Raw genomic sequence first — 144,179 nt, forward strand, 5'->3', positions numbered from 1 at the left:
CACGGTATTGTGAAGGTTATAATTAAAATATTTAAGCGCTCATTAGGACCGGAAAATCAGCATTTCCTGAATCGTTGAAAAGCTTAATTAAAATCCCGCAATGATCTTCTTTGTTTATTTATTTATTTTAGTTGTAGCTTTTCTTCTTTGAAATTGCAATGTCACAACGTGTAAACACAGTGTCGAGGCTCGGGAATGAGGAAGACTTTGGAATAAAACACAGAAGAAAAATCCCTAACTATTAATTATTAATTTTTTTTTAGTTGAAAGAATCAACCTCTCACCCTCTCCTTTTTTCATCAATTTTATAACTCTATATTCAAGTGAGTACTAGAAACTTAAACTCTTTAAACATTTGTCAGGGTTGGATTCGTTAAGTGTTTAAAAAGGTGGTAGAAAATAATTGTTGAGAGTGTTGGTGAGGTACAGGCAGTATTTGCAATTCCCCGTTTGATCGGAGACATTGTTATTCGTAAATCGTGATCGATGATCCGTTTGCATCGGCGGTTACTTTGGGTCAACACAAGCATCATCTGCAGTTTCTTTCCTACGTGTGTCGAATCTTACTGTTTATCATTGCTGTCAAAGCTTCTAGAACGAAAGAATTTTACAGGCCTTCATATTTTATCAGCTAAATATTGATTTTACTAACGGGGGAGAGGTTTGAGGCGGTGATAAAATAATTTTTAAAAAATATGATTTAAATTTAATTTTTGAATAAATAAAAAATATGATAAATTAATTATTTCATTAAACTTGACTATTTTATTATTAAGTATTATATTTAAGAACTAATTTAATAATATATTATATTTTTATAATTATTTTGATATTAGGTTATAAAGTTTAGAGATTCTTTTATCATTAAATTATTTGTATTGTCACATTATTTTCATATTAAAGAATTAAGTTTAAATTTTTATCTTTTAAGAATTAATTCATTATCTGTTATAATTTCATGAATTAATTTATTATCTTATTTCACAAATCCTTTAGGTCCCATTCGAGATTACGGTACAAAAAGTTCAAATAAAATAAATTTGACTCCACTTTTTTTTTTTATAAGTACTTAACTCCACTTTTTATTCTCAAATACTATAAATGTATGATTTTTAATTTCAAAAATTCCAATTATATTAATTGAGTATTTGGATATCATAAATATATAATTTTAATTCTCATATTTCAATTGAGTTTTTAAGTATAGCAATTATATAATTGGAATTTTGTTTTTTTAAAGGTGAAAGAATATTATTGCTAATGTTTTGGCCCACAAGATGAGTTCCAAAACCCAACATACAGAAGAAAAATAAAACACAAGGGTATCTGTTTTTCCTCCCCAAAACAATAAAGCTAAATGCTGCAAATGACTGGAAAACAAGACATGCAATTTATACATATAGCTCTAATTTAAAAGCTGCCACTATCCCCGGAAAGCTAGAAACAAAAGCTAACATATACGGAATTTGTTGATGTGGTCTTGATTGATGATGTATCACTTACATGATAAGGTCAACATGACAACATGCTAACATGATGTGTAATTTGATATGGTTGTGTGATTCCTAATTTGGCATGTACAACTTTAATCTTTTAAATATTATAATTATGTGATTTTAGTTTTTTAATTTTTATTATATTATAATTTTAGCCCTCCAAATTCACCTTTGTCTACAATGCTAGCATACCAAATTGGTATTTGAGATACTAAAATGCACAATTGTAAAATTTGGTGAACTAAAATTCCACAATAATGAAACCTAGAGACTACATACCAAATTAAGGATCATATAAGCATACCAAATCAGTCATCATGTTAGCTTGATATCTTCGTGTGAGTGTCACATCAGGTAACACATCAATAAAAATTATGACCTCAATAAATCGATTTTAATTGATAAATATACTAAAATCATACAATTACCATGTTTAAAAGACTCAATTGATGTAAATGTGGCTAGCAATAAACCGCACATTTTTATACTTAGAAGACTTAATTGATACACTTAAAATTTAGGAGACTATAATCACATAATTATAATATCTGAAAACCAAAAGTCCAATTAAACCAATAAGTCATTTTTTTAACTGCAACAAAAAAGTTATGAAACCAATAAGTTATAATGTCATATTTTCATATATTATTTGGTGACTTAATAGAATAAGGAAAATTTATTATATTTTTTATTATATTATGTTACATTTCACAAGTTATTCCAAGGGAGAGTTGTGGGTTTTTAAATAATAGGTTAAATAACTTAATAGGTTCATGAATTATTATTTGAGAATGTTTAAATACATCTCTAAATAAAAAAATGTAATTAGTTTTTTAATCTTGTAAACTTTTGTAATTGGATAATTGGAGTTAGATTATGGAGGCTTAAAATCATAAGAAAATTAGAAGATTTATTTGTTTTAGTTTGGAAACCCAATTAAAAATTCGTAAATATTTTAAAAATCGACCTATTGATTAATTTAACCTAATTAATAACATAGGATAAAGATTTTTTTTTTCTTTTTCTTTTACCTCATACTACTTTCTTCCTTAAATATAACATTTTTTAATAAATTTATCATATGAGATAGACAAAGAATAAGTAAGTAACGTTAAATTTGTTAATAATTTATTTATTTTTTCTAAAGTTATCCCATAAAATTATTGGAAATCTTCATCTCACACTTTCAAATTAATTTCTATTTAAATAATTAATATGTGTTAGTCCTCTTCAATCCTTACGGAAGAGATAATGAATTTATCTTATTAATTTTATAACATCTATTGTAAATAAATTAAGAATATTTTAATTAAAAAAATTAGAGTTATTAAAGAAAATTTTGAAGATTAAAGCCATACAAGATCACGCTATCTCCTATTTTAAAGTCAAAAGAAATTTTATATTTAGAGTGACAAACAGGAAATAAGGCAACATTAAATTCTGTTGTTTGGCCTTAGATGAAAAAAAAATACCTGTGGTCTTGTGTATAAGAAATTCCTAATAAGTAGTCAAATAAATTAATTTTAAATAATAATATTATAAAGTTAAATTTTATTTAAAAAAATCCTCATATAATTAAATGGTTTAAGTGATGAAAATTTAATGACTTTATTCATAATTTAAGAAATATTTTTTTCAACCAATAAATATAACATATTATTAATAGACCTATTAATGCATTCACTTTTATGTAAAATGTGTGAATGTCTCATTAATAAATTACACACTAAATTAGGAGTATATAAAAGAAAATTAGTAATTAATATATTAAAAAAATTGGTATATGTTTCTTATATGAAGAAAGTTCTTTCTTTCTTATATAATTCATTCGTTTCGAATTATATGATATTTAAGGTTTTGATATAGGTACTAAAAAATGCAATTAATTTTTTGAATTTTAAGAAAATATTAGATAACTTTTTAATATATCTTTTATCTTTCTAATTACTAATTTGTTTACTTTTCTTATATACTACTTCCACTAAATATTGATTAACGATAATCTTTTAAAAAATATTTATGCAACATTGCTTTTATAAAATGACATATATTTTGAAATATTTTTTTTTCTTTAAAACATAGTATAATCTGAAATGGAAGGAGTAAAGAATAAGGGATATTACTTAAAATTAAATTCACATTATAAAATATATTTTAATAAATTTTGCATTAATCTTTGTAATACTATCAGTAACCAAAATTTTTTTTAAAAAAAAATAATTCTGTTATAACTTAACAATTGTTATTTGAGTTTATGGTGATGATAAATGAACAATAATTTTATACTATTAATTAATTATAATTTATTAATGATATGATTTTAAAGTAATTATTATAAAATTAATAAATTTATAATAATAATTTTTATCGGATGATATTATAAAATTGTCGGTACATAATTTTTCTCTTGTTCTTTATATCTGTCATTTATTGTGTATGAAGCCGACCCGACCTAATACAGTTAATGCACTTACATCCCTGTCAATTAGCCAACAGGCACTTAAAACATGTGCCCACAATAAATTTATCTAAACAAAATTATACGGGATGAAACACCGAAGTAAAAGAATTAGTCGGTGATTGATTTTCAAGTAAAATTTTCTTCCATCAACAATAATCATATAATACAAGCAATATTAGTCTTTAGTTGAGAAGATTGGAAAACATTCGTATCTCAGACTTATGAGAGAAAACAATAAAAAAGGAACTACTAACCTGTAAGATTTTGCCAGGATATTCGCCAGTCAACTGGAAAATCACACACCAGAAGTCAAATGCACGTTATTCACGTGTAGTTATATTACGAAACAACGACAAATTTTTTTTATTTATTAAGAATTTAAGATACATCTATGCACGTACTTCTATATTTTTTTTAAAAAAAATTGTCATCTATTTCTAATTTCTAATTAGTTATAGATTTCATATATTTATATTCAATGAATCTATTACATATTGTAAGGATCTTAAAATTTATGACTCCCTCTTATAGTTTGAAGGTAAGTAGAACTTATCTTGATCCATAAAAAATATAAGTTCTTCCATCTTCTTTGTCGTAATTTATCTTTTTCCTTTTTTTTTCCCTCTCAAATACGTTCTTGATGGTAATTAAAGGGAAAACGCTTATGGCTGAGATAGAACCCTTTGTCTTTTATTAACCAACTTCCATCAAGTTAGTTATTGGAAGTTTATTAACTTTTCATTAGTTTAACAAACTTCCATCAAGTTAATTATCGGAAGTTTATTAACTTCCTATATTTGTCAATATGTCTCTTTATTTTATTAAATCAAGTTTAGGCTCTTAATTCACATGAGTCACATTATTCTAACATTCTCTCACTTGACTCTTTGACTCTTGTGATGCCATAACACTTCATGATTTAATAATTACATAAATCATAATGCGCATTAAAAGACTTTAGATAAATTGGTTCCATCATTAATCATAATTAAAGATAAAAAAATAATAAGAGTCATAGCGGTTACATGTCATTTAATCAACATATTCCCTTTCATGTACTACTATATTATCCTTCTCTTTAATATGACTGTAAAATGAGAAGTTCATAATGGGTTCAAACAAAAGTCATTCTTTAAAAAACATAATATGTTTTCCACAACATAATTTGCATGCATATACACATAAAGTAGAAAACACAAATTTCAGAAACTTACATAATAATGAACTCCAAGTGTCTAATAGACATTATTAATAATAATAACATTCAACATTCACTAGCAGACATAATGCTCATATTCACTACATGGCCAGTAAATACTTTGGGCGATAACCCTTTTGTTAAAGGGTCAACAATCATTAGATTAGTGCTAATATGTTCTATTGACACTCTATGTTTCTGAACTTCTTCTTTAACGATAAAGTATTTCAATTCCATATGCTTAGCACCTTTAGAATACTTGTCATTTTTATAAAAGAAGACAGTTGCGGTATTATCACAATAAATTTTTAGCTGCTTGACAATACTGTTAACTACTCCAAGTCCTGAAATAAAATTTCGCAACCAATTAGCCTAAACTGTGGCCTCAAAGCATGCCACAAATTCAGCCTCCATGTCTGAATCTGTATATCCAATCACCTCAAGATGACCAGATCTCTCCTATAATTAAGCATGTGATCCTTTTTCCCTTGCAAGTATCTTAAGACTTTCTTTTCAGCTTTTCAATGATCCAATCCTGGATTACTTTGGTATCTACCAAGCATACCAACTGCAAAGCTAATATCTGGCCTTATGCATGTTTGAGCATACATCAGACTCCCAACAACAGATGCATAAAGAATATTTTCCATTTGTTACCGTTCCAGATCATTCTTTGGACATTGCATGAGACTAAATTTGTCTCATTTCTGCATTGGAATGGAAGATGCTGAACATTTATCCATTCTGAATCTCTCTAAAACTTTATTAATATATGATTTCTGAGACAAGCCTAACAGTCCTTGTGATCTATCATATAATATTTCTATTCCTATCACATAGCCTGCCTCACCCATATCTTTCATTTTAAAGTTGTTAGAGAGAAACTTCTTAGTCTCACTTAATAGACCAAGATCATTAGTTGCAAGCAAGATGTCATCAACATAAAGAATAAGAAATATAAATTTTCTCTCACTAACCTTTAGATATATACACTTATCAACAGTGTTTTCCTTAAATCCAAAGGACGTAATAGTGTAATTGAACTTAAGATACCATTGCCGGAAAGCCTGTTTAAGTCCATATATTGATTTCTTAAGTTTACACACCATGTGTTTCTTTCCTTCTTCAATGAACCACATTGGTTGGTCTATATAAATATCTTCATCTAAATTCTCATTCAAAAAGGCAGTTTTAACATCCATTTGATGCAACTCAAGATTATAATGAGCTACCAGTGTCATGATAATCCTGAAAGAATCTTTCTTAGAAATTGGAGAAAATGTTTCCGTATAATCAATGCCATTTTTTTGAGTAAAACCTTTAACAACAAGTCGAGTCTTGTGTCGTTCAATATTGCCATAAGAGTCACGCTTAGTCTTAAAGACCCATTTACACCCAACTCTCTTGCATCCTTCAGCAAATTCCACAAGGTCCCATACATCATTTTGTGCCATTAATTTAAGCTCATATTTCATAGCATCTAAACATTTTCCAAAATCATCACCATTAATGGCTTCTGAAAATGAAATTAGATCATTATTAATGCTTAAGTCATTTTCTAACTCTTGTAGATAAATCACATAGTCATTCGAAATAATAGATCTCCTTTCTCTTTGAGATCTTCTTAATACTATTTCTTGTGATTGTTCTACTATAGGTTCATTGTTAACCTCAGGATCATTAATTTATTGTTCTTCTTGATTGTTGTGTGGTTCAACAGAATAAGGAACAACAATTCTTGAAGTAAAAGCACTAGTTAAAGGAATTTGTACTCTAACTTCCTTAATCTCCATATTTTGTGAAGTTTCACCATTCTCAATGAACCTGACATTTCCAATTTCAACAATTCTTGTACTATGGGTAGAACAATAAAATATATCCCCTTTTGATTTTACTGGATAACCAATGAAATATCCACTGATTGTTCTTACATCCAATTTCTATTCTTGTGGATTATATTCTAATTTCTGTCTCACAACCCCAAACATGTAAGTGTCTCAAACTGGGTTTCCTACCTGTCCATAGTTGAAAATGTGTCTTTTGAACTGCCTTACTAGGAACCTTGTTTAACAAATACATGTCAGTTTTTAAAGCATACATCCACAGTGATATAGGTAAAGATGAATTACTTAACATGCTTCTAACCATATTCATTAAGGTTCGATTTCGCCTTTCTAACACACCATTTTGTTGTGGTGTACCTGACATTGTGTATTGAGCATAAATACCACTCTTTTCAAGGAACTTAGCAAATGGACTAGGATGTTGTCCACTTTCACTATATCTTCCATAATACTCACCACCTCTATCTGATCTGACAATTTTCACCTTTTTGTCTAATTGCCTTTCCACTTCATTTATAAAATTTTTTAAGGCATCCATTGCTTGAAATTTCTCATGCAGTAAATAGACATACCCATAACGTGAAAAATCATCAATAAAAGTGATAAAATACTTTTCTTTATTGAAAGAATTTACATCAAAAGGTCCACATATATTAGTGTGATAATTTCAAGAAGTTGAGTGCTTCTTGTGGCTCCTTTCTTTGTGTGTTTTATTTGTTTTTCTTTAATACAATCCTCACATACATTCAGATCAGTAAAATCCAAATTTGGAAGAATTTCATTCTTTACTAATCTTTGCATCCTTTCTTTGGAAATGTGTCCCAAACGTTTATGTCACAAGTAAGCAGAACATTCATTCACTAAACTACGTTTAGTGTCAACATTATGATGCAAGGTCATAAGAGTTTCAACATATAAACCATGTTTCTTATTGACTTTCTTTCCAACTCCCTGATTATTCACATTATGAATGGAGTGACTTTCTTGATTTTTAAGTCTGGTTTCCTCCTAAGCTAATATACTATGCAATTCATGCATATTCCATTTGTCTTTCATGGTATTATAGTTCATTTGGAAGGGACCATACTCAAACAATAATGAGTTCAAAATGAACTGCACAAGGAAATTTTCATCCACCACCATTCCAAGAGACTTAAGTTTTGTTGCAATATTTGTTATCTCAATGGCATGTTCATGCATAGTATGAGAACCATCAAACTGCATGGTAGTTAAAGTACTCATTAATGTCCCAGCAAGAGACTTATCAGTAATTTGGGAACGTTCTTCCACATATTTCATAAATTCTTTTGCACTTTCAGTTTTGGGAAGAGCAGACTTTATGTTTTTTTATATGCTCATGTGCATAAGCATCAAACAAATTTTGTTTGACTTTTCCCAGGCCTTATAATGGGTTTTCTCTTCATTGCTACTAGCATCAATAATAGCACCAGTTTTTTTCAACTTGAAGAGTCAAATCAAGATCCAACACACCAAAGTGAAATTGGACTTGTTTGCTCCAATCAGTGAAATTTAACCCAATAAAAACCGAAACAGACATACCAAGAGAATGCAAAGATACAGGAAGGGATACTGCAATTAACACATGCTTAACATTGATATCTTGAGTCATAAATTAAACATACAATACAAATTCAAACAACAAACAAACATTCTATGTATACTAATGTTCTCCTTTAGGTGATACATTAATACACACAAAAAAAACATACCGATGCTAATAATTTTAACATTATTTGGTAAGGCATATGCATTAATTATAAATACTTATTATCTTTGGATATATAAATAAAACTAATAATACATACATAAATACTACCAACAATCATATCCAAAATTATAAGAACAACTAATAAACCTTTGGGTGGTCCATAAATATCTTATAATAATGAACTTCAATTAACCCATAAACCAATAATCTATAATTTAGCATTCATTCTATGGGTAATTGAAATAAAATTTTCACTAATTTGGAATTAAACAAAACATAAAGATTTGACCACTTTGGTGATTATAAATCCATCATACATTTAATCCAAATTACTTGATCCAATTTTGAATTGAAATTGACGTAAGAGAGAGATATTGAATTTCAATTCAAGACATTCAAAAATTGGTTTCAGGGCATTCCAAACTCAAAAAACAATTATAATATGCACAGCGGAAAACAAAATGGTTTGAATAATTTTCCAATTGGAATCATATTCATACAATGTGTGGAAGAAACATCATTCATGGAGAATCATAAATTCAATAACCTAATGCTCCGATACCACATGTTAGTTATAGATTTCATACATTTATGTTTAATGAATCTATTACATATTGTAAGGATCTTAGAATCTATGATTCCCTCATACAGTTTGAAGGTAAGTAGAACTTACCTTGATCCATAAAAGACATAAGTTCTTCAATCTTCTTTGTCCCAATCTATCTCTTTCCTTTCTTTACTTTTTCCTCTCACGTTCTTGATGGTAATTAGAGGGAAAACGCTTATAGCAAAGATAAAATCCTTTGCCTTCTATTAACCAACTTCCATCAAGTTAGTTATTGAAAGTTTATTAACTTCTCATAAGTTTAACAAATTTCCATCAAATTAGTTATAGAAAGTTTATTAACTTTCCATATTTGTCAATAGGTCCCTTTATTTTATTAAATCAAGTTTAGACCCTTAATTCACATGAGTCATATTATTCTAACATTTCCTACAATTTTAGGTCACCTAAGATGTTGGCTCACTTACTTTGTGTAATATTTATTTTAAAATAATAATGTGATAAATTTAAGTTTTAAATTATATGATATCATTTTATATTATATTTTCTTTATAAGATTGAAGTTTAAAATGTTATTTTTTTATAAGATTCAATTTATAATATTTTTTACATCAATCATTTTTAGACAAGAAATACTAGTTTAAAGAAGAATGAAAATATATTATCAAACTATTAGAAGAGAGATGTATTGATGACAATGATAATTTAAAAAAAAATTATAAATTTAAGATAATTTTATTGTTATTAACTAAATTAATTATTCCTCTTTGGGGATGAATTAGGTAATTGGATCTTATATATAAGAATTGATGATATATATATATATATATATATATAATCACATTTTAAAAATAAATAATTATAAATATATACGTTTGTAACTATTTTTTTCATAATTTTATATATTATATATATCAAATTATAAAAACAGATATTCATAAATATATAAGCTTGTAGCTAAAAATTATTTATATTTTAAAAGTGTATCATATAAAATAAAGTTAACGGATAAAATGTTGAATAATTTTAAATAATAAAAAGTTCATTATTGTTTTAAATTATTAAAAAATATTAATTACTAAAATTTATTATTTGTAAAAAAATAAGCATAATAATATAAACCTTTTTCATTATTATTATTATCATTCAAGAAACGTAATATCTACCATACTTCTAGCTTTCATTGCTCTTGTGTAACTAAATTTAATTTGTTAGGACATTGGTATATAATCCATTATGGATATAGTTAGGCTATGTTTTATAAAATTAGTTGAAATATTAATTGAAAACTAAATATATAGTTCATTAGGTTTATTGAATTATAAGTATTTGATAATATTATCTATTTGAACTAGCTATAAAATATAAAATAATAAAAATGGACATATCTATGTGATATTTTTATATTGTATTTTATTGATAAATTAATTAAAAACTAAAATTATAAATGCCCTAAAATATATTTTTATCAGCAAAATAAAATAATAAATAAATAAAGTAACCTATCAGATAACAATATCAATATCTTAAAGTATACGCTAGAATAATAAAATAGATATTGTAAATAGTATAATGGTTAAAATAAATAATGGAGAATGAAAATATCCAAAAATTAATAATAAATATCAATATAATAAAATAATAACGACATTGATATCTTGAAGTATAAACTGAAATAATAAAATAAATATGGTAAATAGTATAATGATTAAAATAAATAATGTAACATAAAAATATCCAAAAAAAAAATATATAAATAAAAACCTATTATTTATTAATATCATTATTTTATAAATAACAAAGATAAAAATGTGAAAATTCTATCTTATGAAAAGCTACAAATGAAGATGATTATTGATGACAATTACAGAAAACACACAAGATCTCCTGAGTGTCTAGGATCGCATCCTTCACCAATTAACAGATTCAATTTTGTTGGTATCATATCCAATAATTAAGGCCTGCCAAGAAAATACTAACACCTTCGAAGGAGTCAATTTAATTAGTGTGTTTTCTGTCATTTTTCTTGCTTCCAATTTTTTGAAGTAAATGTTTGCAATACCCTATAAATTTTCCGTGAAGATTTGCCTCGAAGAAATCTTCATTTGCCTTCTTAAGCTTCAAGTACAAGCATCAACAGATCAATATTTTGAGTTCCACCTTCTAATGAATTAATGCTTTTGTACTTGGGTTGGAAATTCCACATCTTAAGCTAAGTACGTATGTTATTCCAAACAGCATCTTTCTTTAAAAAGTTCGACCTTCATTTTCCCAATAGGCTTAAGTTGAACCAACACGAGTTTTTTATCCAATGACCACCATCACTCCAAGGTTTTTTTTTATTTAGGGTGGTGCCGAAGAAAAAAAGAAAAGAAATAGATTTTATACTAACCATTTTTTGCGATTATTAACGACCAAAGCCGTCAATATTAAAATTTCTTCCAGTGATAAATAAGTTGAACATGTGATACTGACCCAAAAAAAAAGTTGAGCATGCGAGAAGAATCGTAAAATTTTCTTGTGATATTATAAATTTAATTATAGTGATATATAAGTTAAGCATGCGACAATAATCATAAAATTTCTTGTGATGATATATTGTGAGCCATGTTTTCTTAAGATCTAACAATTACGTTAAAAAACAGTTACGATTAAAATAGTAAATAATAAATAAAAAGATGTAAACATTTAATTCTTTAATATTTACCGATTGTCTAATATTTTTCCAATTGAAAATATTATAAAAAGATATAGAATCATATTTGAAATGATTTATTCTCCCTGATATTGGCATATTGTCGAATCTAATCCTTTCTATAGATTGGACGGGGTTCTTTTTTTTTTTTTTTGGTAAAGCTATGGACAGGGTTCTGATTCCTTGTGATGGCACTAAATTTTTCGTTTAGCTACTCTCTTTGGTTCTCCTAAGACTAATTGAATAACGGTAATTGTGTGGTTGTATTTTCGGTTTGTAATCATTTTTGGTATAATCTTGGAAAGTATAATATTAACTTCATAGTAAAATGAAAAAAAAATGAAGTGAGAAATCATGGATTCGAATATTATTATTGATAAACTAACAATTAATATTTTTTTATAAGAAAATTATTGGCATTTCCAATATATCATTGAAATCCTTTCTCATATTTTAAGCATAGTTTTAAAACTCAGATAAACTTGATTGATTTGATCGTGAATAAATGATCTCATTGGATCGAATTGATTATCAAACTAATCATGCAATGAATTCGATGTAACCTAGTATGACCTAATCAAATTTGTGCTTAAATTAATAATTATCTCATTGATCTGAGTTAGATAATCCATTGATCCTATATGGCTCATAGCTTTTTTAAATTTTTTTTTACTCAAAAGGACATAGTTTTATTATTAATTGTTTGATTTATTTTTTTATATTACTTGTTCAATATGTTATGTTTAACGAGTATTTATGCTTAATTATTTTAAGTACTTGACACTATAATTCTATTTATGAGTAGTGATTTTTTTTACTTTTGTTTTGATGGAAAAAAAATCATATTTTCTAATACATGTGGGTCAATTTTGATCCACTGATTTGACCGGATTGATTATCACATTGGTTTTTTTTTGGAGTATGATAGATAAATTGTTTATTTGGAATGACACGTTTGATAACATGGCAATGATATTAAAAGAAAATATATCACACGTCATTGGGGGTTCAATTAAGCGTTATTTATTGCGTTGGCAATGGACGCATTATTGACGTCGCAAACCTGACCCAACAAACAAAGCCACGAATAAAGATTAAAGAACCCACAATTTGACCAAAGGCTAGCTAGCTGTTAGTGAAGACATGGGAGTGCCCACTTTTCAAACAGTATGAACTAACCCAAGAAAATGGGATTAACATATTCACACTATGGCTATGGTCAATAGAGAGAAAGCGGGTACGTAGCGTGTACATGCCCCCTTTATAATACACTCTCATAGTTTCACCAATTTGTTCCATCGTTGCTCCCATCCTCCAACTTTGATAACAACAACAACAACAGCAAACACTTCTTCTTCTGAGCCTTCTACCTTTCTTTCTTTCTTCAATCAAGGTAAATTAACTTCTCAGTCTCCTTTCCCAAACATGCACATCACTATCTGCTTGTATTTCTCCATCATCAACGAATTCTTCAGATTTTTCATACCCTTTAACTAATTCTGATGTTTTTTGATATAATTCGAAACAAGATTCAAATAATATCTGCTTGATCAAAACAATATCTTATCATTTTGATTTAGTTTAAGGTTCTATTTCAATTTTAGGAAATCAAAGAGTTTTTTTATCTTTCAATTCTTCCGAGGTTTTGATTGTCTCCTTTGTTCGACTTTTAATTTTTCAGTGTGTCTCATAATACCAATATCCAATTAATTTCTAAGCAAGCGAGGTGAAGGATGATGCAAATTTCGTCAAACATGTACATGCCTGAATTTGTAAGCATACACAACCTTAATTTCAAGCAAACTAATAATCACAAAATAGATATAATTACTTACCAATTTTTCTTCACATTAACACAGGGAATGGAGGACCCCACTTTGTTTCATCAATACCCTATGGATTCTTCATCAGCATTATTCCAGCTCGAAGATCTTGACTTTGAGTCCTTCTCCGCATCCCCAAAGAACTCTTCCTCTCACAATAAGCGATTATTCAACTCAGAAAGCACACAAAACTCTTTCCACAAAAGTCCTCATGAACAATATTCTGTTGCCCCACCAAGACCAACCAAGCAAAATAAGACTGTGATGAGCACTACTTGGAGTGCTTACAACGCTCATCACCATCATCATGACATGGTGGCTCCGAAAGCTTCTTCTTCTTCGTCCTCCAAAATCATCTCTTTTGATCAGCACTCCAATGCATCTTCTGTTATTTCCCAACAACTCTACAACAACGTGGATGCTGCTGCCAAAGTGAAGAAGCCTAAGATTGAAACTGGGTATGGTGAAAACTTGGATTTTTCAGCAGCTGCTGCGGCTGCTTCTCAAAGTATCTGTGACAACAACAGTTTTCTAGATCACTATGATAATCAAGATAAAAAGGCTGCGGCTTCAACGACTAGAAACCCTACCCAAGCTCAAGATCATGTGATAGCCGAAAGAAAACGAAGGGAAAAGCTAAGTCAGAGGTTCATTGCTCTTTCTGCCATAGTTCCTGGACTCAAGAAGGTACCATTTGTAATAAATTTCATGCTTGATATTTACTTTATAGTGCCAATAACCTACAACTTTGTACAAATTATCTAAACGTTTTAGCACTAGGCTCACTCTAATAAATGAGTCAAATTTCATGCACGATGCATTGATGTCAAATCATGGACACAGTAAATGCTTTTGCAATATAATTACTGGAATCATAGAAAATTATGAATAAACATGGCTGATACAGATATAAATTGACAATTAGAGTTACTGAAGCCTCCGAAACTGTAATATTGTGGCTGTGATTTGAAACCTTAAACTTATATAATACATTTTATTTAATTTAACTGGGTGCAGTTAACCACTAAAACTCACTGAACTGATGACAAATTTAGTGGTGGAAAGTTACTTCTTTTTTTTTTTTTTTTTATAATTCTGGGATAGCTAAATTATAGTGATAGATTTTTATAAAATTATACATAGATTGTAGACCAATTTGGGTTTAACCAGCTATATAATTTGTATCATATGTTTGTGCATGAACATTGTTTCTTATTGAATTATGAATGTTTGCATGCAGATGGACAAGGCTACCGTATTGGAAGATGCTATAAAGTACGTGAAACAACTGCAAGAAAGGGTAAAGACTCTGGAGGAACAAGCTGTGGATAAAACAGTTGAATCAGCAGTTTTTGTGAAGAGATCTGTTGTGTTTGCCGGCGTTGATAGCTCCTCCTCCGACGAAAACTCCGACCAATCGCTCCCCGAAATGGAAGCAAGAATTTCTGGTAAAGAGGTACTAATCAGAATTCACTGCGACAAAAACAGTGGAGGAGCTGCTGCTATACTAAGGGAATTAGAGAAGCATTATCTCACAGTTCAGAGTAGCAGCTTCTTGCCCTTTGGGAATAACACTCTTGACATAACTATTGTTGCTAAGGTAAATACATTAACTTCAATTTTTAAAGAAATAATCATCTTCTGTATTTCCATTAAGTTATAAACGAGGAGAAATTATTACATAGTCTTGAATCATTATTCTTTCAGTCAATATCTACATGATACATAATCAATTCTTTTTAATTAACTCTCGCTCGTTAATTGAAAAATTGGATTATGTATCATGTGGAAATTGATCGGTATCATGTAATAATTTATCGTCCTAGAAAAAGTACTATGAATAAGTGTCTTTATGCATTTTCACATACTGATCATAAATATATATATGATTTGTGTTTTTTTGCAGATGAACAACGACTATTGCTTGACAGCAAAGGATCTCATAAGAAGCTTAAGTCAGTGTTTGAGGCAGCTTTGATAGTGAATAATAGTTAACCAGTTCAAGAAATTCACTGATTTAGCTACATTTGATTTGTTGTTGTGCATGCATGACTATAGGAAAAATACTTACAATAAGATTTTTTTTATCTCAGAGCTTTCTTTTTCCCTAGTCCATCATCTGGATTTTGGAGTATAATATCAATGTTCTGCGACTGCAACTGCCTTGAGTCTGTTAGTTATGCTGTAGACTTCAAGATAATGCCAAGTGTTTTCCCTTTTTCCTCATAGTTTTTGCGTAGTTGATTCACTAGCTGCGTTAATATACCCCATAATGGCATTTTCTAATTTCCACAGCTTTTGTTGTTGTTATTTTATTTTATTTTTTATTTTTTTAAAGAGGGTTTTTATGAGAGGATTTGACTATTCAAATAGACCTCTTTCCATTCTCTTTCGCTTTGTGAACAGGATCCAGTTTAATTGAAAAAAATGCTGGCAGCATTTATTTTATATTGTTCTCCTTGTCGGATTGTAATGATCACTTATGTATAAAATTATTATTGTTACTAATGACTATTTGTTCTTTGTTTAAACTCTTTTGGATACTCATGGGTGCATATCTTCAACTACTAATAGTTTTTTTCGGTTTAAACGAGATTCTCGCTATTTGGACTTATTTTGTACCAGTTGAGCGATATGATCCACTTAAAGTAATTTAATTTTCTTAAATTAATTTTGTTTTAATATTTTTTAAGATAGACAATGGATAAGTTAAAAAAAAATATGCTGTGCGAAATCTTAAACGAATATCAACTATTTGTAGAAGAAGTTTATTATTTTAATGATTGTCATTGGATCCACATGACATTATCATAATTATTGAAATTTAATATGGGAAACCACTTAATCCTACCCCAAAATTTGAGATCTGCGTGCTAATCTTCTGAGTTGTGATCATTTAAATACACACGTAGTCGCTTGCTTTCTTCCATGCAGAGCAGAGTTTATATTATATATGCTCTGTTGCGCCCAATATTTTTAAATTCAAATAAAATCTAAAAGTATAAATAAAATATTTAAAATTAAAAAGACATGTGTATGTTTAATTTAGGTGAATTTTAAAGGGAAATAGATTAAAAATTATGAAAAATACATCATATCTCTCTCTTTATATATATATATATATATATATATATATATATATATATATATATATAATTCATGAGAAACTAAATTTATAAACTTATAAAAATATGTATTAGTCTTTAAGAGAGAGTTAACATGAAAGAATCACACTTTTTTAAAAAAAAGAATATGAAAAAAATATACATTATACCCTTAATATAATATAAATTAGTGTATTCTTGAGAAAATGGTCCTAGTATTTATTAATGTATACATAAATATGAATTAATTAAACGATGTCATGTCCTATACATTAGTATCATTAATCTATATGCACATTATATTTATTAATATAACTGTCTAATGTCACCTGAACATAAACTTACCTATCTAGCTTTATCATTATCATTAATATAAACTAATTATATATCAACTTGTATGTTGCCACGTGGATGTCAGAGCGGGATTAATCCCATCTTCAAGTGGGCGTAAGAGTGTTTCATGATTTTCTTTTTTAAAAAATAAATATAGATAGAGATTTGAAGTCTAATGACTCATTCAAGATGTGTAAGAAAAATTGGCAGGAGACTTCAACTGCCAAAAATGCAAAATTGTTTCTTGTTGATGAATATTGATCGTTATATAATTCTAATATCTGATGATGATGTATTTATTAACAGTATAAAATAGGTTTATATTATATTTTATTTGTAAATTATTATTAATATTATAATTTTAAATAATTATCATAAAAATTAATAAATTTATTATAAATTATAAATTATAATTCGATAATAGTATACAATTATTTTATATTATTATATATATCTTATTTTTTTTATTTTTATATTATTATAATTCTATACATAAACTTTTAAATTCTTATATAAGACATTTACAAATGCAAATATATTGATATTTCTGCTAAAAAATTTGATATAATGGTAGGTTATACGCAAGAATCATTTATAGTTTTTTAAGATTTTGCAGCACGTTAGAGAGGGCACAGGGGGGACATCAAAAGAGAAAAGGCTATAAATTGAATTAAGGTGAGAAAAACACTCGAAGGATTTGTAAAGGGCAGCAGAGAGATCTCGGAGGAAGCTTTGACCAGATGAAGATAGTTGCATTATTTTAAACTCCAAACTAATTAACTAAGACTGCATCATTAATTTTTCATTTTTAAAAATCTAATGTGCTTATATTGTCGATAGTGATAGTACATAGTAGTTTATTTTTTTCAACACCTTTAATTAAATGATCGTGATATCGTGATACACGTGGTTATAATGACAAGTACACAACAAAAACAGTTGCCACAAGTTTACAAGTATTAACGGTTTCAATTCAGCTTAATTTGTCCTTTTAAACTTAATCTGTGTAATTAGTGTACAATCTTAACTTAATTTTGATAACAGTTATGCACACTTTTTTATACTTTCAATTAATTAAAAATTACACTGAATATAACTTTCAATTTATTTATTGCAATTAAAAGTGAATCATTTTCAAAAAGATATTCAATCTATCATTAAGAAAGTACGTCAAAATAAAAAAAGACCATTAAGAAAGAAAAGGTGCGTTATAATATACAAACTTTTTGACCACTAAACTACATACAAAAGAATAGTCAGGGTAAGTTTGTTTGTCTTTAATTTCAGTTTTTTATTTTAAAATTTATGTTGCAAAAACAATTCTATATTGCTCACAACTACCTAATTTCTAATTTGAAATTTCTTAGTTTAATTTAAAATTATTTCTAAAATAACTGTTTTAAAAACTATAAAACAGAAACAGACAAAAAATATTTAAATTCATATATACACTTTTATATTTACATATGATTATTTAAAAAATGATATGGGTTTGTACAAGTAAAATTGAAGATACAGATGAGAGCGATGTTAAACATGATCACTCCAAATAAGTAATTAAATTAGCCTCAAACTTGAACTATGAAGGGTGTGTTTGGTTTGCATTTTTATTTTCTGTTTTTATTTTCTGAAAATTATTTTCATTTTTAAAATATTAGAATTCTGAAATTATGTTTGGTTTGATTTATTGTTTTTTGTTTTTATGAAATAAAAATACTGAAAATTTATGATATATTGATTTCTTGTCTTTTGTATTTTTATATTTGCTTAAAATTACATCCATTGTCACCCCAATTTCATCTTACCCGAAATGAGGGTTCTGTTCTCAACTGAAAACACTGAAAATGAGAATTTATTGTTTTCATTTTCTGATTATTTCTTATTTTTATTTTCATTGAAAATGTTTTCAAAAATCCAACCAAACATATTTTCATCAGTGTTTTTTGTTTTCACTGAAAATGAAAAAAGAAAACAACCAAAGCATCCCCTAAATTTCCCAATCTTGATTTGAAACATGAACATTAAGAGGATCCGAATCCTCTTCTATATATTCTCCGAACAATTGGGGCAAATAATTTTGCTAAACATACGTGTCCTTTTCTTTGTAGGCAAGTGAACTCATATAATAAATGCAAAGTCTCCTTTATAATTTTAAGAACATTATCCTGATTAATAACTTGTTCCTTTCACACATTATTTTTTCCAAATTTCCCCACTTGAATTTTTTTCTTTAGCTCCTCCAATTATAAGATCGAATTCACATTACCTACTAACCATAGACAAAGAAAATGAATGGGAACACACCAAACCGACCACCCCAAAACTGACCAAAACATATGGGCGGCTTCAGAATTTAACAGCATCTGTTGTCTTATTGATTTCTTCTCTATGGACATTATGAGAACCTTGACACATCAACTGGCTCATACACTATGGTCGGTGATCTTATTGTTACTCCAGACTTCCAGGAATAGAATAAACAACATCATTCTGATATTGATTTCGATTTAACTGATTAGTCATCACTTCTCTTTTTCACACTATATTTATGCCAAAGACTTTAGTACACACCAACTTTGAAGATGAAACGGAAAGACTTCAGTGTGAAAAATCAACCGGTACTATGCGCTCATTGTTTTGATGCAATGAAATTTCCCAAGTATTATTTTCTAAATATATATCTTTGTAGTTTGCTTAATAGTTTTTAATCATAATAATAATTAGGACTTTTGGTTCTTGGGTGGGACTCTACGGTATCCCACAAGTTTCCACTCTTTGGATTAATTATGAAATCAATAATTAGTATGAGGTTTAATCATGTTTTAAAAAGTTTATCACCCATTTCTAAAAATGTATTATGCGATCAATCTAATCAAAATATTTCCCCACAAATTTAACAGGTGTTGTCAAATGAATTATAACCATGTATTGAGACATAATATATATTTAAACAAATTTGATATGATAAAGGAATGACAGGAATATTGAACCACAATTAGTCAATTAATATTGTTTATTGTAAATTGTGATTTGTCTTATTACAGTTGGTATAGATAGGAACAAAATCTTCCTAAAAAAAAGATACCAACAAACTCAATTGCAGCGTACTCCAATGTGCCTCCCACTATTTGGCCTTTGCTGTTCTTCAGCCAACGTATAAGCGTGTATTTGAAAATCTAGTGGGTGGGATGGTGAACTTACTATCTTGGTGAAAGGAATTTCTCTGCATTTTTGGGTTGGACGAATATTTTTGGAGGGTTTGAAAACTATTTTTAAATATAGATTATGTCCCCAACAACCAATCTCTAACTTTTCTCAAATATTATATTCTTTTTTCACTTTTTTTTTTCTTTTTGAACCCATCTCATTTCTTTTGAAAAATGATACAGAAGCACTCAAGCACATCTTGAAAAACGTATCATTAGGTGTGTCTTTAAATTGGGTTTATAAATGAAATAAATTTTATATTTGATTATTTGGAGAAAAGCATTTACAATATGTAATATTTGAATTTTCTAAAAAAACAATTTTACGATAAAATTACAGACAATAAAGAATATGAAGTTATTATAATAACTGGTTTTATATTTATTTATTCTATATAGACTACACTTCATGGAATGAAATTTTATTGAGTTGGGTGATACTATAATAAGTGAGGGTTTTTTTTAACACGATTGCATATTCAAAATACAAACTCAAACATCTTATTAAGGTAAAACAATCATGCGTGAGTTTATTCATGCGCTTAATGGTGATTTTATATTTAAATCAATCAGTTATTGTAATAATTTAACTAGAAATTAATTTATTGATTTTTTAATGGAAAATATTACTTATTTGAAAAAAAATATTATGATAAAAAGTTAATAATATAATATGATCTTTACTAATAATATTAAGATAATTTTTCTTTGGTAAAAAAGAATATCATTTATTACTTAGAAATCATAAGTATTTTTTTTACAAAAGACAATTTTTTTCTCAAACTAAATAGAACGATTATCAATGACAAAATCCACCCATTGAATATTTAACACAGAAAACTATTTAATGTTGAAACTCAAAATTACTTATAAACTAAAATATTGATTATGAAGGGGATTTTTTGGACAAATTGTATGTGAATTATTATAAATTTATGGTATTTGTCATAAAAAAAACTGAAATATTAACTTACACATTTATTTGCTTCCTGATAAGTATTTATGATAAAATATTTGTTCACTTATAAGTATTCAATTTATTTATTTTTTTTAAAAGTAAAAAGTAAATATAAAATGAGGTGCAAAGTGGGTATATATTCTCTGTCTTATTCCATGCTCTTTTGTTTTTGTCCTTTTGTGCTGACGTTTTCTTCTTTGTCAATAACTCCAACTTTACGACAACAACGCTCAACCAACTTTGGGGTGTATATATCTCAAAATCCAATATGTCTATATTTTTATAAGAGAACGTCTGTTCAAGGAATGCGACATCTTTTGTTGATGGCAAATTACAATAATCGACAAAACTTTAGAGCGATTTTTTTATAATAATAAAATAGGAAAAAAAATCAGTGTATACTCCATTTTGGGATATGTGAAGAAAGAAAAAAGAGAGAAAAAAAAATATAGACGTTGTATTGCTTATTTGATTTCACGTTGAATTTTTTATAATTACGTCGAAACACTAATTAAAACGATGTTAGGTAAATTTTTACATTTTTAGGTTGTATCCGGTTCAGCAAAGAGAAATACAATATGGAAGACAGACTGAGATATCCAAGTTTGATAGGATAATTTGGAAGAGAGTTAACTTTAAAAGTTGAGATTCGTAAAATAATTTTCTCTCTTCATTAAAATTATCTTAAACAGTAAAAATTAATTATTTGTAGTTAAGAAACAATTTTTTTTATCAATTGTTTTTTGTGATTATTTGCAAAATAATCGTTTTTTGTGATTATTTGCAAAATAATCGTTTTTTGTGATTTATAATCGATTTTTTTTTTTTTGCGTATCAGAACTATTCACATAAGGGCATAATGATATTTTTGTGTTTCAATTTAATTCTCGCATTCCTATCTCATTGATACCAAATAATTTTACAATATTATTTCTACTATATTTCTTCCTATTTAAAACAAACAACATAATATATCATTTTATTTCTACTCTATTTTTTATTTTTTTATTTCCATCTATTTTATTTATCTCCTCTAAACAAAATACATTGTTAGCTTTACTAAGGAATTGATTATGACTCTAGAATTGATTCTAAATTGAAATTAGCCTTTAGATAACTTTTATATTAGATAAAAAATACTAAATTTTACTAATGATTTATTTTAATAGTAAAAATATCCAAACATAAATTACATTATTAAAAAATTGTTTCAATCAAAACTAATTTTATTTAAAAATAATTTTGTCAATACTCATTTAAATATATTGATGTAATAGATTGTGTTAAAAAAAATGAATGAGATAAAAAAAATGGGTATGCGTATATAATAATAAATCTCTTTTTTTAGGTGCGGTTACCTTATTCTATAAAAAAAAGAAAAGAAGAATAAAAAAAAAAAGTGCGGTTACCTTTATAAATAACATATATTATGTCCCCACGCCCAACTTAAACGTGGTTGTTCGTTATAAGAATGTAATGTATTGATATTGATAAAATATTTTTATACTTTATTTCAATGGAAATAAGTATTTTATTATCAGTTTTTTCTTCAGAGAAAAGTATTTTATTAGCATTTAAAAATAGTATAAAATAACGTAATAAAATGATATTGATAATAATTTTTATTTTCTGAAGTCATCAAATAATGGAACGATGTGCGCGTCAATCTCTAAATTCTAAATCACTTAGCTAGCTACTTTGTCCAAAAACTGGAAGTAATATAAAAGGAGGAACTTCCAAACATTCTAAATAAATATAATGGTTCAGTGATCTAATCAAAATTTTCTTTCAGCTAGTATAATGCAACTACATATTTATAATTTAATTTCTTGTATACAAGTTTTGTTTTCGCTTTATGCAATACAGGAAACATATCTTCATGCAGCTAGTGCTAGAACTGTAGCTGTAGGGCAAGGCAAGGACATATATATTGACTTGAGACTTGAGAGGGTTTTAAGCGCACAAGGGTATAAACGAGCAAAAAGTAGCTTTATTAATATTGGGTCCATCTAAAGAAAATAATTTTCTCCTGAGTTAATTCATGTGCATCTAAAGTTAGCAACTTTTTTTCCATGAATTGTTCAAAAAGGTTCAGCACCAAAGATTTGACACGTTGGTCCATGTCCAACACCTGTCAACTTTCTGTAAGCCACATTTCAAACTTTAGATATCCATAATCTGTATGTTGAAGGTATTTTCCAAATCTTTATGTGAAAGGGATTTTGCTACGTGACTCAAAAAGTAGCTTTTGTAGTGCTACAAGCAAAGAAGATTAGGAATAGACAGATTAACATAATTGACGACAACAAGACTTTTAGGCACCCATAATTATTACTTGAGACGTAGGCAACAGACATACATTCACTAATCAGTTATGAAGTTTCGTGAAATTATATAAATATTTTTTTTTTATAAAAGATACTAGTGTAATATATAAAAGAACGTTATATATTTTAAAATATTAAAAAAAAGTGTTAGTATAATATTTTTAAATATAAATAAAGATTTGTATGGGAATAGATAAAAAAGTGATATTATAATTAATTAAAGTGTAATTTTATCATTTATTTAAACAAATTTTTTACGTGTCAATACCAAAATTGTAGGTCTTTTTATAAAATTATCTTTTAGATCAAAATAAATATTTGAAAATAAACATTAGTCACACTAAGAAATCAGCTGCACCATGAAAGTGCTATGGACCATTGTTATTGTTCCATAAGCCCAAGCCTGAGTTACTGAAGTAATGGGCCAGGCATACTCCTAAGGTGGTTAGCCCATTTATGTGAATGAAATCTCAATCCCTTGATACTCGTTCCTTCCTGTATATACTACATAAACGGATTTCAGTTATTTTGATTTTTTCATACCCCGAGAACTTTTGTTTTTCTTTTTTTCAGGCAAATTGATCCACAATAATATAACAAAAGCATTTATTAATTAACTTTCTCCGATCTTAGATTTGATTATCATTGTTGAAGGATGAGGAAAAATGTGGTGGTGGCAGTGAGCACAACAACTCTTGCGCTGGTAGTAGTAGGGGTATTGATCAGAAGGTGGAAGCGATGGAAAGAGCAACAGTTGTGGAAAACAAAGCAAATTATTCGAAAATTCGCTAGGGAATGTGCCACCCCAGTAACTAAACTTTGGCAGGTTGCTGATGATTTTGTCTCTAACATGAAAGTCTCTCTTGGTTCTTCCGATGAAAACTCCACTCTCAACATGGTGATCTCCAATGTTACATCACTCCCACTTGGGTAATTCACATATTTTTTTGTCATAATGATATTGGTGCAGTTCGGAAACCTCATTGAATATCTTTAGTGATCTCTCTTTTTAGTAATATTTTTTCTCTTGAATTTGAGATCGGAAATCGAGTCTAATTTCACTTAAACTAACCACTTGTTGATTTACTAACTAAGAACAAAATATTAACTCTAATCAGTTAGTATTTATCGTAGTGAATATGCAATTTAATGCTTATTTTAAAAATAATGATAAAATGCATTGGCATGTGGCAGAGATGAGGAAGGATTTTTTTATGGGGTTAATTTGCAAGGAAAGCATTTGTTGATGTTGTGTGCACGGCTAGGAGGAAAGAGTATGCCTATCTCTGCGTTACAAAGAGAAGAGATTTCCATCCCTGATGCTGTCTTGGCTGGTGCTTCTGAGGTACTTTTACCTTAAAAAATAAAAATTCAGTTTCTCTAATGAAATAATTACTTTCCCAGCGGTATGGATAGAAAATTATTGACATGGCATAACTTATCATTTTGCTTTTGCATACATGTTATTTTCTTAATTTGATTGATGTGAATCTATGAATTATAATGCCCAAAGCACACGTGACAGTTTTTTCTTAACAGGAAATAACTGATTACGTAGCTACAGAGATAGCTAAGTTTGTTTCGTTGCATCCTGAGATTCAAGATGGTGCACCCGCCAAAAAGAAGAAATTGGGCTTCACCTTGTCATATCCAGTGGACGAAGTTTTGCCTTTTGCGGCCACAACATTTCAACGGAAAAGCGCAAACAACCCAGTTGAGTGCACTGACTCCACCTGTTTTGTTTTGTAATGTACATACATACATCTTATATATATATATATATATATATATATATATATATATATATATATATATATATATATATATTATGTATCATGTAGATAGGCAAGGTATTTACTTATTGCAACAAGTCTTGTATGGATACATCACTAATTATTTTTTTTTTAAGAATCTTATTGCAAAAAATATTTATCTAATCTTATTGTCAGAATTTATTTATATATATTTTCTTAAAAAAATACTCATTAAAATAAGGTAGTTATTTGGGGATATAAAATTTTTATACATGTGATTTATTTGCTAAAATCTCAGTTTAACAGATAGATTAGTAAAATTCAAAAGTTCTTAAAAATGTGTCAAGACTATAGACTTAATAGTCATGGAATGAGTCGAGGTGGCTTGTGATTTTGGTAACATCTCAGTTTAATGATGAATTAAAAATTTGACTTATTTGTAGGGATTAAAATAAGTTTAGTCGAGTCAGGCTTTGTCGGATCTAAATTTATCCTAGGTTAAATATATATGATTTGAGTTTGACTTAATTTATTTTTAGAAAAGATCTAATCTAACTTAAGTTTGATGTAGACTAGGTTATAGGTCTTTGTTAAACAGTATAATCTTTTTTCACTTTTACTTACTTATCTTGTTAGTTATGCACTAGCTAACCTTAGCATGATGTATAATTATATCAATACTTTTAATCAGGATAATAATCTAATTAAGAAAATATATATTAACACTTAATTGTATTTTTAGTTTAACTAAACTATTTAAATTAAATATATGTAAAAATTGAATTTTACTAAATGACAAATTTGAGCTTAACGCATTAAACTTGACATATTTAATTAAACTAAAGTGGATGCAAGTTCATTAAGTTCAATCAATAAGATGAACAAGTTTGAGCCCAAAACTAATTTAAGTCATTTTCTTTTTTATTGAATTGGGTTGCCTAATTAAATTGATTGTTCAATTGAATTCTAATCCTAGCCAAGACTTATCATAGAATAATTGAACCCTTTGAATGTTGCAAGACTAAGACATTCATATTGTGGTATACCAGGTTCGCAAAGGAATGGTGAAAGACCTTAATAAAGCATTGACTAATCATGGAATGAAAATGCATGTTTCTTCACTGGTTAGTGGCTCTATCAATTAATTGTATAAATGTTACATTTTCATGGGTCTTTTTTTGTCTTTCCATGACTGAAACTACAGCAGATTCAAAACATTCACACTGAATAGGTTGATGAAACTATCGGAGGTTTGGCCGGTGGAAGATACTATAACAGAGAGAGCGTGGCTGCAATTACCCTTGGCATGAACACAAACGCCGCTTATGTAGAATCGGCAGAAGAAGTTGCTAATGACCTTACACAATCTCCCAATTCAAGCGAGCTGGTTAGTTAATAATGTCTTCATTTCTTTTTAATTGTCCAATTTTTTAGAGAAAAAAATCATATTTATGCCATATATAAAATTTAATACCACATTAACTATTCTTTTATTTCATCTGATCTCAATTATTAGCACACAAAAAAAGTATATTTTTACACTCAGAAAATTAGTTAATTTCATTAAATTATGTTCTTTTCCATTGAAAAATAAATATTTTTCATAAATTATCATTTATTGAAACTTAATATTAAGCATTAAAAAAAGTTTTTGATGTTAATTGACTAATGAACAATAATTTGGAGATACTCTAGTTAAATAAGGTAAAGATGATTGAAATTTATTTATATTTGAGACAAAAAATAAGAAATTTTTGTTGTTTATATTTGAGAAGAGAGGAAGTATAAATTATATTATTATTATTTGTCTCCTAGCTTTTAATTTAATATACACATGTATTAATTGTTGAGTCAAGAAAAAAAGATAAAATGTTCAGTAAAAAAAAAACTCAACTATTTTATTAAAATAAAAAATTATTGCATTTATTGATTCCTACGTAATAATCTTAAAAACAAACGAAAAGGAATGGATGAAGTAACTATTATAACACCTACCCAGGTCAGTCATGCACGAAAAATTTTTAGATAGTCTTAGATCGCTGCATATTTCAGGTTTTGAATAATTCTTAGAAAACATACAGCCGAGTTTTCAAAAAAATTAATAACATTGAACTGCATGTCATGGAGAGATTAGTTATGATTATAAGAGTTCTGAACCATATAATAATTTATCGGCATGAACGCATACGATTTGTCAACTGTGAATTAAGCAACTTAAATGATTAATTCGGGTGTAGTATTGCAGGTAATTAGCATGGAGTGGGGAAAGTTCAATTCTCCTCATCTTCCTTTAACATCATTTGATGCGAGTGTAGATGCTGAAAGCTCAAATCCTGGTCGCGAGGTATATAGCTCCTAAAATCACTGTTGTGTATTAACCCTTGTAATTCGTAATTCGAAATTAATCATCTAGAATTGGCCACTGACTCTTCTGGTTTTTTTTTCTTACCTCATCTCAGATTTTCGAAAAGCTTATTTCAGGAATGTATTTGGGAGAAGTTGTGAGACAGGTCTTGTTAAAGTTGGCCCGAGAAACAGCCTTATTTGGAAGCAACGTGCCTCCAAAGTTAATGACTCCATACTTACTAAGGTATTTAAGTCCACAATTAGTACCTCGTATTGCAAGCCTAGATCACTTTATTGCAAGGTTTTTCAATATGTGCTTAGGTCAAAATTGTTTTTTTTTTAATGAAATTGATTTTAGATAAAAATTGATTTAGAATATGTCCTTATAAGATTTTGTTACAACGTTGTCTTTAATTACAACCTTTAGGACATTATGATATGTGGAATTTTTTCAATAAGGTGTCGTCTTCAATTGTTGTCTTTGCGTGAATGAAGAGTACTTGTAATTCAAATAATGAAGACTGAATATTTGTGACTTTGTGTAGGTCTCCAGATATGGCAGCTATGCATCAAGACATGTCCGAGGATCGTGAAATAGTGAGTGAGAAACTCAGCGAGATTTTTGATGTAAGATTTTCATTTTTTTTTTTTATAGAATCATGCTAAATAATATTCTTAGGACATTGGTTAAAAAATTAAAAAAAATATATTTAATATGAAAGTCATAAAAAAATGCAAAAATAATCCTAGACAACACATTTTTACTTTAAGTTTCTTAACTAACATTTTTAAGATATTGGTTAACATTTATCTTTTTTATAACATTAATACATGCATGGTAAAAAAAAGAAGAAGCAAGAAATGAATTAATATGAATTGAAATTGAACGAAACACATGCAGATCGATAGTTGTAGCCTAATGGCAAGAGAAATGGTGGCAGAGGTGTGTGACATAGTGACGGAGCGTGGTGCACGCCTAGCCGGAGCCGGAATCGTGGGGATAATCAAGAAGCTTGGGAGAGTTGAGAACAGAAAGAGTGTGGTGACTGTGGAAGGAGGGCTTTATGAGCACTATCGCATCTTTAGAAACTACCTTCATAGCAGCATCTGGGAAATGCTCGGCAAGGATCTCTCAGACAATGTCATCGTTGAACATTCGCATGGTGGCTCTGGAACTGGTGCTTTGTTCCTTGCTGCTGCTCAAACTTATGCACACCGTGCGGATTCTTGAACCTTCTGTTGTTTCATGTTAAAGAGTTGTTTTGTTTTTTATGGCTTCTTGATGATGCTTGAACTTCAAGGAATTTGTTTTGCCTTCGAATGCATTCTTTTATTTCATTGATTTAGTTTATAGTGAGTGATTTGGATTTTTGACTCGTTAAAATGGACCTACCAGGGTGGATACACCAGCTATTTAAATTGGGGGCATTTGAATTCTACACCTCCTAACTTAACTTGTATCATGCACTTTTCATTTTATGGGTGTGGACAAATATAATCCTTTCACCAGGAACTCCCATTCCAAAATGATCATTCTAAAAGGTAATTTTTACCTTCTGAATGACCATTTCGATATAGAGATAAGGTTTCCAAAATCATTCATTATAAGAGAGGTGTCATGGCAGGTCTTAGGACTACAATTAATCAAAGGAAGGTATTAGAATATTATAGTCTTTTCAAACATTTATGGGAGGTGCATGATTCAAATTCATTGGGTTGCTACTAATTGTAAACAAAAGTGGTTTATTTAGTATGGATTTGGGCAAGGTTGATATTGGGCATTTCATTTCTACGTTTAGGGTTTAAAGGCAGTTTTGAAATTGGACAAAGACTAAGGTGGGAAAGGAAAACTCGTTGCCTATCGTGAGTGAGTATTTTATAACCATTGAATATATAATATTTTTAATCAAAGGCCAAGATTATTCTTTATTTTTCTCTTTTTCTTTTTTCTTATTTTATCTCCCTTTCCTCATTTTTCAACTTTGTCCTCTGTCCCCATCTCTCCCATGCACTAGCACAAAGAGCCAACATCGATGACACCACCGCAATCATCACAGTGACAACATCAACAGAAACCAACTACAGTGACAACAACCATGACAACACCGCAACAAATCTTCCTTTCAAGCCAATGACCACAACACATGCAACCACCACGCCGACAATGACAATGACAACGACAAAATTGTCACCACAACGACTCCCTTCCAAGCCTACAGTGGTGACACCACCACAAGCACCCTCCATTTCTCAGATCTGAAAATCGCAAACCATCCCTTTTTCTCAAATCTAAAAAAAAATTTGCAATCCCAAAACCTACAACCACGACATAGTAGCGCATCCAATCACCACAACCGTCATTGACCAAGCTTGCATTGTACGACCGTCGTGCTCCCATGCTTGGAGCCACCAACGTTGATTTGCAAAAGTTGTTGATTTCAAAGGGATGCTAAGGGGGAGTGATTGTGGCTCTTAAACTCAGATAACACAAATCAATCACAAATCTAACAAAATAAAGTTTGGATTTATCATTGTCTTTTGTTCACAATTCTCAGCACAAATTTCCACACCTAGTAGATTGCAAAAAGGGTGGGTGGAGATGCGAAGGCCTTGGTTGGTAGCGGTGGCATAGCAAAGGTGGCGGTGACAACACGAAGAGGTGACTTGCGATCAGGAGCGAAACTAGAAAAATAATTAGGGGAGCAAAAAAAATATTTCACAAGATAAAGATGGTGGGTGAGTGGAGAGGCGGAGAATGAGGAGGGTAGAAGGGTGGGCAGAGGTAAAATGGGAAAACAAGAAAAAAAATCAAACTCACACTCAGTAGGCGACGAGTTTTCCTTTCTCACCCTAGTCTTCGTCTTGAAATTGGATTTCAACAATGGGATTGATAGTGTTTATTTTTTTTCTCTTATAAATTCCTCGCAACACCTCTTTTACATACTAGAAAGGCTAATTGAAATATAAAATTATATTTTGAATTAGTCTTTCTAAAATGTAAAAATGTCATGAATGAAATTTTAAATTAAAAACAATACACTCTGAATGTTGAGATCAATTTGTAAGTTTATCTCATGGGTTTAATTCATATTTGAGGTTTTTGGATGTTAAACTTAAAACAAATACACTCCTTAATTTTCATTGCAAATGAAAAAAAAATATTTAATATGATTTTTTAGAAATACTAATGACACTTTATCTCACTTTCTTTATAATACTCTCCTAGTAATTGACTAAAATTTGTTAGAAATCACAAATTTTAATGTGTTTCAAATTTAGATTAAGAGAGAGAATTATTAAATAAGAAGTGACACTCACTAAATTAATGATTTTCAAGTTCTAATAAATTTAAATCAATCACAAAAAATATTAAAAAAAGTGTCAAATGTTACAAATATTTCTGATTAGAAAAGCTCCTTATTCCTTTATTTCTTATGCAACCCATACTTTTTAATAAATGATATATGAAATATATTTTAAATGAAAAACTACATAAAATATATTAAAAAACAAAAATAAGTAGTTGAAGAATCATGTCATATTATTCATTAATAATACATCGTATAAGTTTTACTCCATATTTAACTACTAGTGCAAAGTACCGGAAGCTGAGTATGGGATGATTTCCGCATGGTGGAGATTAGAAAGTTGGATGAAACTTTTTCTTGATTATAAAGTGAGACTGGATAAGATTCCATGCATTAAATCAGATGATTTAATCAAGTAAACGGGTAACTAATTAAAATTGGATAAGACTACATTAATTTGATTCAATCAAGACTGATTTAGAAAACAATTAGTAAAGCAAACTACACCTTGGATAAGACTTAGTCTTGACCTGAAATTTGACATAATGGAGTTTTCTTGATCAAAATTAAGGGTAGGTGAGATTGTTAATTATTGGTACATATAAATTTTACTTTTAGCATTTCATTAATCATAGGCGACTAAATTAGTGAAGAATTTATCTTTTAGCAACTAAGGCTGTGAATGCCATGGTTGTGATCAGTTTTAAATTATGAAAATTTTAGAAATTTTAAATGTTAATACTAAATTATAATTTCAAATAACATACAATTTTGTTATTATAAATTGTAATTATGTGAAATAAATATTTATTTTATGAAATATATAAACTAAAATAGTTTTACAAAATCCCACTCATAGAAACAGACGAACATAACTTGCCTTCTAAACTGCCAAAAGCCATTACCCTTTGCAGATATTTGCTGACACTTAAACGTGAAATAAGTCATGGATTTGCCACGGGAAAACACAAACATCTAACAAAGGATAAATAACTAAATAAGCTTAGTTCCTCTTAATTAATGCACTTCCCATTAATCCCATCCCGTTAATATTTTGAAGGAGCACCTTTTCGAAACTTTAGCATGTCAATGGCATAATTACTTGCGTGCTTAAACACAATGGTGGTGTTATTGTATACTATATGCGGGCCACATGGAGAAGACTTATATATAGCTAAGCTGAGCTAAGAGAAGACTTATATATAGCTAAGCTGAGCTAAAAGGGAAGGAAAGAATGGACTCGACATAGATTGGGCAACCACCACAGCTTTGGGGTAAATTGGTGTTTCTATTACACATGGATCGAATATTGTTGGTTCTGCCGAAGGGTCTTCAACCATATCGAATAGTCTATCTTTCACTTGTAATTCATCTTCGTCTTATGATAGTTGGTTGTATTTACCCATTTTTGTAATAATAGCTTGTTGGTGTGTGCCTTGACGCTGAATGGGTGATATTTACAAAAGGTACTTTGACGCTCAAGTGAAAGTTTAGCTCAAAGCTATAAATTCAATAGCAAGAGTATATTCAAATGAATGGTGATTTTTACCTCGTGGTTCTTCCATTTATACTTGTTGGGTCTTAAATTCTTGGACCTGAGTGCATGGATTATCATCTAGGTAATACACTCTATAATCATACTTAGGACCCTTAAGTCAATGATTATCAATAACTGGGGTTAAAGGTCTTAAACTAGGTCAAGGGGGTACTCGGCTTTGTAATCGAGTAGTGAACGACATGTGTTATATTGTCATTGTGAGTTCGGACAGATATTCAGCGTCCTTGTTGAATACTTATCTAGTATACTTCGCTAATGTGGAATTGAAACAAAACAAAAGAATGTAAGATGAATGAGAAAAAAAAGGTTATTACATGTTGATGATGATTCTGGTAGAAGTTGACAAGCTGATAGTAGACATAAATAGGCTACTTCATATGCTTGTTCACCTTTTCAAAAGAGAAAAGTTTAAGACAAGAAAAAATTACCTTGATATGACCTCCATTTATTTTCAATCATAGGAACTGAGTTAATAGAAAGATGTGAGTAAATTGAAATAGATAAACAAGTGTTAAGGAAACTTACAGGTTGTGATATTTTGGAGGTTTTATCTGCAGGACTTTGAATGTATACTACCTTGTCAGTAATGTTCTATGATATTCATGTTGATTAATACTTAAAAACAATTTCAACAACCTGATAGATACAAGAAAGTGAAAGTTGTACTCAACATCATAGACAATTGTGACCATAAATACAACACATTATAGCACTCAACATTACCTTCGTATTTTTTTTATGAGGAAAGGGGGAATCAACCACTACAAATGAACTCTACGGGGAAAAATAGTCCCAACAAAATCAATCCATAAAAGAAACTTTAAACCAAATGGGGGAACCTCAAGCTGCTGAATTCCCAACGGAATATTGTGCTCCTGACCAGCTAACAAATCTATTGCATAGTTGCCTTCTCTAAATGAGTGATGGAAGTAAATCAACCAATCTTTTTTGCACCAAGTCTGAATTCTACAAATTAGATTAGCATAAATGTGTTTAGGTGAATTCATTTCATTGATAAGGTAAACACTAAATCGTTGAATCACTCTCAATACATAATCTTCTAATTCCTTTATGTCACGCCAACTCTAAAGCTTGAACAATAGTTGTTAACTCAACTTATAGAACACTGCAAACCCCTAGATTATTAGAAAAACCCTAATCCAGTTCCCTTGGTCATCTCTAAGAACACCACCACCAGTTGCTAAATGGCCATCATTCTTCACTGAACCATCTACACTAAATTTGCAAAAACCTTCATGTGGTCTTTAAAAAACCTAATATTCTACTCTTTAAGATTAAAAAAGATCAGTTCTTGAAATCTACATCAATATGATCCATATTGCAAACCTTGATTGTATTCCAAACCTCTGTAGCAAAAAAAAAATCTCTAAAAAGATGCACATTTGTTTCCTGTTGATTACCATAAATAGCACAAACATCATTATTTGAAAAGCCATAATCATATCTTTTGATGTTAGTCTTTAAACCTCCATTAATAAGAGACCAAAAGAACATACGCAGCTTCTAAGGACCTTCCCAATGCCACACAATATTCCAGTTGAAAAGCTTATTCCCATTAAAACTATTTGCAACCAAAGAAAAAGCAGATTTAGTAGAAAAGGCCCTAGTTGAGGTCAAACCCCAGGCAGTTAAATCTTGTGAATTTGATTCACATGGAGGACAGGTTGCAACTATTTTTACCCTCGGGATAAGCCATTTTTTGCATGGATGTTAGGGGAATCATGATTGACATGGATATTTTGAAGCCTAGTACAATAGTTGTCATGTTTATCTTGCTCGCATCAATAAGAATATGTGGTTGAAACCTATGTAAATCATATTTTCAGCACATCATCATTAGTTTGTATTCTAGAAATAAAATCACATAAAATATCAAAGGACCATAATTAATCATTATAGTTTTGTAACTAACTACTAGAAAAAGGCATTTTTTGTTTTCCTACAAAATTCATTGGTCCTATGCATCAGCTGCATAATAGTAAAACACCACCTTTGGCCACTTTTGCTTTGCAATAGACTCATACTAACATTAGTGATCTTTATTTTCATAACTGCTTGTTGATGCTACCCTTCATGAATTCTACATAAAAAAGACATATACCTTAAGATATCAATTCTTTCATCACAACCTATAGGTTGAAACAATGATTGCCAATGATCTACTTGCAACTGAGGCATAAACCTTTGTTGCAAACAACACCAACTTACATATATTTGATACATGAACAATCATCCTTTCACTCTTGGCTAGTGGCTTCATTCCATCTTGTGAAGCATTTAACATGTATACTTAGTTGAATTCTCTTCATAGATTTAAATGAATCATTCTTCTGCAGGTGTTTGAGATGGTGAAGTTTAATGGAAAATCAAATTTTCATTGGCATCATATTCAAGACCTGTTAGTGTTGCTCCATGTATGACAAATTACAAGTAAATCATGGTAATAGAACAATCAACCTTAGTGAGAGGGACCAACAACATCGATGGATGAGTCACTGATGCATTTGTTTCCAAGACTATGGCTTTTCCTTTAACATCCTGGTACAATTCATTTACATATGTTAATGGTGTATCATTGGCATCAACTTTATATATTCTATCAACATATGTTTCTAAAGGGATGTACTCCTTAACAAGACGTGATAATGCATTCAACAACTGACCCATATTAGAACACTGATCGGGGTGCTTTAAATAGCAACACCTTGCTAGCTTTGCAACAATGTCAATATTGGTCATGGTTTCTTCATCAAGTACAATGGTTTGGTCAATGATGTCTCAAAATGAATTGCTCGTCATCCCTTTTGGTAGCTTCATTTAGAACCATGTAACAAGGTAGTGTTCCTCATCTGATTTATTGTTATCAAATAATTTCCTTCCAATTATCATTTCCATAAGAATACATCCAAAGCTATATACATCTAATTTTGTTGTAAATTGTTTCTGGAATACATACTCTAGGTTGTATAGCCAGAGGTTCCAGTAATTACTTAAGTTTCACATAAGTTCTTTCCTTCAAGAACAACCCAAACTAATCCAAAGTCTGATACTTTATCACACATTTTATTTCCCAATTAAATGTTCAATGTTTTTATATCCATGTGGACAAAAAATTTTCCCATCAAACCATAGTAGTATTCACTCCTCCTAGCAACATCCAAGGCAATATCAAGCCTTGTCTTCTACTCTAATGGTCCAACTTCATTTTTCCAATTTACCAGATATTTTTTAAAAGAACCCCAAGGAATATACTCATACATCAAAAGTCTTTCACTTTCATTCAAGCAACACCCCAAGAGTTCAACTACATTCCGGTGTCAAACCTTATTAAGCATGTCAATTTCAACTTTGAACTCATTCATTTTCCTTTAATCTAACATCTTTTTTACTACAATATTTGTTCCATTAGGCAACTGTCCTTTGTAAACAATGCCAAAATTGCCCTTCCTAAGAGGTTTTCTTCACTAAAATTGTCGATAGCTGTCTTAAAAACTTGAAGTGGGATTGACATGTTGCCATTAGGACTTAATAAAGAAATTCCTACCTCACTTGCAGTTGGATTTTGAGTATGGTTCCACTTTCTTTTGAACATAACCAGTATTATAAAACTAACAAAAAATAAAATAGTAGCTAAAACCACAATTGCAAACAATTAATGCAATATAATGTTTGTTACCATTACCCCAGAACCCAAGCCAACCAGTTTATCCTTTCAATATCAGGACAAAAAACAATGTTGTAGTCCGTTGAAGAACACTCAAATGTAGTTGTGTTATCACCAATGCAAGGGAGGTTGAAGGCCCTTAAGGAATGTCTTCCTAAATATCTAAGTGTACTCACTTGGCTCACACAAATTCAATTCTCCAATGCAACAAAACATCTTTTATCGTGTAATTGAACACAACACAAGCATATGACATGCCACTGCTTGCCTATTTTCTTTCACCTCAACTTTGGTGGACAAATCCTATTTGGATCCTTTGGGCACTCCGTGCTGATGCACTTTTTGCCAGGAACGTCAAATGGAACCACCATCACCAACACATTGAATCCATGCTCCAAGCTGATATGGTATAGAACATGTTCGCCCATGTTGTCTGGATAGATCTTCACCAATGTGGCCAATGAAAACACTCCATTTCTGCTACATTCCACCTTGCAAGAGTCGCAGTCGCTGGTGACGCAAGACCTCTTTGGCATGGTGGCGACACATCTTGAAAACTTGTGCATGCAATTGCCTCATGATCAAAGACAAGTCAATCTAGTCTTCCATGTGTACCTTATTGTTTTGTTGATTCATTGGTTATTCCATTCCTATTGTGTTCATTCCTATTCTGGTTACTGCCATAGCTTATCAGTGTTGGGATCTATGTCATTTGATTCCATGGTGGCCACCAAAATGTTCCTGTCAGAGATTGACTGGATAGTATCCTTTCCACCTTTGTCTTGGCGTGTGCCTTGACGTCGAATGGGGTAGCTGCAAAAGGTATTTCAATGCTTAAGTGAGGGTTCGATTCAGAGCTACAAACTCAATAGTAAGAGTATATTCAAATGAACAATGATTTTTACCCGATAGTTCTTCCCTTTATATACTAATCTTGTTGGACCTTGAATTCTTAAGCCTAAGTGCACTAACTATCATCTAGGTAATCCACTTTGTAATCGTGCTTAGGACCTTTAAGCCAATGATTATTAATAATTGGGGTTAAGGATCCTAAATCGAGTTGGAGGAGTACTCAGTTTTGTAATCGAGTAGTGAATGACATGTATTATATTGTCGTCATGAGTCACCATGTAGATTTTCACGTTTTCTAGAGAAAATAGGATATCTTCTAACTCTTTCAATTTCAGTAATTGGGCATGGCTTTTCTTGTTGTTATCATGTTTCCACACGGTTATTTTTTGTCAATAAAGTGTGTTCTTGTAAGTATCTAAAAACAATATAAAAAAATTGTGTTATGAACTAAAAATAATAATGATATTTCAATATCTAGCTTGCAGTTAAAAGAAAAAACACGTATCACAAAGATGGGAATGGAGATTGGGCTGGGGCAGAATAGGGCAAGCAATGGAAAATAAATTAATCTGGCATTGGTAAAAATTGAAAGCATATCTTGCAAGTGCCTATTTGATTTGCAATAATCAAATGTCTCTTTCCTTACCGGAAAAAATTAAAAGAAGAAAGATACATTGAAAAGGTATCTTTTGAAAAAAAAAAAAAAAAACTACTGAATTACCATATCCATGTCACAATAAGGGTCAACGTCCCAATAGGCTTTTCAACAGAAAAACACAAATAAAAGCTTCCAAAGTTACGTTATGACGTAACATATCTATATAACAATATACACATGCTAATTTGAAGAACTCTGTTTAATCATAAATAATTTATTTAAAAATATAATATATATATATATATATATATATATATATATATATATATATTTAAGGATATTTTTCTGTCTCAAGCTATTTTTTAAGCAGGTAAAAAATATATTGACAACTTATAATTTACAAATTATAAGCCAAACGTGCCTCGACACACAAACACCAGTTCCTGGCCTAGGAAACATCACTTTCTTAATTCCCAACCTTGCGTCAAAAACAAATATAAAAAGGTTCAATAAAAGGCATACATCGTCTCACCAATCACTTTTATACCACATCATTATGTCGATGTTATCTCACAAATTTAATTTCATACTTTATACGAGAAAGATATACAAGAAGAATGACATGCAATGGTTCCTTTCCAATTCCAAGCCTAGACAAAGTTAGTGGGAGTTTATACTTGACAGAGAAGGGGTATGCGCATGAGTGCATCCATGGATACATGCCAAAATCAACATTAATGAGTTAGCAATGGCAAATGCATGCATTGAGTGTTAACCCCATTTTCTTTCTTTTTTCTTTTATTTTCTTTTCTTGGGTTCGTTTTTGCCCCTTTTTTTGTTTTTGGTTCTGAAACTGATCCTCAGCACATCAACTATGTTTAGCCCACAACCGGACAAAGTGGAGGGTAATACTCTTGGGCTTGTAAATCGTATTCAAACCCCAAGAAATTATCCTTTTTCAACATAATCTTTGTCCTTTCTAGACCTCGTGTACCCAAATGTTGTCCTTTCAAATTACACTCAACATTCTTTTTTTTTCATCAGGTAAAAAAATCTCTTAATTATTTAATTAACATTATATTTAGATTATCTCTTAAATATCGTTAAATAATTTAACTTGACAGAAAATAAGCACGTGCTGGTTATATAACTTTAAAAGAAAATTTGTATAAAATACTCATCTTTTTTCTCACACTCGCACCCCCTGTGTTTTTTTTAAATTGTACTTGACACCCTTCCTTTTTTACATCTTACAAAAAATCTCTTAATTGTTTAGCTCACATTATACTCAAATTTTCTCCCTTCTAACCACCGTTTAATAATTTAACAAAAAATAATCAAATATTGGTTACATGACTTTTAATGAAAATTTATGTCTAAAATAACTTCATCTTCTTCCTCTTAATTTCATAAAAGACATGACATCATTTTCAACCTCAAAATATTTTAACACTCTTCATTCTTTTTTTCTAATTGGATGTAATTTCAACTTTTTGTTGGACTTAAACCTACCTTGTTAGTATGCATGTCTTAACACCCTCCCTTATTCTTCTTTTTTTTAGTTCAATTTTGTTGGTACGTGTTGGGTCGTTTGACTGCTGTATTTTTATTGGATGTGTTCTCAACAATGCCTATTAACTGAATATGGTTTTTTACTTCAAATTTTAGTGTTTTGCTTCTGCATTTGTGTTTTTAAGTCCTTTCTTTGAAATATTTATTTTTGATGACTAGGCGTTTAATATAATGTCTCAATCAAGAGTTACATTTTCTTCAAATGTTAGCAACAATGAAATAAGAGTCAAATATTAAGGAGAAAATTGTTATTGCCTTAAGAAAGGTCCATTCATAGGGTCAATTATTAATTAGTTATTGAGTATTTAATAAACATATTAGGATAATTTCGTTTGTTCACATATTTCAATTGACATTAATTAACAACGATAACAGAAGGAGGGTAAAAGTAATGTAAAAAATAGAGGGGAATCAAGTACAATTTAAAAAAAATACAGGGGATATGAGTGTAACAAACATGTTAGGACAATTTCGTCTGCTCATATATTTCAATTCACGTTAATTAACGAAGTTAACAAAAGGAGATTAAAAGTAATATAAAAAAAGATAGAAATATTAAATGCAATTTAAAAAAAAACACAAATATAATTTACTCATAAATTATTTATAAACTTCAATTAAACCGTTTAGAATTTCTTTATGATATCAAATGAAAAGCAGAAAAAAGTAAAAATATGAAAAGGTTAATTGAGGTGTAGTACATAAGTTGGTTCGTGAAATTTTTGAATTTTTTTATTAAACTAGTTAATAATGTAAAAGTTTTTCGATTAAGTATATAGTCATTAATTTTTAAAAATTTAAAAAATAGACATTATACCATGTATAACAATTTTACACTATTATCCAATTATATATTATTATTCTTTAAAAAAATCACAAAACTATAATTATATTGTAATAGGTTTATTGTTTTTTATAAAAATCATACCAATAATCATTTCTGATTAAGGTAGTATAAAAAAATTATACTAATGACCTGTGTATAATCATTAAACTGAAATTAAACTAACGCATCACTCATTTATTTTTTGTTAATTTGGAGTTTAAAACACGCGACACAAAATGTAAGTAGTGGTTGCATGTAGTAACAAAAAAAAATTTATTAAGTGGTTGCATGATAGTAGAATTTGGTAAACATTATCAGGTAGCAGTCGGTTAAGTAAACTTGATGAGATCGAAAAGAACAAAAACACGCATTTATCAGTTCAATGTGTCCTCTTTGTCTTCAATCTTCAGCGGTAGTTGTTAATATCTCATTGAAACTTTTGTCGTTAATCTCTATATCACTATATAAAATTGCAAGTAAAGACTATGCTTAGTTTGTTGGGTAGGGACTTGGGAGGGTGGATTATGACGATATACTACATCAGCGTGCGGAACCCTTACTCTTTTTGTGAAATTGAAAAGAATGGCTATGCCATTTCCTTCACATACAAAACAAAAGTTGAATAATGTGCATCAACCACTTGCTCTGCTTCAATCTTTCGACTTTCATGATTCATCACACACAACTCCAAGAAGTTACTTGTACGTTAGAAAAAAGGGAAGGAAGGAAGGCAAGTGAGGGAGCAGGGACCAGTTATGATTTTCGAGAGAATTAGAGGGACAGACCCATGAATAGTTTGGGGTTCCAATGGTGTTATTAAAGTAGACAAAAGGAACAGCATCCGAGACACAGTTTAAATAACTCTAAGAATAGGATACAACGTGTTTTATGGGATACTACAACTTACAAGAGCTTCGGGCTCCCAAATTTTGTTCAACTCAACACAAAGTCTTTCTTGTTCCAAGTGAAATCTAATGCAATTACAGCTAGCGAATCTTGTTTGTCCCGCACTAGAATTACACAATAAACTATAATTAGGTATTCAACATACTATTCTCTCTCCGTTTCAAAGTAAAGAATGATTTTTTTAAGAGTGTGGCACATTGATTAAAAAATATTCAATTGATATACATTTAAATTAAAATATCCTCAATTTTTCATCTACTTTTGTCATAAATTATTCTATTAACTATCAATAACAATATATTCTATTACCCACTAACTTATTTTTATGACCAATATCTCATTTCAATGTAAGTATTAATTGATGTTCTTAATCATGTCTAGGAGTATTGTTGGAAAAATAGTTTTAAAAAGCTAAAAAGATTGTTATTTTAGAACAAAAATAAAAAGCTAACAAGATCATTGTTTTGAAACAGAGTGAGTACCTAATTAGTACTTTGTGAAAACAAATTTATCCACCAAAAATGTCATAAATAAAGATAAACAATCTTTGACGTTAAGGCTTATGAGATTCAGACTTAAACAAATGTATTACTATATCCCAGTTTTAGCCATAAACTTTTCTTAAAAAAGAATATATATATATAGTTAAGAATCAGCTTAAAATAAGGAAGCTTAATCTATGTAGATAAGGAAGCTTAAAATAGTTTTAAAAATTATTCCCAAAATTACTTCTCTAGCTAGCTAACCCCAGAAATATTGTGAGATTGATCCGATCACGTGCTTTGTGATTAGAAGTTAACATCAGCAAGATTAATCTGACTTTGCATGATGATTAATTCGATCTGGTCAAGTAAGGCACGTAGAAACGAGTCTCCAATTCTTTAATGATTAATCAAAAGGTTATATAAGGACAAACTTGACCTCTCTTGCAATAAAGTGGAACACTGAGATACACCGATGCATATATTTTCTTGGATGCTAGAAATGAATCATGGCCTACATTATTCTAATGACAATATATCTAATTTAAGCGGCCAAAATCAAAAAGCACCCCCTTGATAGAAACTACAGCACCGGAGTGAATGCGATTGATTAGGAGGGCATCTCTTAATTAATCCTGTTCTTAATCAAAGTGGGCATCAATCTGCCTTACTAAGTACAGTGTATACCAATTAAGATCCCTGCTTGATTCTTGAATTGGACAAGTTCACAGTGCACAAATTTGGTAACTACTGGTTGAAATTGAAGCCAATTGAAATGGTTGTGCATGATGATCTGCTTCTTAATTCGCGGATATTCAGCTGTTTAACGTCATCAAGAGAACGCGGTTCCGACATTATTGGCTTTTTACCTAGGCTTTAGGAATCAGTATCAAAAGGGTGCGTGTGTAACATTATAAAAGATCATGGAGTAAAAGTATGAACATCAATTTTTATTTTTTTATAGGTGCAGAAAAAAGTTATGGTAAAGGAGAAGATCACAAAAGTTATATCATCTTGATGCAATTCTATTAAAAAAAAAACTCTTAATACAATTCTAACTTTAATGGTTAGTGTAACATTCTAAATTTTCAATTTTTCTATGACTTTCACACACTTGACGCTGTGACATTAAACTCAACGAACAGAATCCTCCACGCATCAGAACCTTTATTTAGATAGTTCTTTTTTATACCTTAAAAATCAATTTTACCTAATTTCAAGTTCAATGACTGATTCTACAAACTAATAATTTTCAAGAATATTTTATCTTCATTCATACATTTTTTGAAAAACTTCCAAAAAATCACACATTTCATAATTACTCAAAGCCAAACATGTTTAATTAAGAAACTCTTAAGTGATGAATTATCAAAAAAATAGATATATTTTATTAGTATAGATAATACCAATTATTTTCTTTAAATTATTCTCAGTTATACATTTTTATACTTGCATAACCTTTAGCTCTCTCTTATTTTGATGTGATTCATGAGGTTAGACTTAGTGGTAACTTATAATGGTTTTTTTTTTAAATTATTCAAAGTGAGTGGTGACTTATAGTAGTAGTTTTTTGAAAGAAAAAAAATACTCAAAAAGGGCCCAAAGGCTAGTGACTTATAGTAGTAATTTTATAAATTGTTTCCAGAAACTATCAGTTGTAAATCAAAGGTCCAAGTAAAAGTGTATTCAATTTTCTTTAAAAGGTAGTTTAAAAAAAATAAAAAATTGCTATACTTAGTCTGGTTTTTAACAAACAAAAAAATTTAATCATTGGTAATAACACACTAATAATAAAAAATAAAGATTATTATTTAGATCTTCTAATAAAAAATATTGGTAATTGATCATTCATCAATCGATAAATAATTTATACCAATAACTAAATAACAAAAAGTAATCAAAGAAAATCTCATTGCGAATAAATTTTGGAATGAGATAAAATCCATTAAAGATGAACATCAAAATGATTATGGAAATTCTTACAAATTTACCAAAAGGACATTGATTACTTATAATATAATCTGAAATCACCGTCTATTCATAAATTTGCTTTAATCTCTATCTAAAATATAATTTAATTTTATTAACTTTTTCTATAACTTAAAGAAACTCGACTACATACATCACATGAAGATTTACCAAAACAATAAATAGTGCTGTAGTATATGATGCTCCATACAATAATTTCTCCGGAAGAAATAAGGGCAATTAATACCCACCTAGTTAAAGTGATAAATGACATTATTGGTTTTATTACCGTAAATACACATAGCTACCATTTGCAGTATGTAGTTACTTACGTATCTGTTGTTAATTGTCACTTTATTCAAACCTGATTGAAATTTGAGGGCTAAGGCAAAGGATTGCTTGGTTATTTATGCTCCAATAATTATTAATTGATGTATGCGTTTGGTCACTGCTTGGTCATTCTCTTCCAGAAAAGGTATGTTGTTTCCTTGACATTGAGGGGACCATTGTTTTGTATTAGATGGGATAATAATGGTAATCTCAGTACTTCTCTTGCTACCCACGTTTTGATGGCTTCACTCTTCGCTTTCACTGCCCATACAATACATAGATAAAGATAGTGGATGAAACTCCAACGCTTATTTTCATCGATCAACACCTGCTACATATATTTACATAAAATCTTCTAAAAGTATCTTCTAAAATATTGACAAAGTAATGACAATAGCAGCTAAAAAATTAAAAGTAAAAGTTATTATCAATACTTTATAGTACTAGTAATTCTTTAATTATCAAAAAGTGTAAAAGTTTTTGATAAAAAAAATTATAATATATATATATATATTATAATTTTTTAATTAGTATTTTTTGGTAGAAAAATATTTTTTCTTCCCAAACTTTTTACTTTCACTCTACATTAATAGGAAGTCCTATGGCCCACATTTGTGGCTTGGTAATTTGAGTGAAATAAAAGGGTAGAAAAGAGATAAAATTTGCAAGTCCCATTTCCCCAATAGAGTGAGTGGAAGGAGGACCTCTCTATCTGTTGTTGTTGTAATAATGCGAGTAGCGCAGAAGACAACGAACATAGGGTTTTGTTACTCATCGTCTTCTTCTCTCTTCCTGTGTCAGTCAGCAACGTTTGACCAGCTTTATCCAATCCAACAAAATTATTACTGTTTAATAATTACCTATTATATTGTTTTTAATTTTTTTTCTTTTTTTCAATTTCTTCGTTCTTGCATGTCCATTTCTAAGCTGTGTGCGTGGTAAACTCATTTTTATTTTTTTTTGTAATGATTATAGTTTTCTTATCTTGATGGTCACACACACTGGCTGTGGGTCCTCTAGTCCATTTGATGCATCACATCAATGGGTCCAATTCATTCCAAAATATTATACATCGCATGATTGTCACAAAAAATGTAAAAGCACGTCTATGTTATGTAGTAATGTAAATACTAAATATATTTCCCTGGCTTTGGGGTAAGATTCTTCAATACATATTTATTTTCGTTTATTTTTTTAGAAAAATATCATTTTTTTATGAAATGATGAATATCAATTAGTACCTTAAAATATTGGTTAAAAATAAAAAATAAAATTTTTTCGTTAAAATTATTATTAATATATTTTATTGTAATTTTTAATGTTTCTCTAAATTGATTTTTGAAAAATATTATTAAATAACTTTTTTTATCATATATAAACAAGAACTTACTTATTTATCCAAATACCCGGATAAAAATAGGAATTCGAATTCAATGTGGATAAATGAGAATTGTAATTGTTTTTTTTTTTTTTACTGGAATGAGAATTGTTAGATGAAAATCAAAATAGTTCAACATTATTAACTTTACCAAATGCATCAAATTTTGAGTACATAAAATCCGATCCTAAAAAGCCTGACACATGCATATTAACCAAATATTTAAAAACGAAACAATATTTCATATATCTTGTACAACAGGAGTATATATATTTTTTGGAAAGAGATATATCTTATAGAATATGATGAAGATTTTTGTACACAATAAGTATAAATACTTGTATATTCTTACTAATAGTATAAGTTGGAGTATATAATGTAAAATGGAAATTATGAATTTCTTTAGATAAGTAGGGATTTTCATATAAATAAAAAATTTAATTGAATTTTAAAAAGAAAAACTACCATTTAAAGTTAAGTAAATATATAAGCAAGTACTTATAATTCTATATATATATTTTATTCTTTTAACGAAATTTTTTATCTCTTCACATTGATATTTTATTATAGTTTATGATATGCTTACATATTTTTTACCATTTATTTCAATTAATAATTAAGTTTTCTAAGATTTAGGAAAATAGTTTTTCGTTTATATAATAAAATTTAACCTCATTTTTCTTTAATTATTGTCATATACTCATATTTGAGTAAACATCCTCAACAAGTACTTGTAAAAAAAATTTAAAGTTCTCCTACAAATTAAAATTAACTTATTTAACTTAAATAAAAATTATCTCATTTTACTTCGTCAAAAGTTTATCGTAACTTAGGTATAATTTTAATTTTTTTTATTCGTAGAAATTCTATAAAATATTAAAGAATTTATAATACTCACACACGTTAGTTAATTAATTAAACTAAACCTTCTTAATTTGATATGTATAATTTAACTTTAACTTAAGTGAGAAATTTAATTTATTTTACCTTTATATTTTTTTTCTTGTATAAATATTTATTGAGAAATTTATACAAACATAATCTATAAAAATAACTTATATATAAGTGTTAACAATTATTGAATAATCGCTTAGTTAAATTGTTACCTAAACGCCCCACTAATATAAAATCAATGACTTGTTGCTTTAAATAGGTTTTGCCAAAATTTAAACTGAATAAAATAATATATTCTAAATTAAATAGGGACTTGTAAATTTATAAAAATATTATATATGTGTGTTTTGTGTTTGGATATTTTACTCAATGCCTTGTGAGAAGATAATGAAGTATTAAATAATAATAAAATAAAATAATTATCGTACATAATATTTATTATATTATTATTATTTCTTTGTTGTTATTTTTTCTGTTTATCATTATTTTAAGAATTTAATGATTGTAACTTGTCTATGTAAGAAATTAAATTATCAATCAATAGAAATCATTAATAATTTAACTTTTAAAGTAGTTATTGTAAATCAAAAAATTATATATATATATATATATATATTTAGATGAAAATATAAAAAATACTTCATACTATAAGTGCATAGTTTATTTTTTCTTATTTTAATACAGTATGTATAATATAATATTTACATGTTAATTTAAAACTTAACTTTACTTGTTTATGTGCTTATATTAATTAATTATTTAAAATAATATTTAATATTAAAATATATATATATATATATATATATATATATATATATATCCAATTATTATTAGTTCAAAACTAGTTAAACCAATTAATTATAAATGTATATCTTTAATCGATTCAACAACTGTTTTACTTTTAAAAATATTATTAAATTTTAAAATAGTATATTTAACTATACAATTTAGATAAATTATAATTTAATCAAGTTTTTTTTTGTAGAAGCAACGTATATTAAGTTATATGTGTTTTCTTATTTGCTTTAGGATGAAAACATGATGATTTTTTAAATCAAAAGTGTAAAAAAAAAAAAAAACACTACAAGGTTTGAAACTAATAAAGGTAAAGACATCCTACGTCTAAATGCCATTTTAACATAATTTAACATGACTGGCAAGTGCATCCACCACGTTGTTATGCCACCCAAGTGTATAATCATTAATCATAACTAAAATAAAGGAAATGAGAAGCACATCAATTAATATCTTAGAGAATGCATTTATCATACGAACAATCTACAATTCCCTCGAAGACCATAGAATAAAAAATGACCCTCTAATAAAAATTATGAAATCCTAGTTCATATATATTTGAAAACCAACTACTTTATACTGCTAAGAGATTCACCATTGTACTATTGTAGCTTCATCAATACCTTTGCACCTCTTGTAACAAATATCCTGACATTAACTAGTCGTTATTGTCTCCGATGACTAACATCTTGGTGATCACCAAAAAAAAGCAAAAAATCTTGGCATGAGAAATTATTACATGTTACAACATTATCATAATTTCTACGTGACACATAACAGAATTTTATTAATTTTTTTAAAATTAAAAAATCTAGTTACATATCGCGTAAAGGTTAATAGAAATAATGAACATGTGGTAGTCCTAATAAAAATAAAGACAAAACCAATAATCAATATTAGAATTAACCAATACAATGTCAATGATATTTTAATTATTATATAAAGACATTTGTTAATTTACACCCACTTATTTTTTTCAAAAGAGTAAGTTAACAAGTTACACCTATAGTTTATTTTAAGAAACATGTAAATATAACTTACTAACATATTTCTTCTAAAAATTAAGTGAGTGTAAGTTAACAAACCCTGATTACCACACGACATACATTTTACATTGTCAAATCTAATTTTTGAAAAACAATGTTGAAAAAGACATGCTCATTTTTTAAAAAATTTAATATAACTTTACAATATTGTTCTTAACAATTGATGATGTAAACTTATTTCGACATCAATTCTAAATAAAATTAATGTCGAAAATATATTTCAACATCAATTTTAACTATAATTTTTAACTATAATGATCTTGAAGAAAAATTTTAACGATTCAAATTAAAATTAATATTGAATCATTTTTTATCTTTACTAATTTGAGAATTTCCTTTTCAATGTCCTCTCATTCCTTACTTGTGAAATCCTTGAAAACAACTTTATTCTTTGTGAGTGTGATGCCAAATGAAGAACTTGTTGCCACACCATCAACCCAAACCCCAACCACCTTAGATCTCTCAGTCGTGATCTTGCTGCAACCCCTTTGAACCTTCATTGTGATTGCATTGCAACCTCGCCGCCAACACCTTCGAACTGTCGTTGTCTCATAACTGATGATCTTGTTGCCACTACGACTTGACACAGTAAATGTCTTCTCATCCTTCTACCTCTTTTGTCCTCCTCTTCTCTTTATGATTCTATTTTTGTTTCTAGTAGTGGATTTTGTATGTTTCAATTCATTTTTTTAATGTTGTATGATGTTGAAACATGTTAACTCATTAACAAATGCACTAAAGTGTCACAAGTAGTAAAGTAAAACAAAAGTTTGAGTATCGAGTCTACAACAATTTTGTTTGTACTTAGATTGATGTAAACCCAATTTTTAAGCAATTATAAGAAGTAGAAAAGATAAAGAAGTGTAAGTGTGAAATTGAAGGGTAAAAGTAAAAGAAAAGAAACAAGAAAAATAACAATAATTTGAATGCAAATGTGTTGGGGCCTAGCATGCCAAAACTACTTGTGATGCAATGTTAATAATTTTTCTCTATCTAATGTTATCCCTGTTTCCTCCCACATCTAATATTCTATCTTTGATTTCTCGCATGAAGAGTCTAATTTATCTATTTTTCTTTTCCAAATTTATTTACAAAGAAAAAAATAGTGAATTTCATTAAGATTAAATATGTATAAAATAGGATAAACAAATCTCACTCTATTTCTAGCAATGATTTCATTTAAATGTCCATTCCCAGTTCTTAGAAAATAATTATTTTTCAATGCATTATCTCCTAAATAATACATGAGCATGGATAATCAGACCATAATAAATAAATAATAAAGCACAAAAAGAGCAATAAAAACTGAATTGGATTAAATAGATAATGGAAAAGAATTACATTACAAAAGTTGGCATGTCAGGCTCCCAACAATGAGGTTTAGCATCTCATTGCTATGAGAGACTTTACACTTTAGGGATTGATGTGGATAGAAGAAGAGAATGGATGAATAAAAGAAAAGAAGGGAAGAATGGCTAGAGGAGGATGGTTTCTCTTATTAGAGATGACCAGACTTTGGATGTATTCAATAGAGAGCTCTGAGACTTGGTGTATTTTTCCCTTTTGCTTCCTACTCATTTTATAGGCCTAAGGTAGCTTAAAATCCATGTGACCTCGCACTGAGCGCACACTTTTGGGCTTAGCGGGAATGAAAGTGTGATAATACGCTGAGCACGACAACGTCTGGACTTAGCGAGTATGGCGGCGATCACGCACTTAGAGCAGGATTCGTGCTAAGCGCGTCTTTAGGCTTCCTCGTGGGCCTTCTTTGCGCTACGCGTGAGCTATCCGTTGGGCGAGGAGATGCGTTGGGCATGTCTTGTGCACTAAGCGAGTTGTCTTAATCTTCAAATTTTCTTCAAGGCTTTTTCTTCAAGTTTTTGCATCAATTTTCCTCTAAAGCACTTGAATTTTTCTTCTTTTGAATCCTGCTGGTAAAAAATCAACATGATATTAAATTTCTCATTATTTCATTAAAAAACAACAATAAAGTAAGGAAATTCTAATCATTCTTAGTCAAAATTGACTATCAATTAAATCCAAATTTCACAGTTATCAAAACACTAAGTTATTGTATTCTCGAGAGAGCTGATAGATGCATTAAGACTCTCAAAGATCTTTAACATTTAGTTGTTGACAAAAAAATGTTTAGCATTGAGTTCCTCCCTACCATCAATAGGAGCAGTGAAGTTGGATGGACATTAGACGAAGAGGCATACCAACTTCATTTTGATGGTAGTTTGGTGACCATATAGTTATTGTGGGGCATTACCCTATCCTCAAAGTCAATTCAAGTACATGTTTCGTACAATGAGTTTGTGGGACCTGTTGGACAAGCGACCTCAATAACTTAAGATGAGGGGTGAATTAAGTTTCAAAATTTTTCTACTAACAAATTTTAATCCCCCTTTTAAATGACATATGATAGGCTTAGAATGCAGAAGAAGAAGCAACAATTAAATTAACCAATATTTTTTAAACGTGCAAGACAAAATTAGTTGCAATAAAATAAATGAGATAAGGAAAAAAAGAATTGCAAACTCGATTTATACTGGTTTGGCCACTTCCCGTGCCTACGTTCAGTCCTCAAGCAATTCACTTGAGATTTTTTACTATCTTTGTAAATCCTTTATAGACTTTTAACAGACCTTGTGATCCCTCACCCTTGTATTCAAGATTCTCACAAGCTAAGAGACAAACAGTCTTTTGATTACAACTGAGTTTTTAAGATGTACAAAATGATTTCTCTCTTATAGAGTAGATGATACAAATTAAAGATCTTAGAAGAATTCTCAATAGATTTACAGGTGTTTGGTCAATAGTTGTTTAGAAAGTATTTGACAATTAAGTTCTCTTAGAACATCTTTTTTTTTCAAAGTCAGACACACATATATATAGGCCCATTGTGCCTTTTCAAAATGGTTTATAGAGATGTATCTTTTCAAAAAGCTTTTCTGAAATTTTCTCACTAGTAATCGATTATAGGATTCTAGTAATCGATTACACAGTTATATTTCTAAATGGTCATGACATTTCAAAGTATTTTCTGAAGTGTCGTTATTGGTAATCGATTACAAGATTTAAAATTCAAATTCAAAAATCCCTTTGAAAAGCCCATTTGCAATATTGTCTTTGGTAATCGATTACCAATGGTAATCGATTACCAGTCCGAGTTTGTTGAAATTAATTGTTTGAGGCAAAAAACTGATCGACCAATGAGATTCTTTTAACAAATAAACTAAGACCTTATTTTTTTTTCTTGATCTTGTTTGCTTGACCTTGAATTAATCTTGAAGCAACCTCTGTTTGCTTAATCTTAAATGTTTGTTAAAGCAATTTTGTTTGATTATACTTTTGACATCATCAAAATCCTGTATTTATATATTTATATTTTCTCCCTTTTTTATGATGACAATTATTATCAAATGAATTTTTTTTACATCATTAAAATCTGCATGATTCACGGGACCCCTATGTGTTTATCCCCCTCATTCACCCTTTGTCTACTCAACATATCGGGAGTCCAAGGGCTTATCATATGATGTTTGTGTTGAGACTCATGATCTAAGTAATTCCCTCAATCTACTCGATATGTGGAGAATGTGATGCTTATCTACGATGTTCTATGCTCAAACTCCTGCGTGCTGACATGGACACGATGATGAGGATGCAACCACTTCTTAGGGTGCTTTTTTTGTATGCTCCTCTCCATTTTTGTTTATAAAATAAAAAGTGTCTATTTTTATCATTCGAATTGATGAAATTTTATGATTAAAATGCATGGAGTTAGTGCCTATTTTTATTGCTTGAATTGATATTGTAATGTGATTGTATTTTGATGTGAATTCTTAATTAGTGTTTGTCGTTTTATAAACTTCGTGTAATTAACTCCAATTTGATCACTGCTTGCATTGCTTGTGCCCGTGCAGACTCTCTTGTATTCCTTAATGATAATAGTGCAATTTTTTTTGTTCTAGAAGATTTGTGGTTTTAACTATTGTTTTATAATTTTATTGATTTAACTTTTAATTTATAATTTATATATATATATATATATATATATATATATATATATATATATATATGGATGGATGGATGGATCATTGCAGGTGTATAAAAAAGTATACATAATTAAAGGTTTAAAATATGGGTAGGATGCAAAGCATAATGTCAAGTTAAAAAAACACTCAAATTCTGCATGGCTTTAGACTCTTATCAATATAAAACATCATATTTTACATCAATTAATAAGAAAATTGATGTTGAAATCTATACTTTTAACATGCGGTGAGGACAACTGATATAAAATGTGACTTCAGTCATATAAGATAACACATATCCTAGATGGGTTAATAAGATAACTAATGTTAAAATGTGTGGATTTCTTTATTTATTTCTAATTGATATTGAATATGTCTAAATTTAACATCTAACATCATGCGGTATATAAATAAATATATGATAATAATGCAAATATTATGCATTTCAAGTTTCGATTTCACTTCAACCATTAAAGATCAACAAAATAACGAAAAACAAACCAAAAAATGACCAAATCGGAGGAAAAAATGAATAACATAGATTGTATAAATAAGAATTAATTCATAACAACTCACCCACTGCGTGTGTATCGTTTACTCCTTTTTTTTTTCCTGGCACTTACTCTTTTTTTAAAAAAAAAAATATAAAACTACGTATCATCTTGTGCATTCATCATCACCAAACTACATTGGTGGTGTCATGCAAAAATAAAAATAAAAATGAAGGAATAGCTTAAACGGTGTGACACTTCATAAAATGCTAATTATACACTACTTTTTTCTTGACATATTTCAATTCCACGTCTACACAGGCGAACAGAATAATAAGATTGCAGAAATTTTAGAAAATCGTTATTAGAGAAAATCGTAATAAATGTATAAATGCGCAAGTAAAATCATTTACTTTTTTGAAATGAGCATAACCGTGAAATTAAAGGTCAAATTATTAAAAAGACACTGATATAATTAGAAAAGACAAACTAAAATATCTTTAATACAAAAAAAAGAACACAATTCTTAAATGAGTTATGCCACAGAAACCTCAAAACATGCACTAGGCATACCATAGGAGGGCATAGGAGTATAGGCATAGGTATCTTACGCAGAGTTTTGTTTTTTTTTTTTCTGGAATTATTATTTGTTATTATAATATATGTATATATTTCATTTGATTATTTATTTGAGTTATTTTTCTGTTGTCTTTATCAAGTAAATAAAGGGAGGCATATAAAAGTGCAAAACTCCCTATTTGTTTAAACTTGAAACGATAAAGATCAGAAGGCCTGAGTCCTGAGTCCTGAGTCACTCTGCTCAGTAGCAGTTGTCATCTTGATTTCTACTTCCATTCCCACAAAATGCGAGTCCTTGTCTTGCTCATGCTCTTCCTCCACTCCCTCCACGCAGCGCGAATCTCAGAATACCGCGCGCTTCTCTCTTTCAAAGCATCTTCCATAACCAACGACCCCACCCATGCTCTCTCCTCCTGGAACTCCTCCACCCCCTTCTGCTCCTGGTTCGGCGTCACGTGCGACTCTCGCCGCCACGTGACCGGCCTCAACCTAACTTCCTTATCTCTCTCCGCCACTCTCTATGACCACCTCTCCCACCTCCCCTTCCTCTCCCACCTCTCCCTCGCCGATAACCAGTTCTCCGGCCCCATCCCGGTTTCCTTCTCCGCCCTCTCCGCCCTCCGCTTCCTCAACCTCTCCAACAATGTTTTTAACCAAACTTTTCCTTCTCAGCTTGCGCGCCTCTCCAACTTGGAGGTTCTCGACCTCTACAACAACAATATGACTGGCCCTTTACCTCTCGCCGTCGCCTCCATGCCGCTCCTCCGCCACCTCCACCTCGGCGGCAACTTCTTCTCCGGCCAGATCCCTCCCGAGTACGGCACCTGGCAACACCTCCGCTACCTCGCCCTCTCCGGCAACGAGCTCGCCGGCTACATCGCCCCGGAGCTCGGTAACCTCTCCGCCCTCCGCGAGCTCTACATTGGCTACTACAACACCTACTCCGGCGGCATCCCTCCCGAGATTGGAAACCTCTCCAACCTCGTACGCCTCGACGCCGCCTACTGTGGCCTCTCCGGCGAGATTCCGGCTGAGCTAGGAAAGCTTCAGAATTTAGACACGCTGTTTCTTCAGGTGAATTCGCTCTCCGGTTCTCTCACTTCCGAGCTGGGGAACTTGAAAAGCCTCAAGTCAATGGACCTTTCCAACAACATGCTCTCCGGAGAGGTTCCGGCGAGTTTTGCGGAGCTGAAGAATCTCACTCTGTTGAACCTGTTCCGGAACAAGCTCCACGGCGCGATTCCCGAGTTTGTTGGAGAGTTACCGGCTTTGGAGGTGTTGCAGCTTTGGGAGAACAACTTCACCGGAAGCATTCCTCAGAGTTTGGGGAAAAATGGAAGACTCACTCTCGTTGATCTTTCTTCGAACAAAATAACGGGGACGCTACCTCCATATATGTGTTATGGGAATCGTCTTCAGACTCTGATAACTCTCGGGAACTATTTGTTCGGTCCCATTCCTGATTCGCTTGGGAAGTGCGAGTCTCTGAATAGGATTCGGATGGGAGAGAACTTTCTGAACGGTTCTATTCCGAAGGGTCTATTTGGGCTTCCGAAGCTTACGCAGGTCGAGCTTCAGGATAATCTTCTCACGGGACAGTTTCCCGAGTATGGTTCCATTGCCACTGATCTTGGCCAGATTAGCCTCTCTAATAACAAGCTCTCTGGGCCGTTGCCATCCACCATTGGGAACTTCACTAGCATGCAGAAGCTTCTTCTTGATGGTAACGAGTTTTCAGGTCGAATTCCTCCTCAGATTGGTAGGCTGCAACAGCTTTCGAAGATTGATTTTAGTCATAACAAGTTCTCGGGTCCCATTGCTCCTGAGATAAGTAGGTGCAAGCTTTTGACCTTCATTGATCTCAGTGGTAATGAGCTCTCTGGTGAGATTCCAAACCAGATTACTTCCATGCGGATATTGAATTATCTCAACCTTTCAAGAAACCATCTAGATGGGTCTATTCCAGGTTCCATTGCCTCTATGCAGAGTTTGACTTCTGTTGATTTTTCATACAACAATTTCTCTGGGTTGGTTCCTGGCACTGGCCAATTCGGCTACTTTAACTACACCTCTTTCTTAGGGAACCCTGAACTCTGTGGCCCATATTTGGGTCCTTGTAAAGATGGGGTTGCCAATGGCCCTCGCCAACCCCATGTTAAAGGTCCACTATCTTCTTCATTGAAGCTTTTGCTAGTTATTGGGTTGCTTGTGTGTTCCATTTTATTTGCTGTTGCGGCAATAATCAAAGCCCGGGCTTTGAAGAAGGCCAGTGAAGCTCGGGCATGGAAATTAACCGCGTTCCAGCGCTTGGACTTCACTGTTGATGATGTTTTGGATTGCTTGAAGGAGGACAACATAATAGGGAAAGGGGGTGCTGGCATTGTATACAAAGGGGCAATGCCTAACGGGGATAATGTTGCTGTGAAAAGGTTACCAGCTATGAGCAGAGGATCTTCCCATGATCATGGTTTCAATGCTGAGATTCAGACATTGGGGAGGATTCGACACAGACACATTGTTAGACTGTTGGGTTTCTGTTCAAATCATGAGACAAATCTCTTGGTGTATGAGTACATGCCAAATGGAAGTTTAGGTGAGGTTCTTCATGGCAAGAAAGGGGGCCACTTGCATTGGTACACAAGGTATAAGATTGCTGTGGAGGCTTCAAAGGGCCTTTGCTATCTACACCATGACTGTTCACCACTCATTGTCCATAGAGATGTTAAATCCAACAACATCCTTCTTGATTCCAATTTTGAAGCACATGTTGCTGATTTTGGGCTCGCTAAATTCCTGCAAGATTCTGGAGCATCTGAATGCATGTCTGCTATTGCTGGTTCTTACGGATACATAGCTCCAGGTAATATATTGAAATTCAACACAATTGATGATTACATGTTGAACTAGTGTGAATAATAGTAGTCTTTATTTCTTCTATATTTCTATCTAGAATCCTTAACTGTCGGTGTTTGTCTCGTTTCACTCAACATCATTGATTTAGGCGTAGAAGTGAACTGTAGGTGTTGCTGTTTGGTGTGCCTTAATTCATTAATAAATGCTAACATGCTATGTTGCCTACCTTCCCTTGTCAAACACTAATAACCTCTTGACTTGCCCTCTAAATTAGTATGCTTCCAATTACTATTACTATTTAAAGCTAATGGTAGCTAACTGTGACCTTTGAGTCTTGATCGTAGCCCCCAACCTATAATTAGTTAAGTCCTGTAGTTATAGGTTAGAGATGTTCACAGTTGGAAACTGATTAATTGGCAACATGTACGTCAAAGTAAATGGATGCCATTTTCCATTCCTTTTATCACATATTGACTTTATCTTAATTGTCTTCAATTAATGTGGCTGTATTATTTTTGTTCGTAGTTGTTGATTTAAAATGAAATTTTGACTGCAGAGTATGCCTACACTTTGAAAGTTGATGAGAAAAGCGACGTGTACAGCTTTGGAGTGGTTCTTTTGGAGCTTGTAACAGGCAGGAAACCGGTTGGCGAGTTTGGCGATGGTGTGGACATTGTACAATGGGTGAGAAAAATGACAGACTCAAACAAGGAAGGAGTTCTAAAAGTTCTTGATCCTAGACTTCCCTCGGTTCCACTTCATGAGGTGATGCATGTTTTCTATGTAGCCATGCTGTGTGTTGAGGAACAGGCGGTGGAGAGGCCAACTATGCGCGAAGTTGTTCAAATTCTGACCGAGCTTCCAAAACCACCAAGCTCCAAACAAGGAGACTTAACAATCACAGAATCCTCTTTGTCTTCATCAAACAGTTTAGAGTCTCCAACCACGGCATCAAAGGAACCCAAAGATCAACATCCTCCTCAGTCGCCACCAACCGATCTACTTAGCATTTGAATTTTGAAGTGCTCAGTTGGGGACAGGGTTGTGTTTCATATTTATTTCGTTTGGGTTGTGATAGCTTATCTTATCTACTTGCTTTCTTCAGTTTTCTTTTCTTCATTTGGGGTAGGGTTTTCTTTTAAGGTGTTAAATGTTTGAATGTTTATTCTCTCTTTAATGTTTTTGTAATTTGTACAGTAGGATTGGTGGTGGGAGTATTTTTCTTATATAAAGTCTTTGTCTTCATCATGTAGCACTTGTTTTATGGTACGTACAGCGCTGTTGCTGTTCTGATCCTGCACCGGGGAACAGTGTAAACATCGTGAGAAAGTTTTTTTTATTTTATTTTATGGGGTACCATTGACAAGGAGAGTGACAGGGGTATGCAATGACACCATCGGGTTTGGTATTAAAAGAGAGAAATGTGTACGTCGCTTATAATACTATTTATGAAACCAGAGAGGACAGAAGCAACGAAAAGAACTTTGTAAATTTTGAGCCACAACAATAAACTTTATGGATGAAATCTCGTTACATGGCATATAGGGTAGAGAATTACTTCCTACCAACCCTTCTTTTATATTTAATTTAAAAATAAAAGAATTCACAACTAGATTTGCATATGGAGAGGGATTACCTTTATTTTTTATATGCATATCAACATTATGATCATATGGTGGTAATTATGATACAAAAATGAGAATGAGAGTCTCCTCTCCTGCGATATTGTGATAGCAATATAGTATAATATACCCACGGTAAGAAAATATAATATACTTCAAACTGCGGAAACACGGGTTTAAGGGATTATTTTTTTGGATACAAGATTTTAAGCGATTATTATTCTTCAAAGACAAGTAAATTCATATGAATTCACTCTTTGGTGGGCATTTCATATGAACTAGCAATAGACATTTCACATACCCATAAAGTATGATAGAAGTGGTTAATAGCATGGGTCGTGTAACTATATGACAGAAGTTCAATTCTTGATTATACGAATAGAGCGACATTTGTGTGGAAAAAAAAATCTATTAACTGGTTCTCATGGCTTTTATTAGTGGAGGTGCCTTGCTTTCAAGATAAAAAAAAATAACATTTCATATTCGATATTCAATTAATTCGGTATTAGTGTATTACTAATTTTTAAGTTTTAGCAAGTAATTGAGCGAGCTACCTTGAGTAAAATTATAAGAAAATGCAACCATTGCTTCTTTTTGGAAAGTGAAAACAACTTTAAAATGGATTACAACTTAGAGTCAACCCCCCATAACAGGTTGTGGAGTGTGTGGACCATGCTTTGAAGTATGGTTGCATTGCTGCCATGCATAGGGTCAGGGATGGATAGTCCTAAACAGGAATTCTGGCACGGACATTTTACCTTAGCATTTTAGAAAGGGTCCCAAGTAAGGTATGCACGTGACACACACGTTAGAAAAGAATGGTTTGTTACGAGTTAAGTGAAACTGTATTTTTGGTTGTTGAAACTGTTGTGGCAGATTCATCTTCATCTTGAGTAAGTGTACAAACCCTTTTCCTTGGATGGCCAAGCTAGCTACCACACTTAAGTTAGGAGAGGTTTGATATGGTTAGAATTAGAGAGTTACGCCTGCAGTGTGATATCTCTGGTTGGTGTGTCATAACTAAAGAGAGATAGACGCATGTGAAATTTATAAAAATTGGGTCCAACTTGCCCCCTGCCATTTCCTAAAGGGAAAAACCAGGACAAAATTCCACTGCCTCTTTGGTTTGGTTGATTGTGGAATGAGGATCTATAATAATATTAGAATAAATAAATACCATTAACATGGTTGACATATAATCTTGTTTTTAAGTATGTGATAAAAAATTTAATTATAATGTGTGCATATATAAAAAATATATCTCGCAAGAATTAGTCTTTAATTGCCGTGCCGACCAATAGAAACTACATTTCATCTAAAGAAAGAATAGATAAAGACAAGGGTGCATGCTTAAACATCCCTTTTGATCCCGAAATGAAACCAAATTAAAACGACATTGCATGCAGACAGGTTGATTTTGCTTGCTACGACCATCATGATGGGATGTGATGGCATTCAATGGAGTGGAACAGCTGGGCCAAGTGATGGAAAAAGGAATGGGGTGTACGAATGATCGGATTCGTAAATTATATCTAGCTTTGATCATTAATATTATTGGAGTCAAGAGAAATTCCCCCTTTTGTAAAACAAGGTTATGTGGTAATTATTGTGCTTTAAATCCAATCAAACCACTTTAAAAACGAAAAACATAGATTAGATACTGTAAAATTACGGAAAGCGTGAAAGAGAAAGTTATGTTTAAATTAAAGGGGATTATAGGTACTACTAGTAGTATATTACATTAAAGTGTTTATTTTTTTTATCCGCAAATATTATTGGTTAATTTTTTTAAACGATGATTGAAACCCACGACATTAAAGTGTTTGTTGGTTATCATAAATAAATGTAAGATTATTATTTTTTTTAAAATGTTTTTGTATCATCAATTTTTTAGTTGGTCCAACGAGGAAATGCTTGTGTGGAACTCTAGAATCAAAATCAATGGGGTATGGAACCTCTACAGAATCAGAATCCATATATCCATGAGGGGTGGCTGCTAGCGGACACCAAAATTAGTTCATAGAGAATGTAATGGTTTTCGAAGGGTCCTAAGGAGAAAAAACCAAACACTTGGATGCATTATTATTACTCTATGATTGAGGAAGTGAAATTTGGAACATGAAATTCAACCCAAGATCTTGACACTGAATAATAATACACCATGTAGTATATGACAAATCATTCGAAGTTTCAGTACTAGGGGCAAGAAAAATCCAACATGGTTCACACACTAAAAATTAAATAAAGCTCCTCGACACGGCAATGGAATTCAAATTGTTTGTGTTGAAAAACGAATTCCAAGGTAAAAAAACAATTGAAAGTTGAGACTTGAAAGACAGCAAAGCTAATTCGGTACCAACATGACAAACAACTTTACCCCAAAATCTATCAAAAGAAGGGGAAGCAGTGGAGGGACTTGCACTTTTGGTACAAAGGTTTTCTGTTTACTTGGACCTATTGTGTTGTCTATATAAAGTATCATATCACCCACTATATTCTCCCCTATTTTAATTTTGATGTTATCTGCTACTCCTACTGTTTTTCTTTTGTACTTATGTTACTTTTGAGATTCAATAGATTGAAAAACCTCACTTGCTATGTTTATGTGTATAAAGATCCGAACAGTGAATTGGCATTTGGGTGTCCTCTTTGATCCGTGTAGCTGACTAAGATATTCCTTCCATGGATTTTTCACTTAGATGTTTATAACATTTTTCTTATCACAAAGTTACATGTTAATATGCTCATGTGGCCTTTATTAGTAAATATTAAATTAATGAGCTATACTAAGCATAATTTTAATTTTAGTTTTATCATGTAAAGTTTATATTGTTCAATGATAAATGAGAAAAAAATATTATTTTATGTCCTTAAAGATGTGTTATTCATTGCTACTTTATTGATAAGCTATTTCGTACAAGCAATTCATATGAAAATAACATGAATGAATTTGAAATCAATCACCGAATAAGAGAAGGATACACCATACTGTCTATACACCGATACACATTACAACACATAACATCTAGGAGTACAAGAGAAAATAAATCAACGTTAACACCATCTCGTTTTGTACTGTTCATGTTGATAGAATCCGTACTAAAAAATTCCCCTTGATTATTATTTTTTATGCATTGTTTAATACAAACACTATGGTATGAAAACAGCACAATGAATTTGCAACCAAAACCGGACAAGAAAATACACAAGATTTGCTTTTGGATGAGGAAAGGATACACAAGATAGTTAAGAATATACAAGAAAGTAAATAAATAGCTAACACCACTTCATTTCATTATATTCATGCAAATAAATAAAATTCATACTAAAAATCATTTCCCTTACTCTGACAAATTTAGTTTTTTTTTTTTTTTTTTTACGGTTATGACAACTTTAGTTACTATATACTTTCATCCTTAAAAGATGTAGAAGTCGTCCCGTAGTCTTGCACTACCCGTAAGACACTAAGACATTGGGCTTAAATTAAAAATATGATAACTAATATTGATGATTGATATTATTTTGGCACTATCTTCTTTTAACTTTAATTCCTTTAATTATAACTTTTTATCCTTGGATCCCTTCCTTTTTGTGAATTTCATGTAAGGGTTTCTCCCTCTTTAAATTTGTACACTATTATAACTCAGGAGTATGCATTTGTAAAAATCGTTAATGAGAATTTATCAAAATAGAAACTCCGTCAAAAACTCACTTTTCAATACAACAAGATATATTTTTTTTTTCTTTCTACCTCATAAATGTTATTTACCATAAACAATTTTGTTTGAATTTGACGAATCAATATAGAAGGCAATTTTTCCTTTAAATATTTGACATAATTACACTCATAAAACTCAAATCGAAATCTTCAATTAAGCTGAAATTATTGTAAGTCAATGCATCCACACATTTAATAGTAACAAGAGGAGATTTGAAAAAAGAAAAAGAAGATAAGTAACAAATTAATTTAATGTTTAAATTGATATAAAAAAATATTAGTAGAGCATAATTTGAATCACCTACCATTTAACTATTATCTGAGTAGTAATTAAAACAATAAACAAACAAATTGTACTGCAAGTAGTCCAAATTATGTGAGTAGTAATAGAAATAACTTTCCTATTTATGTTGTCAACAAAACATGAGGACTTTAGGTACCTGCAATAAAAGCAGTGGATACAGGATGACAAGTACAATTACATATTATAGTTGGGCTGATTAATTATCCCTGTGGTAGCCCACACCATTGTCATTTTATCATTGCTTGATCTCATTACTCTCCTTTGACTTCATTTAATGTTGCAGAGAACTCAAGTAATTATAATCTGCTGTGCATTGCATTGTATATTTGTATTGGACAACGGTAAGGGAACCCTGCTCGAATATTCAATTCATCTATACAAAACACCAAACAAAAAAATATATGCTCATTAATTGAAATCTTGTGCATTTGTCATATATGACTCCTTTGGTGCTTAAACTACTTTTAAATCAAAGTCAATGCAATAGGGAAAGCTAGTAAGTGAAGTAAATTAAAGTTGGGAAACTTTTCCCCTGTCAGTTTTTTTTGAACTTGTTTTATACGAAAATTAAAGTTGGGGACTAGCGAATTTGATTGGAAAACTAAAAAGTTGAGCATTTGTGATGCGAAACTTTAAACACCATTTTTAATTTCCTTATTTCAATTCATTCTTTAAAGGGTGAAAAAGCACCCAGAAATAGAGGGAAAAAAGAAAGTTGAGAAGGCTACTAGGTCTTGACTTGATAGATGCACATGGGTTTCGAAAAAAAGAAAAATACTAATAAAGCAGTTTGCCCTCAATGCAAGTCCACTCACACAGCCCCACCGTTTTGCCCTCTTTTTTGTATCGAGATCGAACACAGTTTGCATGACCAAATTGTAAAGACAATTACCATGCGGACTGAACATGTCAATCCCCCCATTTTGTCCTGTTTTAAACCATTGAAATTTTTTGACACAAAAGGAAAAAAACATTGATAATTTAGAAATAAATATTATTCAACTTGGGGAGATAGGTTTCTCGTGAGAAGACATTTGAAGCTGATATTAATAATTTTGCTGTGAATGAGAGGTGAGGAGTGAAGAAGTACGAGTTATGGATGGACAGTGGCAGACATGCCAAGCATTTGTGGGGTCATAACCATGAATTTTAAGGCCAAGAGGAGATAATTATTTGAAAAATATAAATGTGGAAATTAAAAAATTCTTAAGTAAAAGATAAGAAAAGAATAAAAAGATAAAAGAAACCCTGAAATCATGCAGACGATCCACGAGTGTTTGTGGATCATTGTTGTGGCAATCATTTGCGTTGCACATATCGTTCTCATGAACACTATGTTACTTACCATGTAATCAATTACGAGCCCACAATGGTAAAGAAACTAATAAAGAATTGTTAGCAAGTGGGTTGTGAATCTAACCAAGGTTTTTAAAATGGGATTGGTCACTAGTTGAAGATTCAATGATCCATAATAGTTTAATCATTTTTATATTTTGACATTATATTATTTTAAATAATAAAAAATCCAAACTTATAAAATATTAGGATCTAAAACATTATAAATTAGTATAAATATTAAATTATATGTTTTATTGAAGAAAAAAATAATAGACAAATTAATTGATTTATATGTGAAATATTTAAATATGTATCTTTATTTATCTTAAAAAATAATTTAAATTAAATAAAAACTTTAAAAAAAATTAAGAAGACTGGTTTCATACTGGTTCTCTATGTCGGTTCAACTCCAATTTTGGACCAGTTTTACTGGTTCCAACTGGTTTTGAAATGCCTCATTTTAAAGAGTGTCCAAACTGGTTGAACAAGTTAGTCTGGTCCGATTTTCAAAACATTGGGTGTAACTCTAACTCAACCTTATAAAACCGATTTGTTTCACTTATATAGTCTAGTTCAACATTATTTTTAGTCTATGTGCGACTTCAACTTGTTTTCCTTTTGTCCACGACTACTTGTCTGGTAGGACTTTTAACACACCCCTTTATTTAGGAGTGACTACCATTTATGTGGCTTTTTCACTACTTTTCCTCATGCTCGTGACTATCCGTTTGTAGTGTGACAAACACAAAAAGTCTATCTGTGACACCCTCTACTCCGATATACATATTTATATAATAAAATACATGGAAATGTGGAATTACATAAAATGATTTTATTCAATAAACATAAAGGAGCTCATGTGGATAAAATATTCACATTCGTGTTTATCACCAAATTAAAAACTTATCAATTAAGGGTATGAAAACATTTCCGGCTCAAAACAAGGTTGACCAAAACTCTAGATAATAAACTAAAGACTCAACATGTGAAACAAAAATGATAAAAACTACATGTCTAGAACTTCATGCGATTAATATAGAAACTCATGCTCCAATGTCACACCCTATTAGAGCATTGTGTCACAGCGTCTTCTAGCACGGATTCTTTAAAGTCATCCACCTAACCATCTGCTCCCACGAACACATGGTTTAAGATCATCTCAGGATCTAAACACAACCAACACACAAATAGTGAGTTATCACATTCCTAAATAGGTAAAGATAAACGAAAGTGTGCGCGCACACACACACACACACACAATATAAGTATAATAAGCTCAATTTAGCACAATTCACTTCATGTTACCAATCATTGTGTAAAATCATTTTCCCAATGATTTAATCACAAAATCATATTACACACCTTCACATTAATCATGTGTTTAGAACAACATATCTCAAGTACAACACAACATCTCACACTCACACAATTCATTACCAACCATCACGTAACAAGTTACAATGATCATTACATAAACATTATGCAATAAATACACTAAGACTCAATTCTATATGCAATGTGGTATCATGTCAATGAAAAACCTCGTTGGGCGTCTAGAATTGCATGACAAGACAGACCACACATTGGTAACACTGCTACAAAAATTACTTTCTACGACAAAGATTCTACTGACAAAAATTACTTAGAAAGAAACACGATGACATTTTTGTAAATAAAGGCAATAACTTTACGATGATTTTACAAAACCGTCTTAGAATATTTTTCACTCTTTTAAATATTTCGTTTCTCCCACACTCTCCCGTGCTCTCACTCTTTGACTTCCCTTTCTCTCTTCGATTCCCCCCTTTAGGGTTCGTCGTCATTGCAGTGTCGCGAAAGGGACTAAACCCTCACTAGAAGAGTCTCCTCATCCTCGTCCTCTTCCACGATGAGTGTCCACATGACATTCCTAGACGGCTCGGTGAACGTGAACTCCCTTTTCACGACCACCATCTTCGTGGGCCTCTCTCTCACCACCTCGGGGCCAGTGCAGCCTCGAGAACCACTCCTCATGCATCGCCAATGTTGACGTAGTCAAGAAGCTCCTCGTCTTCGAAGTGGTGTTGTTTAGCTTCTTCCTCTTCTCATCACTAGTGCCACAAAGGCTAAAGCTGGCGTTGAATCTACTTAACAACAAGGACGCCGATGAGGCCTTCCAGGCCCACATCAACCTCAAGGCCCTAAGGCTCGACATGCTAGGCTCCGCCATTGGCTTCGTCTTGGGCTGCCTCTTTCGATTGGGAATATTGTCGTGTGGGAGCAAGGGCACCACGCACGTCGTGACCGTGATAGTCGTGTTGGTCTCCTCCGCTCTCGTGGTTTATATTTCCATTGCCCTTCTTTCTTTTATTTGTTAGATGTAATGGTTTGGATGATGATTTTTTACATAGGGAGATGACTAGAAAGAGGATATAGATCAAGAAAATCAACAACATTAGTTCAAGGCAAATGACTTTGTCCAAGAAAAGGAAAAGGGCTTTTCAAGAAGGCTCAGGGAAGTACCTTGCCAAGAGGAACACTCTTGGATTGTTCTGCATCAATAAATTGTCTATGCTATTGGATTAAAGTACACATGTCTCAGGTGATGGTGGTGAGTCCTGGAATGATTTGGTGCAAAATTATGCTAAATGGTGGGATAATAGATTAAATAAGGTGAGCCCATTTTCTGTTTTGTCTATGTGTTCTTAAATCTTTACAAGTTTATATTACTTTATTAGATTTTTTTTGTATTGAGTTAGTAGTTCATTTTGATTGTTAGAGGAATGTAAAAGCTCCCGATTTCAAGCACAAAGAAACCGGTAAAGGGTTGTGGCTTGATTCTTCATCAGAGTGGGTGTTGGAAAAATTGATGCCACCTCCAAAGCCTAAATTGTGTTTATGACTCAGACTATTAAATATATTTGTAACTTTTTATATCAAATTTGAATATAAATACTAGAATATTATCATTATTGATATTTATAAATTATAAATTATAACAATTTTTTTTGGAAGGCTCAGTACAAAATGTTTTTCAATTTTATATTTATGTGTTTGAAAAAGAATATTGCAGTTGAATTGTTGAAGTATGACAATTCAAAGAACTTTTTCTTTAATTTTTAAGAAGAAAAAACTCAATAATTTAAGAAGAAAAAGTTTAATTTTTGTACTAGGTAGGGGAACCTATGCTTTATTTATGCTTTGTTGAGTGAGGAGACGTATGTCTTCATCTAACAGTGAAAACTTTTGAAATTGTTAGTTTTTGACACCAATGTTATCAATATTTGTGAATTTAAATTGGTTCCCTTAGTCTCTTTTGTTGAAATCGAGCAGCTACAACTTGTTTTCTTTGTATCATGTATCACTTATACTATTACTCTTCCATTTCATTCATCCTTTCTTTTTTTTCCTATCATTTTGCCATTAGTCATTTCATTTTCTAAGAGGTTAAGTCCAATCTTACATAAGGGGTTAGCTGGAGTACAAGGACTAAACATGGATTAGCAAACATCGCCAGGTGTCCCAAGCTCTCGCAATGTGAAGATGATATTGCGCTTGGATATTGCTAATGATAGCTATCCAAATGTAAGAAGATATGTAGAACATTTTAATGCCTTTTGTTGTAACCTTATGCAGGTTTATACCATGTATTGTTGTAATAATTTTATTGTGTTCTGCTGAGCTTTGAGTCACTAAGCTTAGCATAAATTTCAATTCAATTTGGTTGGATAGCTTCTTAGCCCTAGGGGTAATTTCAGTTCAATTTGTCGTGTATTTATCAGAGGGGGAGGTTCAATAAAAGAACTAGATAAGGTATCATCTCTTCTTTAGTGGATTGTCTTACAAGTTGCGAATCCTAAGAACCTAATTTAATGTCATAGTTGCTTCTCCTTTCAATTTGCTTTTAAGGTGCTCTTAAGGTATTCTTAAAGTGCTTAATGTTCCCTTTACCATTTTAGTTCTTGTTTGTTTTTGATTTTTTTGTTATGTGTTGGAGCTAATGACAAGATTTCATATTTTCCTTGAATTAGGCTGTGGAGAATGTTAATTCAATTATAACACCTTCTCTTCTTGGCAAGGTATTATGCAACTACAAAATTGGATTATGGCGTATTGTTTGAAACATGTTAGTGGTGGATGATTGATTTCGTCTGTTATTGTGTTTTCTGCTTTTACAGGACCCAACCAAGCAGACTGAATTTGACAATTTTATGGTACAACAACTTGATGGAACTGTTAATGAATGAGGGTGGTGTAAGCAGAAGGTATCACTATGTTTTTTTTTTTATCTTGTTGGGTTTGGCGACTATGTCTTTTGTAGCTATGTTGGCGATCCATTTTAAGCTAATCTGGTTTTCACAATATTGAAATTTTCAGCTTGGAGCTAATGCTATTTTGGCAATGTCACTAGTTGTCTGTAAGGCTGGTGCTGCAGTGAAGAAAATTCCTCTGTACAAGGTATGTGAATTTTTTCTGTTGTGCTCATGATGGGTCGTTTTTACTCTATTTCAAGGATTATTACAAAGTGTTGAAGGTTGAATATGATGCAATCGAATGCTATTTTGGCAGTATCACTATGTTCTTTGATTAAAAGTAACAAAATATCATTTTGCAAAAAAATATTTTTCATGTACAAGTTAATATATGTGAGACACAAGTGACAGTTTAAAAATAAAATGAATTACAATGTATAATTGATTGCATGATAAATAATTTAAAAATTTTGTATCACTTATCACTATGACTCGATTGTGTTCTTGTAGGTACTATATGAAAGATGTCGTCCTTAAAGGGGGTATTCCATTTAACAAAGCATATGGAATGACAACCTTTGAATACCATGGAATAGATCCAAGGTTTAACAAGGTTTTCAACAAGGGGATGGCTGATCACTTTACAATTACAATGAAGAAAATTCTTGAGACCTACACTGGCTTTGAGGGCTTAAATCTCTGGTTGATGTTGGTGGAGAAACTGGAGTTGTAGCCCATAAGACAGGCCCAGCGCGCCAACTCGATCAGCGGCTAGAACAAGCTTAGCACAAAGAATGCCCATGAAGAAGCCCAAAGACGCGCTAAGCGCGTGATCACCATCATATCCGCTATGCCCAGAAGGGCACGCTTAGTGCGAGGTCGCGTGAACTTTAAGCTACCTTAGGCCTATAAAAGGAGTAGGAAGCAAAGGAGAAAGACACACTGAGACTCAAAGCTCTATATTGAATACACCCAAAGCCTTGGACATGTCTAATAGGGGAAACCCTCTTTCTATAGCTATTTTTTCCTTTATCTTCCTTTATCCATCCCTCTTCTTCTTCCATCCTCATCAACCCCTAAAGTGTAAAGTCTCTCATGGCAATGAGAGGCTAAACCCCCATTGTTGGGACCTGACAAGCCAAACTTTTGTCATGTAACTATTCCTTACTATCTATTTAAGGAAATTTCAGATTTTATTGTTCCTTTCTGTGCTTTATTGTTATTGATTGTGGTTTGATCATCCATGCTCATGTATTATTTCGAAAGTAATGCATTGGAAAATAGTTATTTTCTACTGGGAGGGAAAATAGATAAATTAGGCTCTTCATGCGGGGAACCAAAGATAAAGTATCATAGTAGATGCAGGTAAATATTGAGATAACATTAGATAGAGAAAAATTATTAATATTGCATCACAAGTAGTTTTGGCATGTTAGGTCCCAACACATTTACATTTTGAATTCATCTTTCACATTCAAATTATTGCTTATTTTTCTTGTCTTCTTATCTTTTACTTTGCCCTTTAAATTTTCACTTACGATTTCTTATCTCTTCTATTGCTTGAAAATTGAGTTTGCATCAATCTAAGTACAAATAAAGTCTCTCTTGACTTGACACTCAGACTTTTGTTTTACTTTACTACTTGTGATAATTTGGTACACTTGTCAATGAGTTAACACATATATGCAATGTAACTCTCATCTAATGTTAGTTATCATTTACTTAGATTGAAAAAAAAATTGACAGTGGTTTAAGTTGATATTATTATTATTATTATCATTATTATTATTTCAGAATATATGAAATTGAAATAACATGTGACTAGGAATAGAAATTTGAGATTGATTGCAAGAAATGTATATGAAATTTTTAATTTTTTTAAAAAAACATTCTAAGACGATTTTTCAGAGAAACGCTTTAGAATTCTCAATTTTGTTATTTTTTAAAAAATACATTCTTAGACGATTATTTGCCTTAAAACCGTTTTAGAATGTTAACTTTTCTAAGACGGTTTATTAAGAACCATTGTGGAAAATAAAAATTTTCCACGACATTGTCTTCAAAGACGGTTCAAAATCATCTTTGAATGTGCCATTTAACCGTCGTCAAAGGTACACTTTCCAGTAGTGTAAGTTAGGTCACTTTCACTAGGTAAAATCATAGGGAGACCAGTCAGGGTCATGCTGTTTTGGGAGAATGCTCCAACTATGTGGAATTGACACAGACTTAAAGGAGTACTCAAATCGAGTGTATTTATCCCCAAAACCTAAACTCCAAAGAATCTATTAGAGTTTTTCCCTCCTGATTCAGGTCCAACTCAGAAAAAAATTTAACACACAGAAACGCACGACTTCTCAATTGTTTTCAAAATAATTTTAACTCGTCGCGCCTCAAAGTGATTAAATTCGTTAGTTCCCACAGTGGATTTCATCACAATACTAATCACGCATTAATTCATCGCCCTTAAAGGGTCTTACAGTCGTGTAATTGTATGATTCATAGCTCACAACTCAATGCATACAATATCTCAATACACATGTATCTTACAATTCAACATGTACTCAATCTATCACATACACCCAATCTAAATCATAATGTTATAATCTCAAAGCAATACGTTGTCACACCTCATGAATCGTATACAAATCACACAATATTAATATACACATGGCACAAACACAAACTTTACCTATGAACTATGCAATACACACAACTACTCAATTGTTTTCAAAATCATTTTAACTCGTCGCACCTCAAAGTGATTTAACTTGTCGGGTTCCTACAATGGATCTCATTACAATACTTGTCGCCTTTAAAGGGTCTTACAATTGTGTGATTGTACAGTTCATAACTCACAACTCAATTTATCACTTACACACAATCTCAATCATAATGTCATAATCCTAATATAACAATTTATCACGCCTCATAAATCATATACACATCACACGGTAGTAATATTTACATGACACAAAACACACACACACACACACACACACACATATTAAATCGAACTATATTATTTTCAATTAAAAAGAGTTTATTTTAATATAGCATTACAATACCTTTTTCAATCTACCGCAATATGCAAAACAAAGAGGGCTTTTTTTCTTTTGACCATTTATTCTTTATCATAGTATATGAAATTCAAACACAAACTCATAACACAGATTAACTAGTAAAGACATCATATTAATCATTCAGTTTCATCAATTCATGTTAATTAGAATAAAACTCAATTTCTAGAGTTCACACTCAACACAAGAACACATCAATTTCATAGTAATTTCGCATTGGGACATCAATTGATCCGTCAAACATGTATAATTCACAGTTATAGTTGTAAAGATAGAATAAAAATTGCAGAAACACCCCAAAACCCATCTCAATTGTTCCTCTAAGGATCTCTACAAATGTTCTCACTACTTCTCAATTATGAATAACTCATCCCTTACCTCTAAGCAAACCCACGTGTGTAGTACGGTAGCGATAGTGAAATCTCTAGTGCTTTCCTAAGATTCCTCAAGCTTTTTCTCTAGTTGTTTTGCATTGCTAGGGTTTCCAAGCGTTAGAGAGAAGGAGAATGGATTGGAGACTTAATTTCACTATCTCTGTGCGAGGGGTATTTCTCTCTATATAGACAATATTTTATAAATCCCGACGGTGAGAATGTGCAAAATTGAGGTGTCCAAATTTTAGGATGATCCAATGGTTAAGTAATCCAAGATCGTAGTTTTACTTAGGACAAATTTGGGTGTATGTGAAAAAAAGAGTTTTGGGAGAGGAAGAAGGGAAAACAAATTTGGGAAGAAGAAAGAGTATAGAGACACATCATAATTGTAAAAACTTATCTAATATGTCTTTATTTATAGCTAGGGTACTCTGAGGCTATTATTTACTCTATTTTCTATATTTTATTATTCTATAAAAAGAAACTCTATTTTACTCTTTCATTAAATAAATAACCAATTAAAATATTCCTTTATTTTCTAAAATATCATTTTACTCTATTTATTTTCTAATACTATGAAACCCTTATTTTAATTAACAAAAATACTTTCCTCTCATTTATTTAATTTCTAAAAACTTTATTAATTTTTAAATAAAACTCCTTTTATTTATTTTATGAAAAACGAGATGTTACACTACCAATGAATATAAAATAGACTCTGATATTATGTAAGAACGTGGATTTTGAGCCTAAGTCAACTTTACAAAGTGGATTTTATATAATTGAGTTAGAATCAAAATTCATTTTCTAACAAGAATGCATCTCTTCCTAAAAATATTAAATGAAAACTAACTTTTTAAAGAAACATTATAGACTAATATATATTTTGGTTTAGTACCACCGTAATTAAGGTCTTAGATTCCCAGTGGTACATCAAGGTATTCCCACAAGCTTGAGTCTTTTGAATCGGCTATCAGATTAATCATTGGTCGGGACTGAATCACATTTAAAGTTCTTTATCCCTCCTTAAAAATATATTCTGTGAAAATCAAACTCAGATATAGAGAATATGTGTGTGTGTGTGTGTATATATATATATATATATATATATATATATATATATATATATATATATATAATTCATATGCATAATCTTTTCTTTTGTTGTGGTTTTAGTTTCGCCCAAGCACACATGTGCCTGAGCATCAACATTATTGAGAGGAAAGATAGACCAATTAGGAAATCTTGTAAGATTGAAACCGGTTATCATGACTGGATTGGGGGTATTTTGTGAGTGAGTCAGGATCATTTTAGTGAGTAATTAGTTAACTCACATGACTCGGTCTATATTAAAAAAATTAATAAATAATTTAATAACATGTAAATTTGTACACTTAAGATTTAAAGTTTAATAAAATTTTAATATATTTAGAAGCATAATTATGAACTTGTTTAAAATTTTGACCATGTAATATATTTTTTTAAAATTCGGTATATATAAATAACCTTGAGTTTGAATTTAAAATATATATTATTGTTATACAACGACAAACATAATTCAATACACACATGTTAGTCAAAGGAAAATTGAAATGGTAACAACTTTATCATCTCAATTTCAATATGTGGTTATGTTTGGTAAAAAAATATATATGCAAATCTATAAACAATACAAATGTAAGATATATATATATATATATATATATTTTAATATGAGTGATGTTCAAGTGTATAAAAAAATTGCATGATCCACTAAGTCAACTAGATCACCAAATCACTTGATCGTGCCAAATCACATTGGGTCATATGTGGAACCGATCCAACAACTGGGTCGAATTGGTTGGGTGCCAACAGATAGACCTGACAGATTCGAACTGAGTTTAATAATTATACTTAAAAAAATAATGATATACAAATATCTTATCATTTTAAACACTTTTCTAATATCTCTCATTTTTCTTTATCTCTTTTTTTTATTATATCATAAATTCTCATATATATATATATATATATATATATATATATATATATATTCCTCTCTAGATGTTAAATAAGGCAATGGTTGTTCATGTAACATTTTTCTTCACAAAATCTGGATCTGCGTTTGTCTATTTTCTTGTTTCTCGGTCACATTAAAAATAAAAATAGAAAGAGAGATTTTTTTTATTAAAAAAAATAACAATTGAAGCACAGATATAGACAGGCGGAACAATTTTTTTGATAATGATAATAATGAAAAAAAAATAGTCCGAATGAACGGAAATAAAATAATTAATGAGAATTTTAAAAGGTTTAACCACTTTTTATTGGTGATAAAATACTTTTTAGCAATTGAGATTAATTGTGTAAAAAACTTTCTATGAGATCGCAGCAAGTGTATCAAACTGATAAGCAGTAATAATTTAAAGAGGTAAAGTTTGTGTATTGTTATTATTTATTGAAGGCAATTTACAATTTATAAACACAATTCTTGTTAAGTAACTAAGTAAGGGTGCCAAATAAATGGATATAATAAAGTTTTATTCATAATGTAATATACAAATAAAAAAACATTCCATTAATCTATTTTTATTCATTAAAAATTCATTCTAAAAACGTAATCCATTTATGATTCATGTAATAAATATCAATCCATTCATTACTTTTTTTTTTATACTAAAATTTAGGTGAGTTAGTCTCGAGAGCTCACCAAAATCAGGACACATTTCCAGGCTCAAAAGCGTATATAAGGATACTTATAATTACCTACTGGATTAATCTTTATTGATTAGATGAATATCCAATCAATCTATAAAATTATTTTTAAAAATTATATACTCCTTTTGTTCTCTTTTATTAGCAAAAACAATTGAATTCTTTTGTTTTCAAATATAAGTAAAATTTAACTGCTTTTATTTTATTTAATGATTTTTTTTATAAAAAAAAATATCCTTCATTTAACATAGAGTTTCTGCTTAATATCAAGTTTCCAAGGAAGATAATTTAAAAAAAAAATGTTTTTGTTTATTTAGAAATGACATAATTTAATGAATTGAATTAATTTTCGTAATACGTGTAAAATCTTTTTTTTCTTATAAAAGAGAATGTAATGAGTATATTTTATATTTATAACATTATTTAATTGTTTAATATTCTATCTGCTCTCTCTCACTTCTCTTTCTCTTTTTTTCTCTCTATACACATTTGATCTCATGTGTATTTTTTGTAAAAGTGTACATGACTTTTGAAAAAATTTTCTTGATTGAAATTATTCCATGTTGTGCGTCCGTTCTTTTTTTTTTTTTTTTGTGATGCTGAAAATGATTTTGGTAATGGACCTAACGGTAGTAAAATTTTGTTTAAATTTGTGCGGGAATTTTAATTGCTCTGATACACCAATATTGAACCGAGAGAGTTGAAAACTGTTTAGTTTTTGCTTTGTAAATTGAAGAAATTGGGTTGCATTGCAACGAGAAGAAGTTGATGACGATACATGTACTCCAGCACAAGTGTGACTTTGGATTGTTAGTGCTCTTAGGAAAGATAAAAATTGTTTCACTGGACCCAACTATTTGGGTTGGAGCATCAACAACTTGAAAACGTATTTTTCCCTCTGGGCTTTACTTACTATTTGCACCCCCAAATTCTTATTAAAACCTTTCACTTTTCAGAATACTTTTTGACAAAAAATACTGTTGACGTTTGAGATTCCCAAAACAACAAAAAATATTTTTAATTAAATTTTTCACTGCATTATTTTAATTAAAATTAAATTTTCACATAAATTACTTTTTTAATTAAAATTAAATTAGTGGTGACATAAGTTCTCATTTTTAACATAATCGAATGGACTACGATACAAATGATCTTTTCTAGTAGTAAATAAATTAATTTTAATATAAAATATATTTTTTAAAATTTATCATAATTAATTTGATTACTAATATTATAAATGGTAAATTTTACTTTAATTAATTCAGTTTCAATTAAAAAAAATAGTTATATCATACTTATTTTGATTACTATTAAAAATGGTAAATTATTTGTAATTAATTTAATTTCAATTAAAAGGTAATTTATATAAAATAATTTAATTACTATTAAAAAGATAACTCTTAAAAAAAGTAATTTTTATCTAGATTTAATTAACTTACTTTTGTTGTTATCTGACAAGAAAACTTGTTTTCAAAATATTGCGAGCAGTGGCGGATGCACATTATATGCTATGGGGCAATTGCCCCCATAATTCTTTTATTTGTTAATGTATATAAAAAACTTATAAAAAATTTATATATTATCCCCATTGGAATTTTTTAACCCAAAACTCAAACAAAAATAAAACATTCAATACAAAATCTACATGCTCAAACTTAAATCATTTAGCCCAATTCTCATTATTGTTAGAGTAACACAAAAAATGTTAAAATTCAATAGAAAAAATAAGCTAGTTATTGATTGATATAGAGTTTTGCCACGTGTAATAAGTACTCTCTTATATGCTGAACCACTTGGAGTATCAGCTGTGTGCAAACAGAAATAAAAATTAGTTGTAACTGTTTTCCCCTTTCTCTCTCTTGTTCTTGGAAAAGTATGTGCATGTATTTGCGTGTATGTGCGTGATTCTTTTTTCTTTGATGAATTCATACTCCAACAAACGGTATCCAGAGCAGGTTGTTGAAGTGTGATCATCGATTGAAAGTGAGGTGAGTGAAACCTAAACACGAGAGACGGTAAGCGAGTGAAAACACGAGAGGCGGTGAGGAACCTTATCAATGGCAACGACGAACGGAAACTTTCCGGCGAACTTTCCTGTTCTTGATGGGAGAAATTATGACCAGTGGAGTATGAAGATGAAGGCGATCCTCAGTTATCAAGATGTGTGGGATCTGGTGGTGAACGGACTTGATCCGTTGCCGGTGAATCCAACCGCTGCGCAACAAGCGATATACAGAGATGCGAAGAAGAAGGATTGCAAAGGTTTGTGCATTCTGCATCAGTGTGTGAATCAAGCAATTTTCGAGAAAATTGCGAGATCGGAGACGAGCAAAGCGGCGTGGGATGTTCTCGCGAGCTCCTACGCCGGTGATCAGAAATTGAAGAAAGTACGGCTTCAAACTCTAAGGCGACAGTATGAATTGCTAGGCATGGAAGAGAGTGAGACAATTGCTACCTATTTCACTCGTGTTCAAACCATGACAAATCAAATGCAATCGTGTGGTGAAACTCTGTCTGATGAGAAGATTGTTGAGAAGATATTACGATCGGTGCATTTGCGATTTGATCATGTCACGGTAGCGATTGAAGAATCGAAGGATCTATCAACGCTAAAATTGGAGGAGCTGCAAGGATCACTTGAAGCACATGAACAACGAATGAATGAAAGGAAGTCTGTGAAGCCTAGCACTGAACAAGCACTCATGGCAGAAAGTGGAAACAGAAGTCGTGACAATCAAGGAGGACGTGGCAGAAGTAGAAACAATTACAGAGGAGGAAAAGGCAGAGGTAACAATTGTAACTCAAACTCTGGTAGAAGAAACTCTAGTAATAATTACAATAGTGAACAAAAGAACAATAGCAGTGAAAATTATAGAAGAAGAGGTGGAAGAGGTGGTAGAGGAAGAGGTGGAAGAGGAGGAAGAAAAACTGATAAGAGTCACATTCAATGCTATAATTGTGAGAAATACGGTCATTTTGCCGATGAATGCTATAGTAATCCAAGCCACACTGATGCAAGATTGGCTCAAGAAGAAGATGAGAAGGAGGAAATTCTGTTAATGGCAGTAGAGGAGGAAATTGGTGATGATGGAGTGGAAGAAGTGAGAAAGGAGAAGGTAGATATAGAAGAAGTGTTATATATGGTGACTGTGAAGGATGAGAGTGATCATGGTGATAACTGGTTTCTTGACACTGGGTGTTCAACACACATGTCAGGAAAGAAGGAATGGTTTGTTGAGATAGATTTCACAGTCAAAAGCAGGGTGAGGTTTGCTGATGACAGGACTATGAAGGTTGAAGGTGTAGGAAAGGTGATGATTAAGAAGAGAGATGGATCTAAATGCTTTATTTCTGGAGTGTTGTATGTTCCAGGAATGAAGAGCAATCTTCTGAGCATTGGACAGCTACTGGAGAAAGGGTACAAGATGGTGTTGGAGGATTGTGCCATGAAGGTGTATGACAATGAGAGGAGATTGTTGATTAAAGCAAATTTGTCAAAGAATAGAACATTTAAAGCTGAGCTAGATGTTCTAGTGCAACAGTGTTTAGCATCAACAATTGACAAGGAAGAATGGCTATGGCATTTTCGTTATGGTCACTTAAACTTCACTGATCTGAATAGGTTACAGAGTAAGGGAATAGTGAAAGGAATTCCTCATATCAAGGTGCCAAATGATGTATGTGGAGAATGTATAAAAAGCAAGATGTCCAGAAACTCATTCAATCAAAATGTATCCACAAGATCCAAGAGGAAGCTGCAAGTTGTTTTTTCTGATGTATGTGGACCAATTCAACATATGACTCCTGGAGGTAACAAATACTTTGTTACATTTATAGATGAGTTTAGTAGAAAACTTTGGATTTACTTGATTAAGAGGAAGAGTGATGTGATTGAAGTATTCAAGAAATTCAAAGTTTCAGTGGAGAAATAGTGTGGAAAAAATTTAGAGATATTAAGAACGGATGGTGGGGGTGAATATGTATCTGCTGAGTTTGCTGAATTTTGTGAGAAAGAAGGCATCACACATGAAGTAACACCTCCATACACTCCTCAACATAATGGAGTAGCTGAGAGGAAGAATAGAACTTTGTTAAACATGGTGAGGAGCATGTTAAAGAGCAAGAAACTACCAAAATATTTGTGGGGAGAAGCTGTGAACACTACTGCATACATCTTGAACAAAAGCCCAACTAGGAAATTGGAAAATATAACACCTGAGGAAGCTTGGACAGGAGTGAAACCAAGTGTGTCTCACCTCAGAGTGTTTGGATCTATTTGTTATAGACATGTACCTGACCAACTGAGAACTAAACTTGATGATAAAGGAGAAATGATGATATTGATTGGATATCACTCAACTGGAGGTTATAAATTGTTGAATCCAGTGAACAACAAGATAGTGATAAGCAGGGATGTAGTGGTGGATGAAAGCAAGGATTGGGAGTGGAATGTCACACCAGAGATAGAAAAACAGAATCAAGTTGAATTGCAACTTGAAGACAGTGACACTGTGACTGTGCAAGAAAATGAAACTGGAGAAGGCAGTGCTGAGGGGCCAAGAAGATCTTTGAGACAGAGACAAGTCCCTCAAAGATTAAATGATTTTGAAATGTTGAATGATGGTGCAATTAATGATGAAGGTGAGATAGTGCATTTTGCACTACTAGCTGAATCTGAGCCACTAAAAGTGGAAGAAGCAATGCAGAATAAGAAATGGATTAAAGCTATGAATGAAGAGCTTAATTCCATAGAAAAGAATAATACTTGGGAGTTAGTGGAACTACCAAAGAATAAGAAAGCCATTGGAGTGAAGTGGGTGTATAAGGTGAAAGTAAATCCCAAAGGAGAAGTGGTGAGGTATAAGGCGAGATTAGTAGCAAGGGGATTTCTCCAAAGGCAAGGCATTGACTATGAAGAAGTATTTGCACCTGTGGCCAGATTAGAGACAGTGAGAGTGGTGGTGGCACATGCAAGTTTGAGAGGGTGGAAACTACATCAAGTTGATGTAAAATCAGCATTTTTGAATGGTGATTTACAAGAAGAAGTGTACATTGATCAACCACCTGGGTTTGTAGTGAAAGGCAGTGAGAGAAAGGTGTTCAAATTGAGGAAGGCTCTATATGGGTTGAAACAAGCACCACGTGCTTGGAACATGAAAATAGATAAGAGCTTGACCAATTTGGGTTTGTGAAATGTAGGTCTGAGTATGGAGTGTATGTGAAGTCAGGGGGTGAAGACATTACGATGCTATGCCTTTATGTTGATGATCTGTTATTGACAGCCAACAATGAAGTAAAAGTGAATGAATTTAAGAAAAATCTAATGGATGAGTTTGACATGACTGACCTGGGTGAGTTGTCATATTTCCTTGGAATTGAATTCAAGAAGTGTAGTGAAGGAATTGTTCTCACACAACAAAAATATGCTACTGATATTCTGCATAGATTCAATATGCAACACTATAACAGTGCTGAAACACCTGCAGAAGCTGGATTGTGGCTCAATAGAGATAGTGAAGAGGACTTAGTAGATGCTACTGAGTTTAGAAGGATTGTTGGGGCATTGAGATATCTCTGCAACACCAGACCTGATCTGGTTTTCAGTGTTGGTCTGATTAGCAGAGTCATGGATAGGCCTAGAGTATCACATCTCAATGCAGCAAAACGAATATTGAGATATGTGAAAGGAACAATTGGTTATGGAATTTTGATGCCCATTAACCATAGTGAAAATACAAGAAATCTATATGGCTATACAGATGCTGATTGGTGTGGAGACAAAAGTGATAGGAAGAGCACTGCTGGGTTTGTTTTTCTAATTGATTCAGCACCAATTTCTTGGAGCTCGAAGAAGGAATCTGTGGTTGCACTTTCATCGTGCGAGGCTGAATACATTGTTGCTACAATGGGAGCTTGTCAAGCAGTGTGGCTTGATACTTTGATGCAGGAACTGAAGATCAAAGAAGAAGGTCCAGTTGAGCTATATGTAGATAACAAATCTGCAATCAAGTTAGCCAAACATCCAATTGCACATGGAAGATCAAAGCACATTGAAACCAAATTTCATTTCATAAGAGACCAAGTTGCGAAGGGGAAATTCAAGTTGAAGTTCTGCAGATCAAAAGATCAGCTTGCAGATATATTTACCAAGTCCTTGAAATTTGAAACCTTCAAGAAACAGAGAAGCATGCTGAATATTGTTGATAGCAGGAAACTAGCTTAAGGGGGTGTGTTAAAATTCAATAGAAAAAATAAGCTAGTTATTGATTGATATAGAGTTTTGCCACGTGTAATAAGTACTCTCTTATATGCTGAACCACTTGGAGTATCAGTTGTGTGCAAACAGAAATAAAAATTAGTTGTAACTGTTTTCCCCTTTCTCTCTCTTGTTCTTGGAAAAGTATGTGCATGTATGTGCGTGATTCTTTTTTCTTTGATGAATTCATACTCCAACAAAAAAAACATCACACTTCATAAAGCACACCGTTTCATGTAACATCTCAATTACATACGACGCACTTATATAAGGATATAGAGATCGTTCTCCTAGAATCACACTAATAAATAGTCTCTTCCTTGACATTAGTGAGTTGCTTTAGGATTGAGAAGAAGGAAAAAAGTGGAAAAATTCTATTGAGACAAAGATAACAAAGACTTGAATTATTTGCTTAAGAGGGGTGTAAAATCCGTATCTTTTTAAAGCTTCCATGGTATAATTCTTTTATGAACGTTTTTCTTTTACTGTGTTCTTGATATAAAGAAATCAAGATTAATGATGTTTTAGTGTTGCTCCCTTTAATGAAGAGTGTTACATTTTAGACACTAAATTAATAACTTATCACACATGTTTGATTATAATATGAATTGTTTCTCACTCCCTCTGACCCCCCTAATTCTCAAAACGGCTAAACGCCACCATCTCTCACCCAAAATCACTTTGATACTCACTTACACTTTTTATTCATTTTCCCTAAATCTAATTAAATTTAATTTATAAATTTATTCAATTATTCACGTTCACATTACCGTGATCTCACTGACTTACTCTTTTTTTATTCATTTTTCCTAAATTTAATTATTTCTTGCTCCCACTAAGAAACATTTTTAGATACGTCAATAATTGTAGGTGTCAAAAGTCAAATGTATTTTTGTAAAAAAACAAATCATTTTAATAGCAATTCGAAGATTGACTAGAGTGAGCATCTTTTTTGTGTTTTGAGTAACAAATGTTACCATATGGGTAACTATGTTAAGGTTGCTTCAACCTTTAATTTTTGTTGCAGATAAGCATGCAGATCTAGCTACTAGGAATTCGAGTTAGATTATTACTCAAAAATTGGGTACATGTAGCGCCTTTACTGATTTTATATTGTATAATTAAAAAGCCTTCAACATTGCCGAATGGAAAGAATAATGCTTCTTGTTCAGAGAGCAGAACTTTTTTTTCCATACAAAATTATTAAATTATTTTATTGTTTTTCCTTGTGTCGTTAAAAGTCCACAGAATGAGATGAAGATTAAGATTACAGAATTGGATGAGACTGTATCTATTTGAGGGCCACAATTTCCTCTTTAGAGAAGAGAGAATTGCATTATGGACTTTGCTTTGTAGCTCTTCCTATTGATTGTAGTGCTGCCAATGACACCCTTCTTCATTTGTGCACTTGAAATTTCAACTTCTATAAAACATTTTGAGCTAACATGGCATAAGTAAACTTTATGGGAAGAGCAGTGAAGTACAAATAATTTGGACTTGCATTTTGCCAATAATATTATTGACTTCATATTGTCATTGTAATTTGTGAGTATACTGATACTCTCCTCTATATGTTGTTTGATTCCGTTGCTTTTATCATTTTTATTTTCCCAGGCTTCACAAGATGAAGTTGCAATGGAGAAAGAAATGTTGGCAAATGAATTCAAATGCTTTCTGAAACAATTGAAAAGTTAGAGATGATCGAGATCGATAACAGGTACAAGTTCAAGCTTTGACTGGAGATCAGAAAATTACAAAGAATATACGAGGAAATCATGTGCATAGTTGGATACCTTAACGATTAAAACAAATGATCTTGATTGAGGTTTGTTGCATTGCTTTGTCTCTCCCGGTTGGTTATTTTGATCCTTTCAGTTATTCATGCATTTGCAGTCCGCAATGTCAAGGTATTTTGGTTCTCCACAACCGCAATTGTGATTACATAAGCCTTGTTTTCCAGCAATTGTTTACAATATAAAGGTTTTCTAGCTCACCGCAATACAACTGCAACGATTTATAAAAGTTAGTATCTTTCTTTATAGGAGACATGTTCTCAAAGGGACCAAATAAATATGCTACAACAACAAGGTTATTGGATTTTTTGGACTCTCTTCGTATGTGGAGTAAAGACCTAAATGAAAAGGTTTATTTTGTCTCATTTATTTGAGTAGAGAGAGTCAGATTAGACAGAGACTCATTTGAGAGGAAAAAATTACAAAACATTGAGAGAGAAAGAAAAGGAGAAATTATTGTGATTTTTGTATACCTATGAGAGAGCGTTTTGCAGATTTCACCTACGGATTCCTTCACCGTTAGATTAGGGTGATTTTTGGATAGTGAGTTCTAAACACGTGACACTTCAAGTTGTACGGTTGGATCGTCAAAAAGATATTTTAAGAGAGAGATAAATGTTTTACATTCTTTGCTCTATGTTTTGGGTTTCATCTTCTTGTCTATATTGTACCAATTGGAGATTTGTTTTGATTTGGCTGTTCGTAGCATGTTTCAATGTACTTGTTGGAGACTCTCTTGTATTTTTATTGATTATACTTAAGTTATTTCTTTGGTCTGGACGACTCGTGGTTTTTACCCTTGTATTGAGGGGGTTTTCACATTAAACAAATTGTGTCTCTGATTTTTCTTAATTTCTATTTTGCACTCTATATTTTATTGGTGGTCTTCACAGGTTCTTGCAAGTTGGAAGAATTTATTTTCACTGCCTATTACTCTATTATTGAGTTTGTTATTATGTTGGCATGCTTGTTTTCCCATCAGAGTGGTATCAGAGCTCTTTGGTTAAGGGGTTATTTTTCTACTTGCTTGAACGATGAAGGCACATATGAAGACGATATCATTGAGTGGAGCAAACTATCACTTTTGGAAGGGCAAGATGAAGGACTTTCTATTTGTGAAGAATATGCATCTTCCAGTCTTTGACACACAGAAGCCAGATTCTATGTCTGATGAAAAATGGGGTTTTGAACACGAACGTGTATATGCTTTTATTAAACACTCTGTAGATAAACCCATTTATAATCTTATTTCTCCTAAGACACATGCGGGAACTATGTGGCAAACTCTTGAGTCCTTGTAGGTTTCTAAATCAAGGAGCAACAAATTGTACCTGTTGAAGAACATTGTTGAATTGAAGTACAAGGATGGAACTCTATTTACTCAGCACTTCAATGAATTTAAGGGACACTGTGATTAGTTGTCAGCCGCAGGTATCAACTTTGATGATGATGTGTTGTGATTGTTTTTATTAATAACTTCACCTGATTCGTGGGAGACATTTCGGGTTTCCATGATTAGTGTTGCCCCCAATGGTATTGTTCCTTTGCAAATGGCAAAGACTAGTGCTCTTGATGAAGAGATGAGAAGGAATGTGTAAGGGACTTCTTTTCAGTCAGAGGTGCTTATTACTGAAAATAGAGGGAGAAGCCAGAAGAAGATGATCAAGGGTAATAGAGACGAGAGTAAGAGCAAGTCTAGGTCTCGGTACAAGAATGTTGAGTGCCATTATTGTCACAAAAATGGCATATCCAGAGGAATTGTTTTCTATGGAAGAAGGAGAGTAAAGACAAGAAGAGTAAGCAAAAAGAGAAGGATCATGATGATGGTCGTGTGACCACTACTACTAGTGATGATCTTGTTATTCTTCATGACCTAAATTCGATTAATCTTGTATCTGATGAAATCAAATGGATAATTGATAGTGGTGCTACACTGCATGTTACAGCCAGGAAGGAGTTCTTCACATCTTACACTCCATGTGATTTTGGAGTCTTAAAGATGGGTAATGATGGTGTGTCCAAGGTGATTGGTGTTGGTGATATTTGTTTGCAAACCAACATGGGAATGCAATTGCTACTTAGAGGAGTGAAACATGCTCCACTTGTACGCTTTAATTTGATCTCTGTGCAAGTACTTGATGATGTTGGTTATGATAACCACTTTGGTTCTAAAAAGTGGAAACTCACCAAGGGTAACTTGGTTGTGGCCAAGAGGGAGCAATTTCAAAGTTGTATTGGACGAAAGCTTTGGTTGCTAGAGACAATGTGAATGTTATGGATATGGAGGCATCTTTGTGGCACCGAAGGCTTACTCATATCAGTGAGAAGGGGTTGAATTGTTTAGCCAAGAAGGATATGCTTTTAGGATTAAAGAATGCAGATTTAGAGAAATGTTCTCATTGCATGGTTGGTAAGCAAACCAAAGTATCCTTCAAGAAGCATCATTCCTCCAGAAAATCTGAGTTGCTTGAATTGGTACATTCAGATTCCATAGACAATTGTTCTAAACATCTTCATTTCAATCCCCATACAATCAAGCTTTGAGTTAACTTGAGCCTTCCACATTGTCTTATCTTCCTCTCTTTCAAATTGTCTTCTTTGTTCCATGGAAAATGTCCCAAGTGAATCATCAACTCCAAGTGCTTCAATCAATTGATCAACCCAAATAAAGTACCCACAATATCCAACTTCATCCTGAAAAGCCCCAAATAGAAACCCTAAATCAAAACCCCCAATGTGAAATCAAAACCCTAAATCAATAAATGTGAAATAGACATACCTTATTAATTGAACAAGTGAAAAACGCCATTCCTCTGTTAATATTTGTTCCAGCAACACGCCTAACAGCCCTTCTACCACAACCACAAAAAAGAACAACTTGTGATGAAACTCTTGTTCGAGATGATGATGCATTGCTCTTCTGCGACATTGTTGATAGTAAGAGAGAACGAAATGGTGCGATTTTTGAGGTATATTGAGATGATTAGAAGTGCAAATATGGAGGAGGAGGAGAAGAGGGCATAGGTTCTGTTTAAGGGTTATGTTAAAGAAGAAGAAGAAGAGGATATATGAGGGTTTTTTACTTTCGTTTTGATCCCTCATTTCATTAAAATAAACGAAATTAGAAATAAAAAATTCAGATAATCATGTCTGTGTGACACTTAACGAGCCACATCAGCGATAACTGACGGCGTTAACTACTCCATTCACGGCAGGGACTAACGTGACTAACAGATTACACTTTCAGGGACTATTTTACAATTTATCTCGATTCAGGGACCAAATTGACAGCGAGTTACACTTTCAGGGACCAAAATGACTATTTACCCTAAATATTTAAATAGTATTTGTTGATTTTTGCTAATAGTAGTTACTAGTTAGTGCATCTTGGTTGATTCTGCTATTTTGTTCTTATTTTCCTAACTACAACTAAAACCATTATTATTTTCATCTCGTTAGACAGCTGATTTTTCTGCTTTAGAAATAAGAACAGTGTTCGGAGATCAGAAAAGAATTATACGTGAACTCCAGGAACGAGTGGCAGAGAAAGAATCCCAAGTAATTGAAGGGGAGAAGTTAAGCAAAAAATTGCTAGCCTGATAGGAGCCTAATACTTATAAAATACGCAAAGAGTACTTTCTATTGGCTACGGGGACTTTGTTTTAATGCAACAAAATTTCGTGAGTGTAGCAAAATCAAAATTGTGTAAACTGTTCTGTTTATTTTCAGTTTTTCTTTTTGGCAACTGTGACGATATTTTAACAAAAACACTATCTATCCTTGAAGTTAAGCTTATATTTTTCTTATTCTTTTTTCCCTATTTAAATACACGTTGTTGAAAGCTATTTTAACAACTGTGACATGAAGGTGCTTGAATGAATTTCAGATGACCACTATTGTTCATTTTCCAACTAAATTTAATTCAGAATAAGACGCATTGACGCGTTTGATTCCATTAGAAAAATGTTCCATTACATAAGAATACAATGTGTCCCTCTTGTTCCAGGTCTGTAGGAAGCACAATGTGTAATGAACATTTATCATGAAGTCACCTAATGTTTCCGTTAGCATTCCTCATTATTGTTTCCGTTTACAAGTTAGATAACGTATCTATTGAACCTAAGGCTGAGATTTCGTGACTGCGTTGGATGATAATTGACTAAGGGTAATTGGTCTTGCTATTTAAATTATAAGAGTGAAAAAACTACACTGAAAGTAGTCTGATAATACTCACACGTGGATGGATACTAATTAATGACAATCTTTATAGTATTATGGATGGTTCCAGTGAATTGATTTTTATCAATGATTAGAAGCAGCCATTAAAGAGAAGTACGCAAATGGTAGGCTCTAGTTTAAAGGTTTCATTTAGGAATCGTTTGGCCTACCAGAACAACGGGATAGAACTAATTTTAAGATACTCAATACAAGATACGATACTACCAATCCCATTTCATGAACGAAGACAATTGTGTTTTAATGATGATCAAATTTTACTAATTTTCTTAGAACGGGGCCTAATTCATTCCTTTACTACCGACTTACATGCTTTGATTTTGTGAACATCTCACCTGATCCATCTTCAGCTGGAGAGTCACTTTGTTGTCTTCGTTCTGCCGCTTTAGTTGCGGCTAGAAGAGAGGCAGCACTCATAATCCATAACCAAAATAATTGGCAATTGTAATGCTTTGGACGTGAAAAACTTTATGCTAAAATAACAAGAGAGAAAGGAAAAATAATGAAAACTAGAAAGTAAAATGATTTTATATATTTTTTTCTTTTTTAATGAAAAAGTCCAAAAAATAGGACAAATAGTCATTTTTGTTTCTGAATATATTGAGCGCTAACAATTCGTTTCAAAAATTGAAAATAACAAGTGTGATAAATTCATCTATCCATTAACTTTTGTCCATTATCATTAATGAAATAGTCTATTGTGACAACTAAGATAGTGAGAAAATCAAGTTGGGTCTCATTTTTTTTTAAAGATTAACTTAATGATTGTGTATTTTTTTTAGTTTCATATTTTGCATAAAATATTGTCATATTAAAACTTTTAGAACAATAAATCGCTTATGTTTATTATTATGTTTGTTTTAACTTATATTGATTTTTCTATTTTTTAAGTGTTTTTTGTAATGTTATGTTTGTAACGATTAAATAAGAGGAAGATAGAGATTAAATTATATCTTAACTAAATAATTATTTTTATTTCTGAACTTGTACAACTGTGACAAATTTGTCTTTGAATGCAGAGCGTTGACAAATTCGTCCATTAATGTCAATGTCTCAAATAAGCTCTTAAAAGTGATGAATAAATTAGTCATAGATTTTTACTTTTGGGGCTAAAATTTAAATTTTTACCTTTCAAACATGAATTTGTCAATCTTACATATTCAAAAACCAAAAATAATTATTTAAAAAAAATGTACATAAATTAATAAATATATTTCTCCTTTAATAAAGGAAAAATGATAAATCCTCCGAGACAAAGAGACCGAAATAACTGCCGAATTCAAAAGCTTACACTCACTTTAACTTTTTTTAAAAAGAATTAATTCCAAATTTATCCCTTGTTTCACATCTCTCTTTCTCTCTCTCCTTTTTTATTTTCTTTCTTTAGATCGATGTCATCTCTTTCTAAATTTTCAGTGAAAGACCCTTATTCATGGATGAATCTCTTGGGATTGTTGTGACTTGTGAGCAAAGAAATAAAGAATCTCACCCACAAAAAGTTTACTTTCGTTCACAATCTCAAATAAAAAATTGGTTGTTGTTGAGATAGCATTTGAGAAGACCACACTTCTTTGTATTGTTTAAGAGAATCACAAAGTGACGACATGGTTTGAACTCAGAGTTTGGGAACTTTGGCTATCATTTCGTCGTTACCAACCCGAGGCACGAAGGTTCTGGAGTTCGTCATTAAAATGTTTATGTCATCTAAGTGGAAAGCTTGGATGTTATATGCTCTTTGTATAGTTTTGGGTTTATGCCATCTAATCAATGTTCTTTACTTGCCAAGATCCACCAGCTATTGTAACTTTTCTAATAATCCAATGTTGACACTTCAACTGAATAGGTACAAATCACTAAGAATGCCAAATACAAATTCAATTAATATATAAAACCAAAGTCTGTTAGAGTACACAAATGTCACTTTCTACATTTGTAGGCTTTGAATCCCCCAGTTTTTGAAGTGTTCATCCTGAAATGTCGATGGGGGTGGGTGGAAAGGTGGGATCTTTTGGAGGGAAAGGATGGTGGGTGATTGTATTGTTAAAATTCGTTGGACCCAAGGAGAAGAAGCTATGTGCAAGGGAGTTGCGGAGGGAAGTGAAGATCATGTATTTAGTTGTGAAGAGAGAAACTGAGAAAAGGAAGAGAACAAGCGAAGTGAGAAGAGAAAAAAATGAGAAACAAGTAAGAAATATGAAGAGAAGAAGAGCCGTTTGATAGAAGCCAAATAAGATGAAATTGAAAAGAAATATTTAAGTTAGTCATTTTTTAGGTGAAAAAAATATTATTACTAAAAATACTATTTTGTTCTTATATTTGATATTTTTTTAATTGGTTAAATTATAAATTTAATCTTCTTTGTTTGTTTCAGAATTTGTTCCCTTGTCACCATTAAAAAACTGTCTTTCCATGTGGCGGTGTCTACGTTGATTGTCAAAAACCGATGTAATGATGATTTTTATAAAATCGTCTCTGATGTTAACCTTTCATAAAAACCATCTTTGATCCCAAAGGTCTTTTTTAATTATTTTATTTATTTTCTCTTTCATTAATTCACAACAACAACGTGATGAACCTAAAGCTAAAAAGCTTCGAGAAATGGGATGCTCCTGAGGAGAATGGCAGAGAAGGACGCAGAGGAAGATTGGAGTTCTTTTCGGAGAAAGAAAACCAAGAAACACAACAACCACACCCTGGAGAAGGGAACACTCCAGAGAAGAACCCTCACTGTGTTACCGTGGTGTTGCCAGAGAAGGATGCAGGGGGCGTCAATTTCTTTTGCCGTTGTGGTGTTGTCAGAAAAGAAGCCCGTCGAGGCCGCGCGACACAGAGTGGAGAAGACCATGAAGTGGTAACCTCTCTCTATTTCCCCCCTTTTCACTTCTACTTAGGGTTAGGTCTCTCTCTCTCTCTTCAATTCTTTAGGTTTTTCTTTATGTTTCTTCCTTTTCATTCAATTTTTAGGGGTTGTGTAACTGTAATTGCAGAAAATTGTTGCAGAAAATTGGTTCACGATGGGCAGAAAAAAAACATGATGAACCTGTTGAATCGCGTCGATTAAGGTCATTTTCGTTTCGTGCTTTCACTTTTGAACTCCTTTCAATTTTCCTTTGGTTTTTCGTAAATCAAGTTTGCTTTTTTACTTCCTAAATCAATTTACGTGTAACACAGATTTCCGTTACATGGATATACATCTCAAATTGCAAATAACGAGATTCCATAGTTATATGATTTTATTAATTTACTTTTTATTTTATTTAAATCTACGTGTTTTTTTTAATTAATCTGAAGCTAAGTGCAAGGTGGAATAAAGGCTAGTTTGAAACTTTAATACATATAGCCCTTTCATCAATAAGCTCTCTTTTATGTATTATGAAAAAAATTTACAGCTATGTATAATGAAATATTTTAGAGCAGCAGTGTTATATATATTTTCAAAATAAGTTCGTGTTACCTTGAGTGCATTGAACAATTAATACGAAGTTGTTCTAAAATAATAAGGGATCTTGAGTTTAAATTATAGATATGTTTTTTTTATAAGCCAAAAGTAATATTATAGATAATAAGAGTAATGGAATACAAGAGTTACACCACAAATGGCCAAAAAATATATAAGGAATGCTCCCATCAGTGGACAACCCGGATAGCAAAACAATAGGAAATAAAAAAGAAAGGTATGGCTTGCTTCTGCAGTCTTTTCCAATGACACTTTTTCAGGTATGGCTTGCTTCTGCAGTCTGCACACTTTGAGTTGTGCTAAAATTTTGGGGAGAATGAATTTGATCTACTCACAAGAAATTTGCATATGTATATGATGTTAGTGATGTCATGATATTCACAATTTTGTAAATTGATCTTCTGTAGCCTCGTACTGTTCGGCTGAATCACCATAGTTTGAAGCTTCTAAAATATTGGACATGGCAGTTTGTTGTTGTCCGTCCAGTATGTTCTGTTCTGATGATTGCATTACAGCTATGCGGGCTGTATCCAACTTGGTTGAGCTGGGCATTCACCATCGTTCTCTACATATCTGTGTCGTTTGCCTTGTATTCTCTGGTGGTCTTTTACCATGTGTTTGCTAAAGAACTGGCACCACACAAACCTCTAGCTAAATTCTTGTGCATCAAAGGAATTGTTTTCTTCTGCTTTTGGCAGGTAAGCTCATACAGAAAAAAAAAAACCTATTTTTACATATAGAATCAATACAAATAATTGGACTAGCTGATGGTTCTCAACCATTTTTCCTTTGTTTTTATTTTTTATTTTTTTCATAATGTTTATACTTATTTATTTTGGTGTAGCCAACAAGACAATAAACTCAATGTAGGAAATTTCAACCTGAAAAAGCAGAGAGGATCATATAATGCTTTGGGGGTTCATGCCAAGGACATACGTCAGGAGAAGACAAAGCAGAATTTTGAAATGGCACAAGAGAGCATAAGACAGGTACGTCCACACTAGACAGTGAGGTCAAGAGAAATCTGCAGAGTGAAATTTCCTACATTATGATCCTCTCTGCTTTCCCACACCAACTGAGTTCCTAAAATGTTACTTGTCTCCATTTTAATATTGTGCAGCTCATTTAAGGTGTATAGAAATTATCCATTAAACTTTTCTAAAATATATTGTTCACCTAGGAGTATTAGCAACATTATCTCTAACACACATTTTATTATTATTTAAAATTTATTAAAAACTAAAAAAATTAGAAGAAACACTCATTAAATAAGTTAGATTTTTTTTTATTTTTAATAAATTTTAATCAGTAATAGAGTCTGTATTCAAAAAATGATATTTAAGAGTGTATTGTTAATATTTCTAATTGATTATTTGAATTAAAGTTCATAATACATCACCTCAATTTAGGAATTAAATCTAGAAGCTATAAACATAAAGTATATGGAATATATATACTTGGAGTAACAGGTACTCTAGCATATGGTTACATTGGAATTTTATAAAGTGGCAGTAGTGAATACTGAATAGTCTTTACAAACATAACACAAAAGGATGTCTGAAGCAACTTGCTATTTGTGCAGATGCGAGAACTCTTAGGAGAGCTAGTCATGGTTGAGGGTGAGATAGCGAGACTTAAATCCCAAATAAGCCAACTCCAAGATGGTTTGAAACGTGAACAAGAAGTCACCATGGAATCAAAGCCTAAAACGTGGAATCAAGGGAATTTGACCAATTCTAACAATCACTTATAAACTTCACCGGTTCCAAATCCTAGTCCTATTTGCAGAATTTTTCAAGAAAGGATGGCATTTGAAACCAAGGCGTTGCATTTCATAAGCAAAGCTATAAAGGGCGATTATAATCTCAATGACTTCAGTTATAATGATAAAGCAGGGTTTTTTAAAACTTCTGTCGAACAGAAAGAAAGTAAGTTCCAAGATGTGAAATTTCAAGAAAAACTTCCTAGAAAAAATGGGATAGTGAAGCCTCCTTCACCTATGCGTGACCCCCGCCATCCATCACCCAAGGTATGCATGCCCATTTTCCCATTCATGCATGTAGCTTTATTTTCCTTAGCCAAAATATGTTTTGGCCACATTACCATAGTGTGGATAAATTTTGTATGGTTCGGGATCATCATGTTATCTGTCTATAATTTTGGTTTTAAGATTTTGAACGTCAAACATGATCAATTTTTTTAATTTATGAGTTAACTGTGTGTCACATAAAAATCAATCAAGACCATAAATATGCAATAGTTCCTTAATCATATAATAATTTCTCCGGTGACACCAAAGTAAAAAGGGAAACAAATCTCTTGATGCTCCTCGTAAAGATCAACTTGTGTCTTTCAAAATAAAATCCATCAAATAAAAACAATCAAAATTTATTCCATTTTGGTCGGCTCGGCTACTTGAATCAATAAACATCATGTATATTATCACCGCACCACCACTAGGCCGACCGTAGTGGGTCAAACATCATTTGAATTCTATCGTTACTTCATAAAGTAATATTAAAATTTAAAGCTTGGAAGAGATATTGTTGACAACAGTGTGTGAATTTGCTAATTACTATTTTCAGTTGCGGGAGCGCAATCCAGAGATTTACTTGGATCTCCCAACCAGATCACTTTGGATCCACTTCTGTCAGAAGAGAATGATCTCAAGTGGCAGCCCAACAAGCTATCTGAGAGCATCATGAAGTGTTTGAATTTCATATAAGTGAGACTTAGGCATATTCACCTCCAGCTCTATGGATCCCAAGTTCATCTCAAGTCCATCCTCTATACCATTACTAAGGAAGTTAAGGTATGGCATGGATGATGTGTATATTTACGAGAAAAACCAACATTGACAACTTTGTAAGTTCTACTAGACAATGAAGTGGCACAAGGACTAGTGAAAATAATTCAAAGTAACATTTTTGTTTCTTGTGGTCTACAGGATCTTGATGAGCAATCTTCAAACTGTTGACTTGAAAAGCCTTACAAACCAACAGAAATTAGCATTCTGGATCAATGTGTACAACGCTTGTATCATGCATGTATAGTTGAAATTTCCCTTTTTTCTTTCTTTATTATCTTTGTAGTAACATCAGATTAAGTGTTGTTTAGGAATTTGATTCATGACCAAATCTGATGAATGAGAATTCTAGGACATGGATCAGGACAATGATTAATGTATTGTTTGTTTCAGGGATTTATCCAATATGGAGTGCCATCTACCCCAGAAAAACTACTTGCATTGATGAACAAGGTACATTAAAAATCTTGATATGGATTTTACTTATCATGTGTGTGGCCTCTTGGATTCTCCCCTGATTTGGTGACAAGTGCCATAATTAAAAAGAAAAGAAAATTATAATATGATTTTTTTAGAATTTAATTTTTCTAATTTATGAAAAGATAAATAAAACAATTTGTTTTTGAGGTTCTTTGTGTTACAAAAATTATCTAATTAATTTATTGATCACATCTCTCTTTGAATTTGTTGTCCTTCCCTTTTTCTGGGTTGAACATTTTATCTGCTTCATCGAACAACGATTGCACAATCAAAACAATTAAGTCTGCAAAAATGCAAGAAAAATCGTCACTAGCTTAACTTAATAATTATGAAGTTGCTTCAAAGACATTGGTCGGGCTATACCCATGCTATATTATTATTGATGTGGACCACAACAGTGTTTGAAATAATGTTAAAATTATCTACAAGACTATAATCAATGTTGATAGTTATGTCTTTTTTTAATGATACATGGTGCATGATTACATGACTTGACTGTTTTCCTATGTTAATGTAATGCAGATATATTCTAAAATGATTGGAAATGTTATGATAGATGCCCGATCAACTGGAAAATATTACCATTGTAAGTACATAAATTTGAGAAACTCTTCAGATCTATATAGCAATTAAAGACTGAAGACCAATGCTTAATGTACCACCTTGGACATTGATTGTTGTTACTATTCTCTACTTTATTGCTTCTCTCTTCTTACAACATGAACTGGTTCACTTTTTAAACATTTTGCACTTTAAAACCACTGCTATCATCCATTCTTATTGTTTGAGGTCAACAATAATCGTTTGATTTCTTTCCCCTAATTTTTTGTATAACTTTGAAATAAAAACAAAATGTTGGGATATTCCTCTAAACTGCCATATCTTCTCACACAGATGTGCCAGCACCTGTTATGGGAACAGGACCATAGGTCAGTACTAATTACACAGATTTAGAATTGAATCTGCTGCTATTTGTTTAAGATTATATATACTTTTTATGTTACTGTCAATTTATATTTGACTTAAATACATGATTGCAAATCCCCAGACATTGTAATGTCTTCAATTCCTACTGATAAAAAAAAATACATGTTGATATGATTTTTGAAATTCAATATTATCTTACATACATGCATGAAGTTTAGAAATTCTATTGTATTGTTGAATGATCCAACTATATATATATATTGATGTTTCCCAGCTGGCACATATGGTTGATGTGTCATCCGGTATGCATGTTGAAACAGCTTATGACATGCTATTTTTAGTATTAGTATACAAGGCAGTATATACCATTGTTAAAAGCTCAAACAGCTGATGACATGCTATTTTTAGTATTAGTATGCAATTTTGTATATAGTTAGCTACTACAAATTGTTATTTAATTATAAGTTATGCAAATTCTTATTTAATTTTGTATATAGCTTGTTTGTCTCAATGACAAATTGTTATTTAATTATAAGTTATGCAAATTTACTATAGCTAGCTACTACAAATGTAAATGAGACATGGTTGATTGCTGAAATGTTTTGGTAATTTGCATATGTTGTTACGGGCTGAATTCCACGAACCAAAAAAATAAAAACCACACATTCTACATCGGTTTTTTGACAACCGATGTAGATCCCTCATAATACTAAGACAACCACACAAAACAACCGATGTAGAATTAACTCATTGTGGGCAACATTCTACATCGGTTGACTGAAAACCGATGTAGATTTGCCACCATTCAATGTAGAATATGCATCATTCTAAGGCGGCTTTGACACGAGGCCCGCCTTTCTACATCGGTCCACCAACCTTTGTTGTAGGTGGTGAGTTTTTAACGACTCCGGCTACAACAACGAGTCATAACCGATGTTGAAACTGCCAAATAACCGATGTAGAAAACGTAATTTGTAGTAGTGTATAATTTAGTTTACGAATTTAGTCCTCCAATTTTTTGCAAGCTCGTTATTTCAGTCCTCAATCCCAAAATTGAACGTTGCGTGTTAATTGATTACCTTGACCGTCACATGTCACGTTTTTATTGGACGTTGGTTGCCACATGTTGCGATTTTATTGAAGGTTGACGTTAATTAGGTGCACAAAATTAATGTGCATTAAAAGCACGACACTTGGCGGTTAACGTCCAATAAAAGTGTGACACATGGCAATCAAGATAAACATCCCATTTTGGGGTTGAAAACTGAAATAACGGGATTGCAAAAAAAAAGTAGGGGACTAAATTCTTGAATTAAATTATAGGGAAACAAAAATCGAATACTGAGACAAATAAGAAGAATAAATTTGCAATTTAGCCATTCTAATTTTATGATTGGTTTATCATCAATAAAGGGAAGTTTGAACCATTAAAAAAAGTATGTGTTGGTTTTTCATCAATAATATTCTGCGTTAGCTTATCTAATGAATCTTGGGAGGACATTTATCCTTTTCCTTGTTTATTATTATTAATTATAAATAAATAACTTGTATCTTGAGCCATCTTTCATTTATTTTTCTTTTCAAGATATTTTATGTGGGATAAATAATCATTTTTGTCTCTAAATATGTAGAACGCTGACAAATTTATTGTCGAAAGATGAAAATTCAAATTTTAGTTTCTAAAAGTAAAAAGTATATGACAAATTCATTCATCCGTTAACTTTCGTCGTTTGTTAACGTTAATGATGAAAGAGCTTACGAGACACAGAGAAACAAAAATATCACAAAAATGATTGTTAACATGACTGTTGAATAAATTAGACAGAAAATGTCAGTAAGTTTGTGTTGGACCAAAATGCTAGTAAGTTTTCATTAGACTAATTTATCAGATCTCAAATTTTGTTTCATTGAAGGGTAAAGATGTAATTTAATTCTTCATCCCCCCGCCCTCTTTTTTTTTTATCATTTCTTGTATAATATTACCATAAACACTTTAAAAAAATAGAGAAACAAATATAAATTACAACAAATATAATAATAAATATACTATTGATTAATAAATACTTACAATTTTTGTCTAACTTGTAAAAAATGAAAAATTAAGTTAATCTTTACAAAAAAATAAAACCCAACATTATGATTATTAATCAATATTATACTTATTATTATATTTGTTCTCACTTATATGTTTGTGTTTCTATTTTTTTAAGTACTTATTGTAATGTTATACTTGCAATCATAAATAAAGGAAGGAATAAATAAAGAAATGAAAGATTAAGATTAAATTATATTTTATACTAAAACAAAATTTGAGGTGAAACAAATTAGTGCAATGAAAATTTATTGACATTTTAGTCCCATGAAAACTTACTAATATTTTGGTCCAATCTATTCAAGAGTCATGTTGACAATTATTTTTGTGATATTTTCGTCCTTTTGTGTCTCGTAAGCTCTTTCATTAATGGTAAAGGAAGAAAGTGAACATATGAATAAATTTGTCACACTTTTTTAGTTTCAAAGATTAAAATTTGAATTTTCATTTTTCGATAATGAATTTAGCAGTGCTTTACATGATAAAAATGAATATTTTTCCTATTTATGTGATCCATTCATTGTGCAAGTGTTTCCTCTAACCAGAGTACTATGACTATCAGACAATAAAAAAAATGTTGACAACAAATCAAGTGCGGTGAAGAACAAAGAAAGAAATAGTTAGGACGCGATGGAGCGAACAAGAAGGGTTACTTCGGTAAAATGTCGCAATTTCGTTGCTCGTCCTCGCCTATTAGAGAGGAAGTTCAACGGCGTAGATCCCACATAATTTTTTTATGCTTTTGCGCATCTTTGCATTTCATTGCTCTTCTTCGCTCCTTCTTTGTGGTACCAAATGACTCTGTAAGCTTTCTTCAGATTCTCTTTCAATTGAAAGATGGATATAACTGGGAAGAGAAAACATTTTTCAAAAATTAAATTAATTAATATTTCAAAATTTTAAAAACTTGACAGGTGTCAACTTTATGTAATTCGATGGATTAGTTAGCTAATTTTGTTCGGGAGATATAGCTGATCTCTTAATATAAAAAAGTAAAACAGACAAAAAGTATTGATATTTTAGAGGTTTTTTTTATTAAATTAAAGGTGTTTATTAGTCCGGACCGATAAACTTTCAAACTAAACTGATTAAATTGATTTAGATTTTTTCTTTTCAAATTCGAGTTCAACTTGAATCAAATCAATTAGTATCATGAAAATTGATTTGAATGTTGGATTGAAAATTTTTAAATTTAAATCAATTCAAATCAAACCATATATATATATATATATATATATATATATATATATATATATATATATTAATTTTTATTATTTTTAAATGTCAGAATTACTTATATTTTTATGTTATGTATTTTTTTTACATTTTATAGTCATCACACACTCCAAATGACACCCAAGGCAGTGAATGGGATTTGCAACCAGCGGAAGAAATGTGGTAGAGGATTTGGACGTCGGTCAGAGTTGGAATGAATGAGAATGGATCTAAGTTCTAACCTATTATTATTATTAAGTTAATTGTTTATTTCTTATTTACAGAGGTTCATTAGGTTGTCTAATCTTTTTTTTCCCGAAGATTTCGATGAAGAAATCAAATGATCAAACCAGACTTAAAGATCCTATGTTTAATGACTTCGAAGTTCATGTCAGAAAGGAAAACGCCATGGTTTATTGACAGAAGGTAGTGAAATAATTGGAGAGTTTTATGAAATTTCAATTTGTGGTTGATTGACTTTAATATACCGGGGCTGTGATTGTTTCCTTATTAGAAATAGGTTTAATGAAAAAGTTAAATCCCTTGATGACTTCTTTTATATATATATATATATATTCGCATAAATTGACCGGCAAACAATTTCAATTATTTTTCATTAATTTGTATTTTATTCTTGTCTCTAAAAGAAATTAATTTTAATATATTGTCTTTTAATTTATTTGTAGTATTTGCTTCTTGATTTATGTCAAATTATATTATCAAAAGCTGCTCATTTTATTCAATTATGTAATTTTGAAGGCCAAAATGAATTTGCAAATTCAAGTAATAAGCATTATGATGTTTCCTTTGATACCAACATCGGAATGCTTGATTGGGATTTTTTTTCGTGATGTTGCCTTTAATCATAGTTCAAGGTTAATTTTTTATTTTTCTTTATATTACCAAGAGTTTTACAAGATGCAATGAGTAGTGGTATAGGTATTATGAACCAGTTTTAGTAACACACAACAAATGTAGTTCACAAGATTGAGTTATATTATGCATTGGAGATACAAGTATTCACGATCCAATCCAAACCGAATTAAATTGTATGAATTGAATTGCAAAGTCGATAAGTGAATTAATCGAGACTTGAATTAATTGAAAATAAAAAAATTGCAAATTTTAATTGGATTGGATCAATTTTCATTTCACCTAGAGAGAACTAATCCAATCCAAATCGAATAGAAGTGTTTTGCACATGTAGTACAAATATTGACTTGAAATTACCCTTTTGTCTTACTAAAATGTTATTTTTCTATTACATCCTTTACCCTAGTATAATTTTCACTATTTGAGAGTGACAAACCCTCCATCACTTCCTATCTTCCTCTTACATATCCTCTCTTCCAAACCCTTTTTCCTTTTCTCATAGACTCAAAGAAACCCTTAAGTCCTTATTATTTCGCCTTGTCGTTGACCTCATGAAGACGCCAACTAGTCACGACATTGCCAAGTGCCAACCTCGCGTAGGAGTCGCACCGTCGCCAACCTCATGCAACAGTCGTGTTGCCGCCGACCTCGCACACTAGCTACACCTTCATGGTGTCGTGCACCAATTGCACCTTTGTCATGTCGCGCACCAGTCACAACCTGTACCCTCTTGGCCTCTCTTATCCTTAAACTTGCACACTAGTTGTTGTTGTCGAACACCCTCGTTGGTGGTTCTATTCAGTATCGTGTGAGCCGCTTTACCATAAATGTATGAGGTAACGATTTAAGCATATTGATAACCGCTAATTATGAGTATATTTTTGGGTTAAATTATATATAAATTTATAATTTTTCTCTCTCAATCCTTCATTTTGAGCAAATAATTATTAAAGTAACATCGTTTAAGTTTCTGTGCAGAAAATATTAAAAGTGATGAATTTATGATACTTAGTGAGTAAAATAAAGCAAAAAAAAAAAGCATGATAATTCTGGAAAGCAGGGATAATTCAGGAAAATAGGCTAATTAAGGAAAGGAAAGCTAAATAAGGAAAACAGACTAATTCAGGAAAGTACTCTTGATGTAATTTCTCTTCCTATCTATTTATGAATACTACATTTGCAATTTACTGAGAAAGTATTCAGGAAAGTATTCAGGAAATGTTATTTTCTAATAGAACTGAGAAAGGATATCTAAATAAAGTCTTTCTTAAGGATAAGTTGATATTTGTTTAGCCTGTTATACATATCTATTTTTAATGCAATTTACTATTTTAATTCTATAAAGGAATTTGAGAGAAAAAATAAATAAATTAGGCTATTTCATGCGAGGGGCCAAAGTTAGAGTATATTAATAAATGCAGGTGTAAATTGGAATAATTATAAATAAAAAAAAATCATTAACATTACATCAATGAGTAACTCTGATAAGATAAGTTTTCATAATTCTCATCTTTTGAATTTAACTTCTATTATAATTGACTATTCTTTTCCTCTCTCTTTTTAATTAATTAACTTAAATTCTTGTTTAATTTCTCTTTTTGTTTGATTTAATTTTCTACCAATTTAAATCATTCTTTTTTCATAACCTTTTCAAATCAATTTTCTTTAACCTCTTTTATTAATAAAATATTCATCTACTTAAGTACAAACAAAATTCCTATGCATTCGATACTCGGACTTCCGTTTTAATTTTATTACTTGGAACGAATTTGTGCACTTGTCAATCCATCAACATATATTTGATGTAATTTTTATTTGAGATCACCATTTAATAAAATTTTAATTTGCTTGTTTTTTTAATGCAAACTGAAAATATTGAAATAGAGACTGAAATACTTGAAGCTAATGGGAAAGAGACCACTCCAAACAAGGCACAAAGCCCAAGAATAACAACAAGAGGAAGGGTGATGAGACTATAAGTGAAGAAGATGATGGAGGTAAGAGGAAACCCACCAAACCTAGATCTTGGTTATGGGATCATTTTTCTAAAGTAGTTTGTACTAAGTAACAATCCCCTAGAACTAAATGTAAATGGTGTTTTGCAAAAGTTATGCATGTGATACACATAAAAATGGAACAAGTAATTTGAAGAATCACTTGTTGAAAAAGTGCATAAAATTTCCAAAATGTACTAATTCTAGCCAAACAGTTCTCAGTTTCCAATAATTATAAAAAGAAGACAGGGAAGGGTTTGGTCATACTTTTACTGTTGTTGCATTTGATATTGAAGCATGCAGACAAGCTTTTGCTAGGATGATTATTGTAGATGAGTTGCCATTCAAGTTTGTGGAGGGGGAGGGTTTTCGGTATTTTATAAGTATTTTTGCAACCTAAGTTCTCAATTCTGGAAGGATTATTATGGCTTTTGATTGTTGGGATCTTTATTCCAATGAAAAGAATAAGCTGGAAAAAAAATACTTAGTGCTAAAAATCAAACAATTTTTCTAACTATTGATTGGTGGAGTTCTATGCAAAATTTGAACTATCTATGTCTCACTACACATTTCATTGATAGTGAATGGAAATTACATAAAAGGATACTGAATTTTTGACAGATCAAGAATCATAAGGTGAAACTATTGGTAGGAAAATTGAGAAGTGTCTTTGAAGTTGGGGAATCTCTAGAGTTTTCACCGTTACAGTTGATAATGCAAGTTTCAGTGATGTTGCTCTTTCTTACTTGAAAGTTAGAATGGAGGATTGAAATGCTCATCCTTTGAAAGGTGAATATTTGCATGTTAGATGTTGTGCTCATATTTTACATCTTATTATTAGTGATGGATTAAAAGAGACACATGATTCAGTTACTAGGATTAGAAATGTTGTCAGATTTGTGCATTCTTCACCTAGTTGTATGGATAGGTTCAGAACTTTCATAAAGGATTGTAGGATACAAGACAACTGCACTGTACAATTAGATGTCCCCACTAGATGGAACTCCACTTACCTTATGCTTGAAACTGCTTTAAAATTTCATAGGGCATTTAAAAGGCTGGGAGAGCGAGACACAAAATTTGCAATGATGCAGGGTGGTATCCCATTGAGTAAGGATTGGGATAATGCAAGGGTGTTTGTGAGATTTCTGAAAACATTTCTTGGAAGTCACTAAGTGTCAGGTTCTTTGTTATTCTCAATATTTTCATGAATATTGCATGATAATCAATACTTTGAAAGAGTTTGGCAAAAAGTGCATATCCTTTTATTGTGAGCATGGCTGAAAGAATGAAAGCTAACCATGATAAATATCGGGGGAGCATTAAAACACCAACATGATGATTTTTATTGTTGTTGTACTTGATCCTCAGCACAAGCTTCAAGTTGTGGAAATCTGCTTTCGAAAGCTTTATATCAAGGAAGACGTTGAGTGTTTAAGATTTAAAGAGAATAAAACTTTCCACAAAATGTTTAATAGTTATAAGGATTTTCATGGAGCTGTTGAATCTGAATCTACACAAGCTTCTCATGACATTGAACTTCTGATGTAGAAGTAATTGATAATTCATTTGCAATGGAGTTTGAGAAAGACATGAATATGAGTCAGAGTATGAATAAGAATGAGGTGGATTTGCATCTCATGGAGACAAGTGAGAAGGCAACTCCGAGTTTTGATATCTTGAATTGGTGGAAGGTAAATTCTACTAAATATCCTACTCTTGCAGAAATAGCCAAGGATGTATTGGCCATGCCATTGTCAACAGTTGCATCACAATCTGCATTTAGCATTGGGGTAGAGTTCTTAATACTTACAGGAGTTTCTTGACTCCAAAGACAGTTGAGGCTTCAATTTGTGCACAAAATTGGTTCCGCTCCACTCCATTAACAACTGATATTGAAGACCTTGTGGGAGAACTTGAAAAGATAGAGCTAGGTACTTGACTTTTAATTCTGTTTTTATCCTCTACTGAGCACTTTATTTATTCATATTAATTATGTTTTTACCCTGTATTGACATGCTTTTAATTCAAATATTTTAAAACTAAATTCAAATGCACAACCCATTGAAGATGATTCTAGTGCTAAGTCAGATTGATTTTGGTTCTGCCAGCTGGTACATTCTTACCTTGCCTTCATTTTTTTTGGATGTTGGTATATTTGGAATAATTACTACCTTTATTTTGGATATTTTATTTGCTGGTTTTGCTTGTATATGTTGCTAATTCTGCACTTAAATTTGCATTGCCTTCATTAATTTCTTTGCTTGCTATTAGACAAGCTTTTGTATAAATATCGTTTGTTGGTCTTGCCTTTCTTTGTTGTTATGCTTGTTGTTTATTTGAGCTATTAAATTTTGTATGGCTGGACATGAATGCTTGTTGGACCTTTCTTTTTTGTGTATGGAAGCATGAAGTAGTCGGACACTTCTTACTTTAGAAGATGGAAGATACCAAGAATGCTACCAGATTTATTAAGAATGCTACTTCCTATTTTATTATGAATTCCACTTGTTATGTATTTTGAATCATGCTACTTATTTTGTACTTTTTTGGGATTTTAAGAAAATTTGAACCTTGTTGTTAGCATTATCATTGAACTATGAACTAGTGTTGTCAACTTATTATTGTTTTTAAATCTACATTCTATATGATTTAGTTAGTATAGTGATATATTTAAAAGTGTGATTATTGATTTAAAGTGTTTTAAAAAACCAAAAATCGAATTGAATCCATAATGGATTTGACTTTAAATGCAAACCCATCAGATAAAGAAATAATAAAACTAAAATAATTGAATCGAATAATTTTTCCCTTAAAACCAAATCAATCGAATTAGTGAACACCTCTAATTGCTAAGTTTGGATGCAATGGATTCACAATTCTAAAATATTACACAAGTGCATACAAAGATATTAGTTTTGGTATAATGTAAGTGTAAAGTGAAAAAATATGTACTTGACATCTTACTTATCTTGAGGGTCATTGTTTTATGAACTTAATAATAATAGTAATTAAAAAAAATATAAAATTTGATTTGTTGTCTGTAACAATTATGTGTATATACAATGTGTTTTTTTACTCTCTTGTTTGAATATAATATTATGACTATTTATATTTAAATTTCATTTAATGATATATTATGTTAAATATTTAATATTATTACAAAATAAATATTAAAAAAATTAAGCATGCATCACACAGTAACCTAACTAATTAAACATATTACAGTTTGATCATATTCAAAATCATTTCTCATTAATCTTCCCATGAAATCAAACACTTTTTTTTTTTTGTTTAACTAGTTTATTTGAAATCCAATTAAAAAAAAGAATTTAAAAAGTCGAAGCAAAGGAATAAAAAAAATTAGACGTTAACCGCCCGTTGGCAGAGTTGGACATGAGTGGAGGGGTGCCTCGTGGACCCCGGGAAAGGTGCACAAACAAAACAAGTTCAAAATTTGAACGGTAAATAAAGGGCCCCACCGCTGGCAAAAAAAAAAAAACTAAAAACCAATAATTAACCACAATTAAACCCTCACACCCTCCCGCTTCCATAAATAAACGAAAAAAAAGCGAATCCAGCCACAGCACAGCACTCTTTGCAACACAACAAAAAAAGACAACACAGAGAGAAGCGTCTTAATAAACGCTCTTCTCTGAAAAACCTGATTTCTTCTCTTCTTCTCTTCTCTTTCGTTTCGATCTTCGATCTCTGAAAATGAGAGAGTGCATTTCAATCCACATCGGTCAGGCCGGTATTCAGGTCGGAAACGCCTGCTGGGAGCTCTACTGCCTCGAACACGGCATTCAGGTCTATTTTCTCAACCCTAAATCTCTGTAAAAAAATTTAGCCTGCATTTTTCCCGATTTGATTTGTTCGCGTTTTTGAGATGTTAAATCTGGATCTGTTTACGCTGTTAGTTCTCTTTCTGCATCTGAACCGTTTCTTCGCGACTTTTTTGTCGTATGTGCGTATTGTTTGTGTTTCGTTCTGTATTGCTTCGGTGATTTACCGATCTGTGTGTGCTTTATGTTTTACGTGAACTTTTCTTTCGTTTTTGTTCCGATTGGTTCTCAGATTTACACGCTATGTATTTTGCGAACTTTTGGATCTGGTTCTCTGTTGTTCGAGTGATTTGTAATATAGATTTGATGATGATGCCTTCTTTGTTGAATATATTTAGTTTACAATTTTGTTCATGTTTATCGTTGTATTTCAAATGGACGAAAAACCTAGATGCATTTCTCTAAGTGTTTTTTGTGTTGTTTTCCAACTGGAATTTGAGTTTTGTCTTAATAATTTATGTTTATTATGCTGATATTGAGATGAAACTCGAGTTTTAATTGAAAAATACACCAAAAATGCCTTGGGAATCTCAGATTTGTTCATTTCGGATCTGTGTTAATTGTTATGGTCTATGGATATGAATGCGGCCAGGATTTGACTCTGGTAGTACTTTCTGGAGGAAAACCACCTAGTTTCGTCATTCAAATTATTATTATTATATCTTGGTTTGGAAATCTTAATGTATTCTGGTTGAGGAAAACTAGTAAAACTTTTTCAATATATTTTGATAATGGATAAATTCTAATGTGAGCTATGTTGTATGTGTTGTTTCAGCCTGATGGGCAGATGCCAAGTGATAAGACTGTTGGTGGAGGTGATGATGCTTTCAACACCTTCTTCAGTGAAACTGGGGCTGGAAAGCACGTGCCTCGTGCGATTTTTGTAGATCTCGAGCCTACTGTGATTGATGAAGTTAGGACTGGGACATACCGCCAACTATTTCATCCTGAGCAGCTCATTAGCGGAAAGGAGGATGCTGCAAACAACTTTGCCCGTGGCCACTATACCAGTAATGTTCCTTTCATTTCATTGCTTCAAGTATAATAACTGCATTTGCAATTTTACTGTGCTGAATTGGATATCAAATTCTAACAAGGGTGTTTTTGGTTCAGTTGGAAAGGAGATTGTTGAACTTTGCTTGGATCGCATCAGAAAGCTTGCTGACAACTGCACTGGTCTCCAAGGTTTTCTGGTTTTCAATGCTGTGGGTGGGGGCACTGGCTCTGGTCTTGGTTCCCTTTTGCTGGAACGTCTTTCAGTGGACTATGGCAAGAAGTCCAAGCTTGGTTTCACTGTCTATCCTTCACCCCAAGTTTCAACCTCTGTTGTTGAGCCTTACAACAGTGTCCTCTCCACTCATTCCCTTCTTGAGCACACTGATGTGGCTGTCCTGCTCGACAACGAAGCCATTTATGACATCTGCAGACGTTCACTTGACATTGAGAGGCCAACCTACACCAACCTTAATCGTTTAGTTTCTCAGGTATTGTTATTGTCTGAATTAGAAATAACTAGTGCTTGTGTTGAGCTATATATGCCCTTTGATTAACTGTCTGTTGGTTATATTCAGGTGATTTCCTCACTGACCGCTTCCCTGAGGTTTGATGGTGCCTTGAACGTTGATGTTAATGAATTCCAGACCAACCTTGTGCCATACCCCAGGATTCACTTCATGCTTTCATCTTATGCTCCCGTGATTTCAGCTGAGAAGGCTCACCATGAGCAGTTATCAGTTGGTGAAATCACAAACAGCGCATTCGAGCCATCATCTATGATGGCCAAGTGTGATCCTCGCCATGGAAAATACATGGCTTGCTGTCTCATGTACCGGGGTGATGTTGTGCCTAAAGATGTTAATGCAGCTGTGGGAATTATCAAGACCAAGCGCACTATTCAATTTGTTGACTGGTGCCCCACTGGTTTCAAGTGTGGAATCAATTACCAGCCTCCAACTGTTGTTCCTGGCGGTGATCTTGCCAAGGTTCAGAGGGCTGTGTGCATGATCTCCAATTCCACCAGTGTTGTTGAGGTCTTCTCTCGCATCGACCACAAATTTGACCTCATGTATGCCAAGAGGGCTTTTGTTCATTGGTATGTTGGTGAGGGTATGGAAGAGGGAGAGTTCTCTGAGGCTCGTGAAGATCTTGCTGCCCTGGAGAAAGATTATGAGGAAGTCGGTGCAGAGGCAACTGAAGAAGATGGTGATGAAGGAGAAGATTATTGATTAGAAGTTTGCACTGTTATGTTACTTTGTCTGTGTTGTTTTTTTTTTCCTCGTGCTCTGTGTATGGTAGTTCTTTTCGTGGAACTTGCCTTGTTCCGGTACTTTTGGAGCTTTATGTGAAGTTGTGAACATTTATTCGAAATTGCTTGGTAAACTTTTAGAGTTTTAAATGGATTTGGAAACGATTTTTTCATATCTCTGAAATTTTCGTGCTATTGCTTTCCCTGGAATAATTTTGGAACAAGATTGCAGAAAAACCTTTAATCACGAAGAGTTTCTTTGAGATTATTACTCAAATTGTCTCGGTTTTTTTCGGTTTATAAGTATTTTATAACCTTTTTCTATTCCTTCTTTCATTTTTTTTATTGCTACAAAGCATATAATTCTCGAAGAGTATTTTTGAGATTATTACTCAAACTATTTGAAATGATTACGAACCTTTTGCAAATGTTGTATGTATTTATATTAAGACCTATTTTAAAATAACTTTTTTTTCTCCTCTGCCCAGCTCTCTCACAAGAAATTCATGAATTGCAATTATTACGAGTGCGTAATAACCAACTAAGACAGAGTTGTTTAAACTTAGTAATAGGTAATTTTGAATTTAAGTTTTCTATGCAATTATGTTAACTTGGAGGGTTTGTCTTTGCATAAAACTTCAACATGACTTTTTTTTCCTCATGAAAAGTACTTATAATTTAGACCAAAAACTCACTAATTAAAATTAAGAATCAACAATCATTTTCGTTTTTGAATGTGTAAATCGTTAATAAATTTGTTACTAAAATATTAAAATTCAAAATTTAGTCCCCTAAAGTGAAAAAAGTGTGACAAATTTATTCGACCGTTAATTTTTACCTGTTGCCATTAATGTCAACGTGATGATACTGAATAGATTAGATAAAAATATCGGTTGAATAAATTAAACAAAAATGTCATAAGTTACCATTATTGGAGGGTTTTTTTTTTAACATTTTAGATGCTCTCTCCTCAAAATTCCCAATCTACACTCATTTCATTTATTTTGCCCAAAACACACCACTTCAATGTGCCTTTGTGGGAAGTTGGGTTTGGCCACCCTGACTTCCTGGACCCTTTTTTTTATATTATATTATATAAAATTATTTTTAATTAGTTTTAAAATTACTTATTTATTAAATTAATTTTTTTAATATTGTTTTTAAATTTTTTTAAAGAGAAATATACATATAAAAATAAATATAAAAATTGAATAAAATTATAGTACAATTTTTTAGTTACGTTGTATGTAATTTTTTAGTTAAATTTATGTTTTGTTAATGTTTTTCTGTTATGTTCGTTAATTAAAAAATAAGAAAATTAGTTAGTAGTATTAAAATAAATTAAAAAAATACCGTGAAAAAAATAATTGATACATTTGTCTTATACAACAGACATAAAATTTTAAAGTATAATAACTAAGATGATAGTCGAGAATAATGAAATATATTAAAAAATACAATTACAACGCAAATATGACAAAACTAATGATGATCTGAAATATGTTGCACAAGATACATGTCTTATTCTATTTTGATTACTGGTTTGTTAAAAATAATCAAAATTTCTATTGTACAAAATCGTTTCCAATAGTTGGATTGTGAATGTTCTTCTATAAATAAATTGTTAAACAAAAAGTATTATCATTTTTAATTAAATCTAATGACATAAACAAACTAATTATATTTAGTAAAATAATTATATTAAAAATTTTAAAATTTTTACTAAAATAAATATATTATTATACAAAATTCAGATTTTAAAACAAATATTCATCCAAAAAATATCTTAAATAAATTAAATAGTATAAAAAAATAATTATATTTAATAATATCATTTTCTTAATAACAAAATTAATTTAATCAACCCTTAAAAATTAATTTAATGATAAATAATTTTAAAACAAATTAAAAATAATTTTATATAATATAATATTTATATTTTATAATATTTTAATTTAACACATAAAAGGGTCAAGCAGGGAAGTAGGGGTGGCCAAACCGGACTTCCCACAAGGCATGCTGAAGTGGTGTATTTTGGGCAAAATAAATGAAATGGGTGTAGATTGTGAATTTTGAGAAGAGAGACCATGTAGAATGGTAAAAAACCCCATTATTGGACCTAAATATCAATCATTTTTTTTTGTTGGATAGAATGGTTATTATTTATCCGACCGTTAACTTTCGTCCATTATCATTAATAAAATAACTTACGTGACACATATGAACGAATTTGTCACTTGTCACAAAATTGACTGTGAACGTAATCATGTTGAATAGATTGGATGAAAATGTTAGTACGCTATTATTATTGGACCTAAATGTCAGTGATTTTTTGTTGGAGAAAAATGTTAGTATTTTTTTGGATGAACATGTTAGTAATTTTTATTTTGAACCAAAATATCAGTATGTTTTTGTTGGACAAAAATGTCAGTATGTTACTTTTTTTATTGGATCAGAATATCAGTAATTTTCTATTGTATCAAGATGTAATTTTTTATTGGACATAAATGTTAGTAATTTTTTGTTAAACCTAAATATAAGTATGTTTCTATTAGATTAATTTATTAGACCTCAAATGTTTATTACTAAAACAAATATACTAATATGATTATATAAAACGTTCAAAAATTAACACAAAACTGAAATATGATATAATATTAAACATTAAATAAGAGATTTCTTCTAATAAAATTTCAATTAACATCATCAAACACTTTTTTTTTAAGTATTTTATATTATTGTAAATTTTGAAACAAATTAAATAATATAAACATAAATATTTAAAAAAACCACTTTTTTTAATAAAGCAAAATATATATATATATATAATTCCAAATGAAAGTATAAGAGACTTAAGATTGAAATATATTTATAAAGCAATTGTATATTAAATTTATCTTTAAATTTTTAATTTTTTTAATTATCATTTTAGTTTACATGAAATAAACGAGTACATTTGCATTCTAAATGATAACAAATGTAAATTTGTTAAAACTATTTATTTTTTTCTTTCTGTTTTTAGGTAATTTTTTTATATACAAGTATATTTTCTTCCTTAAAAAATATCCTTACAATCTTGTTTAAAATATAGTCGCAATTAAAACTTTTCATTCATTTCCAAGTTTGTTTAGTGTATATAATATCAGTTCCACAAATTCAATCTAAATGAGTCACACCTCTTGAGTTAGCAATAAAAAAATATAAATGATCATTTTTGTCCCTAAATATATAAATCGTTGACAATTCGTCCCTGTAAGATTAAAATTCAAAATTTGAGAAAAATTTACCCTAAAGTTATATTTTATCCTTAAATGAAACGAAATTTGAGCCCTAGCAAATTAATTTAATAGAAACATATTGATATTTATGTCCAACAAAAAATTAATGACATTTACGTCCTATAAAAAATTATTGACATTTTGATACAATGAAAAATTATTAATATTTTGGTCTAATAATATGGTAACTTACTGACATTTTTGTCAAATAGAAACATACTTGATCCAAAAAAATTACTGACATTTTGGTTCAAAAAAATCACTGTCATTTTCGTCCAATAAAAAATTACTGATATTTTTTTCCAACAACAAAAATTTATTGATATTTAGGTTCAATAATGATAATTTATTGACATCTTCGTCAAATCTATTTAATATTTTCGTCTCTTTGTGTCACATAGGTTATTTTTATTAACGGTAACTGACGGAAGTTAATGGTTAGATAAATTTATCACTCTTTTTATACTTTCGAAGACTAAATTTTGAATTTTAATCTTTCAGAAATGAATTTGTCAGTAATTTACACAGACAAAAATAACTATTTATCCTTCCATTAAATTAGACAACTCTAACCTTTTATCACTAAACCATACTTAAATTGTGTTTGAAATTTGAATGTTTCTAACACCAAAGATATCACAGACCTTCATTGAAAGTTATTTATTATTTGTAATTTTTATATCTTTTGAAATTTGTTCATCTCCCACACTCAGTGAATAAGCTTAAACATGCATTTAATTATGAATATTTTTACAAAATATTATTAATATGACATAATCAGATAAATGTCAGCTAAATATTTTATATTAATATTATGGTTAGAAAAAAAACACATAAAAAAAAAATGATGTTATTCCTGGCACGTGAGTTGTGCGAATATATAAGCAGTTTTTCACATATAGGTAGCTCCTATTGTTTCTTACCCCTTCAAAGCCAAAACAGAACAAAAAAGAGTCAAGCGGCGAGCAATGGCGACATCGCTGGTGCGATCGGGTTTTCTTCGTAGCGCCCTACGAGGAAGAGCTCGTAGCTCTCAGGTTCCCAAGCGAAACTTTGCTTCCTCTGGTCATCACGATGATGCATGTTAGTGCCCCATTCTCTCTCTCTCTCTCTCTCTCTCTCTCTCTCTCTCTCTCTCTCTCTCTCTCTTTCATCTAACCCTATTTATTTTAGGGTTTTAATAATTATATCTCCCGCATTAGGTTAGGTTTGTTTCACGAATCTGTATGGTTTGCGCGCGGAAGCGTGTCGCGCATTAGGTCAATTTTGGTTCCGAAAGGGTTTGTGGATTTGGGAGATTAGTTCCCTTTGATATAAGATTAAAAAAATTTGCGCATAGTTGTTTTTTACTTTTAACTTGAATTGTTATGCGTTCGTATTTTTTTTTTTTTTGTTGAAACGGATTTGTAATTTGTAATTCCTCACTGCTGAAATGGATTTGCGAATTGATTTGGCTTCTATGTTTGTTTGAATGTTCAAGCGCTTTTATTAGAAAAAATGATAGATTAATATTATTTTTTCTTTCCATTATTTGGATTTCAAATTCTAGTTTTAAATCCGATACTGACGTTGTGATTGACTTGGTGGATTTAACCTCAACGGATTTGTATTTGCATTGCTATATAATCGACACTTCATTCAGATTAATCGAGCAAAGTAATAGTATGATTTTGCGTCACACCTCATCACCTTAATAGATTAAGATTTTAGTTCTGATATATTCTCTTTCAAATATGTTCCTTGCTTTTAATAATTTCATGTAGCTTCTTTTTCAGGTTGAGATTGATAGATTTTCTCTAGTCACCTATATTGTACTTTGCATGATTTCTATTTGAATGTTTTGTGTGTTTCTTTTAATTATTAATCTTATCATTTTTTTTTCTCTCCAGATGAGACGGCCAAATGGGAGAAGATTACATATTTAGGCATTGTTGGTTGCACCGGTTTAGCCGTTTATAATCTATCAAAGGGCCACCCGCACTTCAAAGAACCTCCTGTGAGTTTTCGTTTCTACGCATCTGCAGTTATTTGTTATTGTTACTATGGATTCGTTTTCTATCTTTTCTCCATTGCATGTTCGAGTATACTTGGTTTGTATTAGTAAAACAAAAGTTTAATTTTTATTTATTTTTACTTTTCTGTGCAGGCATACCCATATTTGCATATCCGCAATAAGGAATTCCCCTGGGGTACGTGTCTTTAATTTTATGCTTTGATATCTATAATATACAGTGTTCCCCAGATGTAATTCCCCCAAAATCATTCCACTAATTATTTGTATTGATTGGATTTTTTTTCTTCTAGTTCCTTACTTCCTTTAGTGGTGGAAGATCTTTTTAGTTTATAATGTTGCAGCTGTTTGTATGGTTATTTTTGAGTTTTGACATTTATTGAGTGAAGGGTTGCTGTCTGTTGTTGATTAGCAGGTCCCGATGGACTATTTGAAACGAAGCACCACGACGAGCATTAATGGTTTAATGAAGGTATTTGTGACACCGGTGGGCTTTGGATTTGTCAATGTTCAAGAAATAGTGATGATTATTGTGGTTTTTGAAATGTGATCTAGAACTTGCACTTGACAACGTTAGTTTGTCATGTTTTTATGTCATGTTCGTTCGTATGGTTGAGGAACAAAATAAAATTGTCAAACAATATGATGCTTCTTCCTAGCCGATTCTTGTTCAATAAGATTTTTAAAGAAAATGATCTTAAGACCCCTGATTTTTATCATTTTCTCATCTCTCTAGTTTTTGTTGTTTCGATTGTGGTGTTTTTGGGAATAGGTAGGTATTTAGCATCACCCGTCCACAAGACGATCTTAGCTATTGCTTCGATTTTAAAGTTAAGGAATTCATTTTAGTAATTGAAGGAAGATTCGAATTTTTAAAATAATTAATTGCGGTAATTGTTTTTACCAGACATTTTAACATCTGGACATGAGTAATTTTTATGGCACTATAATCTTCCGTCATTATTAAATTTGACTAAATAGAAATCTTCCTTAAAAATAATTTGTATTTGATGTGAGCAAGTGATGTATTTATTTATCTAAAGTCTACTATAATTTTAATTTAATTTAGTGAACTATGTACTAATTTATTATTTAGTTTTTAAAAGTTTTATTGAAGTTTTTTTTTTCTTTCAATCTGCTATCTAACAAATTTGATGTCTTATCGCAACTATCAAACATTACACGGCCCTTCTCTTCATGTAGACAAAACTATTGGCCAAAGAAATATTATCATTTTCCATAAATTGTGAGTTAACGATAAAGTTTTTATGGACATGGACAAATAAGAAACCCAAATCTTTGTTCCAAAACAGAACAATTTCGTAATTTTCATTGATGAGACGATGGGCTTTTGTATCAAAGGATAGCAGGACAATCTACGTTCAACCTGTGTAGTTTGTATGTTTCATAAAATACTAGGAGCTGAATATGAGTTATCTGCGCACAACACTAAATTTATAACTTAGTACAAATGAGTTAGCTGTTTGTACATGTAGAAATTGCTGTGAGCTATATATGAAGATGAAAATATCAAAATCTCACTGTGAATGATAGTGTCAATGCAACTTTGTCATAGCTGAAACATTGAAACAATGGTCTTCACCTTAACAGCTACCCAATACATGGTATATGCTTAATCCGTTCTCCTGCTCCAAATGGAAAACTTTAGCGTATAAAATAAAAGATCATTGGAAAAAAAAAAGATCATTCCACCAACTCATCAAAAGAATAGAGATTAAGACAAGTTAATAGATTAAATTGACATCCTAACCGATAACTGTTGTGCCATGTGCTATTGATGTTATCTTTTCGCCCAAAAGAAAGAATGTTATTTTTTCAGCATCTTACAAATAACAGGCAATACTAACATTAAAATATCAAACATTTAAAGGTATAATGTTGATAAAGAAAGAAGAAAAGGAAGGAGCGATCATAGGTTCAGATTTCTCTGGCTAACAAAAACTAATATAATAATAATTTAACATTTGTTAATAAAAATAACTATACCAATCATTTAAAAAAAATTAAAAAATTACTATACAATTAAAATTTGACATTTTAGCATGCAGCCGTTATGATAGCTCTATCATCCTTCTATTCTGTTAGTTGTAGAGGTGTCATCTAGTTGGAGAAAGACGAACTGCCTAGCTTGTCTGCAATTGAACTCTTTCTGATTTTTGACTCAAGTATCAATATATCATCACGTGTTAGTGTCAATTGTCAAAAATATCCGAGGCTCAACCAAGTCACGGAAGTAAGAAAAGACAAAAAAGAAAACAAAGATAAAAGAAGTCCAAATTTTAAAAAAGATGTAAGAAATGGATAAGTGTTAACTCCATGACAAGTGATTTGATGTTCCCTCATGATATGAAAGCCTATGTAAGGTGAAAACTCGTTCTCTTTACACCAGCTATTGTTATAAGCAGTAATGTCTCGTGGGGAAGATTTTTCCGGTTTCCTTTCCATATTTTGGGAATGTGAAAATCATAATAAGCTCATTCATTGATAGCTTGAAAAAGCAGAAGTAATATTGGAGTGTTACCATTCACGACTAAAATGAAAAAAAAGAAGCTATGTATTCACAGTAAAAAATAAAATTCACAGTAAAAAATATAATTTTATATTATAATTCAATCATAAATAATTATTAATGTGATTTTAAAATTAATATTATAAAAGTTAACAATCAATCATAAATAATTACTAATGTAATTTTTAAATTAATATTATAAAAATTAACAATCTTATTATATGTGATAATTAGTAAATGAATAACAATAAAAAATAATAAATAACTCTTTTTCTTTATTTTATAAATAAATGCTTCATACACTCCACGATGAGTTATGATTTTATTTTGTACACTCTTGATCATTTTCGAGTTCAAAATTATTACATTAAACACTATAAATTATTTATATGGTATATTCCAAACCATTTTTTCTCTAAATCCTATAGTTTGACATGATTAATGATTCATGACTCAAACAAGGGATTCGTGATTTAAATTTTGATGCACTACCCTTTGCAAAGTCTATAATAAGAAAAAGGTCAATACTAAAAGAGAAGGAACTTTGCTTTGATGATATTTTAGACGTCATAATTATTGCTTACATAAAAGGGTTCAGGTTACATATGAATAATAGCAAATGATTTATACAAATAGAACTCTAGGTCTTTCTAAATTCTTAATCTGACCCTGTGTAAAGCAAAAAACTTGATAGCATAATATCCAACTAAAGAAACAATACATGGCACAACAAAAATAGAAAAAAAGAAGTAGGATCAAAAGAAGCTTGATACAATTACTCTATCTGAATTATCACTCAGCAGCAGTAACCTCAATGTTATTGTTTTCTGCATTGGATTGTGGTAGAGTTCCCAAATCCACGCGAGATTCTTTATCCTCCTGAGTGATTGAATGATCAGAACTTCCTTGATCATTCAAGTTAGAATTGCTATCTCCGCCGGAGTGTGCAGATTCCTCCTCTTTTTGTGACTCCACTGTTTCGTTTTGAGCACCACCTTCATTTTCACTTGTCTTACTCTCAACAGTGGCCTCATTGTTGCCCTGTCCCGCATCAGCATTGTTTTGTGCTTCATGACTAGCATTCCCATTGTCATTTGCATTTTCATTGCTGTTAGAGCCATTCTGGTTAGCATCACTGCTGTTATCCGAGTTTGAGGATCCCTCTTTGTTGTTTTGATCAGATGAAGTATCTGACTGGCTAGCATTGTTATCTGAGTTTGAGGATCCCTCTTTGTTGTTTTGATCAGATGAAGTATCTGATTGGCTAGCATTGTTATCTGAGTTTGAGGATCCTTCTTTGTTTTGCTCGGATGAAGTATAGGACTGGCTAGCATCTTTATTGTCATTAGCACTTCCATCACTGTTTTTGTTGCTTTGATCAGAGTTTTCATTGTCATTCTGAGCAGAGTCAGTGTTACTTTCTAGATTCAAGGATTCATCTTTCTTTTGTTCTGAGGAAGTATCAGAGGAAGTGAGTTGAACATCTTGGCTAGAATCTTTATTGTCATTGTTGGATGACGCAACATTTCCTTCTTGGACATAATTGTTGCTGGTGTTTTCGTCCTGAGCAGAATTAGTCGAGGTGTCCTTGTTCTTGTCTTCACCGTTCGTTGCATTGCTGTCATGTGTCTCAGCCTTCTCTTCCGAGGCATCTGAGTTAGAAGAAGAATCTTCAGTTTTTTGTGTCGTACTCCGCGCATTGGAGTCCTCTACCTTGGAGTTATCTTCATTTTCCAATGCTTCAGTTGTATGAGTTTCTACACCGGATTCCTCTACCTTTGTGGGGTTATTCTGCTCTTGCTGCTGCCATTTTGACTCCGATGTAACACTTTTCTGTGAATCATTCTCTGACTGTGTCTGATTTTCATTTCCTTGGCTGTTTGTTGTTGTGACAGTAGAATCAGCCACTTCTGTAGTTTCAGTACCATTTTTCTGAGACTCAAACTCATTCTTTTCCTTTTTGTCAGATTCTTCTTCTGTCTTGGAACTTTCATCCGAGGTGTCGTCTTGTGATTTATTGTCTACAGCACTAGAGGCATTATCTCCTGCATAATTTTCCTCTCGATGCTCTTCCTCAATTTTCCCCCCATCCTGAGCCTGATTCTCAGATGAAGTCTCTTCCTGAATCTTGCCATGTTCTTCTTTCTCAGCTTCTCTTTGATTGCTCTCATCTGTCATTTCTTTACTATCTTGCTCATGATTTTCCTCCCCATTGTTCTTCCCTTCAGTTTCATTCTCCTTATCTTTATTCTCTTCATTCTCCTTCACTGTATTGTCACTCTCCTTGTTATCCATACTGTCATTCTCCTGCTCAGTCTTTTCTTCTGTATTCTCTCCAGTTTCTTTGTCCTTCCCTTCACTTTTGTTCTCCTCATTCTCCTTCAATGTACTCTCACTCTCTTTGTTGTCTATATTGTCATTCTCTTCACCCAATTTCTCATTATGCTGTTCTCCTTCCACTTGTGTCAATGCATTTTCAGAATTTTCTTCAGTTTCTTGGTCTACCGAATCCTGTTTATGCTCAGAATTCTCTTCATTGTCATTTTGCTCATGCTTTAGTACCTCATCTTGCACACCGCTAACATCGTCGAGTTTGTGTTGCTCTTCTTGCTTATTTTCTTCTTGTTCTTCTTCCTCATCCTCTTCCTTGTGCCTTGCATCTACCACGGAAGTTTCCTCCACGCGAGGATGGAGGTCCTTCCTCCCGAACTTGACAACCTCACTGGTAGTTTTTGTGCTTTCTACATAGGATGATTTCTTCTCCTTAGAGTGTTTGAGTTGGTAAACCAGCCAGATACAAACTCCAAGCAGAACACATAACTGTAGAGCATGCTTCACCTTGAAGCCTTTGGATCTTTGACTCCTTCTGGGAGATAACCTGAACATTCTGGAAATTCCTCACTATCCAAAATTTTACTTCTTTCCAATATAACCTGCTCATATGAAGATTAAACTCCATAAGGGACTCTCAAATTCACAAATAGCAACTCAACAACACAACTGATAAGAAAGAACTAGGCAAAGGAAGAAAACAAAAACTACAAATTTAAAGCTTGATCTATGTATTAATATTTTAATCAGTGGAACTAGTGATATTAAATCACACAAGGTTTATAAAATACATGGCCACGTCTGCAAGCTACTCATCAACAAATCATAAAAACACCATTTTGAAAAGTATTAAGATTATGCATTCAAATCCTAATTTCAATTTAACAGCAGAGGAAGATAGAAAAAGCAACATCACAACTAAGATAACATACTAATATCCGGTAGCCAAATCTAGATCAACAAAAGAACATGTGTGCAACAAGAAACAAAAATAAAACAAATGATAATGTATGACACTCTCAAAACGCATTCACACATGTACCCAGATCTAGAATGGTTTCTCTAAAAAACATCACAACTAAGATAGCAGATATTACAAATGGTAAAAGCGCACACATGACATTACATGCATACATACCCGAAGCAAACTGAGATACTCAGTATTCAACAAAAAAGTGTCCTTCTTTTCTGGGGTGAAACAGTGCTTACAAGAAGCAGTTGCGTAGCATGCTCTTCCTCTATACTTGAGAATGAATAAGGGATCACAAAAGACTTGTGTTTTGGAGTTTTTTTCTCACTGGATCTGATCCCTTCCCTGCAACAGGAATGGAAAGCAGATTTAACAATAATTTGTCACTGAAAAACTGGCAAATGGCAATATCAGGCATCTCTAACTTATTTATAGTGAAATCAACAACGGATCTGAAACACAAAATTTATATTATTATATCGTTATATAATTATATATGGTCGGTCGATTCTTTTAAGTAAAATTTTATATTTAAATTTTGTGAATGAAAAAATAGATTAGAAGGAGATGGAGATTAGTAATATAGTAAAAAAATAATTATATATTAGATAGGTTAATTTTGTTTAACTGTTTTGTCACTCAAAGTTAAAAAAACTCAAGATTGAGGCTAAAACGACGGTGTCTTTGATACAAATAAGGACCAGCTCATGCGTACAGGGGAGAAAGCACTAGGCACTTGGTGGATCCAAATCCGACACGTGACGTTCCGCGAATCCCGACCGTTGACGACGTCGGTTATGCTCTTCCAATCGTCTGATTCAATCAACATACCAAGAAAAACCGTTTTTGTAATAATTGTCTTAAGATAAAATACTAATGTTTCATCTTTGTCACTTTGCCAAAGTAGTAAGATAGGGTTGAAGTCGAAGCTGGTTACTTCCAGTCTCCGGCGCCTGCTGGCAAAATCAACCCACCACCGTCGTGACTCAAATCGCTTTATCTGGTGGCAGTACCCGGTAACCGCCAGTTTTTTTTTTGTTATTTTTTTATTTAAGATATGTTTATCTTAAAATTTAATACTAATTCTTCGAAATTCAAAAATTCATCTAAGGAATTGATTTATTTTTACAAATGTTTTTCATACATACAATTTGAATATTGAATCTATCCATTAGGTGGAGTTAAATCAGTTTGTGACAAATGACTTTAATGGGATTAAGAGTTAATTTTATAATTGGTATAAAGAATTGAAACTCCTAAAATATCTTAGGATTCCAATGAAATATCAAAGAACTTAATTATAATAGTTATCGGAAAAGGATCTCAAGCGGACTTTTAACCCTCCCCCTCCCTTAATACCTTTTGTGTAAATATGAAAAAAAATTAAAAATGTTATTGAAAGAAAATATATAAGAAAAAAATTTAAATATATTTTTAATCCTTAATAAATATTCAAATTTTTTATTTATTTTCTAATATATTTTTTTGCATTGAAGTTCTAATAAAACAATAATTTTACTTTTGATCCTTGATATTTTATTTGTTTTTGATAAATTAATAAATTTTGTATTTATTCCTTAATAAATTAATGAGTTTTGTTTTAATTCTAAATAATTATAAATGATTTTTTTTTATCAAGAAGCAAATACAAAATTCACTAATTTATCAGACACTAAACAAAAAAATCAAGGATAAAAAAAATTATTGTTTTATTAATAATTCAATGTAAAAAAAAGTTATTAAAAAACAAATATAAAAATTAAATATTTATTAAGGATAAAAACATATTTAAGACTAAAAAAATATATTTTTGAGTTGATGTTTACTTAAAAGTTTTTTAGTAGTAGTTCATAATTTTAATTTTATCCATAAAATTAATAATAAATATTTTTTAAATTTATTATTTATTAAATAATTATTTATTAGAAGTAAAATATTTAAATAGTTATGTAAAAAAAAATAACCCCTTTAATACACTCTAGATCCGTCCCTTTAAAAAAAAAAATCTGAATATTGAATCTCTTATTATTTACCAATTATGTTAATTTAAACATTTCCATTCATGAAATTAGTAATGGAGTTTAATATGCATGCATTAGTTATAAATTAGAATAGTTTTATTTTTAAGATAATTATTGTAAAAAATTATATATAATTAAATAGTAATGTAAAAATGGCATTGATTATTGACCATGAAAAGGTAATGGTTCTATTTACAACATTGATTTATTTTTTTGAGATGTTAAAACCATTTAATGTGTACTCAACCATGAAATGAATCTACTGGCTACTACCTATGTAATCAGCTGAAAATTATGCTATATCAAATGTTTGATAACAAAATATTAACCTGATAATTCATAATACTTTTCTTATGTAATAGTATGTGGTTAATGTCTTGAGAATCTTCCGTGGCAGCTAGCGTATCAGACGATTGGGTTGCAATAAATTACTACTAACTTCTGTCTGCTGTGGATCTTAATTTTCTTTCAGTATTCAAACTTTGTGGCTGCTCACACGTTTTACTTATCATTATATTTTTAGTGGAAAACACATGCCCTCCCCAAGTGGGTAGGCAGTGTTAAATAGACAATGTTAAATTGTTAATATGCTTCTTAAGCCCAATGAGATTGGTCTACTGGAATAGAATATACAAGGTCTCATTTCTAACAAGATTCATGTTGGATTTTTAACTGATTTCTTTGAATTGATTTTTTTTTTTTGAATTGGAAAACTTCTTGTACTTAGAATTGGAGATTCATTCCCTTATTTTATAATTTATTCTGAAAAAGTCAACTTTTGCAAAAACTAATTTTATTAACAATAGGAGGAGAAGATGGTTCTTTAAACTTAAACGATAGACAAGTGAGCCAGTCAAGGAAAAATTGATAGTAAAGGATGATGAACTTAATAAATACTAACAAATAATAGGATTATACAACAAAATAGGTAGATAATAACAAAATAGAAAGAAAGTGGAAAATAAATTTTATTATTAAAATAATGACATTCGAAATTAAATTAATTGTTAGAATGCAAGCATGTATTAGTTTGAAATGAAGGAGTTCAGATTTTTCAATATATATAGTCTTAAGGTTTGATTATCATATTTACTTGTATGATGTTAAAAACAAATGTAGATAGAGATGTATCTACTGTAGTATTTTAGCATGTCTCAAAAGATTAGTCTTGCGGGAGAATATTGAGAAAAAAATTAAAAAAGTTGATAGAATGCATATGAAAGTGACATAAAAGCAATAAATTAAAATGAAGTTATTTTAATTATTTTCATTTTTAAAAATTATATTTCTTATAATATCCTGATACAATTCTTCAAGTAAAAAAAAAACTAAAATAGTATTAAGTCACATTAAATTCTTTGATTTTTCAACCAATCAAAACACTCTCCACTTGTCTCTATTTGAATAACAAATTTGTTGAGAACATCTTTAATACTGGATCTTGAGGATAGGTCTTAAGCTGGAAGATTTGATTTTTCCTAGATCCAACAATAAAGCATCCCTCAAAATCTTCATGTTGGAGATCCAAGATTTGATCTTTTTCTAGATCCAACAATAAAGCATCCCTCAAAATCTTCATGTTGGAGATCCAATTCTTGGGGAATAACTCTGGAGATTCACACACTTTTCAATTTTTTTTATTGCTCATTTGATAATAGTAAAACACGGTGAGAAAAATGAGAGAATAAACAGTTGATAGCACAGAGGAAGGAGATGAAGAACAAAAAAAAAACAACAAAAGATCCATGAAACAACAACAACAACATTAGATCTTCTTTGCAATAGAGAAAACCATGAAACAATTTTTTATTTTAAAAAAATACATCACAAAGAAGGGAAAAGGGGGAAGAAGACGAAGAGGGCAAAGGAAGGGAAAGGGGGAAGAAGAAAAGAAGAAAAAGAAGAAGTGGGAAAGATGGGGGATGGGTGGGTGCCAAGGAGAGAATAATAAGCGTGGAAAAGATGAGGGGGTAGGTGCGTGGGTGCTGAGGAGAGAAGAAGAAAAATGAGGGAAATAAGGGGTGGGTGAGATGGGACGAGGGTGATTTGACGAGAGAGAGGAAGAGACTCAATAAGGGTAAAAAAAAGAATGTTGTTTGTCAAATCATAGGTGTGCACAATGAACATTAGTTACAAAATTTTACCGTTAATGGGTAAAATTTGTAGACTTGTTTAGTTGTTATACAGAATGTTAGCTAAAACAACATTCTATAAATTGCTTCAGTACACACAAAAATTCTACACACAATTTTCATTTTCATTCTTCATTTGTCAATCTCAATTCTCCAATCTGAATCTTAGTTAAATTTTAGTTTTGCAAAATGGATCAAAATCAATTTGATTGACAAGCTTATATAATTTTTTTGCAAAATTGGCACATGCCTCCTTCGACCCAAAATTCACAAAATCGTCCTCCTTTTCCCCCTCTCCTTTTTTACCACTACCACCAAATTATTTTATGTCATATACTCAAACCCCTTCCACCTTAAATTCGCAAAGTTCTCAAAACATTTCCTTCAATTTCACCAAACAATCCTACCATGTTTTCAAATGATAAAGTTGTATCGTAATTTCCACAATTTTCTGTCCAAATTGAGCTAGAAGATATCACAGTTGATGAAATATAAGGGTCTTCTACAAAAAGGTAGCCTCAACTTGCATTTGCAATTGAAGAAGATACGCACCTTATTAGTTCATTGCTCAATATCTCAGCCGATAAAATTGTTGGTGTTGGTCAAGCAAAAGAAGTGTTTTAGTTGAGAGTCATAAAAAATTACAACAAATTTCGAGGTGAACTACGCAAAAGAGCAGTGAATCAACTAAAATCACGATGACAAAAAATTAATATGGGTGTGCAAAAGTTCAAGGGTCATTACAAGTAAGCAGTATCATTGAAGAAAAGTGGTTACACAGATGACGATGTCAACTTCATGCATATGCCATTTGGAAGGAAGACGAAGGAATCAATTTTGGTTTGGAGCATGCTTGGCGACTTCTGAAAGATCAATCAAAATGACTAGACTAGTTTATTGAAAATTGCTCTAAAAGGACAAAGATTTCCGCATCTGGGGCATATTCATTGTCATCTAATCCAAAAACACTGGTAAAAGATTCTGAAGTTGACACACCGTCTTGAATTATCCGTCCAATGGGGCAAAAGGCAACAAAAGGAAGAACAAGGGGAAAGGAGTAGCAACATCTACCAATCCTGTGGACTTGATTGGTGTGAAGGAAGCAATGAGGGAAAGAAATGTTATCAACGCCAAACTAGTAGTCTTAAGGGAGAAAAAATTGGAAAAGAAGTACTACGACATTCTAATGAAGGACACATTTACAATGTCCGTAAGACAACTGCAAGACCATCAAGCCTTTTGTAAAATAATTAGGCGTAAACTAGGTATGTAATATTAATTTGTTAGGTAGTTTTAATTTGTTGTAATAGTCTTTTAATTTGTATTTTTTTAGGAAACATGTTTAATTTGTCCTTTTTATTTTTAATTTGTAACCGTCTTTTAATTTGTTGATTTTTTTTTTTTGTGAAACTTGACCATTATAAAACTAACTATTGCAAAACTACTTGTTATGAAACTAGTTGTTGCATAAGTAGCCGTTATAAAATTAGCCATTGCATAAGTAGCAGTTATAAAACTAGCCGTTGTATAATTTACTATTTAATTGTTCAATTCTCATCCATTCTTGTACATCTTCTTCGAACAATCTTCTTCTTTCACTTGTTTATGCAATCAATCATTTATAGAATGAATCCAAATAATGACTTTGACAGAGTTTAGAAACAAATTACTCATGAAATACTTGACGACGATAGTGATAAACAAATCATGAGCTGCTTACGTGCGATGCAACAACAAGGGGACAACAACAGTCGATGCAAAAGGCCTAGAAGAGTGATTAATCGTAATCGTGAAGATGAACATCTACGATTGATAAATGACTACTTATAAGAAAATTTGGTATACACAGAGACTCAATTTCGATGTAGGTTCTAAATGCAACAACAATTGTTCATTCGAATTGTCAACGCTCTTAGTAATCATAATGAGTATTTCCAAATGAGACCTAATGTTATTGGCAGAGTGAGTCTCTCACCGTTGCAAAAGTGCACTGTAACTATTCGTATATTGACATCTGGATCACCTGCCAATTGTGTGGATGAGTACGTTAGAATTGACGAATGCATTGTAACTCAATGCTTACAAAAATTTGTAAGGTGGTGTCAATGAGATATTTGGACAAGAGTACTTGAGAAGGCCCAACAACAATGACATCAATCGTCTACTACAAATTGAAGATGCACGAGGGTTTCAGGTATGTTAGGTTCTATTGATTGCATGCATTAAGAGTGAAAAAATTGTCCAGTTGCATGACATGGTCAATATCATAGAGGTCATCATCGCAAACCCACAATAATACTTGAAGTCGTTGTTTCACAAGACTTGTGGATTTGACATCCATATTTTGGAGTTACAGGTTCAAATAATGACATTAATGTGTTAAACCAATTGCTTGTGCTTGATGATGTTTTGCAAGGTCAAACTCCTACAGTACAATTTACAATTAATGGAATTCTATATAATATGAGATACTATCTTGCATATGGTATTTTTCTTGATTAGGCCACATTCGTGAAGACTCGACCAATGTCACAAGGTCCTAGAAGAAAATTATTTGCAAAATGTTAAGAAGCAGCAAAAAAAGAATGTGGAACGAGCATTTGGTGTACTCAAATCTCGATTTGCAATTATATGTGGTCCATCTCGTACCTGAAACATGGATACAATGATTGTCAAAGATGAATGAGATACATTCATTGATGATGTCAATGTTGATTATGATTACATAGACAATGACATTTCAAATGTTGAAATATCTCGTGATGTTCCTTCTGACTTTGCTACAAACTTACAAACAAGACGCATTATGCATATAAGAAGAATTCATCAACAACTTCAAACAGACATGGTGAGCATAATCACAATAATAATGAAATTTAATTTTTCTTTGACATTAATGTATTGCATTTTTTTATTATCAAATTTATGTATTTTTCATTTGTTTAACATTTAGTCATAAATAAAAATTTAATTTATGCTCATTTTTCTATTTCTTAATATTTATAAATTTTTTCCTTACAGGTTTTATTAATGAAATTTAATTACTTAATTAATTATATTTAATTTAATAAATATTTAAATAAAATATTTAAAAATGGAATCTTGTGAGACCTACTAAAAATTATTTAAGATTTTAAAATGAGATCTATTACTAAAAAATAAAAAAGATCTTTAATCATATATGACACTGTGAGGTATACACAAAATAATCTAAAATCCTAATTTAGGATCTCACTCTCTTAATGGATCTAATTTTTTCCCTTCATTTTTTTGGAGAGGGTACGAGGGGTAGAAAGGGAATGTAATAGGATGAAATGATCACTTTTGTGGTGTCAGACAGAACTTCAGGCTGCAACCATTGCTTTGTAACTTCAAGAATAATTTTTCTGTACACCATTGTCTTCTATACATATTTGCTAAATTGATGCATTTGAGGAGCTAAACTATACCATGCTGTGATCGACTTTCCGTTGTTTAACTTTATACATGGTTGCTTTATACTTATTTTGTTGATGTTGATTTCTTAGATAAATGTCACAATTAAAACGATAATTTACACTATAGCCTCGGGCTTCATTGTCACCTTGTTGAAAATAGCTCTACTTGTGAAAAACAGGTTTTTAAAAGTATGTTTAATACGACACTAGTGTGTACCTTGTGATGAGAACATGATGATCTTATGGTTGTAGTGTTCGATAGTCAGTGTAACTTATTTGAGTTATCAGAGGTTAACACATGCATTAGTTAGGAATTACAAGGTTAATTTGATGGTAAAAAAATAAAGAAAAAAATAAAAGATCACGGGTTTAATATTTCTCTCGTTAACAAAAAAATTAACAATTAACTAATAATTACCTATAAAAAACATGCATTAGAATCTTCTTTCAGTTTGTTGTGATCTCAGGAAGTTTTTGGTAATATGTCTTAAATTCCGGCTTTTATCAAGCTTTTTTGGGTTTAGACTTTTCAAAATGTTGACTAAGACAATATTAATAGATTAGGGAAGCTTACTAAACATGGTGATTTTGGCCTTGACATAATTTTGCCAGATTAACACAGCTTGCAAAATTGACAATGATTGAGCCTGACACTAGTCTTCTTCGTATCTCTGAGTTGTATTTCAGTTAAAGTTTTACCTGGTGATGTTAGTTGGTGCTCCATTTCTTGCAATGTTTGCTACCCATGAATTTTGTTCAACTTTCACCTCCCTATAAAGGAAAAGAACACTAGTTTCTAGCCTTACTTGAATTGCCTTTTCCCTTACTTAGCCTTTTTCACTCTGGCAGTTAGTGGCTTTCTGCTAATAATTATAATTATAAAGTGTTTTTCTAACTTTGTAAATAAGATAGAAAGAAAATACCTGAAACGCCAACTAAACTAACTTTAATTCCTGAATATCAGTATAAAAATTTTGACACTATTAATAAATAAAAAATCAATGTTAATATAATTTTTAATTTTTAAAATAAGAATTATAAAAGTTAATAAATTTATCATATATCATAACTTATAACTAGATAACATTTATGCCTACTGATTATTCTTAATTCAACCTGGTTTCCCTTCCCCTAAATTTTTACATACAAAAAAAATACAGGGTAGTTGAATGTAAGTCGGTAGTTGTTTCTGAAATGCAATGCGGCGATTCTATTAAGTTAAGATCTGAATCGATATCTGAATGAAACTTTCTGCACCTCCAAATTTTGCTCCAGGCATTCCATTACATTATATGGATGGGACATTCCGTAATATAATGAAATATAAAGGAGGTGCAGGAAGAAACACTCTTGATATTGTAAGGGAAAAGCCCATTGGGCAAAGTAGTGTTTGCCACAAGCCCTTCTCAACAAGCATGGAGGCCCAAAATGGACCATTTTATTTTATTTATAAACAAAAGAAAATGCATCGAAATTAATAAGGACGTGCGTGGAGAAAACGCCCTGACAAAGGCGTTACACAATGATTCATGTGGCTTTATCACGATGCATCAGGTTTCAGGCCCATCAGCATCAGATTGGAACTAGAGTTTGTGACTTGTTTTTCTTTTTCCACGCCACAGGATGGGGCATCATCCTTCATAACCCTGTTGTTGCTGAATGCTGATTTTTACAGCACAAAAAAACTTGAAGTAAAAGGGCATGCATAATAAAAGAATCAGAATCCCCCTTTTAATTTTTTTTGTTCACGTGGTCCCTCAGCTTTTCAGTTCACTCTGTCTTCACCTTTGCACCAACATTCTCTTTTATCTTTTTCGGTCTGGGAAGGGTAAATAAATAACATCTTTCAATCAGTAATGCATTGGTTTGAATAATATTGCATTTCATCTATATATAAAATCTTAAATTTAAGTTTTATGAATAAAAAAATTATAATTAATTTTTTTTATTAAACATAATCTCTCAAATTTTTTGATAAAAATTAATTATCAATAAAATCGATAAATATTTTATAACAAATAATATAATATGTTAATATATAACACTTTCTGCCGGCTCCCATTTTACATCCTCACGTGATTTCTTCTGCCACCACCCCAGTGTTAGTGTACTCTCACATATTCTTTGATCTAAACTTTGTGACCCTACATTAAGGTAAATGCTTTGAGTGTTCAATTCTAGGATAACAGAATTGCTATTCACCTTTAACGCAAAGCTTCTGTTCTTTCTGTAGTCATTTTCCTTGGCAGAATATCATTTTCATAATGTCTTTTTTAATTCCTAGCTTTTAACGATTTTTCTTGGATAGAAATTTCGAATTTATATTGACTTTATCATCATTCTGTCCTTGTATGGTTTCCTTTGTTAATTGTTAGTCTTTCTTGTGGTCCTTAAGTTGTTGAATCAAATATGAAAATTTTAACAAATATATTGATTTTGTACATGTAACGGCAATGGAATTTTACTAGATAATCCACCAAGTTATATGGTGTAATAAACTTGGCTTCTTTCAAACTAGACCTATTTATAGTTACTGAACTATAGCATTGACCTGTGTCGATGTTGCTTGCTCAGCTTTTTCATGAAGTTATGCTCACAGAAAAGAAGCTATGGATATTGAGCCCTAATTATTGCATGTAGTTCAGTACTGCTGTAGTTCATATTTATGCAAAAGGAAAAAGGTGTCTGCACAAATTAATCAATTCAGATATCAATTTAGTACAGCATAGAACCAATTATTGCAAGGGATAGTGTAAAATTAGAAGATCATTCTAGGCCAAGGTTCCAACCATAGAACTTTTTTTTTTTTTCTCTTTTCATATTCAAGACACGATTTGATACTAGACTTGAACACCTCTTCTAGTGTGAGAAATTATTAAATGGTTTTAGACTTGTCCATAGTCCCAACCAATGTATATGTCACAAGTATTTAAGCTTTTTATTTTATTTTATGAGAAACAATTAATAACATTTGATTACGACTGTATTTGAGAACGCGCTGAATCACATTTAACGTCCAAATCGTCTTTGTAATTTTTTGTTTAAAATAAATGTTATATGTCACCTAGAGATTAATCAAGATCATGAACCAAATGATGTTTAAAACTATCTAGTGAAAGTTTGAACCTTAACGGGTTGTGTTGTGAAGAAATAGTTCCTTCTACTAGAGCCAATCTTATTGGTTATGAATATGATAAATTAAATAGTGTATTGATAAAAGTATACTAAATATCTATATGCTAAAATTACTAAAATTGTTTTTGATAATTTTGTTTCATTTGATTATTGTAAATTTTTCAAACCATTTTAATTCAAAAAGGATAACTTTTTTCAAGAAAAAAAAAAGGTACGAACAAATGGTCTATATGATTAACGGCGCCGGACTGATATGCATGGTGTCAAATAGAACCCAAGCCGTGTTTCATTTGCTCCTTTGCCGTTTTTATGACTTTAGGGTGTCAAAATGAAGTGAACCTGCATATGCTGCTACTTAAAAAAGTTCTATGGATCAGTTCTACAAATTTGAAAAAGAAAAAGAAAGTAAAATGATCCTACCTTGCTTGGCTCAATATGTGTAGGTTGGACTGGTGCATTAAAACATCACAAATATAAATTATTATCTTTTTTAAGTTTATGAAAATATTTTTAATATATAGATATATAATTTATTTTGTAGTATAAGTTAATTGATCAATAATTTAATGGTCAATTTGGTTAGGAAAGAGGGAAAAAAAAGTAGAAAGTAAGATGATCTTTTAAGTCGTTTGGTAAGAAAGAACATAAAAAAAAATATAATCTTTCACATGTTTCATTGTGTAGAAAGTGAGAAATATATATATATATATAAGGATATTTTTATAATTATAATTTATAAAAATAATCCTTTCACTTTTGTTGCTGTCCAAAAATGTATTGAACAACTTTTGTCTATTATCACCAAATGGAGGAAGGATTTTATTTTTTTACTTTAACTTTTCCTTCCCCGTCATTTCATTCACTTATATTCCTTAAAAAAAAACATAAAAGAGAGAAGAGAGAATAGCGAATTACTAGAGTGGAAACCGTAAAAGTTTAATATACATAGAGAAGAGATAGATCTTTTTAACTAAAATTTTGTACTCTGATTTATAATATATGACTAAATTAATATACATAAAATCTTGAATCATTGCTGTAAAAGTTCAATTAAATAATTTTTTTACTAATTAAATAGACTAATATTTTGAATTTAATTAAAATATATTCCTGTGTAATTTTTTCATTATTATCAAATTACAGTCTCTATTTGTAAATTTATTGATTTGCATAATAGTTATAACAATTTTGATTGATAACGTAAAAATTCGTTAATTTATTATGAAGGAAAATTATACTCTATTCAGTTTTAACACAAAAGACTTTATAGTAAATGATATAAAGCATTGACATTTTTTTTTAATAAAGCCTGCTGCAAATCGATCGAGTTTTTTTTTTTATGGACATAACATTATTTTTTAAGGGAATAGAAACACTACTATCGTGTTATTCGTGTAGTCATGTCTTCAGAAAAAGAAAAGAAAAATATTAAATCTGAGATTCAGCATGATAAGATGTAAGAACTAGGAATGACGAGACAGAGCAGTAACCCATCTAACCTTTTGTCATAATCTTTTTTTTTTTTTTTCATTTTAATGTGAAACATTTCTAATAATAAATTGACCCCGTTCTGTTCAATCGTTTATTATAAGGCCAAAAATGTGAAACGGGAAAACCTGTGAACTTTATACATTACTCAAAAATAGAAGTTAATCTCCTGTACCCTTACAATTGATGTAACGATCAACGGCATACAAAATGGTAACTACATTACATCATCTGACTTTTTTTATCGTCTTGTCATTTTGAGTGGGGTAGAATCCCCAACTTGGGTTTAGTTTCAAATTTCAATAATACTAATAAAACATCATTAACGCATACAGAAGTTCAATAGCACGTTATTGGAAAAGCCATAAAAATTGGCCTTGAATATCACTTGTCTTAGGTTTTGATTTGAGGAGATCCTCTGCTTCCCTTCAGTGACTAATGATCAGGTGCCTGGTGTCTATAAGCCAGCCTATGTGCTATATGACCATGCCTTACATAATGGCATTACATTGTAAAGCATTTATGGAAAAAATTACCATGTTGTCATCAATATAGAGTGTGTTTCAATTAGTTTAGTTTTATGGTAATTATTTTTTATAGTGAAAATAAAATAATAAATAATTACTTTTATTTTATTATAATATAATATTACCATGATTTTGTGAATTAAAATTAATTATTTTGTGCTATCCAAACGTACTGTGTGTATAAAATTTCTTAAGCCCATAATATATAAATTAAATTCTTATAATCAAGAAACTAATTCAGTCACTTGAATAGAATCTAAGTTATTATAAATTTTCTGGTATCTATTTTTTATTTTTACGGATTAAAAAAAATTAAATTCTTATAAATATTTGGCCAAGCTACAATAAATTTATAAGTATTTTGCCAAAGTTTTAAACTTAACCAAGAATGGGCTATAGGAGGTTATAATTTGTTCAAGTGAATGACATTATAATATAAGCTTTAAAGTGGTTGATCTTGTATAAGTTAAAAAGCTCTTCTACTGGATTAACCATGAAAGCAACTCAATACTTGCTAAGGACAACTGGTGTAACAAGTAAAAACTCAATCTTTTTCACGTTTTGGATAAAAATACGAAAATCAAGAGGACAATCAAAGGTTAACATGTCAATTTTTTATCTGTTGCTTCCTCTGGTTACACATTGCAGGGGGTTTGGCTGCTATGTTATCAGAAAGTACTGACAACAAAATTTCACAATCAGAAATGCAAAAGTAAAAACAAGAGAGTACAGCAGGGCATGGCAATGTGGCATTGGGTTTTCAAAATCAAGTGTACTGCTTGTAGACTTTAGCCACTTGGTCATTGCTAAGACATCTAAGGTGATTTTTTTTATATAAAAAATCAACTTATAATATCTATTGTTGAAAGTTAATATAGCACACCTCTCATCTCCATTTGCATTTCGATAGTACCCAAAATGTTGGAAATAATTAACACAATAAATCAACCATGTTTAATTATTTATTGCTATTTGCCAGTTGATAACTTAAATAATTACTAAAAACAACCATGCAATTGAGCTAATGCTGCAAACGAGATATGTTTAGAACGGAATAAAGAGGAAAAAAGGATAGCATCAGGGGGCTATGATATAATTAAGTACAAAATAAATTAGATGAAAGCTTGTTTCTCAGAGTGAGGAGAAAAGGAGGAAAGAACTATCAAGGCTCCGAAAAAAGAAAAAGAAAGAATCACTTAAGAGTGTATGATAATCATGTACAGAATTGACAAATTGATGATATCCTTGATTATATATAAAAGAACTAGATTGAGATACAATTGGATTCAGGGGTTGAAAATGAGGTTCCCACATTTGCACTTCCAACTCATGGGCTTGTAGTTTGAACTGCCACCAACCCTGGCATATGCAATTGAAGAAAACTTTGAAGAGTTTTTCTTTCTGTTCTGCATTTGGGGGTTAGTGGGTACCTGAATTGCTTCACAGTGCTCACATGACCTGCACCTTCTTTCACACATTGGAGGCCTTGAACCTATTCGTGGCCTCAGCATAGTTTTATCCTCACTTACTGTCTGCATAAATCATAATTCCAGGAAAAAAAAATTAGTATTTTTTCCCTTGCATTAAGCAAATCAACAAAGAGAAGAAAAATTTTACCTGACGAAAATTACTTAGTTTTGGAGTCTTTCTACCTGTTAGAAAGAAGAGAAGATGTCAATGTTAATTAGTTAGAGTTGATTTCTACATAGTTAGCACTTGGAAGCTTTAAAGATTGCTCATTTACCTTCAATAACCAAACCCTTCTGAATCCAGCTTGATATGATCAGAAACAAAAGACAAATGCAAACGAAGCCAAGTCTTTGAACACAAATGACATAATGATCAAAGCCCATTTTAGGGAGAAGGGGAAGTTTGAAACTTTGGTGATGATGGAATATAAGAAAGCTCAACTCAAGTAAGAGAATCAGCAATTTGGTTCTAATTATAGGGAGGAAGGGTAAAAAAAAAAAAAAAAAGAGAGAGAAAAAGAGAGATAGAAGAGACTTGATATAAGACAAAGAGGATTATAGTAAGTTAGTAACTGAGGGAATGGACGAAGCGGGATGAAGTGAAGACCAGTAACTAACATCTAAAAGGAAGCAAAAATATATATTTTGGCAAGATTTGTATATATTGTTGAAGCGATGGAACAACAAGGAAAGACAAATGAGAAAAAAAATGTTCAAATCAAGCTCGGCCCAAGAATTTGTTGATCCATTATGAAGTTATATAATTCATTTATTGTTCTCTAGAAATGACTGATGTGCTCAGAGGTGCAAGAAAAAGGAGGTGCCCCGAAAGGGAAAAACACTTGTCCTTCGGTTAGCGAGCCCCTACTACTACTCAAACAACAACAACCCGAGAGAGATTGTATAATAATTGTTCGAAATGAGAAGCATCAGAAACAGAAACAGAAACCATGATGAATACCGCAAGTAAGATGATATGAAAGACAAAGAGGACCAGCAACAGCAAAACGCCACAAATTTTTTCACTCAGATGTGAGGGGGCAAGTTCCCACTAACGGACATGCATTTACAGCTGTGGATTTTGGGTTCTTTGTTTCTTGTATATATATATTAACATTAATATATGTATACATGTGTTGACTTGGTCATACAACCCAATAAAATAAATAATGAAGCATATTATTCTTTTATGGAAAAAAAATGAAAAATCATTATATTATTGGATAAAATAAAATTAGAAAAAAGAAATGAGAGAAATCTTCTTCATGCATGTATAAACATTACCTGCTATAACTACTATATAATCAATTCCAACATGAGAAAAATAGAGAGAGGAAAAAAAAAACATAAGTGAAAGAAAATATTATTTCTATTTTTTGGGTGTAATTGGGTTGAGTTAAGTATTTTATAAACACTTACTATATATTTTTCTCGTTCAATAAAAGGTCTGCAGCAACCTAGAGACATAACTACTATATAATCAATTCCAATAAGAGAAAAAGAGAAAGAGGACATTAATGAGAGAAAAAAATATTTATATTTGTCGAGTGTAATTAGGTTCTGAGTTAAGTGTTTTGTCAACACCTATTATATATTTTTCTCTTTCAATAAAAGGTCTGCAACAACCTCAAACGTAGGCATAATTGGCTGAACTCCATTATTAACTTTGTGTGTGATTATTCAACATTTATTTTATTTCTCACAAATCTGATTATAAGAAATTTGCCTAATTTCTCAACAACTAGTATTAGAGCTTTGGTTGTTATTTTTGTCAATTATAATAAACAGTCAAAAGGGAGTTAGATTTGAGTGGGAGCAATGGCTACAAAAGAAGGAAAGGTGAAAATTGAGAAGTTTGATGGTGTGGACTTTGGCTTTTGGAAGATGCAGATCAAAGATTATCTATATCAGAAAAAGTTGTATCAACCTTTCTCAGGAAATCAATTGAAGGGCATGAAGGATGAAGATTTGGCTCTTCTTGATAGAAAAGCCCTCGAAGTTATCTGATTGATGTTATCCCACAATGTTGCTTTCAACATTATAAAAGAAAGATCCTTGATGGTCTTATGGTGGCTCTTTCCAATATGTATGAAAAACTGATAACCCCGAACAAAGTTCATTTGATGAGGCGGTTGTTTAATTTGTAGATGACAAAAGGCATGTTAGCAGCGCAACATCTCAATGAACTCAATATAGTCACAACGCAATTAAGTTCAGTTGGATTTGAGTTCGATGAAGAAGTACGGACATTGATACTTTTGTCTTCTCTACTAGAAATTTGGAATGCTACTATCACATCTGTGAGTAGGTTGTCAGGAAGTAATAAGTTGAAGTTCAACGATGTTCATGATCTGGTTCTCAATGAAGAGATCTAGCGGAGAGAGTTGGGTGAATTGTCAACCTTTTTAGTTTTGCATACAGAGTCAAGAGAAAGAAATTCAACCAAAGGATATGGACGTGGAAAACCAAAAGACCGCAGGAGGTCAAAATCTAGGAGTCATTGAAGTTCCCACAACTCGAAGACTATCGAGTGTTAGAATTATGGAAAAATCGTGCATTACAAAAATTAGTGCAAGATTGCAATAAAGAATTAAGAGGCGAAGGCAGAGGCAAATGTTACCTCCACCTCAAGAGGAGATGATGGATTGATATGTTCTTTAGAGAACAAGGAAGAATCTTAGGTATTAGATTATGGAACATTCTTTCATGCTACTTCACAAAGAGAAATTTTAGAATTATGTCCCCAATAATCTTGGACAAGTTTACCTTGGCAATGAACAATCTTGTGATATTGTTGGCAAAGGTGCGGTGAAGATTAAGTTGAATGGGTCTTGTCAGATCCTAATTTCGTCTGGGGATCATTGTTCGTTAATCTTTTGATTCTTGCTAGTCGACTTACGACATTGGACATCAGTTACAGTGCAAAGCGATGAACCACTCGGTGTTTCAATCCGGAAAACAAAAGATACCAAGCAAAGAGGGCAAACAGGTCTTTTCCTTGCATTTTCTAGGCCCCAGCTCGCCCAGGCCAGCATCTAGCTCGCTTGGGCCATCAAATAACTTCATGGTTAAGAAACTAGCTCGCCTGGGCGAGCTCATGACTTTAGGACTAAGGCTTAGCTCGCCTAAGCGAGCTACAAGTGCCCCAAAGTGACCCTTTTCCTATAAATAGGCGTGCTAGGGGGGCTGAGAAAGGGGTTCAACATTCAGCATTGAGAGGATTAAGAGAAAAAAAGAAGAAAGAGAGGAAAAATAAGAAGAAAAAAGAGAAAACAAACTCGAGGTGCTGCTGAATCACGTCTATGATCAATCCCTACGCCGTTTCTTGCTCTGTGTTCTTTGTGCGATTGTCGGTTAGTTTTATTTTTAAGATTTGAATGTGATATATGTACCCTTAGGGGTTCCCCTTTGTTATTTTTTGCATAGTCATCTCCTCCATCTATCATCGGTAATCTCATTTTTTTTGTAAAGTTTAATCTTAAACCGATCATTAGTGCCGTAAAGCTATCTTTTAAAGAGATTGAAAGTTAATAAACAAAACCAAGATAAAATCAACACATAACTGAATTTCTTTCTATCAAAGTCACTTGAGATCGTTCAAGGTCAAGGCATGAAAGGATAGGAAGTAATCGCCCACTTAAGCTATTAGCCAAATCTTTATGCCTGCCCTCATATGCACAACAAACCAACAAACAAAAACAAAACCAAAGCCACCAAAGCCAAAATTCCCAAAAAGTCCAACCTTAAAAAGACCTATTGATCCATGATGATTATGCACATTATCCTTGATTTGATGGGAAATGACTTGCAAAATCAATTTATGACATATCTGTGGTTGGGAATTGAGATGAAACACTTGTCTATGTGAAGCTTTATACACCTTTGAGCAGTTTTCCTCTACTCGGTTGAATCCAGTGTTTTCTTCTAATGCTCCTTTAGAAATGAAATGCAAAATGTCTTAATCTCATTATTGGTTATGAGAAATTCTATCTTTGTGCTTTCATTCCTCATTCGTCGCATTATTTTTTGAAAAAATGTGTGTTGTTCTGATCGGTTTGGGGGTTTGTTTCTTTACCAAGCATGTTCGCATTTTAGTGAAAGTTTTACGAGACTTCAATGTCTTATGTCTTTTACATTTACAAGATTTCAATGTCTTCTGTCTTTTACATTACAAGATTTCATTGTCTTCTGTCTTTTACATTTCAAAGACTTCAATATCTTCAGTCTTTACATTTTACAAGACTTCAATGTCTTCAGTCTCTTACATTTACAAGACTTCAATGTCTTCTATCTTTTATATTTCAAAGACTTCAATGTCTTCAGTATTTTACATTTTCAAAGACTTTAATGTCTTCAGTATTTTACTTTTCAGAGACTTCAATGTCTTATGTCTTTTACATTTCGAAGACTTCAATATCTTCTGTCTTTTATATTTCAAAGACTTCAATGTCTTCAGTATTACATTTTCAAAGACTTCAATGTCTTCAGTATTTTACTTTTCAGAGACTTCAATATCTTCTGTCTTTTACATTTCAAAGACTTCAATGTCCTCTGTCTTTTACATTTCCAAGTCTTCAATGTCTTCAATCTTTTACATTTCAAAGACTTCAATGTCTTCAGTCTTTTACATTTCCAAGACTTCAATGTCTTCAATCTTTTACATTTCAAAGACTTCAATGTCTTCAGTCTCTTACATTTCCAAGACTTCAATGTCATCAATCTTTTACATTTACAAGACTTCAATGTCTTCTGTCTTTTGCATTCCCAAAGACGTCAATGTCTCCAATTTTGTTGTATAAGACTACGACGTCTTTTGCTTAATACTTTCAATACTTCAATGTCAATATCCGTTTGTTTTTTTCAGGTCTCACTTCCTTTGTTTCCTCTGGCAACCAGTTTCAAATAGCAAGATCGCTCAAATGAAATTAGTGTCCTTATTTGTAATTACCTTTTTATTTTCAATAAAAGATAAGTAAAGAGGGGCATCTGTCAGACTCTAATTTCGATCGAGGACCATTTTTCGTTGATCTTTTGATTCTTGCTAGTCGACTTACAACATTAGATGCTGATTATAGTGCAAAGCGATGAACCACTCGGTGTTTTGATCTGGAAAACAAAAGATACCAAGGAAGGAGGGCAAAAGGGTATTTTCCTTGCATTTTCTAGGCTCCAGCTCGCCCAGGCCAGCATCTGGCTTGCCTGGGCCATCAAATAACTTCATGTTTAAGAAACCAGCTCGCCTGGGCAAGCTCATGACTTCAGGACTAAGGCTTAGCTTGCCTAGGCGAGCTGCAAGTGCCCCAAAGTGACCTTTTTCTTTTAAATAGGCGTGCTAGGGGGGCTAAGCAAGGGTTCCAACATTCAGCATTGAGAAGATTAAGAGAAAAGAAGAAGAAAGAAGAGAAAACGAACCCAAGGCGCCACCGAATCACATCCGTGATCAATCCCTATGCCATTTCTTGCTCCGTGTTCTTCGTGTGATTGTCGGTTAGTTTTATTTTTAAGATTTGAATGTGATATATGTACCCTTAGGGGTCCCCCTTTGTTATTTTGTACATATTCATTTACTCCATCTATTATCAGTAATCTTATTTTTTTTGTAAAGTTTAATCTTAACCGATCGTTAGCGTCGTAAAGCTATCTTTTAAAGAGATTGAAAGTTAATAAACAAAACCAAGATAAAATCAACACATAACTGAATTTCTTTCCATCAAAGTTACTTGAGATCGTTCAAGGTCCAACGCCTTAACACCTTGTTAATTTAAAATAAATCTTTCAAAAGCGTAAAACCTATTCAACGCACAAACTTTCTCACTTTAAAGAACTACATAGGTCTGAATTCCTCACCGCACCTGAGGATACCTAGGAGCAAGGGAAGCCCCAAAAAAATAAAAATATAAAAAGGGAAAATAAATAACATTGAAGTCACGTTTTTGCACACTCGATTAAAGGTTGTCATCCTTTGTGACGAGCGCGTGGGGTGCTAATACCTTCCCTATGCGTAAACAACTCCCGAACCCTTTCTTTTCAAAATTCACAGACCTCTTTTTGGCTTTTCTAACGTTTTTCTCGAATAAATGTTGGTGATGACTCCCACACATTTTCTTTTTCGAAGATGCACCTTTTCTTTTCGCCTTGCCCTCCCGTCGAAGGATAGGTTGTGATAGGTCTGTTTGGGAATTGAAGAGTGTTAGACATATCCCTGATCTGAGAAAAAACTTAATCTCAATAGGCCAGTTAGCTAGTGAAGGCTATACAATAGTTTTCCATGGTGATAATTGGAAGATTGCAAAAAATGCAATAACGATTGCTCACAAAAGAGTGGAACTCTTTACATAACAGCAAGGGCACATAATTTGATTGCAGTAGCAACAAGTAATGAAAATTCCAATCTATGGCACTAGAGACTTGGCCATATGAGTGAGAAAGGGATGAAGACTATGCACTTAAAGGGGAAACTACCAGGTCTTCAGTCGATTGAAATTGACATGTGTGAAGACTACATATTCGGAAAGCAGGAAAGAGTTAATTTTCAGACAAATAACAAAACCCCAAAGAAGGAAAAACTTGAGTTTGTTCACTATGATGTTTGGGGACCAACATATGTGTCATCAATTGGTGGCAAACAATACTTTGTGACTTTTATAAATGATTACTCTAGGAAGGTATGGGTTTACTTTCTAAAATACAAGTCAGAAGTATTTGTGGCTTTTAAGATATGGAAAGCCATGGTTGAAAATGAGACATGATTGAAGATTAAAAGGCTCAGAACTGGCAATGGTGGCGAATATGTAGACACTAGATTTAAAAAGTTATGCTATGAACACAAAATTAGAATGGAAAGGACCATGCTAGGAACACCCCAACACAATGGTGTAGCTGAGTGTATGAACGAAACATTGATGGAAAAAGCCAAAAGCTTACTGTAACTACTCGTCTCGTTGCTACAATTTCACTAACTATAAAATGTGACATTTCAATTTTAAGTGAAAGCTCCATTAATTTGTTTATGAAAACGATGGTAAATTTTTCACGATGGGACTTACATGCCCAATAAAAAAGAGTCAAGGAACCAACTAAGGAAGAGTTGATAACAAAACACAATTCTCCCCCAAAATAAATTCCAACGTTATCATGTCGGCTTGGTGACTCCAACAAAAGACTTCCCTCCAAGTCACCTATTGCTGCTCATCTGCTCCCACGAACAAAAGTTCGAGATCATCACATGCACCAATCACACGGTACAAAAATTGCAAGAGTGAGTTTATTATAAAAGATAAAAAAAACCAAATGACAATGATTAACAAGATAACAATAACAATAATCACAATCATTATCAATAACTCATTAGTTCAACGTACACTTAACAAACTAGTCATCAACATTTTCACAATTCAAATCAATTATGCCCAGAATGATGCATGTACCTGACTTAACTCTAAAATGCAATATGGTACCATTCATCAGGAAATAGCCTAAGCGTGTTCACATGACACTCTCACTTAGGAAAACTAGGCAACAAGTGTTGAGGTCACCCTGTTGTGCACATGCAACTTCCCTCCAAGGTGATCAAGCTAAGTTTCAAGGAAATTCCAAACCGGGTGACATGCCCCAAGTATAGGTATTTTTCCTCGTGAAAAACTATGAGTACTTACTGACAAAATTTATACTATTGCCATGCAATATGAAGTATGAAACATGAGCATCATCAATGCACTAACCATGGATAGTTAAAGATTCTAATTCATCTCCTTCTTTTTCTAGGGATGCTTAAAACTCTTTAAACACTCTATTTCCCATTCCAGGAAATCCAACATGGTAACTGCGCCCCCCATGTACATACACAACATACATAATCACAATGACATCATCAATATCATCTCATCTCAATGTCAGTATCAACATCAACATCATCTCATCTCAATATCATTATCAACATTAACATCATCTCATCTCAACATTATCATCAACATTAATATCATCTCATCTCAATATCATCTCACGCCATTATGATCGGGGTTCAATGAAGGTTACAAAAATGAAGTCTATTTTATAAAAAGACAATTTTTACAATGTCTCATTTTCAAGGATTTTTCAAAGGAAGTACAAAAGCATCCAATAATGGTACCCAAGTCACAAGAGATGCAAAGATAGATTCAAACTAACTAGGAGAAGACTTAGTAATCATGGTTACCTCGAAGAAACCGTGAAGAGAGGATTGGAGGCTTTGTTCTCTACCGAATCTTCAAGTTGAGTTTTGAATATTCCGCTTCGATTAAAGTGTTCCTTTCAGTGTAGTGGTCTTGCGACAAGCAACGAGAACTTACGGTGGTCACAGGTGGTCGGTGGCGGTGGAGGAGGAGGTTGGGGGTGTTAGGTGAGGGTTTGGGGAAGAAGATGAAAGCAAAATGGTTGTTTTACACTATTGGATGTATTTGTATCCTACAAGACTCGCCTGGGTGAAATTTTGCTTGCCTGGGTGAGCTGATCCAACTCAAATTCATTGAGGCAAATTCTGCTCCATCAAATTTTATTGCTTTGGTGAAAATATCATATCTCATACTCCATATGTTATTTTGAAATTCCCAATGATCAAAACATGAAGAATTGGGTTGCAAGCCTACAATCCATATTTGAAGGCGATCCAACGGTGAAAGAATCTAGGATCGCAATTTTAGTGGAAAAGGTTTAGGTAAAACTTGAAATATCATAATTTCAACCTAAGTCAATAAAACTCCACATAACTCAACATCCACATCAAGAAAATAACACATGGCTAATTCACACAATACCTTAACTCATCCAAATTAATCAAGTAATCAAATAACACAGGAAAAACATCAAACATTTATTTTCAGTTATTGAAATTTCAGGGCGTTACACTTACCAAAACAATTTTGGGCATAAGCTATCAACACTACAACTTACTTGATCAATCGAGATCCATCAGTACCATTGGAGCATGGAATACCAAAAGAGGCATGGAGTAGAAAAGAAGTGAAACTTACACATGTTAATGCTTTTGGTTGTGTTGCTTATGTGCGTATCAATGATCAAGGTAGGAATAAACTTGATTACAAATCGAAAAAGTGCACTTTCTTCTGGAGAAGATGAGTTTGGCTATCATCTTTGGGATAATGAAAACCAAAAGATGATTCATAGTAGAGATGTGATCTTCAATGAAAAAGTGATGTATAAGGATAAGAACAACACACATACTAGCAACCCAGAACAAAGTGGGCCAATATATGTAGAGGTGGATGATGTTCCAGAAACTCCTATAGTTGAGAGTCCTCAGCTAGATGAATCAACTAAACATAGTAGTGATCAACAACTTGATAGACCAAAACCTTATACTCTAGGTCCTATATTCCTATATTGAGAAGATCTTCTCAACCTCATGTGCAAAACATGAAATACTTGAATTATATATTGTTGACTAATGAAGGAGAGCCTGAAAGTTATGAGGAAGCATGTCATATCGGAGATTCCAACAAGTGGGAGCTTTCCATGAAAGACGAGATGAAGTCTTTGATCTCTAATCAAACATGGGAACTAGCTATATTACCCGTGGGAAAGAAGGAACTTCATAACAAATGGGTTTATCAAGTGAAGGAGGAGCATGATGGCTCCAAGAGATATAAAGCTCAACTAATTGTTAAAGGATTTCAGCTAAAGGAAGGAGTTAACTACATTGAAATATTTGCTCCAATTGTGAAGCTAAATACTATCAAGTCTGTCTTTAGAATTATTGCAATTGAAGAGCTCTATCCTGAGCAATTGTATGTGAACACTGCATTTCTTCATGGTGACTTAGATAAGGAAATTTACATGCATCAACCTGAAGATTTCTTAGAAGAAAAAAAAAAGAAAATGGTGTGCAAATTAAAGAAGAGTCTGCATGGTTTGAAACAAACTCCAATAAAGTGGTACAAGAAGTTTGAAAGCTTCATGCACAAGGAAGGATTCCAAAAGTGCAATGTCAACCACTATTGTTTCTTCAAGAGATATAAGTCCAGTTATATCATTTTACTACTTTATGTTGATGATATGCTAGTAGTAGATTCAAATATGGATGAGATACAAAACTTAAAGATACAATTGCCAAAAGAATTTGACATGAAGGACTTAGGTCCAACAAAGAAGATCCTTGGAATGCAAATCATGAGAGATAAGCAAAGAGGAATTTTGCAATTATCTTAGGCAGAGTACATTAACCGTGTTTTTGTAAAGATTTAACATGGGTGATGCCAAACCAATTAGCACACCTTTGGCTAGTCATTTTCGCCTATCCAAGGATCAGTCACCTCAGACAGAGAAAGAAAGGGAGTTCATGGCTAAGATTCCGTATGCTTCAGTCATTGGAAGTTTAATGTACGTGATGGTTTGTACAAGGATAGATATTGGCCATGGAGTGGGAGTTGTAAGAAAGTTTATGTCAAATCTAGGTAAAACTCATTGGGAAAAAGTTAAGTGGATTTTGAGATATCTACGAGGCAACACAACAAAATGTTTGTACTTTGGTAAATGAGAATTAAAAGTACAAGGCTATGTAGATGCAGACTTTGGAGGTGAAGTTGATCACCGAAGAAGTATCACTAGTTACATTTTTACTGTTGGTACTACAACTGTTAGTTGGACGTCACAAATACAAAAGATTGTTGCTTTATCCATTATAGAGGTTGAATATGTTGTAGTAACAGAAGCCACTAAAGAGTTGATATGGCTTCAGGGATTGTTGATGGAGCTGGGATTCATACAAGAGAATAGTGTTTTGCATAATGATAGTCAGAGTGCGATATATCTGGCAAAGAATTCAACATTTCATTCTAGAACAAAGCACATTGGTCTCCATTATCACTTCATCAGATCTTTGCTTGAGGACGAGGTGCTAACATTGAGAAAGATCCAAGTAAGGATCCAATAGATGTGTTAACTAAGGTGGTGATGGTTGACAAACTGAAGTTGTAAGTTTACTTGACTTGTTAGAATAACAAATTGGAGAAGGTTGTTGCATTGATCAATAAAATGAATGACGCGTATCATTCTTTTATGGAGAAAAAAAAAACCATTATTTTATTGGATAAAATAAAATTAGAAAAAGAAATGAATGAAATCTACTGGGTACATGCATAAATAGTATCTTGCTATAAGTACTATATAATCAATTCCAACAAGAGAAAAACAAAAAGAGAAAGAGACATTAGTGAGAGAAAATAATATTTATATTTTTTGAATATAATTGGGTTGTGAGTTAAATATTTTGTAAATACCTATTAAATATTTTTCCCTTTAATTGACTGAACTTTATTATCAATTTTGTGTGATTATTCTACATTTATTTTATTTTTCACAAATCTGATTATAAGAAATTTGCGTAATTTCTAAACAACATGCACACAAAAGCATTGTATTTGTATATAACGTTGGCTTTGGTTGGTACATAGTTTTTTAGTTTTATTTTTTAATTTGGGCTTTGCTTAATTGAGAGTGGGAAATGAGAATGGAGTGTTCTACACTTGTATGGATTTGCTGAACTATGTGATCTGTGCTGTCCCACATTATCATGACACATCCTTCTTTATCTTTCTCCATCTCAAAAAGAGAAATAACATTGCACAATTTCTTGCTCATTATTATTATTATTATTATTATTATTATTATTATTATTATTATTATTATTATTATTATTATCTTTTTTTAAGAGGGGTATTATCTTTTTACTTTTAAATCAATTATTTTAATCCTTAAAGTTTGAATAATAGGTAGATTTAGTTCTTAAAATTGACCATTTGCATTAAAGGAGAAGAATTAAATTTATATATTTTTTTAAAATTTGAGTATCAAATAGGTGGATTTAAAATATAAAGACTAAAATCAAATTTTATAAAAGTACAATATGGAAAAATGTTCGTGAAAACTCACATGCTAGTATACACTTACATTCAGTTTGGATGATATTCTTTTTAATTATTTGGCAAGAGAGAAGATAAAGTTAACTAAAAAAAAGAAAGATGAAATAAATAAAAATATAAGTTTTCTATTCGTTCATTTGATTGAGTCAAAGATACGAAGAAAAAAATATGTATTAAATGATATAAGTATTCTTAAAATAAAATACAATAAAACGAATAAAAGAAGTAAATATATTTTATTTATAATCATAAAAAAAACAATTTTAGATTATTTTTAAAAGCTGAAACAGACATAAAAATAGAAGTAAAAAGTAAAAATAAATTGTAACAAAGGAAGACTCTGTTGCAGCTCACTGCTTCTGCTACCTGAGCCTCGGCGACGTTTGCAATTTGGCGATGACGCCGCCTCGCCTATTCCGATTCCATCTCTCTCTCTCTCTCATCGATTCTCTTTCTGTTAGTGAATCGAATCGAAACATCGCAGCGAGGGGAGTGTATATGGCCAGACATGCGGTTCTCGACTTTGATGCACACGCTAAGCCTTTCAACCAGTTGTTCCTCCTCAAACTCACAGGTTTCTATTATTATTATTATTATAAAGATAAAGATTAGTTGTATGTACTATGTAGCAAAATTGATTTTGGTATAAGTCTTTTAATTTTTTAGCGAATGAGACATATGTAGTTGTAGAAACCAATAAGGACATTGGAGAAAATAGTTAAGAGGAATCTCATCACAGTGAATAGTAGTATCTCTTAGAATTTGGTCTTCAACTAATCTCAATGGATAAGGCTTCTGTTGTTGGTGGTGACTGGTGAATTAGCTGTGTTTGCTTCCTGAAACCATCCGATTTATACATTCCTAGAATTATTATCTGTTATTTTGAGTTTCCATCTGAATAACTTAAACTACATTGAATTCGGGGTAAATTCGCTTAATCTCAACTAAAATAATCAAACTGCAGGTTGTTTCGGTATCAATTAGATAAGCAAAATTGTTTGAGTCTCCCATGTCCATGTGCACATTCTTAATCATGTTATTGCACATTTTAGGGTGTTCTTAGTAGGAAAGGTGGAAAGGAGAAAGGAGAGTGAAAACTGAAAGTGATGGAATTATTATAATTTTCCCCTTGATAGAGAAGTTGGATAATGATATGTGTGGGAACTGGGAAGTATGTTTATCCCTCTTTTTATTTGCGATCAAAAGTGAAATAAATAGATAAATACTTGAAGTTGTTTTATGGTACAATTCAATTTTCTATTCTTTGTGCTGTACAAACGAGGACAGCATGCTTTGAAGGCTACACTCTATGGGCATGAAAAACCTGTAAATTTGATGTCAGTTGCCGGGTATGAGT

At 31.6% G+C, this 144,179-nt stretch overlaps 7 protein-coding genes, 2 long non-coding RNA genes and 2 pseudogenes across 16 annotated transcripts; 8 read left to right on the forward strand and 3 right to left on the reverse strand.

The window, feature by feature from the left end:
* Window positions 1–13,247: 13,247 nt before the first annotated feature.
* LOC114392694 (transcription factor bHLH25-like) lies at window positions 13,248–16,259 on the forward strand. The gene is made up of 5 exons (XM_028353908.1): window positions 13,248–13,381; window positions 13,670–13,760; window positions 13,848–14,498; window positions 15,052–15,411; window positions 15,718–16,259. The coding sequence occupies exons 2-5, from the start codon at window positions 13,722–13,724 to the stop codon at window positions 15,787–15,789; spliced, it is 1,122 nt and encodes a 373-aa protein (XP_028209709.1). The 5' UTR covers window positions 13,248–13,381; window positions 13,670–13,721; the 3' UTR covers window positions 15,790–16,259.
* An 8,135-nt stretch (window positions 16,260–24,394) lies between these two features.
* LOC114392360 lies at window positions 24,395–29,243 on the forward strand (annotated as a pseudogene).
* Window positions 29,244–30,409: 1,166 nt separating this feature from the next.
* Window positions 30,410–36,926, reverse strand: LOC114391455 (thaumatin-like protein 1). Its single transcript, XM_028352469.1, has 2 exons — window positions 36,673–36,926; window positions 30,410–30,521 (listed from the first exon to the last, which is right to left on the reverse strand). The coding sequence occupies exons 1-2, from the start codon at window positions 36,924–36,926 to the stop codon at window positions 30,410–30,412; spliced, it is 366 nt and encodes a 121-aa protein (XP_028208270.1).
* Window positions 36,927–53,322: 16,396 nt separating this feature from the next.
* LOC114392777 (leucine-rich repeat receptor-like serine/threonine-protein kinase BAM1) lies at window positions 53,323–57,296 on the forward strand. Its single transcript, XM_028354004.1, has 2 exons — window positions 53,323–56,007; window positions 56,557–57,296. The coding sequence occupies exons 1-2, from the start codon at window positions 53,433–53,435 to the stop codon at window positions 57,012–57,014; spliced, it is 3,033 nt and encodes a 1,010-aa protein (XP_028209805.1). The 5' UTR covers window positions 53,323–53,432; the 3' UTR covers window positions 57,015–57,296.
* A 7,343-nt stretch (window positions 57,297–64,639) lies between these two features.
* On the forward strand, window positions 64,640–65,339 carry LOC114391456 (annotated as a pseudogene).
* Window positions 65,340–65,558: 219 nt separating this feature from the next.
* Window positions 65,559–65,820, forward strand: LOC114393357. Its single transcript, XR_003662550.1, has 2 exons — window positions 65,559–65,634; window positions 65,741–65,820. It is a non-coding gene; the product is annotated as an uncharacterized LOC114393357 (long non-coding RNA).
* A 22,221-nt stretch (window positions 65,821–88,041) lies between these two features.
* LOC114393804 lies at window positions 88,042–93,972 on the forward strand. 8 transcript variants are annotated; one of them, XR_003662602.1, is made up of 10 exons: window positions 88,044–88,495; window positions 88,632–88,706; window positions 89,509–89,799; window positions 89,946–90,090; window positions 90,684–91,130; window positions 91,687–91,913; window positions 92,049–92,148; window positions 92,301–92,360; window positions 92,910–92,973; window positions 93,282–93,972. It is a non-coding gene; the product is annotated as an uncharacterized LOC114393804 (long non-coding RNA). The 8 variants fall into 8 exon arrangements; XR_003662604.1 differs by having other exon boundaries at window positions 88,042–88,495; window positions 91,687–91,966; window positions 92,910–93,972; XR_003662605.1 differs by having other exon boundaries at window positions 89,972–90,090; window positions 92,910–93,972.
* Window positions 93,973–103,036: 9,064 nt separating this feature from the next.
* Window positions 103,037–105,753, forward strand: LOC114393800 (tubulin alpha-3 chain-like). The gene is made up of 4 exons (XM_028355255.1): window positions 103,037–103,298; window positions 104,109–104,343; window positions 104,447–104,817; window positions 104,905–105,753. The coding sequence occupies exons 1-4, from the start codon at window positions 103,206–103,208 to the stop codon at window positions 105,556–105,558; spliced, it is 1,353 nt and encodes a 450-aa protein (XP_028211056.1). The 5' UTR covers window positions 103,037–103,205; the 3' UTR covers window positions 105,559–105,753.
* Window positions 105,754–109,759: 4,006 nt separating this feature from the next.
* LOC114393803 (cytochrome c oxidase subunit 6a, mitochondrial-like) lies at window positions 109,760–111,586 on the forward strand. Its single transcript, XM_028355257.1, has 4 exons — window positions 109,760–109,939; window positions 110,746–110,852; window positions 111,003–111,045; window positions 111,283–111,586. Exons 1-4 carry the CDS (start codon window positions 109,825–109,827, stop codon window positions 111,324–111,326), a joined length of 309 nt encoding a protein of 102 aa, XP_028211058.1. The 5' UTR covers window positions 109,760–109,824; the 3' UTR covers window positions 111,327–111,586.
* Window positions 111,587–113,925: 2,339 nt separating this feature from the next.
* Window positions 113,926–117,128, reverse strand: LOC114393799 (uncharacterized protein DDB_G0290685-like). Its single transcript, XM_028355254.1, has 2 exons — window positions 116,867–117,128; window positions 113,926–116,330 (listed from the first exon to the last, which is right to left on the reverse strand). The coding sequence occupies exon 2, from the start codon at window positions 116,281–116,283 to the stop codon at window positions 114,190–114,192; it is 2,094 nt and encodes a 697-aa protein (XP_028211055.1). The 5' UTR covers window positions 116,284–116,330; window positions 116,867–117,128; the 3' UTR covers window positions 113,926–114,189.
* A 13,373-nt stretch (window positions 117,129–130,501) lies between these two features.
* LOC114393801 (EPIDERMAL PATTERNING FACTOR-like protein 2) lies at window positions 130,502–131,948 on the reverse strand. The gene is made up of 3 exons (XM_028355256.1): window positions 131,183–131,948; window positions 131,056–131,090; window positions 130,502–130,970 (listed from the first exon to the last, which is right to left on the reverse strand). Exons 1-3 carry the CDS (start codon window positions 131,289–131,291, stop codon window positions 130,725–130,727), a joined length of 390 nt encoding a protein of 129 aa, XP_028211057.1. The 5' UTR covers window positions 131,292–131,948; the 3' UTR covers window positions 130,502–130,724.
* Between the last annotated feature and the right edge of the window lie 12,231 nt (window positions 131,949–144,179).

Source organism: Glycine soja, chromosome 17 (assembly GCF_004193775.1).
Source record: "Glycine soja cultivar W05 chromosome 17, ASM419377v2, whole genome shotgun sequence".
NCBI lineage: Eukaryota > Viridiplantae > Streptophyta > Magnoliopsida > Fabales > Fabaceae > Glycine > Glycine soja.

What these genes read in the sequence shown, in the direction of transcription:
- LOC114392694 (XM_028353908.1), top strand. Translation starts at nt 13,722, where the DNA reads ATGATGCAAATTTCGTCAAACATGTACATGCCTGAATTT. An exon ending in ACATGTACATGCCTGAATTT is followed by an intron (nt 13,761 to 13,847) that starts GTAAGCATACAC and finishes ACATTAACACAG; the next exon opens with GGAATGGAGGACCCCACTTT. An exon ending in ACATAACTATTGTTGCTAAG is followed by an intron (nt 15,412 to 15,717) that starts GTAAATACATTA and finishes GTTTTTTTGCAG; the next exon opens with ATGAACAACGACTATTGCTT.
- LOC114391455 (XM_028352469.1), bottom strand. Translation starts at nt 36,926, where the DNA reads ATGCCAAAGAGGTCTTGCGTCACCAGCGACTGCGACTCTTGCAAGGTG. An exon ending in ATTTGTCCACCAAAGTTGAG is followed by an intron (nt 30,522 to 36,672) that starts GTGAAAGAAAAT and finishes TTATTTTTCTAG; the next exon opens with TTTCGCTCCTGATCGCAAGT.
- LOC114392777 (XM_028354004.1), top strand. Translation starts at nt 53,433, where the DNA reads ATGCGAGTCCTTGTCTTGCTCATGCTCTTCCTCCACTCCCTCCACGCA. An exon ending in TTACGGATACATAGCTCCAG is followed by an intron (nt 56,008 to 56,556) that starts GTAATATATTGA and finishes TTTTGACTGCAG; the next exon opens with AGTATGCCTACACTTTGAAA.
- LOC114393800 (XM_028355255.1), top strand. Translation starts at nt 103,206, where the DNA reads ATGAGAGAGTGCATTTCAATCCACATCGGTCAGGCCGGTATTCAGGTC. An exon ending in GCCTCGAACACGGCATTCAG is followed by an intron (nt 103,299 to 104,108) that starts GTCTATTTTCTC and finishes GTGTTGTTTCAG; the next exon opens with CCTGATGGGCAGATGCCAAG. An exon ending in TGCCCGTGGCCACTATACCA is followed by an intron (nt 104,344 to 104,446) that starts GTAATGTTCCTT and finishes TTTTTGGTTCAG; the next exon opens with TTGGAAAGGAGATTGTTGAA.
- LOC114393803 (XM_028355257.1), top strand. Translation starts at nt 109,825, where the DNA reads ATGGCGACATCGCTGGTGCGATCGGGTTTTCTTCGTAGCGCCCTACGA. An exon ending in TGGTCATCACGATGATGCAT is followed by an intron (nt 109,940 to 110,745) that starts GTTAGTGCCCCA and finishes TTTTCTCTCCAG; the next exon opens with ATGAGACGGCCAAATGGGAG. An exon ending in CGCACTTCAAAGAACCTCCT is followed by an intron (nt 110,853 to 111,002) that starts GTGAGTTTTCGT and finishes TTTTCTGTGCAG; the next exon opens with GCATACCCATATTTGCATAT.
- LOC114393799 (XM_028355254.1), bottom strand. Translation starts at nt 116,283, where the DNA reads ATGTTCAGGTTATCTCCCAGAAGGAGTCAAAGATCCAAAGGCTTCAAG.
- LOC114393801 (XM_028355256.1), bottom strand. Translation starts at nt 131,291, where the DNA reads ATGGGCTTTGATCATTATGTCATTTGTGTTCAAAGACTTGGCTTCGTT. An exon ending in GAAGGGTTTGGTTATTGAAG is followed by an intron (nt 131,091 to 131,182) that starts GTAAATGAGCAA and finishes TCTTTCTAACAG; the next exon opens with GTAGAAAGACTCCAAAACTA. An exon ending in AACTAAGTAATTTTCGTCAG is followed by an intron (nt 130,971 to 131,055) that starts GTAAAATTTTTC and finishes TGATTTATGCAG; the next exon opens with ACAGTAAGTGAGGATAAAAC.